Raw genomic sequence first — 127,419 nt, forward strand, 5'->3', positions numbered from 1 at the left:
TATCCGAAACCAACATCAAAATAATTAACTGAAATAACAGCGTGTATTCACTTACCCGTACTTAGCGAAATTTGTCCACAGAGTGGTCAGCAGCTCAGTCACCTTTCCGTCGTTAGAATTCGGATCCTTGTCTGGCCCATTCTGGAGGAAAAGGTAACTTGCTTCTTCTGCGTGGCCCATACCTGCAATAGGCATCTGTATCAGAAAAAATGTCTCTTGATGCAAATTAAAAATACGTAGAAGACAACACTTTCATTCAAAACAGATTTATTTCGTGTTTATGTAAAAAATGAGTTTTGGGGCACGGGTCTAGCCTGTCGCTTCCTGAACCGTCCAACTTCTTTTCTGGACCAGATACATAATAGCGAGGGGCCAGAAATCCTCATTTATTTCTAGATTAAATTCTTTCTCAAACACTTAAGGAAGGTTGGGTTCCATACATGTATATGTTTGTCTGCGATGAGACTGATGCAGAAGTGTGATACAACTTAAAGTTTCCTTCCTGGGAGATCAATTTTTGTTTCTTTCTACGTTCACAGTTTCACACATCGCGCTAAGTTTCTATACACAGTTAAATTTAAAGATAATAACGCGATTGTCAAATATAGCCTCTAATAACCACATCGTCTACAATACGTTAAATTGTAATAAGTATCAGTGCCAACAGCAGCGAGTATTCTGTAGGAAGCGACGGAGGTCGTTCGTCAAGGGCAGTGAAAAAGACAGCGGGTACCGCGACTGGAGGAAACAGATTCCAAGACTATATAGTCGTAGATTATTTTGTACGTCTCGATAGCCGTTACATTATTGCCACAACCAACAAGCAACATGGCCATTCTACGCCTTCTGCACCAACGTCGAAGACATTCCTACTGACATCTACCTCGTTTCCTCTAATTTCTACCAGGTCTAACTGGCTTGGTAGAAGTTAATTTTGTTTGCAGGAGCTATTTGTTTCCGACGTGATATTTTAATCTAAACGTCTAAATTTTGTGTTAATCATTGAGAGAATAGATTATCCATATGCCGATCCCGTTGTCTGTCGCCCAACGTCTGAGGGACGTGTAACATCTAACAGGATACTTATAGTCTGAAGTGTATTTTTCGATGGAACATAGACTTCTTTCTATTTGCCTGCCGCTGTGGCTGTGTTTATCAGTGGAGATGATTATCTTAATGCTTGTGTAGTCTTATTTTCACACCCACGAACAGCGATTTGCAGCAGGACATTAGATCGTATATTGCTTTCGAACATTATGAATTACCTCGAAGAAAACGGTCTATGGACACACAGTCAACATGGATTTAGAAAATATCGTTCTTGTGAAACACAAGTAGCTCTTTATTCGCATGAAGTGTTGAGTGCTATTGATAAGGGATTTCAGATTGATTCCGTATTTCTGGATTTCTGGAAGGCTTTTGACACTGTACCACACAAGCGGCTTGTAGTGAAATTGCTTGCCTATGGAATATCGTCTCAGTTATGTGACTGGATTTATGGTTTCCTGTCAGAGTGGTCTCAGTTCGTAGTAATTGACGGAAAGTCATCGAGTAAAGACAAGTGATTTCTGGTGTTCCCCAAGGTAGTGTTATAGGCCCTTTGATGTTCCTTATTTGTATAAACGATTTAGGAGACAATCTGAGCAGCCATCTTAGGTTGTTTGCAGATGACACTGCCTTTTATCGACTAATAAAGTCATCAGAAGATCAAAATAAACTGCAAAGCGATTTAGAAAAGATATCTGAATGGTGCGAAAACTGGCGGTTGACCATAAATAACGAAGGTGAGGTCATCCACATGAGTGCTAAAAGGAATCCGTCAAACTTCGGTTACACGATAAATCAGTCAAATCTAGAGACGGTAAATTCAACTAAATACTAGGAATTGCAATTACGACTAACTTAAATTGGAAGGAACACACACAAAATGTTGTGGCGAAGGCTGGGGAAGACTGCGTTTTATTGGCAGCACACTTAGAAAATGTAACAGATCTACTAAGGAGACTGCCTACACCACGCTTGTCCGTTCTCTTTTAGAATACTGCTGCGCGGTGTGGGATCCTTACCAGATAGGATTGATGGAGCACTTCGAAAAAGTTCAAAGAGGGGCAGCACGTTTTGTATTATCGCAAAATATGGGAGAGAGTGTCACTGAAATAATACAGGATTTTGGTTGGACATCATTAAAAGAAAGGCGTTTTTCGTTGCGACGGAATCTTCTCACGAAATTCCAAGCACCAACTATATCCTCCGAATGCGAAAAGATTTTGTTGACACCGACCTACATAGGGAGAAATGATCACCACGATAAAATAAGGGAAATCAGAACTCGTAAGGAAAGATGTAGCTGTTCATTCTTTCCCTGCGCTATAAGAGATTGGAATAATAGAGAATTGTGAAGGTGGTTCGATGCACCCTCTCCCAGGAACTGAAATGTGATTTTCAGTGTATCCATGTAGATGTAGATGTAGATATAGAAAGTGACGTGAAATGATGATGAGATCCCATAATCCGAGGAGCGGGGAGATCCGCAGCGCCGACTAGGCAAGGTCCTAGCGGAGGTGGTTTGCCGTTGCTTTCCTCCGACCGTAATGGGGATGAATGATGATGAAGAAGAGGACACAACAACACCCAGTCATCTGGAGGCAAGGTAAATCTCCGACCCCGTCGGGTGTCGTACCCGGGACTCCGTGAATGGGAAGCGAGAACGCTACCGCAAGACCACGAGCTGCGGACTGACGTGATAAGCCAGACCTGTTGAAAGATTGGAACTCTTGTTGCGAATCTACCGTGCGGGAATGAAGCACGTGTGGCTTATATGTGGAATCTCTCCCGCACAACGTTTACTGGAGGAAGCGCGCGAAGGAGGCGGTTGCGTGATGAAAACGATGGCAAGCGTCAGACTCCAATGCGGGAGGTCTGCTTGCAGCTCACTTTCATTGCCATGATTTATAAGAGCAGGATTTAGATATCTTGTCAATACTCTGCACTCCTGTCATAGCAATAAATATATTTATGTACGAATAACAGTAACCTAGTGGCGAAATGTATACAGATAAAATTATGTTGCCCTTATTTACATTCACTCTATTGCAAAAGTTATTGAACTTGTAGATAAGAGTAACTATTATTCGCCATTGGTAACTTTATCTCTTTCTGTTTCCGTCGAAAACTTTTTCACCTAATCGTTTTAGGCATCTCCAGCGGTGTAAAAAGGAGATAATTACATGTTACCTGAACTAGAGGTACTTTCAGAATGAGATTTTCACTCTGCAGCGGAGTGTGCGCTGATATGAAACTTCCTGGCAGATTAAAACTGTGTGCCCGACCGAGACTAGAACTCGGAACCTTTGCCTTTCGCGGGCAAGTGCCTTACCAACTGAGCTACCGAAGCACGACTCACGCCCGGTACTCACAGCTTTACTTCCGCCAGTACCTCGTCTCCTATCTTCCAAATTTTACAGAAGCTCTCCTGCGAATCTTGCAGAACTAGCACTCCTGAAAGAAAGGATATTGCGGAGACATGGCTTAGCCGCAGCCTGGGGGATGTTTCCAGAATGAGATTTTCACTCTGCAGCGGAGTGTGCGCTGATATGAAACTTCCTGGCAGATTAAAACTATGTGCCCGACCGAGACTCGAACTCGGGACCTTTGCCTTTCGCGGGCAAGTGCTCTGCCAACTGAGCTACCGAAACACGACTCACGCCCGGTACTCACAGCTTTACTTCTGCCAGTACCTCGTCTCCTACCTTCCAAACATTGTTTACATATTGTTACATATTGTTTCATAACAATATCTTTAGGTTAAGTTAATATTTACATAATTCACAAGTAAAGAATGAAGTATTAGTATTTACTTTTACGTCTCCTATGTTTTATGTATTTTCATTGGTTCTTCTGTAAACGCTCCTATAGGCATTTCTGAAATCGGAACTCTTTGGTGCAGATATTCATTGAACTGCATATCAGCCGTGCTGTTCTCTGCACTTAACCTTGCTGCTAGCTTAACTGAAGGATCATGAGAATTGTAAAGGGTAGCAGTGTCGTGGAATGTTGGGGTGGATATCAGTGGAGGATGCTGTGATAGTGGAAGTGTGAATGTATGTACGCACGTGTATGTGTGTGTGTGTGTGTTGTATTTTTGTTTCTTTTCAGATATGCAATTTTCATTATTTATAATGTACAGTATGTGTATTACTTAGTGGTCTGCTGTGCGTTAGTGTGTATATGGCCTTTGTGAAACGACTTTCTGGGAGTGTAGCTATTTTTTTGTTTTCTTATTATAACACAGGATTTCCGTGTTAAAAGTTTCGGCCATCAATTCAATATATTTACAATTGCAGCTATTATATTTGAGTTCATGGATCCCTAAACTTTTACATTTACCTTTCTCTTCTGTCGCTGTTTTTAATTTATTTGGAATTATACTATTGTTTTTAAAGGTTAGTTTAATTCCATCTCTTCTTCTTAAGTTGGTTCTGCTGTTCTAATAATTGTGATATGCCATGGGGTACGGTTTTCTGTTTTTGTTGCAGAATGATGTTGTAAATTGATTTAACAGTAATAAATAATATCGTCCCACATTGTGAGCCAAAGTATGGTAAATTCAGCTCTAATGAGTTATATGTTCACCTGAAAACGTGGCTTTTAGTGCCACGAAATCGGTAGTGACCCAATAACGAAGGACTAAGTACAGCTGAAGCGCTTTATTAATACTCAAGATAAATACGAACTGATTGAAGATAAATTTGAACTAACCAGGTTGCTGTGATAAAACACTGATTTACATATTTAACACTAAGAAACATTTACATTCATTACTGGATCAAAATTCGCTGATCAACGATACAAGTGAAAATTTAGATCACTCTGACTGGGCGCAGACATAACTCAGCAATTGTGCCATCGAAATGGGGTGAAGAACATTTTCATCTCACCACTCGGCGTAGTCAGTTTTACATGATGGCATGTGTGGCTGATAGGATGTTGACACTATGTGTTGATCACCTCACATCTGTGTGGCTACCGGATGACAACCGGCAGCTTTGATCTTCCGCGTTCAGTGGCGTTGAGGCAAAGCCTTAAATCAACAATCATTCTGCGCTGAATAGCCACTAGCCTCAACCCTTGCATGTAGAGAAAACCCGACGACCAACGTTGTGTTATCATCCCAGCACTCGGTGTCTGCTATCAGCACTGACATTCCCTCAGAGGTGGTGTCAATGCAATTTTTGCAAGTTGAGGTCAGAGAAGGCAGTGGAATTTGATGCTTAAGGTTTTCAGCTTCGGACGTGGGGAGTCCATTTGAGATGGAATGGAAAATTAGTATATCGCAAGACAATTGACAATTTAATTAATGTCAGAGAACTGAGTCAACAGTTTGTTGACCTGACTGCAGAAAGCCAAGATACAACGCTTTGTTCGAAGCAGCACTAAAAATCACATCTTCTTTGGTATTTCTGAGCTCTCCCTTATCGATCACTTACTGTCCATCTGATTGCTTCCCTTATTACTTTTCTCTTTCTCCCTGTCTCATTGTCTACTGTGAGTCAGTTTCGTTGATGGGCCTCCACTCAATCCTTCATGGTATTGAATTTCCCTTTGTATCGCTATTGTCATCGACAGAATCAATTTACAGTCTCAGTGACCAATCAACATGGCATAAACAAGCCTCCTAGTATTCACATAGGGTAACAAGATTTCTGACCTTGTGGTGGCTAGCAACATAAAACTTCTGTGCCACCTTCTACACCTGCCATGATCCAAATTAAACTATCAAGAGTTCAAACGCAGTAATCAGCATGATTTTGCCTGCTAGTTGAGTGAAAGCTTTTTTCATCAAAGACGTCTGAGTCCATACCTGCGTGCAGAGAAACTGTTCGACACATATAACACAAAAGAGACATACAATCAAGTTACAATACTGAGAATTTGAATAGTAAATAACGCAAAACTTTTAACCATCCCAAATGTGCTGATGTTAAACAGTATGTACCGTACCTCAAAACAAAATATTAATAACGAACGAATGAATTATTTCTTCAATTTCCTTTGTTTACAAACAGAATTAACCAAAAAATACGTGATACAAATTCGAATAACAAAATATGAAATTGTGTATCAAATGACAAGTATGAGAAATTCTTATCAACAAACTGAATGACACAATCTTGTTAGCAGGCACGTCCATTGTCTCGTAAATTTGGCTGGTGTTATGATGTTCCAATGAGTTGTGTTTCAGCGCACAATAGAATAGTCACCTGTTGTAAACCTTAACGTAAATGCAGATGGTATCTCTGTAGACTGTGTAAGAAATACAAAATTTCTAGTAATGCATAGTGATTGTCTTCTAATCAGTGTAAACATAGAAAAATCCTGAGGAAAAACAGTGTCATCAACAAGTTATGCCCTTAGTCCTATTATCATGATGTAGTGCCTTTCCATTATATATTTCCATATTTACAGAGAGTGGATTTTAGACATTCTTTTTAGGGAAACAAATGCACGGAAGATGAATACAACTTTGAAACTACAGCAAAAGATATTATGGATAAGAGAAATGCATTGGCAGTTGCGAATAGGGACAACCCTTAGCTATATAATGGAATGAAGACAATGAAAATTTGTATCAGAGTGGGCCGAAATCGGAATTCCCGCTTTAAGTGAGGGGTCACCTGAACCGCGTTGTCTACCAGTGCGCGACTCACGGCCAGACCCAAACTTCCACATGTGTTTCTTCATGCGTCGCAACCAGCACTGGTCCACCTTATGTAATTCCCGTAGTTCGGGGGGGGGGGGGGGGGTGTGACACATTTTAATTGAAAGTCACTCCCTCGTATCGGCGGACAAACACGGTATAGGAATACCTATGTTCTTAAGAAGTACTGTGCAATATTGTTGGCTATTCGTGCACGACTCACGGCCAGATCCATGATTCCATATGGTTTCTTTCATGCCTCAAAATCTGACTCACGGCCAGATCCATGATTATTAAATACGTTCATTGTAAAGATCCGTTCTTAGCAATTGAGTTTTAAGTACATCATGTGAGTATATTTACAACTCAGTTAAGCACATAAAATAGCTTCATAATTAACACAGAGTCATCTCTATCTCTGAGAATTTAACTGGTACCAAGAAGGTATAAACAAAAATCCCACTACAACATTTTCTACGGGGAATAAAACTGCACAGTGTACTACTTAAGGAAGTAAACTAATTTTAAAAGGCAGATAAAAAGTACCTCTCCAGGAACAAATTCTATAAGATGAGGGATTACTTCAATACAAAGAGTAGATGTTTGGTGAAAAGAATGTAACACAAGTAAATAACAATAAAATTGAGATTGGCAATTTAGGGCCGAAAAATCCATTTTACATTACTGATATAGAGAAAAAAATGTAATCATAAAAATTTTGGCTCAAAATGCACTACAGATGTAAAATACGTAGTAGTAGGAAATAAGGAACTCAAAAGTATTCCAATATTTATCTGCATACGAAAAACATAGGTAAAAATTACATAGCCATCTTAAAAGAATGGAACCATCCATATTAACTAAATAAATTGTAGTACTGTATGCAATTCACAGTAGAATTAATACTGAGACCATGTAAAGAACTGCAGAAATGACAAAACATGGGCACAAAGAGGGACTAAAAAACCTGAAATTCCCTTTGTTTGTACGTCGTTGTATGCTCTAAACGAGAGTAATAATAATACGACTGTGTCACATCGCGAAACATTTTCGTGTAGCAACACTTGTGAGTGTGTGTGTGTGTGTGTGTGTGTGTGTGTGTGTGTGTGTGTATGCAGTGAAGGGTAGCAACACTTGTGTGTTTGTGTGTGTGTGTGTGTGTGTGTGTGTGTGTGTGTGTGTGTGTGTGTGTGTGTATGCAGTGAAGGTTGCTAACAAATGAAGGTAAAGTGTAGCACTACCATTTTTATATAAACACAGTTCGTGGAAGCGGTTAGTGTCGAGACACTCACAGAAGCGACAGAAACCAAAACCGAGGGTAGCATAATGAAAATCTAAAATTCTGCTCTGTTTTCAAATCTTCCTTTATAAAGGAAAATCTAGAAGTATTGCGGCAGTTTAAGTCTCCTAATACTCCAAAGATATGTGAAATAGATATTACTGTCAGTGGCATTCAAAAACGGCAGAAATAGTTAAAACTGAACAAAGCTCCAAGCCCAAAGCAATCCCTATGAGATTATATACCGAATTTGCAGCTTAGTTACTTATCTTCTATGCTTATACAACGAAAATCTCTCTAACATAAAACAGTGCCTAATAGCTGGAAGAAAGTTCTGGTGATTTGTATTTACAAGACAGGTAGGAGAAGCGATCAGCAAAACATATCTTTCACATCCATCTGCTGTAGACATTGGAACTATTCTGAGCTCAAACGTAATGAGTTACCTCGTTTAGAATTAATTCCTCCATGACAACCAGCATCGATTCCGAAAACATCGATCATGTGAAAACCAACTCGCACTTTCGTCACAAAATATCCTGAAAGCCTTGGATGAAGGCAGTCAGGTATATTCAGTTTTTTTTCCAAAAAGTGTTTGACTCAGTATCGCACTTACACTTGCTATCGAAAGTAAGATCGTGTTGTCATGGACTGATATTCGTCGAGAGATGTAGTAGTAACTTCAGGCGTCCCACATTCAAGTGTGTTGGGACTCTTGTTGTTCGTGTTGTGTATTAATGACACAGCATACAATATTGCCAACATTGACTCTTCTTCGATAATGCAGTTACTTACAGCGAAGAACTGACTGCAAAGATATACACAAATATTCAGTCACATCTTGATAAGTTTCATACTGGTGGAAAGTCTGGCAACTCACTTCAAACGTTCGATGATGTAAAATCATGCACATTACAAAACGAGCAACATAGAATCAATGACTCCAGTCTCAATGAGCCAATACTAGCATCACTCAACACATATAAATACCTGGTACAACAATTTGTAGGGATGTGAAAATAAACCATCAGGTGGGCTCAGTTGTAGGTATATCAGGTGGCATTTTTCGATTCTTTTGGTAGAATATTAGGAAAAAGCAGTCAGTCTACAAAGACGATTGCTCTCAAAAGACTCATTCAACCTATCCTAGTACGTGGCTCAAGGGTATGGGTACCATACCAAATAGTTCTAGAGGGGTGTATATTCAATGTACACGATGAAGGGTAGTACGTGTGGCCACAGGTTTGTTTGACCCATTGGAGGGAGTCACGAAATGGCTGAAAATCGAGAGCTCGCTGACACATGAAGATAGAGGCCATCTAAGTGCGAAAGCCTACTTTCCAGGTTTTAAGAACCACCTTTTAGTGAAGATTCTAGGAATATATTACAACTCCGTTCGAGTCTCTCCCGAAGGGACATCGAGGGCAAGATTTGACGTACTAAGCGAACACAAACGCATTGAGGCAATCATTCTCCCCATGCTACATATGGGAACGAAATGGGAAAAATCTCTTCATGGTGGGTTGCGGAGTGTATGTGTAGTTGTAGATGCCTTTCAAGTTCAAGAAATTCTTATCATGCGCGTTACTAAGCCTCTGATGGTGTCGGCTAGGCTTAAGAGGTTTACGTACGTACTTTGACGATGAACTTCTGCTACAAGTTGCAACTGGCGCTCACTAGAACTCGTCTCACGTACACATGTCAGCACATAGAAGGAACTCTCTTGCTGAATCCTACAGATAGTGTTCGTTTATAAAATATCGGGAAATGTGTTACTGCTCACGTTTCTGATCTCAAAATCCCTATATTTTTAACTGAGACAACATCACCCTTTATCTGCTGTGCTGTTCCTCAGACTAATTCCATTCTATGCTGACATTACTTGAGGTGTACAGAACTCACACATCAATTTTCTGAATTTTAAATGTATTAAAACTTTGAATTTAATGTCTTTGTCGCGAATTCTTTGACTGCAGTTAGTCACAACTAATACACAGCCTTTTACTCAAAATTATTTTTAACCTTTCCTTGATTTATAGATCCATTCTCTACTGAGTCATGAACTGTCATGGAAAGTGTCACTGTTACTATCTGCTGGTACAATGAAGTGGAACCTAAGATAGGCGAAGCTGTAAAGGCTAAACACTCATCTGTATTTGACCTCTCTTGGTACGACATTCTCACATTTCCCAACCTTCTTTCTCCTCTCACCTCACCCTGAAGGATTTACGTTCCTTCGAGCCTCTGCGAGTTATCAGACTGAACAAATTCTGAAGTTAAATTCAACCATAAATGTCTAGAAATTTCACAATTTACTGTCTTCCTGTTTCCCATACGCATACACTTTTCTCCATCCATTATACGTTCTGAAACCATGTCCAATAGCTCCCCACGTCTTGGAAAATACTCCCAGCTCGTTATATATTTTCTTCTGCTACATAATACACTATTTCCCGTTAGCGTTCATTCTTCCTAGTATATCGCTTCATCTAAAGCATATTCAGATTACCTTTGTATCACCCCACCTTGATATGTCGTTCATAAATTTTGCTATCGCAGCGTAACTGAAAATCCGTTTCATCACAATACCTACCATATTGTGTAGCACCATAGCCATCATAGTCGAAGTAATACAAATGTACTGGTAGGTCGCTCGTATTGGCCACTGTCCTGGCGAGTGCTTCAGCTGGTTGTATGAAGTACATGTCAGAAACCATCTGCAAACAAAAGAAACAGAAAATTTCCAATACTATCAGAGTGTGGATAAAATTCTGATATTGTCTTTTACAGTTAGGAACAAGACTTGGTTTTTAAATATTGTATATCAAAATCACTTTTTTAAGATACTGAAAAAGTACCGGCACGCTATTGTTTCACAGACTTAAGGAAGTTTCAAAAAAGTTTTATGCAACGAAATGAAACAGTTTTGCTTCACTGGCTCGATGTTATAAGTGCTGTAGGGGTATGTGTAACAGATGTGGTTCAAATCGGTCCAGTGGATTAGGAGGAGAGATGGAACACACACACATACACACACACACACACACACACACACACACACACACACACACACACACACAAAACACACACACATATTTCTATGTATGGATATATATTATAAAGTTAGTTGTATAGAGTATAAATCCTTCCAACAGACAATGCATTTATATTCTGTCTGTAAACATAACAATATAAACACCATGCCAAAATTATGTAGAAATTAAACCGATTTCTCGCTCACAAAACCACAGAGCCTTACTAGAAAGGGCCTAATGGGTGATGAAGGTCCTTATTCTCTCACAAGTGAACTGATTTACTTAGCCAGATATAAGGGGTAGAAATCATGGCGTAACGTTTCACACAAAAATGCAAACCATTGACAGTTGCGAAAACATTAATAGGTGGGAAACAAATACCAGGACTGCGTGAGAATTAAATCCCACCCAAAGCGCTATTTTACACGTTATATTTCAGTAATACTTCCGTTGTAAAAATGCTAGTAAGTCACATTAAAGACGAAGCCTTTAATTGCTGACTGATGCCTTTACTCTTCACTTCTTAAACTGAGCACATGTGTGCACGTGTCATACTATTCCAGCAACTCTGTCGACACTTCAAATACTTCACGATAAGTTACAATTACGGGCTGTCACATATCCGATTAAGATGAGACTTGTATCTGACGACTGATTTAGCTATCCTGCTATAAGGGGACAAACAGTTCATCATAAACTTCATATCATGGTGCAATGTGGATTGTTTCCACGAGAGTAATAAATACCTCAGCATCAGTAACCGATGACATTGTTACTGATATAAATAGGAAACACTGCGGTGTACATGTTAAAAACCTTGGGTTCCCTGATCATATCTGAAAACTATTAAAAGGAAAACCTGAATTCTGTAAGTACACCAAACGGCAAATCTACGAAAAATCTCTTTCTCAACATAAAATTAAATTTTTTTCTGGCGCTGTTAGACGAGAATTGGGATGAAGTGTATATAGAAAACGATTTAGATGAGAAATACTTTAAGTCCTTTAGAACATTTAAATTATGAAGAATCATTTCCGAAAGCACCACATCTACAGCAGTGCCCAATAAAAGCAACTAGATTACAGCAGGTACAAGAAAAATGATGGGCAAAATGTAGGTAAAAAGAAAGAAATTCCTGGCTCTTTAGAAGGATTCAATTTAAGTACGATCAGTTCCATGGCCAGCATACCTTACGTAGTTAACGTTCCTCTGAAAACAGAAAACTTACGTAGGTCATGTAAATTGAAAGCAGCTTTCTCCACAATCAACAGATTACAACAGAAATTAGTCTGTACCAAAAACAACAACAAAGATATATACTCAGAATCAGGAATGAACAAAATCACATGTAAAACGCGTTAAAGCTACGTCATAGGACAGACTTTCAAGCTCAAAGTGGATACACTGAACATATCAACTGTTCCACAAGTAATCAATTCACAAAATCAACTGTAGCAACATACGTAAAATATATTGGACATACATTCAAAGACACCGAAGATCCTGAGATACTCCACCACTTCCAAAAATCATACACAATGTATTTAACGAAGGAGAAGGAAATTTTTGTACGCTATAAAAAAAACAAGGAGTAAAAATTCTCAGTGAAAAAGTAGACAGCAAACCAGTTAATTTTTTCATATGTTTCATCATCTCATGATACCTACAGTAATTTCGATAGACATGTATATTTAGTCATAAACTCCACTCAGTATTTAAAAATTTAGGAACATAATCAATAATTCAGTAGTCGACTGATGTAAAATAAATTTTGTAATTGGCAACTTTACATATTTTAAGTAATCTGCAGAAAATGTAACACCTCTAACTGTTTACAGATTCTTTCTGAAACCATAATATCGTGGTAGCTCTGTAGCGTAATGAATGTGATATTCTGCGTTATGATGAAGGCACAATATTTGCAAGCAAACCAAATTACTATCTCTAACATTAGCATACAAAACATTACAAGATTTCTTTTATTTTCCGATTGGAGTACAATATCGAAAATAAAACTTTAGTGCAAGAGAGACAGGAAAACATACACGAAAATATGGCAAAAATTTGTATGTGAACAAATGCACTTGAAAATGAAAATAAATTTTAGAAACGCGTTGTGTTATGCATGAAAAAAAATTTAAGGAACTTGTATAGTTTTTCATTATGATAACCAGCTGAAGCTACACCATGGAAGGATACAAGTTTCTGCATTTTATCTAAGGAATAGGGAAGCCATACGAAAACAGAGTATCACTGGGAGGTGAGAAGAAATATTGCATTTTGATACTCCTAACTGCCTTGAAGTAAAGATGGACCATTCCCTTACATTCAGAGCCCACTGTGAAGAAAGGAAGCTCGAAGAATCTGCTTACTGTATTCATCTCTTGGTCTCCCTCTAAGACTTTTACGAACCCTTGTTCCCACAAATCCCTTCAGTACTAAATTGGTGATCCCTTAATGCCTCAGACTGTGTCCTACCAACCGGGTCTTTTAGTCAGGTTGTACCACAAACTCCTCTTCTCCCCCATTCTGTTCAATACCTCCTCATTAGTTACGTGATCCACTCATCTAATCTCCAGCATTCTTCTGTAGCACTACATTGCGAAAGCTTCTATTCTCTTCTTATATAAACTGTTTATCGTCCATGTTTCTCTTCCATACATGGCTATAATCCATACAAATACTTTCAGAAACGCCTTCATGACACTTAAATCTCTACTCGATGTTAACAAATTTCTCTCCTTCAGAAATCCTTTTCTTGCCATTGACAATCTACATTTTATATCCTCCTTAATTCGACAATCATCAGTTTTTTGCTCCCCAAATAGCAAAACTCATCTACTACTTTAAGTGTCTCATATCCTAATCTAATTCCCTTAGCCTCAGCTGATTTAATTCGACTATATTCCATTATCCTCGTTTTTCTTTTGTTGATATTCATCTTACATCCTGCTTTCAAGATACTGTCTATTCCATTCAACTGCTCTCCCAAGTCCTTTGCTGTCTCTGAGAATTACAATGTCATTGACAAACCTCAAAGTTTTTATTGCATCTCGCTTGACTTTAATTCATACTCCAAATTTTTCTTTTGTTTTACTGCTTGCCCAATACACAGATTGAATAAAATCGGGGATAGGCTACAAACCTGTCTCATTCCCTTCTCAACCACTGCTTCCCTTTTGTGCCCCCGGGTTCTTATAAGTCTAGTTTCTCTACAACTGTAAATAGCCTTTCACTCCCTGTATATTACTCATATCATCTTCAGAATCTGAAAGAGAGTATTCCATTCACCATTGTTAGAAGCTATCTGTAAGTCTACAAATGCTGTAAACGTATGTTTGTCTTTTAACCTATCTCCTATAAGAAGTCGTAGGGTCAGTGTTGCTTCACGTGTTCCTACATTTCTCCAGAATCCTAACTGATCCTCGCCGAGTTCGGCCCTTACCAGTTTCTCCATTCCTACATTTCACCTCTAGCCATTCAAGTTTACCCATTTTACACTTCCTGTCGATCTCATTTTCAGACGTCTGTATTCCCTTTCGCCGTTCCATTTATTGAATTTTTGTATTTTCGCCTTTCGCCGGTGAAATTCAATATGTATAGTGTTATATAAGGATTTGTACTAGCCATCGTCTTGTTGTTGTTGCCTACTTGATCCTCTGTTGCCTTTACTATCCTTTCCTCTGTTCATGTCAATAGTGTCCTAATCCTCCCTCTCAGACCCTCTGCAACCTTTGGTTCTTTCACTTTATCCGGGTCCCCCATCTGCTTAAATCCAACCTTTTTGCAGCTTCTTCAGTTTTAATCTGCAGTTCATAACCAATTAACTGTGGTCAGAGTCCACATCTACCTCTGGAAAAGTTTCCCAATTTAAAATTATGTAGTCAATGTGAAACCTTCTGGAGTCTCGGCGTCTCTTCCATATACACAACCTTCTCTCATGCTGCTTAAACTAAGTGTTAGCTGCGATTGAATTATGTTCTGTGTAAAATTCTACTAAGCGGCTTTCTCTTTCATTTCTTTCCCCTAGTCCATATTCACCTACCCACTTCTCCTTCCCTTTCTGACTGGAAGAGGAAGCCGCCTAGCAGAATTTTGCACAGAGCATTACTTAATCATAGCTAACACTTGGTTCAGGTATCATGAAAGAAGGTTGCGTACATGGAAGAGAACTAGAGATACTGGAAGGTTTCAGGTAGATTATATAATAGTAAGATAGAGATTAAGGAACCAGGTTTTAAATTGTGAGACATTTCCAGGGGAAGATGTGGACTCTGACCACAGATTAAAACTGAAGAAACTGCAAACAGGTAGGAATTTAAGGAGATGGGACCTGGATAAACTGACAGAAGCAGAGTTGGAGAGTTTCAGGGAGAGCATTAGGGAACGATTGACAAGAATGGGGGAAAGAGATACAGCAGATGAAGAATGGGTAGCTTTAAGAGATGAAATAGTGAAGTCAGCAGGCTGATAGAAATCCTTGGGTAACTGAAGAAATATTGAATTTAATTGATGAAAGGAGTATATATAAAAATGCAGTAAATGAAGCAGGCAAAAAGGAATACAAACATCTCAGGAATGAGATCGACAGGAAGTGCAAAATTGCTAAGCAGGGATGGCTAGACTGTAGAGGCAAATATCAGTTTGGGTAAGATAGATACTGCTCACAGAAAAATGAAAGACGCTTTTGGAGAAAAGGGAACCACTAGTATGAATATCAAGAGCTCAGATGGAATCCCAGTTCTAAGCGAAGAAGGGAAAGCAGAAAGGTGGAAGGAGTATATAGAGGGTCTATACAAGAGCGCTGTACTTGAGGACAGTATTATGGAAATGGAAGAACATGTAGATGAAAATGAAATGGGAGATATGATACTGCATGAGGAGTTTGACAGAGCACTGAAAGATGTAAGTCGAAACAAGGCCCCTGGAGTAGACAACATTCTATTAGAACCACTGATAACCTGGGGAGAGCAAGTTCTGACAAAACTCTACCATCTGGTGAGCAAGATACATAAGACAGGCGAAATAGCCTCAGACTTCAAGAAGAATATAATAATTCCAATCCCAAAGAAAGCAGATGTTGACAGATGTGAAAATTACCGAACTATCAGTTTAATAAGTCTCGGCTGCAAAATACTAACACGAATTCTTTACATACGAATGGAAAAACTGGTAGAAGCTGACCTCGGGGAACATCAGTTTGGATTCCACAGAAATGTTGGAACACGAGAGGCAATACTAACCCTACGATTTATCTTAGAAGATAGATTAAGGACAGGCAAACCTACGTTTCTAGTATTTGTAGACTTAGAGAAAGCTTTTGCCAATGTTGACAATACTCTCTTTCAAATTCTGAAGATTCGGGGGTACAATACAGGTAGCGAAAGGCTATTTACAATTTGCACATAAACCAGATGACAGTTATAAGAGTCGAGGGGAATGAAAAGGAAGCAATGGTTGGGAAGGGAGTGAGACAGGGTTGTAGCCTATATCCGATGTTATTCAATCTGTATATTGAGCAAGAAGTAAAGGAAACAAAAGAAAATTTCGGAGTAGGAATTAAAATCCATGGAGAAAAAATAATAACTTTGAGGTTTGCCGATGACATTGTATTCCTGTCGCAGACAGCACAGGACCTGGAAGAGCAGTTTAACGGAATGGACAGAGACTTGAAAGGAGGATATAAGATGAACATCAACAAAAGCAAAACGAAGATAATGGAATGTAGTAGAATTAAATCACGTGATGCTGAGGGAATTAGATTAGGAAATGAGACACTTAAAGTAGTAGAGGAGTTTTGCTATTTGGGGAGCAAAATAACTGATGATGGTCGAAGTAGAGAGGATATAAAATGCAGACTGGCAATGGCATGGAAAGCAATTCTGAAGAAGAGAAATTTGTTAACATCGAGTGTAGATTTAAGTTTCAAGAAGGCGTTTCTGAAGGTATTTGTGCGGAGTGTAGCCATGTATGGAAGTGAAATATGGACGATAAATATTTTAGCCATGAAGAGAATAGAAGCTTTCGAAATGTAGTGCTACAGAAGAATGCTGACGATTTGATGAGTAGACCACATAACGGATGAGGAGGTATTGAATAGAATTGGGGAGAAGAGAAGTTTGTGGCGCAACTTGACTAGAAAAAGAGATCGTTTGGTAGGACATGTTTTGAGGCATCAATGGACTACCAGTTTAGTATTGGATGTCATCGTGGATGGTAAAAATCGTAGAGGTGAAGTAAGAGATGAATAAACTAAGCAGATTGAGATGGATGTAGGTTGCAGTAGGTACTGGGAATGAAGTAGCTTGCACAGGATAGAGTAGCATGGAGAGCTGCATCAAACGAGTCTCTGGACTGAAGACCCCAACAACACAAACCGTGTATTCAGCTGACCAGAATTCCTGTTGCTCATGTCACCTAACTTCATTAATTCCCGCTATATCTAAGTTTAACCAGTCCATTTTCCTCTTTGTGTTTTCTAAAATATCTGCCCGATTAAGGGATTTGACATTCCACTTTCCGATCCGTAGGATGCCAGTTTTGTTTCTCTCGATAACGGCGTCCTCCTGAGTAGTTCCCACCCATAGATCCGAATGAGGGACTATTTTACATCGACAATGCTTTACCGAAGAGGATACCGTCATCATTAAATCATCCAGTAGAACTGTATGCACTCGGAAAAATTATGGTTTTAGTTTTCCCTTACTTTAAGCCGTTCGCAGTACCTGCACAGCAAGGCCGTTTTGGCTGATGTTACAAGACCAGATTAGTCAATCATCCGACTGTTGCCCCTGCAACTACTGAAAAGGCTACTGTCCCTCTTTAGATACCACACGTTTGTCTGGCCTCTCAACAGACACCCCCCCCGTTGTGGTTGCATCTACGGTTCAGTTATCTCAATCGTTGAAGCACGCAAGCCTCCCCACCAACGGCGAGGTCGATGGTTCATGGGCGGGTGGTGGTGTGGTGGTGGTGGTGGGGGGGGGGGGGGGGAATACAATTGTTTGAATAAATCAGCTCTTTAAAATGAACAAACACTGATCTAATTAACTACAGTAACTCTATGTACATATCACATGTTTCTCAAATTGATATGTATTCCCAGTCGTCCTTACTTTTTCTTTAGCTGAAACTTTATGCTCAGAGAAGTGTTTTGCAGCCAGTTCTTAACTTATGTCTAATTTGATAAACAAAAAATGGTTCAAATGGCTCTGAACACTATGCGACTTAACTTCTAAGGTCATCAGTCACCTAGAACTTAGAACTAATTAAACCTAACTAACCTAAGGACATCACACACACCCATGCTCGAGGCAGGATTCGAACCTGCTACCGTAGCGGTCGCTCGGTTCCAGACTGTAGCGCCCAGAACCGCACGGCCACTCCGGCCGGCTTTGATAAACAGACTCAATACGTTTTTGTACTATTAGATCTTAATTTTCAAAAATTTTCTGCAATGTGATACACTATTTACGATTGGTTTGCTACTTGCCTTTTTTCTACAGTGCAGAATTTTGTAACTGCTCTAATGCAGTAAACACCTTTTGCTATCTTTCTAGATACAACGTAAATCTACCTTGATTTATAAGGGGGTCTTTCAACACATTTAATTCCTGCTCCCGTTTGCTACCTACTCCTCTTCTGTTCTTGATAGTTTTCTCAGCCAGTTCTGTCACCACGAAAAGGTTATTGGTGTGACTAATTCCTGTGGCTATGGTTCTTTTCCTCAAAATATAATTTCTCGTTTTGGTACCAACTTGTACAGCCCGTATCAAGGAAAGTTACCTGCTAATAAAGACTGTGTAAGGTGGACGCAAACAGATATTCATCGCCACTTAAAAGTTATGCAACTTGACCACTGATTTGTGGACGGCTACGAAGCTCGTGAAGAGTCGGCAATGTTGTGTAAGGGGTCAGCCGCCCGTTACATATTGAGAAAAATATATATTTGCCTCACACAAGTCGCAGTAGGTACTATAGATAGTCGAGCAACGTGAGCGCCAGAGTAGTCAGTGTTGAGACTCCGAGCAAGTGAGTTTTGGCGGTTAAGGGAGCAGGGTGACTTTCGGCGGGACTGCCGACCGCACTTAAAATTGTTTAACGGCTGTGTGTGTCACTCAAAGCCGTAGGCGTGACCTCCAGCAAATACGTAAATGGCATTAATTGAGTGATTTGTTGATGTGTTTAAGTGCTCATTTGTGTGCCGTTTCTACGCGAAAATCGCACCGGCCACTCACGATTTGGATTGCAGTGATGACTGTGGATTCAGTGCCACATGAAGAATATTGGCCTGTGACGACATTTGTAGGCGACCTGTGATGAGTTCACCATTATTACTTCGTCAAACAGAGGGAGTAACTGCTTCATTCATAATGTTTAGCCATTATATGTACAGAACCTTAACAACAAAGTATGTACCAATTATTGCTAGCTTACATCCTAATTAGCTTTGTTGGGTCTGGTATGAAACAACTCCCGTGAAAATATTAACTGATCAGCCTCTATCAGTTGCACATAGTCAAACTATTCTAAACTGTTAGACTGTTATCCACTTGTCAATAACAGAGGGTTAAGAAGGATTTGATTCAGTTCGGAAACCCATTGTAAGAACTAAAACATCAGTAAAAATTCCTTCAAAAGCGGAATGAAACTAAAACGTTAGAAACAAAGAACGTTTACTTATTTTATGTCCTATATGTTTACCTGACTGTCATTTCTGCAGCACCTATTCTGGAAATGAGACAAGAGCTATAATGAGGCAGTACGTACATCGTAAACCGCCTGAGTATTGTCTATGGAGAATCCTTCATCTCCGAAGTAGAAGTTCTCGAGCTTTACTGCCGCGTCGGTCTGCTCCTCCACTGTTGGCAACTGTAGCTGCGATCCCACCAGGTCTGTGAAGTTCTCTCTTACGTCTGCAGCGTAAGCGTCGTTCCACAGGATTCCCGACGCTGCAACAACATACACGTTTCCTATGGATTTTACTGCTGTGTACATGTAATCACTCATTTGAATCACCAATGGTTGTGATTAAACAAAATTCAGAGTTTGACTGAGGCTTTGTAGTACGTCAGTATTGTATTAGGCACTATAATTCCATTATCTTAAGGGAAGAGAGGAAAAATGAGTGTTGCTAAACCACCCAATCACCCATTTTTCTTATTTTACCTTGGAAGACATCGCGTTAAACGTGTGTTGGCGTAAGTTGACTGATTCATACCTATCGGAGAATTTATGGCTCAACTTGAAGCTCGACTCATTTCCTTAAATGTCTTCCATTTTTTCAAAGGCAAATCATGAAGCCCTGTCTTTGATTCTTTTGTATCTTCTGAGAACAGAATTTAAAAGGCTACCAGTTTAGCAAATGAGAACTATCGGTGCGGCAAAAAGTTTGCATGTGGCATTCTTCGCATATTCATAACACTCCCTTATCATTTCCTGGCTCTCACAGAACTGGTTTTGTGGAGCAGTTCCATGTTGTATCCTGTTTAGTTACTGTTACTGACTGCAGCAGATGAGACTCCAAAAAATATTGTTCCTTACGCTTGCTTAATCACACCGTACAAAAACTGACTATTGTGTGATCTGCGACATTATTGCCACATATCGCACTGTGATGTTGTTACATTTTTGTCACCATTTCACAATTCATTTTACCTAGAGTTTACAGAGCAAATGTGCCAGGATGGAAGCCATGTGTTTTTCTCACTTGAACGGTGTTTTCCCGGTGTTGTCTGTGATTCTTCTTTGTCAGCAGGAGGCAGTCAGTAAATCTCACCATGAAGGACGAAATTCCCCTGTGAGCCGGGCATTTTTCGCTTCATGCTTTTGTCAGCAGATCCGGTGCGTCTCCTAATTATAGACGCCATTGTCACCCCCAGAAATAATTGAGCATGACATATTTGTTCGTTCTGTTGAGATATGAAAGGGTGGTGTACCCTATCGAATTGAGTTATCCCACCATTGTGTTTGGTGCGAAGAAGCCGACAAATCGATGGGACACTGCGCATCCTAGTACCAACCTCATGTTCTTTAAGGAGGGTTTTGTACGCTAAGTGTGGGACACTTCTGCAGCATATCCCATTTTTTCATGAAATAAGCTAAATTCTCGTTTATCACAGTGGAAAAACCATGTGGCCGTCTCCTCCTGATAGGACTTTTTTCTAACGTAAAGACCTGCGGAAGGAGATTATGTTTCGTGGCCATTTGATCACCACCCGCCTTTGAGGATTGCTCATCTCCCAAACACTATTCCATGCTGATGGGCACACAGTTTGCAGGTTTTTGGGAATGTTATGTTTCGCAGTTACGGTAGCACGATCCTTATTCTAAGGAGCTCGTCACTTGCTCACTCTGACACGCAACTTATGATAATTAGTTAGAATTTTCAGCATCTTGTGTCGTTAACTTTGATTTTAAGAGCTACCCAGATGAGGAGACCCTAATACACTTGCTCCATATATTTTTCCTCATTTTTTGTTGGTTTTCCTCATCATTATCACAATTTTGTAATTTTATTTGTGTTTTAGAGAAATTTGTTCTGTTATTTTTTATTGTAAATTTTGTCAGTAGTTACATCAAATATCCCATTATCTCAGTCTTGACGCAGATTCCTACATCCTTTACATCGCCCTACATCTTTCCATGATCAGCGACCAACTAATAATAAATATAACATGTGCACACCTTAGCTTTTTCTTCTCAATGTGACGGTGTTATTGCTGTACACACTGGCCAAATTCAAGGTTCAGTTACATTAAGAACTCAGGGAAAAGAACGATAGTTGCACTCGCTCGTCTTGAATGATCATATATTTGTATTATAACGATCATTGCTCTTACTCCTCGCCTCCGGCGCAGACTGAAGGTGGCCGAGATGAGTAACTAATATGAGCTTGGGGCGACGGTATCACTGGACACGGCCTAGTGGCACATTTGCATTGTAACAGGGAAAGGCAGAAGCCTCTGTTAAAGAAGTATGCTGGCATTTCCGGAAGTGATTTGGGGGAATTTCGAAAAATGAATTCAGGACGCCAAACGGTACACTGAACAGCTCTCTGCCTGGGTACAATTCCATTTCCTTTGATGAGTACCACTCCTGTGAATTTCAACTGCCAGTCCTTGCTGCAAACGCCGATAATTTGCGTACTTCCTTCTTACCAGAATTTCGTAATGATGTGATTGGAAAAACGAAGAAACTACGCATATCTACATCACTTTAACCTTATTGTTATCTCTAACGCAGATGTACCTCAGCAATGAATAGAAAAAGTTAATATAGAGAGTTTGAAAGTTGGCAAGACTGGTAGTTTTTCCGAAAGCAAATGTGCAAAAAGGAAGATTAATAGTAAAGGAACAGCAGGAGCAGCGGCTTCTTGAGGCTGCAAGTCATTCGTTATCAAATATTAAGAGAGGTTGGTGTCAGCCAAATAGATGTTCTGTATACGCTTCATAAATGTAAATATTGCCCGTTTCACATTTCTCTACATCAAGAAATATACGGCAGTGATTTTCAACATCGTTTAGAAAGTTTTCAGTGGGTTCAAAAATGGTTCAAAAGGCTCTGAGCACTATGGGACTTAACATCTGAGGTCATCAGTCCCCTATAACTTAGAACTACTTAATCCTAACTAACCTAAGGACATCACCCACATCCATGCCCGAGGAAGGATTCGAACCTGCGACCCTAGCGGTCACGCGGATCCAGACTGAAACGCCTAGAAGCGTTCGGCCTGACCGGCCGGCTCAGTGGGTTCTTCAGCAAGAAAAAAATGTTGTGAATAAATTCTTGTTTATTACCAGAACGTAAATTTGGGAAACATTCTCAACTGGTCAACGGAAAACTCGTATCATCTTTGTCAGGTTTTCCAACATCGACAGTGGATGGTGTATGTGTGGTGAAGCATAATCGGACAGCATAGGAATGACCTATATTTCGCTGATAAAGTATTGGACGCGGAAAAGCACATACCCAGCGTGATCATCTGACATGACGCCATTTGACTTCAGTCTTTGTGATCATGTACGACGTGTGGTCTACAACGAGTTTCCAGCTACTGTGACTTATGTTTTATCTACAAAAAAGTCACATCGAGGAGTTACTCACATCGAGATTTTCTGTTACAACATCAAAACGTTGTACACTACTGGCCATTAAAATTGCTACACCAAGAAGAAAAGCCGATGATAAACGGGTATTCATTGGACAAATGTATTATACTAGAACTGACATGTGATTACATTTTGGATGCATAGATGCATAGGTTCTGAGAAATCAGTACCCAGAACGACCACCTCTGGCCGTAATAACGGCCTTAATACGCCTGGGCATTGAGTCAAACAGAGCTTGGATGGCGTGTATAGGTTCAGCTGCCCATGCAGCTTCAACACGATACCAATAGTTCATCAAGAGTAACTGGTGTATTGTGACGAGCCAGTAGCTCGGCCACAATTGACCAGACGTTTTCAATTGGTGAGAGATCTGGGGAATGTGCTGGCCAGGGCAGCAGTCGAACATTTTCTGTATCCACAAAGGCCCGTACAGGACCTGCAACATGCGGTCGTGCATTATCCTGCTGAAATGTAGGGTTTCGCAGGGATCGAATGAAGGGTACAGCCACGGGTCGTAACAAATCTGAAATGTAGCGTCCACTGTTCAAAGTGCCGTCAACGCGAACAAGAGGTGACCGAGACGTGTAACCAATGGCACCCCGTACCATCACGCCGGGTGACACGCCAGTATGGCGTTGACGAATACACACTTTCAATGTGCGTTCACCGCGATATCGCCAAACACGTATGCGACCATCATGATGCTGTAAACAGAACCTGGATTCATCCGAAAAAAAAAGACGTTTTGACATTCGTGCACCCAGGTTCGTCGTTGAGTACACTATCGCAAGCGCTCCTGTCTGTGATGCAGCGTCAAGGGTAGTCGCAGCCATGGTCTCCGAGCTGATAGTCCATGCTGCTGCAAACTTCGTATAGCTGTTCGTGCAGATGGTTGTTGTCTTGCAAACGTCCCCATCTGTTGACTCAGGGATCGAGAAGTGGCTGCACGATCCGTTACAGCCATGCGGATAAGATGCCTGTCATCTCGACTGCTAGTGATACGAGGCCGTTGGGATCCAGCACGGCGTTCCGTATTACCCTCCTGAACCTACCGGTTCCATATTCTGCTAACAGTCATTGGATCTCGACCAATGCGAGCAGCAATGCCGCGATACGATAAACCGCAATCGCGATAGGCTACAATCCGACCTTCATCAAAGTCGGAAACATGATGGTACGCATTTCTTCTCCTTACACGATGCATCACAACAACGTTTCTCCAGGCAACGCCGGTCAACTGCTGTTTGTGTATGAGAAATCGATTGGAAACTTTCCTCATGTCAGCACGTAGTAGGTGTCGCCACCGGCGCCAACCTTGTGTGAATGCTCTGAAAAGCTAATCATTTGCATATCACAGCATCTTCTTCCTGTCGGTTAAATCTCGCGTCTGTGCACGTCATCTTCGTGGTATAGCAATTTTAACGGCCAAATCTGATTCGTGTGTCTCGTTTATTAATGAAGTTGGGAGAAACCAGTGCTATCTGTTTCAATAAACCAGTTATTACTGTTCTTCTAGGTGAAAGCTACTAAATTTTTGACAACTGTCAAAAGTAACTTCAGGTAAATACTAGTTACTTCAACCTGCATTTTACAATGAGACATTACTGCATCTCCGCGTTATTAGCTATGCTTCTGAACATAAATAATGTTTGGGCGTCGATGTCCTAAGTTTTAACGTATTTAGGTAAAGAGGTAAACAATTTACTTCATACAAACTTACAAATAGAGAACAGCACCAAAAGACAATGTCTTTCCTGCTGCTCATCTACATTTTGACATGTATTGTATGTGGAGACTACACAGTACTGCTGGTGTGGTAATGCAAGTAAAAAAAGTTCCCCTGTTTTCTTTCGTGTTTGAACAGCCTTTCGCCTTATATTAAGGACTCTGTGTAGCTGAGGGGTTGGGTTGTTTGGGGAAGGAGACCAGACAGGGAGGTCATCGGTCTCATCGGATTAGGGAAGGATGGGGAAGGAAGTCGGCCGTGCCCTTTCAAAGGAACCATACCGGCATTTGGCTGGAGCGATTTAGGGAAATCACGGAAAACCTAAATCAGGACGGCCGGACGCGGGATTGAACCGTCGTCCTCCCGAATGCGAGTCCAGTGTCTAACCACTGCGCACCTCGCTCGTTGTGTAGCTGAGAGCCATCTGTTGCTCAAATATCTTCCTTAATATTATCTACTTGGCCCTAAGTGCGAAGCTGTCTGAAGTCCCACGAGTATTAATTGAGTTTTGGGACTAGTTTCTATCCTTAGAAGAAAACTGCTCACCGGAAATTTAACTAGTCAATTACACAACGATCAATGAGGGTATACGATTTACTATTTACTTCAAGTAACTTCTTCTCACAGGATACTTAACGTTAGAGATTACAAAAAAAAAAAAAAATAGTTCAAATGGCTCTGAGCACTATGGGACTCAACTGCTGAGGTCATAAGTCCCCTAGAACTTAGAACTACATAAACCTAACTGACCTAAGGACAACACACACATCCATGCCCGAGGCATGGTAGCGGTCGCGCGGTTCCAGACCGTAGCGCCAGAACCGCTCGGCCACCAGCGGCCGGCTTGGAGATTACAGAAGGGTAGGTGTGCTGGTATGTACGTTGCGACTAAGTGTGACGAAGTTAATAGCTGCATAATGAACGTTTACGTAACAGGTGGAACGTACTCCTCAAACTGCATTTATACGTAACAGACATAAAAATACTAAGCTTTTATTTCAATACAAGCAAACGGTAATAAAATACCGATCACTATTATTCAGCAGAGATAAGTGGACTAAGGAACGCAACACGGATGCACAACTTCTCACAGACAAAGATTCAAACTCACCGAGCAATCGAAAGCTAAGTTCCCCTCCTTCAACCAGTAAATGGTCCTTCTCCGTAGCTGAGTGGACAGCATAGACGTCTGCTATGCAGAGGACCTGGGTTCAATTCCTGGTACTCTGGTACTGCCAAGAATTCTTCTGAAGCCGATTGAGGAGCTACTTGTTCAAGTAATAGCGGCTCTACGGTCTGGCCACCCCTCCACACCCAGTCCGCGTGGCGCCCAAAAGGCAGCAGGTACGTATCTCTTGGGCTCTGTCGGCCTTGTTAATTAATAACTGTCATGAAAGACAGCTCATGATTTACAGCGAAACTAGTTATGAAAATTAACTGAGCACACAATATATGAACTAAATGGCGACTGATTAAGGACTAAGGTCGGTTCCATATGAATTTGCGTGAAATGATACCGAAATCATTATTCACGAGAACCCCGCACCACTCCTACCTATTGAGTTTACTCGTTATAGTTAATCCACACTCATAACGTAACTAACTGCAGTCTAAAAATGACTGTCCACGGGTGTGCACAAAAACAGCACGTCATACTTCATTGACCACGGAGCAGCGATTGATTGCTGCTACTCGACTCGTCCAAGCCTCAGTCGGGTCTTCCTAAAATTTAAACTGTCTCGTGTCTGCGTACAGACAGCAAATAAATGTGGTGGGGGCGCACTGATCGATCACCAGGATGAGTTTGCTAGGAAGAGCAGGCGTCTCCTCCAGCCAGAAGACGGGTGAGACAGCGCCTTGTTCTTTCGGGCAAAATTTTTCCACTCCATTCAAATATCGAAATTCTGAAAACGGCGTCCTTACGCTTGGATTAGAAAGGCCCAACCACGTGGCCCCACGTCTAGGGACACGCACCCTAGTGTGATGACATAGTATAACGACAGGCTGTCGTCATCAGAGCTGGCTTCGAAGATTACATTCAGTTGTCATCCCAGGCTGCTACTTCAAAGCTAACACAAAAACTTCCAGATGAATTTCCCTGATTTCTTGCGTATGTAATTACATCCACATCGCCTGCCGCTGTAGCCGAGAGGTTCTAGGCGCTTCAGTCCGGAACCGCGCTGCTGCTACGGTCGCATTTTAGAATCCTGCCTCGGGCATGGATGTGTGTGATGTCCTTAGGTTAGTTAGGTTTAAGCAGGTCGAAGTCTAGGGGGCTGATGACCTCCCGTAGTGCTTAGAACCATTTGAACCATCTGAACATCCACATCCATTCATATGAGGAATTACCTACGTTTTGGACAGGTGGTCTTAAGTGCATCTTGTGCTGACTGTCAGTTGTAACTCAGATGACAATAAACACACACAATTTAGATTACCTGGCATGGAAAACATGAGCAAATGCAGAGAGAACAGGCACTCTGCTAAACCTGACAAAACAAAAGCACAACATTACATGAGAGGCGGACTGATTGGCGCCGTTCGTAAGTAGTCGGCTCCATGCTAGTTATGTGCTGGTGCTGCAGTGTGTTTGATACGTTGTACACATACACAGAATAACGACGCCTCCATCTGCAGAGGTGACGCCTGTCATGACGGCGACCTGGTTGTAGCGACCGTCCCTCAGGATGTCTCCTGGAGACTCGGTGACCACCGCGGTGTCCGACTGCGGCTCAATGACGGGCACGAAGGCGAGTCTGCTGAGGTGACGCTTCTCCTGTGAGGAACAACGGGTGCTGATGAAGGGAAATGCTTTGGTCACTTTACATTTAACATGGAAAACTTTTTCAAATCGCTAACACTTGTAATGAAGCCAAGTCAATGATTCAGTAAGACTCCAACGATACTAGAGGGTATGGATATCATGTTATGTATAAACAATTCATAGAAATAAATGTCCATGAAAACTTAATATTTTATGCGCAATTATTCTTATCTACATATTTGAAGAAATGTTGAGGTGGTCGTGCGGTATCGTTCTCGCTTCCCGCGCCCCGGGTTCCCGAGTTCGATTCCTGGCGAGGTCAGGGATTTTCTCTGCCTCGTGATGAGTGGGTGTTGTGTGATGTCGTTAGGTTTAAGTATTTTGAAGTTCTAGGGGACTGATGACCATAGATGTTAAGTTCCATTGTGCTATGAGCCATTTGAACCATTTTAAAATTCTGTAAATTCATTTTATAAATTTTGTAAAGATTTACCAGATTTCGTTATCGTCAAAGATATAAGTTCTTTGATTTAAATTTTATATGTCTGTTCTTCTTCGTTGTGTACAGTCTCGGTGGGACAATAGTTGTAAATGGACACTTTTGGCGGGTCTTTCATAGAATTTTATGTTACTAGTTAAATGATGATCGCGTCCTCTTGGGTAAAATATTCCAGAGGTAAAATACTCCCCCATTCGGATCTCCGGGCGGGGACTATTCAGGGGGATATCGTTATCAAGAGAAAGAAAACTGGTGCTCTACGGATCGGAGCGTGGAATGTCAGATCCCTTAATCGGGCAGGTAGGTTAGAAAATTTAAAAAGGGAAATGGAAGCTAGCTATAGTGGGAATTAGGGAAGTTCGGTGGCAGGACGAAGAAGAGATTTGGTCCAGTTAATGCAGGGCTATAAATACAAAAATACAAAATCAAATAGGGGTAATGCAGGAGTAGGTTTAATAATGAATAAAAAATAGGAGCACGGGTAAGGTACTATGAACAGCATAATGAACGCATTATTGTAGTCAAGATAGACAAGAAGCCAACGCCTACCACAGTAGTACAAGTTTATAAGCCAACAAGCTCCGCAGGTGACGAAGAGATCGAAGAAATGTATGATGAGATAAAAGAAATTGTTCAGATAGAGAAGGGAGATGAAAATTTAATAGTCATGGGGGACTGGAATTCGATAGTATGAAGAGAAAGAGATGGAAAATTAATAGGTGAATACAGAATGGCGGTAAGGAATGAAAGAGGAAGCCGCCTGGTGGAATTTTGCACAGGGCATAACTTAATCATAGCTAATACTTGCTTTAAGAATCATGGAAGAAGGGTGCATACGTGGAAGAGGCCTGGAGACACTGGAAGATTTCAGATGGATTATATAATGGTAAGACAGAGATTTAGGAACCAGATTTTAAATTGTAAGACATTTTCAAGGGCTGGGTGGATTCTGAACACAATCTATTGTTTATGAACTGTAGCTTACAACTGAAGAAACTGCAAACATGTAGCAATTTAAGGAGATAGGACCTGGATAAACTGAAAGAACCAGAGGTTGTAGAGAGTTTCAGAGAGAGCATTAGGGAACGATTGACAATTAGGGGGGAAAGAAATACAGTAGAAGAAGAATCGGTAGCTTTGAGAGATGATATTGTGAAGGCAGCAGAGGATCAATTAGGTAATAACACAAGCGCTCGTAGAAATCCTTGCGTAACAGAAGAAAAAGGTGGTTCAAATGGCTCTGGGCACTATGGGATTTAAGATTTGAGGTCATCAGTCCCCTAGAACTTAGAAGTACTTAAACCTAACTAACCTAAGGACATGACACACATTCATGCCCGAGGCAGGATTCGAACCTGCGACCGTAGTGGTCGCGTGGTTCCAGACTGTAGCGCCTAGAACCGCTCGGCCACACCGGCTGGCGGTAACAGAAGATATATTGAATTTAACTGATGAAAGGAGAAAATATAATATGCAGTAAATGAAGCAGACAAAAAGGAATACAAACGTGTAAAAAAATGAAATCGATAGGAAGTGAAAAATGGTGAAGCAGGGAGGGCTAGAGGACAAATGTAAGAATGTAGAGGCATATATCACTTGGTGTAAGACAGATATTGCCTACAGGAAAATTAAAAATGCCTTTGCTGAAAAGAGAAGCACTTGTATGAATACCACGAGCTCAGACGGAAAACTAGTTCTAAGCAAAGAAGGGAAGGCACAAACGTTCAAAAATGTTCAAATACGTGTGAATTCCGAAGGTACCAAACTGCTGAGGTCATAGGTCCCTAGACTTACACCCCAACTGAAACTAACTTATGCTAAGAACAACACACACAACCATGCACGAGGGAGGGCTCGAACCTCCGGTGGGAGGAGCCGCACAATCCGTGACATGGTGCCTCAAGCCACAAGGCCAGTCCGCGCGGCCATGGCAGAAAGGTGGAGAAAGCATATAGCGGGTCACTGCAACTGTGGTGTACTTGAGGGCAATATTATTGAAATGAAAGAGTACATAGTTGTAGTATGATACTGAATGAAGAATCAGACACAGTACTGAAAGACTTAAGTCTAAACATGGTCCCGGAATTAGACAACATTCGCCGCGCGGGAGTAGCCGAGCGGTCGAGGGCGCTGCAGTCATGGACTGTGCGGCTGGTCCCGGCGGAGGTTCAAGTCCTCCCTCGGGCATGGGTGTGTGTGTTTGTCATTAGGATAATTTAGGTTAAGTAGTGTCTAAGCTTGGGGACAATTAAGTCCCATCAGATATCACACATTTTAGACAACATTCCATTGCAAGTACTATATCCTTGGGAATCTGGAGTGAAAGTTGTATGAGACAGAGGAAATACCCTCAGACCTCAAGAAGAAAATATTAATTTCAATCCCAACGAAAGCAAGTGTTGACATGTGTGAGAACTACCGAACTACCAGTTTAATAAGTCACGCTGCAAAACACTAACACGAATGCTTTACAGACGAATGGAAAAACTGGTTGAAGCCGACCTTGGGGAAGATCACTTTGGAGTCCATAGAAATGTTGGACCAAGTGAGGCAGTACTGACCCTACGACTTATCTTAAAAGATAGGTTAAGGAAAGGCAAACGTACATTTCTAGCATTTGCAGACTTAGAGAAAGCTTTTGACAATGTTGACTGGAATAATGTCTTTCAAATTCTGAAGGTGGCACAGGTAAAATACAGGGAGCGAAATGCTATTTACAATTTGTACAGAAGCCAGATGGCAGTTATAAGAGTCGAAGGGCATAAAAGAGAAGCAGTGATTGCAAAGGGAGCGAGGCGGGTTTGTAGCCTGCCTCTGATGTTATTCTATCTGTACACTCAGCAAGCAGGAAAGGACACAAAGGAAAAATTTGGATTAGAAATTAAAACCCATGGAGAAAAAATAAAAACTTTGAGGTTTGCCGACGACACTGTAATTCTTTCAGAGACAGCAAAGGATCTGAAAGAGCTTTGAACGGCATGGACAGAGTCTTGAAATGAGGTTATAAGGTGGACGTTAACGAAAGCAAAACCAGGTTAATGGAATGTGGTCGAACTAAATCAGATGATGTTGAGGAAATCAGATTAGGAAGTCAGACACTTAAAGTAGTTGATGAGTTTTGCTATTTGGGGAGCAAAATAACTGATGATGGCCGAAGTAGAGAGGATATAAAATGAAGACTGGCAATGGTAAGGTAAGTGTTCCTGATGAAGAGAATTTTTTTAACATCGTGTATAGAGTTAAGTGTCAGGTAGTCTTTCGTTAAAGTGTTTGTATGGAGTGTAGCCATGTATGGATGTGAAACATGGATGATAAATATTTTAGACAAGAAGGGAATAAAAGCTTTCGAAACGTAGTGCTACAGAGGAATACTGAAGATTAAATGGGTAGATAATGTAACTAATGAGGTACTGAAAAGGATTGAGGAAAAGAGGAATTTATGGCACAACTTGGCTAGAAGAATGGATCAGTTGGTAGGACACGTTCTACATTTACATCTACATTTACATCTACGTGATTACTCTGCTGTTCACAATCAAGTGCCTGGCACAGGGTTCAATGAACCACCTTCATGCTGTCTCTCTACCGTTCCACTCTCGAACTGCACGTGGGAGAAACGAGCATTTAAATTTTTCTGTGCGAGCCCTGATTTCTATTATTTTATCGTGATGATCAGTTCTCCCTATGTAGGTGGGTGCCAACAGAATGTTTTCGCAATCGGAGGAGAAACCTGGTGATTCAAATTTCATGAGAAGATCCCGTCGCAATCGAAAATCGCCTTTGTTTTAATGATTGCCACACCAATTCACGTACCATGTCTGTGACACTATCTCCCCTGTTTCACTATAATACAAAACGAGCTGTCCTTCTTTGTACTTTTCGATGTCATTCGTCAGTCCCACCTGATGCGGATCCCTCACTGCACAGCAATATTGCAGAATAAGGCGGAAAAACGTGGTGTAAACAGTCTCTTTGGTAGACCTGTTGCACCTTCTAAGTGTTCTGCCAATAAATCGCAGTCTTTGGTTTACTCTACCAAGAATATTATTTATGTGATCGTTCCAATTTAGGTTATTTGCAGTTGTAATCCCTAAGTATTTAGTTAAATTTACTGCCTTCAGATTTGTGTGACTCATCTCGTAATCGAAATTTAGCTGTTTTAATATAATCCATTATTGAGTCGAGGTAGCAGTTGTCGTTATACCGGTTATCACTGTTAGCATTCAACCGCGATTCTTATACATATATTATAATAACGCGTTTCAAGAGACAATGCTCTCATCATCAGGTTGTAAAGTCTATGTCTTAAAATTAAACGGACTAAAAAGACAAAATACCATCACAAATAGTTGGGAAGTCCATAGAGTAAACCAGAATTAAAAGTATATTGGACTGTGGGTCCTCGTCTTACATTGAAGTTGTTGACACAAGTCGATCGCCGTCCCATAGCTACCAAGTATGCTGTCGCACTGGGCCGACTCGGGAGCTGTTGTGGACTGACGTGCCAAGGTGTTGTGGCGTTGTTACAGCCGTGTGCTTGACGGTAACGCTATGCTACTGGGCGCCTTATTTCCTTATTGCATTGGTCTGCCATCGTTAGCCTCTCGCAACTCCGTCAGTGACATGCTACAAGTTTAAAGTCGCATACCTACCCTAAAATAATTCCAAAAACTCGCTAAAAAAATCTCATTTCTTTAAAATTATCTTGTGCATTTAGAATATTGCTTTGTTTCTTTTCATGGATAGCTATCTCGAATTCCTCTAGTAAATCAAGTTTCCTCCCTTTCTTTTCTACATGCAATATTTCTACGTTATCTTCTATGCTATTAAGGGGATGGCCTGTTTCTTATATATGTTTCGCAACAGCTGATTTGTCATAATTTCCTAACCTGAACGCATCTTTATGTTCTTTATACCGGATCGCGAATGATCTTCCTGTCTGCCCTATATATTTTGCATCACAAGTTCTGCACTGAATCTTATTAACTCCCGATCTTTCAAACTTATTTCTCTTCTCGCCAATATCGTGCTTAAGGCTATACCTCACTAGGTTATTAGTCTGAAAAGCTATTTTAACATCGTATGGCTTAAAAATATTTGCTATCTTTTGTGACACTGTTCCGTAGTATGGCATCGTGATAATTTTCTCTTTCTCTCCATCGGGCGTTTTCTTTTTGCGCTTATTACTTTTCCGTAACAGTTTTTTAACCATATCTATTCTGTAGCCGTTATTCATCGCTATTCTCTTAACGGTATTAATTTCAGTCTCCCTATCTTTTTCGCTCATAGGTATATTGACTGCCCTATGCACGAAACTACGGAAAGCAGCTTCTTTATAAGCCTGCGGATGCCATGAATCATTCGGGATCACGGCATCAGTCGTAGTTTGTTTTCTATAAACGGAGAACGCATGTTTGTTGCCCTGTTTTTTATATTCAGGTCCAGGAACTGTAGCCGGCCGAAGTGGCCGTGCGGTTAAAGGCGCTGCAGTCTGGAACCGCAAGACCGCTACGGTCGCAGGTTCGAATCCTGCCTCGGGCATGGATGTTTGTGATGTCCTTAGGTTAGTTAGGTTTAACTAGTTCTAAGTTCTAGGGGACTAATGACCTCAGCAGTTGAGTCCCATAGTGCTCAGAGCCATTTGAACCAGGAACTGTAAACAATTGTCAGTTTCTACTCCACGGTAAATTCTATTTTATTATGTGCGTCGTTGAACTTTTTTACTATTTCCTCAATGTCCTCACGGGAACCATCGACAAGTAACAGAGTGTCGTCAACATAACGTTTGTAATAAACAATTTTATCCATAATGTTATCGTCAGAATTTAGAACTTTATCTTCAAGGTCGTTGATAAAAATGTCCGCCATAGTTCCTGAAATACTGGACCCCATGGCTAACCCATCGTCCTGAATATAAAATTTGTTATTAAACGTAAAATAATTAAAACTTGTAATGAGCTGTAGGAGTTCAATAAATTCAATTGTCTCTAGCGTTGAAATTTTACCGTATTTAAGGAAATTTCTCTTAATGATTTCTATAGTTTCGTTAACCGGAACACTGGAGTATAAGTTCTTAACATCCAACGAAACCTATATATGTATAAGAATCGCGGTTGAATGCTAACAGTGATAGCCAGAAATTTAGCTGATTTCTTTTAGTACTCATGTGAATAACTTCACACTTTTCTTTATACAGGGTCAATTGCCACCTTCCGCACCATACAGAAGATATCTTATCTAAATCATTCTGCAAGTCGTTCTGATCATCTGATGACTTTACAAGACTGTAAATAACAGCAGAATCTGCAAACAGATTAAGACGGCTACTCAGATAGTCTGCTATGCTGTTAATATAGATCAGAAACAGTAGAGGGCCTATAACACTACCTTGGGGAACGCTGGGTATTACTTCTGTTTTATTCGATGACTTTCCGTCTATTATTACGAACTGTGACATTTCTGACAGGAAATCACGAATCCAGTCGCACAACTGAAGCGATACTTCGTAGGCACACAGTTTGATTAGAAGACGCTTGTGAGGCCGGTGTCGAAAGCCTTCTGGAAATCTAAAATATCGAATCAATTTGACATCCCCTGTCGATAGCACTTATTAATTCATGAGTATAAAGAGCTAGTTGTGTTTCACAAGAACGATATTTTCTGAATCCGTGTTGACTATATGTCAATAAATCATTTTCTAAGAGGTACTTCATAATGTTCGAATACAGTATATGTTCTAAAACCCTACTGAAAATCGACGTTAGTAATATAGGCCTGTAATTCAGCGGATTACTCCTACTTCCCTTTTTGGGTATTGGTGTGACTTGAGCAATTTTCCAGTCTTTAGGTACGGATCATTCTGTGAGCGAGTGGTTGAATATATTTGCTAAATATGGAGCTATTTTATCAGCATACTCTGAGAGGAACCGGACTGGTATTCAATCTGGACCGGAGTCCTTGCCTTTATTACGTGATTTAAGCTGCTTTGTTACACCGAGGATATCTACTTCTATGTTTCTCATCTTGGCAGTTGTTCTAGATTGTAATTCCGGAATATTTACTTCGACTTCTTTGGTGAAGGAGTTTCGGAAAACCGTGTTTAATAACTCTGCTTTAGTGGCACTGTCATCAGTGACTTCGCCGTTGTTATCGCGCAATGAAGTTATTGATTGTGCCTTGCCACTGGTGTGCTTTATGTATGATCAGAATCTCTTTGGATTTTCTGCCAGATTTCGAGACAGAATTTCGTTGTGAAGTACGCGCTATATTTCGAACTTGTGGAAAACTTTGCCGATCTTGGGGATTTTGCGTTCTTTTAAATTTGACATGCTTCTTTCGTTGCTTCTGCAACAACGATCTGACCCATTTTGTGTACCATGGGGATCAGTACCATCACTTATTAATATATGTGGTATATATCTCTGAATTGCTGTTGACACTATCTCTTTGAAAACATTCCACCACTTTTCTACACTTACATGATCAGATCGGAAGGAGTGAAGACTGTCTCTTAAAAAGGCGTTAAGAGCATTTTTATCAACTTTTTTTAAATAGATTTACTTTGCGTTTCTTATTGATGATTGTAGGAGTTACGGTATTCAGCCTAGCAGCTACTGCCTTGTGGTCGTTAATCCCTGTATTCGTCACGATACTCACTATTTGTCCAGGATTATTTGTTGCTAAAATGTCAAGTATGCTTTCGCAACCATTTACGCGGCCCATCACAACATCTTCCCTACACTTTCTTTTGGAGTAACACTTCTGACGATTCCTTTTGCTCTTAGGAGAAATTGAGTAATTTGATTACTTGTCACGTGTTTCGCATAACTTGAGAGGTACATAGGATGTCAGAATACATTAAGATTTCAGTACACATGTTCGATCAACTAAGATGGCCACTTCAATTATGTTCGAAATTGTTTAATATATCGTAAGTCTAATGTCAGCCTTACTCGTCGTCTTGGTGACATTATTTTTTTTTAAATCACCGGTTTCGATTCAACATGAATCATCCTCATTTCTGAGAGAACCGGTGATAAGAGTAACCTATCCAGCTATCAGCAAATTTACGTGATACGTCACATAATAAAACAGTAGCTAAATTAAAGGGTCACTTTTTTGAAATCCCGGCATTTTCTTCCGCGACGCAGAATTTGCCACGGTGGTCAGAACTGCGCCGCCCAGTGTTGAAACAACGCTGTTTTCTTATGGGTAGTGGAGGAGAACATTTCGGACATCAGCATAAAATGGCCGGTGTCATAAAGAGTGCTAGTGAAACCACCCTTTTCCTTGGGGCGTTCATTTTCATATAGTTCGCCATAATAAGCGACGCTGTGGAGTGCAAAGTGCAACAGGACGACGTTGTTTACAACATTTGATACTGTTGACATTCCTGAACAATTCAGTGCTTCCCTCATCCATTTGTAGTGTAGCTCTGGTTTACACTGTGGAATCACTAAGCCGTTCAAAATTTGAAAATGGTTCAAATAGCTCTGAGCACTATGGGACTTAATATCTGTGGCCATCAGTCCCCTAGAACGTAGAACTACTTAAACCTAACTAACCTAAGGACATCACACACCCATGCCCGGGGCAGCATTCGAACCTGCGACCGTAGTAGTCGCGCGGTTCCGGACTAAGGGCCTAGAACTGCTCGGCCACCAGGCCGGCTCAAAATTTGAACTTGATCTGAAACAGAAAAGGGTATTTATGCTTTTTCCTCCGTCCTCTTTCTCGATGACTTGTGGCATTTGTAGGAGGAAAGGAAGGGGGGGGGGGGGGGTAGCTGATATCGACGTGCACGTGAATGAAATGCCAAATGAACCCGCTACAACTACAACTCCACAGGTTGGCAACAAACCTCAGTGACACCTACACACCTTCGATGGGTATTTAAAAAATGTTCCCGTACAGAGACATGCATTCATTGACGACTAAGCACTGGTGATACAGATAACCATTCTGACATCCCACAGATTTCTCGCTGGAACAGAGACACTAAACTGAGGGGCCTAAAGGGTTACTGTCCCGCCGGTATCTAGTAATCCTGCACAGGGATATTTTAAAGCACGAATCAAAAGAGTCTGGGTGGCTTCGAGGACGACGCTCAGCTGAGGATCTAGAGCCTTTGCCGATTAATTCACAGGCATGTCCGTGTCGAATCCCCTTCCCCCCCCCCCTCTCCCCCCCCCCCCCCCCCCCCCTGTTCACGGCATCGTTGGCACATGCAACAGGAGGACGCGAAAACAGAAGGATGAAAGACTATAAACACCCTTTTCTGTTTCAGATCACGCTCAAATTTCGTCGAATGGTTCCTAGTGTTCCACCCTATATATACTCGTAGATCAAAAATTTGCATCGCGCTACTCACTAAAGAGGTGAGATCCTGTCGCACATCGCACTACAAACTGTCGTTTTCGACTGCGAGATGAGTGAATTGAACGCCTAAAAAAAAAAAAAAAAGGTGGTTTCACTCGCGCCTGAAGCCTTTTCATGTCGATTCTTATCAGCAATGTGTCCTAAGTATTTCCTTCGTCCACCCGTAAGAAAACCGAACGTATGACGCTATGAATTCCGGTTCTGACATCCGCTGCAGAGGCGTCGAGAGAATGGGTAAGATTTGTGTGCGGAGCCGTGTGACGACCTTCACATCATGTGACGCGTCCACGATGGCGTTGGACTGCGTGGTGGTGAAATACGGTGCCAATGTGGCATCATTGACTGCTCTTACACTTCACATGAAATTTTGAACTCCGGCATTTTTTTCGCTACTGTCGACTCTTTCGTATCTGAAGCGCCGGTTATCCTGGGAGTAGCGTCGCAAGCATTCTCGACGCCCTTTTGCCACTGTGGATCTCAGGATACTGAGCTCCCTAACAATTTCTGAAATGGGAGGTCCCATGCGTCTAGCTACCACTCCGCATTCAAAGTCTGTTAATGAAATCGTTTCACTTGAATCATCTGTGTACAAATGACAGCTCCGCCAGTGCGCTGCCGTTTTATACCTTGTGTATGCGACAGTACCTCTATCTTTTTAAATACACGTAACTATACCGTGACTTTTTCTCACCTCAGTGTACTGAAAACAGTCTTTTGTAATGCAACTTATTCTGATAGTGGTTGCCGCTGTCACAAGCTTTTAGGCTTAACGACGTGGATACAGTTGGACTCACGAAATCAGAGAGGGCCCTGTTGTCGTCTCTGGTGAGGTCGGAGTGGCTGGCGGCTCTGAGGAAGGCCGCTACGGCGGAATCGTTGGCGTCCTGCGTCTGGAAACCGAGGGCCGCCGCCAGACGGTAAGCTTTCTCTCGGGGGTTGGCCTCTATGCCCCAGACGGCGTTCGCTTCGCCACTCTCCATGATCACTCCCCGGAACAGACCTGTAAAAACAAACAGTGTTCTCAATTAGTACGAATAATCACAATGGACAAAAAAATAGTGATGCCCGAAAGACATCACGCTAATACCGTGTGTCACCATCTAAATCCTTGATAATTCGGCTTGGAAGGGTGTCCACGAGTTTCATCATCCGTTATTCCATGTCCAGCTCAAGTGACTCATTCTCATTGATGATTAGAGTGGTGTCACCGCCAGACACCACACTTGCCTGGTGGTAGCCTTTAAATCAGCCTCGGTCCGTTAGTATACGTCGGACCCACGTGTCGCCACTATCAGTGATTGCAGACCGAGCGCCGCCACACGGCAGGTCTAGTCTAGAGAGACTCCCTAGCACTCGCCCTAGTTGTACAGTCGACTTCGATAGCGATGGTTCACTTCTACTTACGCTCTCATTCGCAGAGACGACAGTTTAGCATAGCCTTCAGCTACATCATTTGATACGACCTAACAAGGCGCCACATTCAGTTACTATCAGAACTATCTTCAAGAATGTATTCTGAACAGATAATATTGTGACTCATGTACCGTCAAGAGCGACGTTCATCATTAATGGATTAATGTTAAGTATCAAACTAATTATGTCCGCTTTCTGAATTCTCATTCCTTGTCATGTTCCAGACCTCACGTCAGTATAGTTCTTCCCTCCTCACGCTAGCCTGCTTGAGCTAAAACGCGTGCATTTCGGCCTCCACTCGTAACACGGTGTTGACTCTTCTGCTAACACAAAAATTAGATTCTGTAGAGCTACTAGATTTCGGGGAACATGATTGCAACGTTTCATCCACTGTTCCAAACAGTCATCGACATTTTCTATAAGGTTCAGATCACGTAATTTAGCTGGCTAGTCCGTACTGAAGCTGTCACGGGCTAATGATGAAGGCTGGTGAGCCGGACAGCTGGACAACCTGGATGTGATTTTTAGGCGATTTTCCACATCCAATTAGCTAAATGCTGGGATGGGTCCTACTTTCCACCTTGGCAACGTTTTACATCAGCATCACACTTGAGATTTCCTCTAGACATAGACAGATCGGGTACACAGATTCCATCCTGTAGGAACACCAATTCTCTAGAGAAATTCCTCGTTCCTTATCTTATAAGTCCACCTTATTTTCAAAATTCTTGTGTATCACCACATCCAAAGTGCTTCGAGTCTCTTCTTTTCCGATTTTCCCACAGACCAAGTTTCACTAACCTGCAATTCTGTGCTCCAAATGTACATTATCAATAATTTCTTTCTCAAATTAAGCCCTGTGTTTGATACTAGTAGACTTCTCTTGGCCAGAATGTCATTTATGGCAGTGATAGTCTGCTTTTTATGTTCCCCTTGCTCCATCCGTCATAGGTTATTTTGCTGTCTGAGTAACAAAATACCTTAACTTCATCTTCTTCGTGAACACAGATATTGGTGTTAAGTTTCTCGCTGCTCTCACATGTTTCTCATTACTTTCGTTTTCCTTCTATTTACTATCAATCCGTATTCTACACCCATTGGAATGTTCAGTCCATTCAGCGAGTCCTGTAAATCGTCTTTGCAGACAAACGGATGTGAAACCATACGTTGTGTACACGGGACCCTATTCTCCACTCATTAGCCTATCAACAGCAGAGGTCATCAGGGCGGGCAGCTGCATCGAACAGAATGCTCACCTGACATGTGAAGACCGCACCTGACTAACACCACGCTGGCCACATACCGTCGTAAAGAACAACATGCCCTGCATTAGATGTCCTCGGAATATCAGCCACATCGTAGGGCTGTGTTCCTGCTACGTTTCGATCAGTTTCCAACCCCTCATCCTCCTTCGCAGCAGCTGGGCCACAGACTCGTCTGCCAATGGCTCAATGTACAGGTGAGTCACGTGTTCCCGGAACAGATGTTGCGCTCGGCAGTAGACGTGGAAGGAGGTCGGGGTGCCTCGTCCTGGTGCTGCTTGTCTCTTCCACTAGCTGCCGCCGCCGCTTTCACACCGTGGTGTTACTTCTGTGTTTTTACTAATGCCACCTCTCAAGAGGAACCCTGTTGGTAATCGCTGTCACACTTGACAAGATCGTTGTGTACTCATATTTGCACTGTGTCTTTTGTAACTGATTTTCCGGACCCACTGGTACAACGCAGCAGCTTTGTCTGTTTCAAAAGAAACATGTGGCCTTCTTTCATTCTGTGATCTGCCACTGCCGACTTGACGGTTTAGCCGAGTTGGACGCTCCTCACGTGTTCTGTACAACGCTGCGAGATTCATCTTGGTGCCTGGCCGATCTACTACCCGCCGTGCTCGCAACTGATGCTCCAGACGCCAGGTTGGGTTTTGACTGACTTCTAGGCACGTTTGACGTCACACGGGTACGGCTAGAACATTCTATGGTATTACTAGAGTGTCACCTCGACAGTTCAAAAATGGTTCAAATGGCTCTGAGCACTATGGGACTTAACATCTGTGGTCATCAGTCTCCTAGAACTTAGAACTACTTAAACCTAACTAACCTAAGGACAGCACACAACACCCAGTCATCACGAGGCAGAGAAAATCCCTGACCCCGCCGGGAATCGAACCAAGAATCCCGGGCGCGGGAAGCGAGAACGCTACCGCACGACCACGAGCTGCGGACACTTCTACAGTGACACGGTGAAATTGTTTCAGTCTGTACTCACCGCCACCTACTTCCAATGTGATGGAAACTTCTCTGAACACATAGACAGAGTCACCATGGATCTCATCTGGTGCCAGGTACTGCAAAACGTATATATGGAACACTTCGATGAAATAACTCTCGTAACTACGTGCCTGAAATCAAAGGCGTTTTGCAGATATGGGGACCAAACATCCGTGGTTCGTCTGCATGGAGAAGAGAACCTACAATAATTCTTACACCTTTCTAATAACATACAATTTGAGGTTCATAGTCGACGTAGAAGAAAACGGATGCAAATAGTTCGTAGACTTTCTATAAAGAAGAACCCTGACAGCATATTGGGACATTCCATGTAAAAGAAAAAGACACCATCGATTACAACCTAAACGCCACTACTTGCCACCATCCAGCACGATGCTAATCTGCACTCACCACCCTGGCACACAGATCGTTAGCCATATGCATGAAGAAAAAGTCCACCTAGCGAGTTAGAGCATCTGCACGAAACCTTTCTCAAGAACGGTTGCTCGGATGTGTGCGTAATGAAGAAAGAAAACAGTCCAGAAGGAGAAATCAAGCGCCTGGCGTTTGTTCCGTACACAAGGCCGCCCACAGCCAAGATAGCCAGCATAATGGAGAAGCACAACATAAAAACCATGTTACGCCCAATTGCTGAAATCAAAAAATTAGGACTACGGGCTCCTGGCGTCTACAGAATCATTTGCTTGTGTGGAATGAAGAACATCCAACGCCCAGCGACGCATGTCGCAGCGCTGTTCTGGACATACGAGGAGCGTTTGCCTCGGCCAGAACAACATATCTTCAGTGGAACAACACAGCTTTAACGAAGGACACATATTTGCTTTTAAAGAGACAAAAGTACCGGGCTGAGATCCAGTGGGTTAGCCAGCAAGATATCTCACCGTCTTCGGTCAGATTAAAAAGAGAGTGAATGGATCAACGATGAACTGTAACGGGTGTCACGGAAAGACCACCACGAAGAAATGCAAGGAACAAAAATTAGATTAACAAAAATAAAAAATAAAGTCGGCAAGCACACACTGGAAATGCGAGCACATGACGATGTTGTCAGCTGAGACAGAGACTGCCAACTAACCTCCGCATGGGTAGCGGCGTCAGCAAATACGAGTCAGGAGCGTTGTGTAACAGTGCTAGGGGCAGCAGACGGAATAGGCAGGCGACAATGGGACTCGATTTCCCGATCCCGCTCCACCCCACTGCCACCCACCGCCCCTTCTCCCAGTCCCCATGACAGGCAGCGACATCTCTTCCAGGTGCACGCGATTGGCTCACACATTGACACATAAGGCCTTCAGCAGAAGAGTCTGCTGACCAGAGGGTATAAAGGTGAGAACGTTACAGGACCGCGCAACGAATCCCTCTCCTGTGCCAAACTCTTCGTCCCAGAGTAGCTCTTGCAACCTACGTCCTCAATTATTTGCTGCATGTATTCCAATGTCTACCTTCCACTACAGATTTTGTCCTCTACAGCTCCTCTAGTAGCGTGGAAGTCATTTAATGATATCTTAACAGATGTCCCATCATCATATCCCTTCTCCATGTCAATGTTATCCACATATTCCTTTCCTCTACCATTCTGCGCAGAACCTCCTCATTCCTTATGATATCAGGGCACCTGATTTTCAACATTCTTTTATAGCATCACATCTCAAACGCTTCGATTGCCTTCTGGTTTTCCCACAGTCCATATTTCACTGCTACACAATGCTGTGTTCCTGACGTACATTCTCAAAAAATTCTTCCTCAAATTAAGGCCTGTTTTTGGTCCTAGTAGACTTTTCTTGGCCAGGAATGCCCTTTTAGCCAGTGCTAGTATGCTTGTGATCTCCTCCTTGCTCCGTCCGTAATTGGTTATTTTGCTGCCTAGGTAGTAGAATTCGTTAACTTCATCTACTTCGTACCATCAATCGTGATGTTCAGTTTCTCGCTGTTCTCATTTCGGCTACTTCTCATTACCTTCGTAGTTCTTCCATTTACTCCCAGTCCATATTGTGTACTCATTAGATTGTTCATTCTATTCAGCAGATAATGTAATTCTTATTCACTTTCACTAGGACAGACATTTTCACTCACGATAGCAATGTCATCAGCAAATCGTATCACTTATCAGAATGAGATTTTCACTCTGCAGCGGAATATGCGCTGATATGAAACTTCCTGACAAATCAAAACTGGGTGCCGGACCGAGACTCGAACTTGGGACCTTGCCTTTTGCGTCATGTGCTCTGTTGGTAGAGCACTTGCCCGCAAAAGCCAACAGTTCCGAGTTCGAGCCTCGGTCCGACACACAGCTTTAATCTGCCAGGAAGTTTCGTATCACTTATATTCTTTCACCTTGAATTTTGATTCCACTCCTGAATCTTTATTTTGGTTCCATCATTGCTTCTTCGATCTACAGATTGAATAGTAGGGTCGAAAGACTACGTACCTGTTTTACATGCTTTTTAAAACGAGCACCTCGTTCTTAGTCGTCCACTCTTATTATTCCCTGTTGTCTCTTGTCCATATTGCATATTGCCCGTTTCTCTGTCTACAACTTACCCCAATTTTCTCAGAAGTTCGAACATCTTCCACCATTTTACATTGTCGAACGCTTGTTTGCGGTCGACAATTCCTATAAAAGTCTGTTGATTCTTCTCTAGTCTGGCTTCTGCTATCAACCATATCGTCAGAATTATCTCTCTGCTGTCGTTACCTTTACTAAAGTCAAACTGATCGTCATCCAACACATCCTCAATTTTCTTTCCTCTCCACTGTAAATTATTCTTGTCAGCAACTTGGATGAGTGAGGTCTTAAGCTGATTTTACGGTAATTCTCTCACTTATCGGCTCTTGAAGTCTTCGGACTTTTATGGATGATATTTTCCCGAAAGTCAAATGGTATGTCGCCAGACTCATACATTCTACACACCAACGTGAATAGTCGTTTTGTTGCCACTTTCCCCAACGATTTTAGAAATTCTGATGGAATACCGTCTATCCTTTGTGCCTTATTTGTTCTTAAGTCCCCCAAAACTCTCTTAAATTGTGATTCTAATACTGGATCACCTGTGTCTTCCATGTCGACTCCTGTTTCTTCTTCTATCACATCAGACAAATCTGCCCCCTCTAGAGGTTTTCAATGTAATCTTTCCACCTATCCGCCCTCTCCTCTGCTTTTAATCGTGAAATTCCCGTTGCACTCTTTATGTTACCACCCTTGCTTTTAATTTCACCAAATGTTTCCTATATGCTGAACCAGTCCTTCTAACAATCATTTCTTTTTCGACTTCATCACATTTTTCATGGAGGTATTTCGTCTTCGCTTCCCTGCACCTCCTATTTATTTCATTCCTCAGCGACTTGAATTTTTATATTCCTGAACTTCACTGAACCTTTTTGGTACTTTATTCTTTCATCGATCAACTTAAGTATTTCTTCTGTTACCCGTGGCTTCTTCGCAGTTACCTTCTTTGTACCTATGCTTTTCTTTCCATTTTCTGGGATTGCCCTTTAACTGGTTTATTCTCTACTGCTATAACTACAGTCTTAGAGAACTTCAAGTGTATCTTGTCATTCTTTAGTGCATTCGTATCCTTCTTTACGTATTGATTCTTCATGACTAATCTCTTAAACTTCAGCCTACTCTTCATCACTACTACATTGTGATCTGAGTCTATATCTGCTCCTGGGTGCGCCTTACAACTCAGTATTTGATTTCAGAATCTCTGTCTGACCATGATGTAATCTAATTCAAATCTTCTCATATCACCCGAGTGTGTGATGTCCTTAGGTTAGTTAAGTTTAAGTAGTTCTAAGTTCTAGGGGACTGATGACCTTAGATGTTAAGTCTCATAGTGCTCAGAGCCATTTTTTTCATCTCACATTCCTTGTCCCATGCATTTATTCTCCTGTGAACTTTTCTTCTACTTCTTCTCCTACGTTTGCACTCCAGTCTCCCATGAGTATTAGATTTTCATCTCCCTTTTCATACTGTATTACCCTTTCAATATTCTCATATACTTTCTCTGTCTCCTCATCTTCAGCTTGCGACATCGGCATGTATATTTGAACTATAATTGTATCAGTGTTGGTTTGCTGTTGATTCTGACAATAACAAGCCTATCAATGAACAGTTCACAATAACGTACTCTCTGCCCTATCTTTCTATTCATAATGAATCCTACTTCCGTTATACCATTTTCTGCTGATGTTGATATTACCCTTTACTCATCTGATCAGAAATCCTTGTCTTCTTTGCATTTCACTTCACTGACCCCCACTATATCTAGATCGAGCCTTTGCATTTCGGTTTCCAGATTTTCTAGCTTCCCTGCCACTTTGAGCTTCTGACATTGCACTCCCCGACTCGCAGAACGTTACCCACTCTTTTCTTATACATGCTTTTTCTCATAGTCACGTCTCACTTGGCAGTCCTCTCCTAGCGACGCGTATGGGAGACTATTCATGAATCTTTTGCCAATGGTGAGATCATAATGACACTTTTTCAACTACAGGCCAGTTGTCCTATGGATACATGTTTTATATCTTTTGTGCAGTAGTTTACATTGACTTCTACGTCTTCATGCCTTTGATCATTGCTAATTCTTCCGCCTTTAGGGACAGTTTCCTACCCCACGGACAAGAGAGTGCCCTGAACCTCTATCCGCTTCTCCGCCCTCTTTGACAAGGCCGTTGACAGAACGAGGGCGACTTCTTATACGAGAAGTCTTGGGCCGCCATTGCTGATTATTAATCAAAACTTAAACGGTGGCGGGTTTCGAACCAGGGACCGAGAAAGTTTTGGAATACTAATGAAAGACGCTACTCCTAAACTACATCGAATATCAGCCAGCAATGCTACAAATGCCAAAATATCGGGCATGTAGCCAAGGAATGCAGGGGCACAGCTGCGTGTTTGAAATGTGCAAAAGCGCTTTATAGACACGACTGTGACAAGCCGCGAAGTGCAGCTGCTACGTACGTAAACTGGGGCGGTCCTTATGCCGCAAATTCACGTCTCATATAGGACCAGCAAATCTAAGAAAAGGCATTATAAATAAAGATAATAAATTGGAGGAAATATCAGATTTCGAGATAAGGTAACCAAAATAAGCACCTAAAAGAACAACAGTAATTGTTCAAAATTTCAAATAACGAGATAAAGCAGTCATACCAAGGCATGAAAGCAGCAGAAGAGGCGGTTCAAGTCGACACAGCGGCGGATCCGCCGCCCCTTCCAAGAGGAGGAAGCGGGCTGCGCCGCCACGAAGAAGACGACGGTGGTTTCCGTGAAACGTTGCGGAAAGTCACCGACGACGCGGTTGCCGCGCTCAAAATAGCCATGGCGGAGGAGTGGGCGGCCCTGAGAGCGGAGCTGGACGAGGCACGCTGTCAGGTGCGGCACGTGACGCCTGACTCGCGAGTCAAGCGTAACACGAGAAGGGGCGCCGGCCCACGGCAGGACGGTCGTCTCGCTGGCCGATACGTAAACGCAGGCGTTCGAGGGGGTGGCCATGGAGATGGGGACTACTGCTCAAGGGACGCTGACTGCCTCTTCGGAAACGGTCGCCTTCCCGGCACTTGCTGAAAGGCGGGAGGCTGAGGAGTTGGTCGTGCATAAAGAGAGGACCAAGAAAGAAGGAGACGAACCGTCCTTTGGAGTTCCTGCCCCTCCCTCACAAGAATAGCGTGAGAGAGGTACTCACCAAGAACGCCAAACCTCTCAGAGATGGCACCTAGACCCACCATGATTTTACTTACCCATTTACCCAGTCGGACATCCCTCCTCTCCCATACGTACCACGCGACTTCAGTTGGGTGTGCGAACCGCTGAACTGGAAATTCAACGAAAAGGAGTTCGTCCGGCGGGCGGATCTGGAGCTTATAAACTCCTGCCCCATCGTCTACAACAAGAACTGTTGGTACATGACGGAAGAAGCCGTCGCGTATGTGGGCGAGCATCTGGGGCCAGCGAACTACTCCCACCTTACCGAAGTGAAGTTCGGACCACCAAAAAAGAAAAGGAAGACGATGCCCAACGCTTTTGACGCTAGCTAGCTTTCTAGCAGTATACGTTTTCATTTGTTTCAGGTAACCTAGAGGCCAATTCCGTTACTGCAGGATGTAATAAACCATCAAGCAAGAAATGAAGAGCAACAGCACCCATAAGTTCTTAGACTCCTGCACCTCGAACCAATGATATGATCCGTCCGTCAGCGACCAGCAACCACGACCCTAAACACTTTTTCTGAAGATAACAAATGGGAAACTCGTCACAACGCTGAGCCAGCACGTGGCTGATAGCTAGAGAAAATTGTATCAACGAAATTCGCTGAGAAAGTCTGCATTCTCATGTAACAGTCGGACCCGTCATGACAACCTCACGAAAGCCAAACCCTTGACATCCTGCTTGGAAGACACCTTGGCCATCCCATATGATCTCAACGTTTATTAATCCGTGGTTCTTGATACCTTTGAGCTCACTACTCAGCAGTTCCATCGACCCTGTTTCGATCTTCGCATTTTCAGGCAACCCATTTCTCTTACCAACACAGTGAAACAAACTCAAAACTAAGGTACAAAAATGTAACTCGCAATCAAGCTCTCCTTAATTTCCCTGTAGTTGCTAACATATTTTGATACGAAGCTTTCGTAACATATGTAGAATCCGAGGTCAGATCAATGTAGTATCGCCAGGAAAAGTGAATATGGATTTACAAAATTTGTATGATGGTTACCCGCAGTTATTCAGACCAAGTTTCCATTGTTCAAACAATTTTTCAACGCCGAAGTCACTAAAAATGTATCCAAAACCACACAACCATACTCTTTGCAATGAAAGAACGTAGGAAAAGAAGTACGTGATCGATTACGAAGGTGACAGCTAATTCCGCTAGTATCAATCCATCATTGGGTTTCATCCATAGCAACGGCAGGCGTATAACAAAATGTTGAGTTCTTAAACAACTGTGAACGTCCAATAGAACATAGACCAATACCACATACCTCAAATGGATGAGATACTAATGAAATCAGCGAGAGACACATGCACGAAAATTTTTTTACTATAAGTAATCTTCTGGCTCCAAGTAATGTGAAAGAGTTGGAATGTTTTCTGTGTAAAATAAATTATTAAATTCCACATTTTCTATCCCAATAACGGGATGTCGAAAAATGGAGTAAAAAATCTACGCTGCGACACATGTCACAAACGACTCCTTATTAAAAACAATCGAAAAGCCTCTCTTTATTTGGAACTAGTACATAGCAAAGTCTGCGGTATTGGTGTCATAGTCGGAGTACAGAACAGGGCGCTGTGAGAATTTAAACTGGCTACAGTATGTAACAATCAACATCTTTCACCTAAAAACAGTCATGGACACAAAAATGTATTTGCAAAATGATAATGATGCCCTGGCGATTACTTACGACGTAAAGGAATTTCACTGTTCCCTGTGTGGTACAAGATTTCATTTACTTATGGGTCGTAATTTCCTAATTATCTTGTTTGGATGTCTGCTAAAGCTGCCAGTTGAAAGGCGCATTGGCCATATTGGCCAGTAACTATTGTTTCTGGCAATATGTGTTGTGCCACATCCCATATGATACAGAGAGTTCTTTCGACAGGTGGTAGGCAATTTTATTTGCGATGGATGTCGACAATGAAGCTCATCATAGACATGACTCACCTTTGGCTGCCGGAGAGAAGAACAAGTGCGACGTGGAGGAACCGCCTGCGCTCTCCCCAAAGATGGTGACCTTGCTCGGGTCGCCTCCGAAGGCGGCGATGTTGCGTTGCACCCACTGCAGCGCGAACACCTGGTCCTTGAGGCCCGCGTTGCCTGGGATGTCGTCATTCTGAAGGCTCAGGAAACCTGGCACATGCCACAGCGGCCGAATGCATGAACATCATTCACTGTGACAAGGGTTTGTTGTTTGAACAAGTGATACTATGTTTCGTAATTTCTTACTACGTATGTGCTTACAACACATGAGCGATCTAGAAAACAGCTTCCATTTTCTGGTCGGGTGGGAATTAATGGGTGGATCTAGTAATGATAGCAGGTCTGCTGAGGACTGCTTCTCGTTCAGCTATAGTTGCCGTTCCAAATTGACTGCTGCAGTTAAGAATCAAGTCAAATGAGGAATTCGTTCGGTAATACGGATTTGGTCGCAAAAATCTTGAAAGTGTGGCTGTTCACAACGAATTTTGTGCTGCTTACGACCAGACGTGATGAGTGAAGGTGCTGTAGGTCAGTGGGGTTTTTCGGTATAGAATGACAGAACGAATATTCATGACGATGACTGAAGGGGCCACCACGGAAATGAGTTGAAAAAAAAAAAATCTGGAAACCAACGTTTCCCAATCTCTCAACTATCCGTCAATTTTTCTCAGACTTACTTGAGTGTTTCCCATTGGGTCTTCACCAATTCATTAGGATATCACAAGTACTACGCTACCTGTGTTCCCAGATTCTCAGGTGGCATAATTTTATGCACTCAGATTAATCAGCTGTTTAAGGCATAACAGAAATGCTTAAATCTGTAAGGAACTCTGTATGTTGTTGTAGCTCTCTTCAGTATGAATATTGATATGCTATCTCTACCATCGTCTGTCCTGTGAAAATTCCTACATACTTACAACATCCCACGCCCATTTGGACCACATTATTGTACTCAAGTCTTGGTCTCGCTCTGCAGTTTTACTTACCAGACATCCCTGCACTATCAGACTTACAAATGTTTGATGCCTCAAGATGAGTCCTATCTACCGAGCCCTCCATTTAGTAAACTCGACCTAATTTTTTTTTTCAATTTGATTCAGTACTTGGTCGTTAATTATTGGTTCCTCCAATGCAATCTTCAGTATTCGTGCGTAGGAGTGCTTTTCAAAACCATCGATTCTTTTTTGGGTTTAGTATTTATCATCTGCTTTCACTGCTGTAAGAAGACTTCCAGATGTTCAAATTTATATTCCATGTTAACAAACGTCTTTTTCCAGAATGTTTTCCTTCCTATTGCGCCCTGCGTTTCGTATCTTCTCTAGTCTCTACTTCGGCCACAATCGACTCTTTTGCTAACCAAATAGCAATACTCATCTTCTACTTTTAGTGTCTCATTTATTAATCTACACTATGGCCCATGTGAAATATCATAGTTTTCTTGGTGTGTATTTACGTCAATATAACATATAGTTAGCTATTGTTCACATATTGTCATTGCTGAAAGTTCAAATACAATTTACTTCTTAAGAAGTATATCATTGGCGAAGTATATCATTGCTGAAGACGTTCGTGTAAGCTTCATCATTGTGTTCACAATCATCTCTTGGGAAATGGCATCTGTCTCTTCCTCAATCGCAGCCTTCAGCACATTAGTGTTATGGAGTCGTTGTAAAAAGCCTTTGTTCTCGAGACAATGCCACAGAAAAGTCAGGGGCTGAGAGATCAGGAGACGTCACGGGGCATGCTTTGTATCTGACAAATATACAACGTTCCGATTATTGACAAGCACATTCAAATTTTTCTTCAGACTTCACAAGAAATGCCTGAAATGTGTGATCCTGGTCAGTCGTGTTTGAGAATGTTGTGTAGAAATTGTGCCTTTTCACTTTATCCCCTGGTCATAACTGTTGAGCCATTTGACGCTTATGAGGATAAAACTTAAACTTCCTAGTGCATAACCGTCTGCATAGACCTGCAACTGCTTTCTAATCTTCTGTAATGATGACTGAGGGATCGCTACGGGCGTAGTTGCAAAGCTGCAAGAACTCGTCGCATATTTTCCGGCGTTCGAACTGTCCTTTAGGGTCCCTTATGCTTCACACTGGTTACAAAAGCTGCCTCATGCAATTGTTTTATCCACCTGGATATTGTTCTTCTCTCTGGAACACGGGCGGCTTGTGCGTTGGACATCCGCAACGCTCCGCACAGGAGAGAACTACTCAGCTGCCTCAGTACACACCTACACTGGTCAAGTTCCATACAGCGGTGAATGGCATTCTATGTGGATCCGATTAGACATGGTAGACGGCATGAGCATATCTACAAGTTTACTGGGAGACCACCAGCTGCAGTTATTTCCACACTGCAATTCCCTCGGCATTGACAGAATTGATTCTACTGTATTCCATTAGCCTTATTTTACTTTCATTTGACGTTTAACGTATGATTTCCTTTCATTATATGATCCGTTCCACTCCCATTGAAGTCACTAATTACAAAGTGACCGGAGAACCCTCACTCACTCTTTTTTATTTCTTCTTCCTTAATATTAACGCTTATTCCTAATTTCTCCTTTGTGCCGAGTAGGCTATGACCCTGACTCTTCGTTTTCAAGTGCTTCGACTCTTATAAAATCAGTCTGGTTTCAGCACAAGATGCAAAAACTCTTTGATCCCTGTATTTTTACACTTGTCACCTTCAGAAAACCGATCAGTGTATTGCAGCCGACTTTGTCAAAAGCTTTCCCTAAAGACAGAAATGCTATCTTTTCAGAGACAGGCTTCTAGTAATTTTTCCTTTCTTCTGCAGATAATTCACGTCACTAATATGAAATCAGGATTTGTTAAACTAGTTCGGTAATATTAACACCGACCAACATTTCTTTTGAATTGTAATTATTAAGTTCAATTTGAAGTCTGAGGGAACTTACACTCTCATATATCTTGCACACCAGGTGGGACAGTTGTGTCATGGTTGAATATTCTAAGAGTCTCAATAATTCTGTGTAAACGGCGTTCACGCCGGGCCCTTGTTTCGGCTTAGGTCTCTTTATGTGGTCTGTCAAACTCTTCAGGCAACATCATTTCTCCCATGTCATCCTCACCTACTTTAATCTCAATTTCGATAAGATTGTCTTCAAAAACATTTTTCCGTATAGTCCTCCTGTATATTCGTCTACGTCTACGTGATTACTTTGCTATTCATAATTAAGTACCTGGCAGAGGGTTTAATGAACTACCTTCAAGCTGTCTCTCTACTCTCGAACGGCGCACCATCCCCACACCGGAAAATCTCATACCAGACGAGTGTAACCCTTAATGTTTGCGTGGTAGAGTAATTACGGTGTACGCATACGTGAAGGCAACGTTTGCGCAACAATCGCAGACATAGTGTCACTGAGGCTGAATACGGGGAACCAGCCCGCATTCGCCGAGGCAGATGGAAAACCTCCTTTAAAACCATCCACAGGCCGGCCGGCACACCGGACCTCGACACTAATCCGTCGGGCGGATTCGTGCCGGGGACCGGCTAGCCAGAACATTCAACATGTTCTGCAATTAAACCTGACTTTCATTAAGGATAAAATGTTATCAAAAAATCTCATCACTGATATTCTTTCACTCTGTACTTTAATCCCAATCTAAAAACCTTTTTTTTTTTTTTTTTTTTTTTACTTCTGTCATTGCTTCTACAATATACAGATTGAACAGGAGGGGCGAAAGACCGTATCCTTGATTCTGCTCCTCCATTCTTATTGATCCCACTTGGTACTTGTACGAGAGAAAATCGGGAACTCTTTGTCCCTGGTTTTGTTTTAGCCAAATTACAGCTATAAATCAAAGTCAACTTATTCATTCCTTGTTCCTGTCGGCCTTATCTGCAGGCAGCTTTGCTACACGGTGCCGCTGCCAGGTTGTTAAAGATGGCGGTTATGGTTCATATGTCCACGGCGTGTGATATGTTTTCTATGGAGCAAGAGACGAACGTCCAACGAGATCTACAAGGAAGCACAGCCTGTTGTTGTTGTTGCTGTAGTCTTCAGTCCAGAGACTGGTTTCATGCAGCTCTGCATGCTACTCTATCCTCTGCAAGCTTCTTCATCTCCAAGTACCTACTGCAACATACATCCATCTGAATCTGCTTTGTGTATTCATCTCTTGGTCTCCCTCTACCATTTTTACCCTCCACGCTGCCCTCCAATACTAAAATGGTGATCCCGTGAAGCCTCAGAACACGTACTACCAAACGAGCCCTTCTTCTAGTCATGTTGTGCCACAAATTTCTCTTCTCCCCAATTCTGTTCAGTACCTCCTCATTAGTTACTTGACCTACCCATCTAATCTTCAGCATTCTTCTGTTGCACCACATTTCTAATGTTTCTATTCTCTTCTTGTCGAAACCATTTATCGTCCATGTTTCACTTCCACACATGTCTACACTCCATACAAATACTTTCCGAAACGACTTCCTGACGCTTAAATCTATACTCGATGTTAATAAACTTCTCTTCTTCAGAAACGCTTTCCTTGCCATCGCCAGTCTGCATTCTATATCCTCTCTACTTCGACCATCATCAGTTATTTTGCTACCGAAATAGCAAATCTAAATTACTACTTTTAAGTGTCTCATTTCCTAATCTAATTCCCTCAGCATCACCCGACTTAATTCGGCTACATGCCATTATCATCGTTCTGCATTTGTTGATGTTCATCTTATATCTTCCTTTCAAGACACTGTCCATTCCGTTCATCTATTCTTCCAGGTCCTTTGCTGTCTCTGATAGAATTACAATATCATCGGCGAACCTCAAAGATTTATTTCCTCTTCATGGATTTTAATTCCTCCTCCGAATTTTGCTAAATATACAGATTGAATAACATTGGGTATAGTATTCAATCCTGTCTCATTCCCTTCCCAGTCACTGCTTCCCTTTTATACCTTTCGACTCTTATAACTGCAATCTGGTTTCTGTACAAACTGTAAATAACTTTTCGCTCCCTGCATATTACACCTGCCACCTTCAGAATTTGAAGCAGATGATTTCAGTCAACTTTGTCAAAAGCTTTCTCTAAGTCTACAAATGCTAGAAACGTAGATTTGCCTTTCCTTAATCAATCTTCTAAGATAAGTCGTAGGCTCAGTACTACCTCACGTCTTCCAACATTTCTACGGAATCCAAGTTAATCTTCCCCGTGGTCGGCTTCTACCAGTTTTTCCATTCGTCTATAAGGAATTCGTGTTAGTATTTTACAGCCGTGACTTGTTAAACTGATAGTTCGGTAATCTTCACATCTGTCAACACCTGCTTCCTTTGGGAATAGAATTATTATATTCTTCTTGAAGTCTGAGGGTATTTCGCCTGTCTTACGTATCTTGCTCACCAGATGGTAGGGTTGTGTCAGGGCTGGCTCTCCCAAGGTTGTCAGTAGTTCAAATAGAATGTTGTATATTACTGGGGCCTTGTTTCGACTTAGATCTTTCAGTTCGCTGTCAAACTCTCCACGCAGTATCATATCTCCCATTTGATCTTCATCTACATCCTCTTCCATTTCCATAAAATTGCCCTCAAGTACATCGCCCTTGTGTAGACCCTCTATACACTCCCTTCTTTCTGGTTTCCCTTCTTTGCTTCGAACTCGGTTTCCACCTGAGCTCTTGATATTCATACAACGTCTTATTTTCTCCAAAGGTCCCTTTAATTTTCCTGTAGGCAGTATCTATCTTAGCCCCAGTGATATATGCCTCTACATTCTTAGATTTGTCCTCTAGCTATCACTGCTTAACCATTTTGCACTTCTTGAAACATCCCTCAGGCTGTGGCTAAGCCATGTCTCCGCAATATCCTTTCTTTCAGGAGTGCTAGTTCTGCAAGTTTCGCAGGAGAGCTTCTGTAAAGTTTGGAAGGTAGGAGACGAGATACTGGCAGAAGTAAAAGCTGTGAGGACTGGGCGTGAGTCGTGCTTCGGTAGCTCAGATGGTGGAGCACTTGCCCGCAAAAGGCAAAGGTCCCGAGTTCGAGTCTCGGTCGGGCACACAGTTTTAATCTACCAGGAAGTTTCATTTCGCACTTCCTGAGACGTTTTTATTCCTTTTAGCCTGCTTCATTTACTGCATTTTAATGTTTTCTCCTTTCATCAATTATATTCAATATATCCTCTGTTACCCAAGGATTTCTACTAGACCTCGTGTTTTTACCTTCTTGATCCTCTGCTGCCTTCACTATTTCATCCCTCAAAGCTACCCATTCTTCTTCTACTGTATTTCTTTCTTCAATTCTTGTCAAACGTTCCCTAATGCTGTCCCTGAAACGCTGGTTCTGTCAGTTTATCTAGGTCGCATCCCCTTAAATTCCCACGTTTTTGCAATTTCTTCAGTTTTAATCTACAGTTCATAACCAACAGATTGTGGTCCACATCAGCCCTTGAATATGACTTAAAATTTAAGATATAGTTCCTAAATCTCTGTCTTTCCATTATATAATCTATCTGAAACCTTCCAGTATCTCCAGGCCTCTTCCATGTATACAGCCTTCTTTCATGATTCTTGAACCAAGTGTTAGCTATGATTAAGTTATTCTCTGTGCAGAATTCTACCAGGCGGCTTCGTCTTTCTTTCCTTACCCCCATTCCATATTTACCTACTACGTTTCCTTCTCTTCGTTTTCCTACTATCGAATTCCAGTCACCCATGACATTTGAAATTTCGTCTCCCTTCACTATCTGAACAATTTCTTTTATCTCATCATACATTTTGTCAATCCCTTCGTCATCTGCGGTATATAAACTTGTACTACTCTGGTAGGTTCCGGCTTCGTGTCTATCTTGGCCACAATAATGCGTTCACTATGCTGCTTACCGGCACTATTTTTTATTCATTATTAAACCTAGTCCTGCATTACCCCTATTTGATTTTGTATTCACCTGACTAGAAGTATTGTTCCTCTTGCCACCGAGCTTCACTAATTCCCACTATATCTAACTTTAACCTATCCATTTTTCTTTTTAAATTTTCTAACCTACCTGTCCGATTAAGGTATCTGACATTCCACGCTCTGATCCGTAGAACGCCAGTTTTCATTCTCCTGGTAACGACATCCTCCTGAGTAGACCCCGCCTGGAGATCCGAATGGGGGACTATTTTACCTCCGGAATATTTTACCCAAGAGAACGCCATCACCATTTAACCATACAGTAAAGCTGCATGCCCTCGGGAAAAATTACGGCTTTAGTTTCCCCTTGGTTTCAGCCGTTCGCAGTATCAGCACAGCAAGGCCGTTTTGGTTAGTGTTACAAGGCCAGATCAGTCAATCATCCAGACTGTTGCCCCTGCAACTACGGGAAAGGCTGCTGCCCCTCTTCAGGAACCACACGTTTGTCCGGCCTCTCAACAGACACCCCTCCGTAGTGGTGGCGCCCACGGTACAGCTATCTGTATCGCTGAGGCATGCAAGCCTCCCCCCCCCCCCCAACGGCAAGATCAATGGTTCTTGCGGGGTGGGGGGGAGGCGAGGGGGGAACTGTCTCGCTGTGAGAACTATTAGATGATGGTGCTGTGATTTCGACAAAGACCGTGAAGTCTTGCGTAAGAATAAACGGTCGGGGAGGCCGCGTTCTTCGCTGTCTGGTTCCAACATTGCTCGCGTGGATACAGTGGTGATAGCAGATCGGCGTTTGCGCATCACGGCCATTTCCCGGAAGCTTGGCACATCATATGATAGGGTTTACGACATCGTTCACGGGTCCTTAGGGTACCGGAGGCTTTCATGTAAATGGGTGCCTAAGTAGTTAGATGACATGATGAAAGACAAGCGAATGACGTGTTCACTGAAGCATCTGGAACGGCACTCCGAGGAGGGTAATGTTTGCTCGGCCGGATTGTTACTGGCAGAGAAACGTGGATACTGCATTTTACGCCAGAATCCCAACAGCAGAGCATGGTGTGGAAACATCCCTGTTTGTTTGCGTCGTCTATTGGGAAAGAGATGCTACGGCCCTCTGGGATAGCTGTGAACGACTCCTGCTGGATTTCATGCGACGAGGTGTATCATCAATAGCGACATTTATTTATCTACACTGTCACGTCTGTGGGCGGTCATCAGGCGAAGAGATCGAGGGATTCTCGTTGTGGAAAACGTGATTGTCCTCGACGACAATGCGAGACCACATGTGGCAATCAGAACTGCCCAAAAGCACTGGGCACTGCGCTGGGAGATGCTGAAACATTCACCATACAGTTGAGACTTTGTCCCTTGTAATTTTCACGTTTTCGGACCGCTGAAGAAGTTTCTGGCAGGACAGCGATTCACAAGTAAAGATGAAGACAAGACAGCAATCCGATAGTGGTTCTATATAGTCAGTCAGACGAATTCTACCGCAGCGACATCTCAAATTTAGTGCTGTGACGGAACAAATGCGTGAACAGGTGTGGGGACTATGTTCAAAACTAATGTATGATACGGAGAATAGGATGTGTATTTGTCATTACCTGTCTGCGTCTTACTTAGGGGCAAAGATTTTCTGATTTGCCCTCTTACATATTGTATTTTGCCCGTCTTTCGCTATAGCTTACTTCTGTTTCTCTCAGAATTTCTAACGTCTTGCACCGTTCTACATAGTCTAACGCTTTGCCGACAAATCGTATGAACGTGTTTTGATTTTTGTTAAGTCTTGCTACTATTATCAAGCGCAGTGCCAGAGCTGCTTCTCTGCTGCATTTATCTTCCTGTAAACCAAACAGATTGTCAGCTAATATATACCGAGCGAGGTGGTGCAGTGGTTAGCACACTGGACTCGCATTCGGGAGGACGACGGTTCAATCCCGTCTCCAGCCATCCTGATTTAGGTTTTCCGTGATTTCCCTAAATCGTTTCAGGCAAATGCTGGGATGGTTCCTTCGAAAGGGCACGGCCGATTTCCTTCCCAATCCTTCCCTAGCCCGAGCTTGCGCTCCATCTCTAATGACCTCGTTGTCGACGGGACGTTAAACACTAACCACCACCACCAGCTAATATAATCTCAATTTCCTCTTCTTCTCTTCTGAATATTATTCCTGTCAGCAACTTCAATATATGAACTGCGATAGTTCTGACACTTAACTGTCACTGCTATTTTCAGGGTTGTGTGGATTATATTATACTGAACGTAGACTTACACACAAACTTGAATATAAAACAGTATTGGCTGTGTTATTGAGAAGTAAAATACAATGCTCCTTCAGATAATATACATTCATGTCCAAAACAAGAGACCCTGCACGGAACATCGACAAGAAACACAGGAACTGTATCTGCAATTACCGTTATGCACCACAATCGGCCTTATACGGGACCGCGACTAGAACCCGGATTTCACGCTGCATTTACTTTCCCGAAAACCAAACTGATAGTCACCTAATGTATTCTCAATTACCTCTTCTCTTCTTCTGCATACTATTCCTGTCAGCAACTTCAATATAAGAACTACGATAGTTGTGGCACTTAACTCGTACGTTACCCATATTTCCTTTCAGGAGGAACATATATTTACTGAGAGTCGAGGGCTTCGTATTGGCGAATAAATACGAAATAGCAGTGTCTGTGTTATTAAGTAGAACCACGCAATGTTCCTTCGACATTAGTGCAAGTCATTCAACGCTCTGCTGAATTCTGATTCAAAGCTGGATCCCCACGTCTTGTATATCGACTCCCCTTCCTAAATTACTCCATTAGATACGTTCTCCCCTTCGTAGGCGTATTTCCACCAATCCACTCTCTCCTCTGTATTTAGCAGTGGAATTAACATTGCACTCTTAATTTTTAAGATTTTTCTTTCAGTTTCATCGAAGATTGTTCTGACTTTTCTCTATATTGTACCAATGTTTCCGACGAACATTTCTTTTTAAATTTTTTCGCATTTTTAGCGTACACATACTGACTTAGTTTCACAGCACCTCCTATTTATTTCATTCCTTAGTGACATATATTATTGTAGATCCTTGTCCTTTTTTTCCTGAACCTTTCTATATTTACTTCTTTAGTAGATGGACTGAATAATTTATACGATCACCTAGTGTCGACTCTCAAATTGTGTGATTACCATTTCTCAGAGATGTCCATTTCTCTTCTACTGTAACGCATATTGTGCTCTTAATCATCTTGTTCCGTATATGAGTAATTTTTAGATTTTTTCAATAAATGGCTTTTTTGTTTCAACCAGCATGAGAACTATCACGAGTGATGTAACTGTATTACTTATGTGGGTGGTCACAGCTTTCGCTCCCATTATCGCAAAATGAGACACAACGGAACAGATTTACCGCTATTTATAACTTGTATCTGTATTGCGACATTGCACCAATTACTTATGCTTTGATAATTCTGTAATGGCGAAATTTCAATAGCAAGGCAAAACCTTTACAACCGTTAGGTCAGTAAGCCGCCGATTCAACAAGTCATTCAGATTGTGGACCAAATTTACAAGTAGTAGACAGATAAAATTTTGGTCTCAAATTTATTTGCATTGCCTACCTGACACCAATAACATAGGCCTTCTGTATTTTTAGCCGAATCATAATCTCAAATTGCTCTCCAAGGAACCGAACGTACAAACTAGACAACAATCTGCGTCTTCGTTTACACTGTTTTGGCAATAAAGGTAACTAGTTGTACATTGTAATTTGAAGTAGACAATAATCTACGTCTTCGTTCACACTGGTTTTGACAATAAAAGTAACTAGTTGTACATTGTAATTTAAACAGGAGCCGTGGGAGTCATTTATTGAGAGTGTACATTGTAATTTGAAGCAGACAATAATCTACGTCTTCGTTCACAATGGTTTTGACAATAAAAGTAACTAGTTGTACATTGTAATTTAAACAGGAGCCGTGGGAGTCATTTATTGAGAGCGAATCTGTTTCTATTTCAGTCAAAACCTTTAATAAGAGAATACTGAGTTCAATGAAATGGCTGCTCTAACTGGTGGAATGAACCAACCATAGCTTTGTAGAAGTATCCCATAGCTGACAAGTGAAGTTATTTATAAACCAGAGAAATTTTCTGTCAGTGTGGAAGTACATTTACTCTGAGACTCCTTTGGTTAAAGGAGGTTTTAAATGCAGTATTCATTAGGAGCCGAGGTCAGGATCTGTTCAAGGTTTATCATCGTCTCTACATAACGTTCGTTTACACTGATGAGCAAAACCGTTATGACCAATAGTTATTAGCGTGTTCGTATACCTTTGCAAAGCCATACATATGGCCTGTGATCGAAAAAGTCTCATGATGATCTCTCTATTGGCAAAAGATTCCGGACTAGTCGTCCATTCGGATCCCTGGGAAGGAACTGCCAAGGGGGAGGTGACCATGAGAAAAAGATTGAATAGCCAGCGAAAGGATAACATTCTAGGACTTGGACGTGGAATGTCAGAAGTTTGAATGTGGTAGGAAAGCTAGGAAATGTGAAAAGGAAAATGCTAAGACTTATTCTATACATAGTGGTACCAGTGAAGTGAAATGGAAAGAAGACATGGATTTCTGGTCAGATGAGTGTAGGGTATTATCAACAGCAGCAGAAAATGGTATAATGAGAATAGTATTCGTAATGAATAGGAAGGCAATGCAGAAAGTGAGTTACCGTAAACAGTTTGGTGATAGGCTTATTTTCATCAGAACAGACAGAAAACCAAAGTCGGCAACGATAGTTCAGGTATACAGGCCGATGTCAAAAGCAGAAGATGAAGACACAAAGTACATGAGGACATGGAACGGGTACTCATTACGTAAAGGGAGATGAAATCTAATAGCCACTGGAGACTAGAATGCGGTTGTAAGGGAAGGAGTAGAAGAAAGGGTTACAGGAAAATTTGGGTTTGGGACAAGGAATGAGAAAGACTAACCTAGTTCTGTAATTAATTTTAGCTAGTAAGCTGGGTTATATAGGGGAGGGGGGGGGGGAAGATTTCAATTAGATTACACCATGATCAGACAGAGACTCCGAATCAGATACTGAATTGTAAGACGTACATAGGAGCAGAGCAGTTTAGTAGTGATGTAGAGTATGCTGAAGTTTACAAGAGACTAGTCAGGAAGAATCAATGCTCAAAAAAGCGGGATTTGAAACTTTTTGACTTGCATTCGCTAATTGTTCTGTAAAATGAAAGATACACGTACATAAAAATGTTTATTCGTACTATGCTTCAAAAAAATGTATCCATCACAGGAAACAGTAAGTTATTATTTGATTTGTACAGCTTTTTCAAAGGCACATTCACAATGTGCCACTTAATAACATGCCATTTTAATTCTAAAAGAATCAGAATCAACTTAAATCCGAAAAATAACCGATGTAAACTGTCGAATCAGCTGAAGTTCGGTCCCCAAGTCTTGATCCAGACATAAAGTAAAATCTCGACAGTTTCCTTATTGTTATGTGTGATACCGTGGAAACACATCACATAATTTACTACCTATTGTTTCCTGCATGGTTGTAACTGCATCATTAAGTGGACTGTACCTGTGAGTATAGACAAACCGTTTTGTGTCCACACATCCACACCTAAACACATGACCTGCTCCTCAGGGGAAATAGGCAGTAATATCTTGCTCTTGCTACATGGATTTGGAAGTACTAACGAACCTAAAAACATGACTTCTAATACCTATAATTGGTAGTCTGCAAATGACGTAAATTCTGATATGTTGTTGTTTATACACTCTCCTCAGTTATGGTAGCACAGGAATGTAGCACACTGGTACATAATGTTTTTATAGACCAAGATAAATTTAACCAAATAAGAACTTTACGTGCCGAGCTTTGTGGCACAGTAGTAGGCACAATGGATTCGCATTTGGGAGGATGATGATACAGACCTGCAGTCATCCATTATGATTTATGTTTTATGTGACTTCCCTGATCACTTCAGGCAAATGCCAGGATGGTTCCTTTGAAAAGGCATGGCCGATTTCCTTCCCCATCCTTCCCTAATTCGAGCTTGTGCTCCATCTCTAATGTAACATTAAACACTAATCTCCTCCCCCCTCCAAAATCTTTCCCTGCTAACAATGCTATTTCTGATCATGAAGCACAGCTAATTACAGTAATTGGCTTAGCTCCATACATTAAAGCAAACCAGTCCTCCAAAGCAGTGCACTGAATAAGGATTTAATAATTAAAAATTTGAGGGAATCTTGTCACAGTTAGACTGGGATAAGGTGCACAGGGAACCTGATGCTAATTTCAAATTTAACCTATTTCATGAAACCTTTATGAGTATATCTGAAAACAATTTCCCTAAGAACACAGTGAAACATAGCTGTAAGGAACCATCTAAAATGATGTGGCTTGCTAAAGGGATAAAACTTCTTGTAAGCAAGAAATGAAAATGCCTCTTACAGTCAGAAGGAGTAATGATCCAGAAACAGTCAAACATTATAAAAACCACTGCACTGTATTAAGAAAAGTTATTAAAAAGTCCAGAATTATGTGCATTATGTCTGAGATTAGCACCCATGATAATAAAATTAAAACAATTTGGAATATTGTTAGAAGTGAAACAGGGCAACTGAGAGCACCGGAAGACTGTTTTCCTATCACATTCAATAAAAAGCTTGTTAACAGAAAGTCAGAAGTGGAAAATATACTTAATTATAATTTTTTGTTGTAGAGAAAATGCTATCCTGCTGCTTATTAGAAAATTCAAGGCTGCATATGGAAGAGGCATTACCTATGCAATGTGAAAAATTTGAAATTCAAACCACTTCTCTTACTGAAATTAGGAAAATAATGAATTCACTCAAAACTAATACACGACATGTAACTGGGAACATTTCCTTCTGTGTATTAAAAGCTAGTTCCAGCATGTTTCTCAGCCTCATATGTAGAATCTCACTGGAACAGGCCATTTTTCTGCAGAGACTGAAATATGCTATTGTTAAACCATTACATAAAGATGGGTATAACTGACTACTACCTTACTTACTTTTGACTGTTTTACCAAAATTCTTGAAAAAGTGATGTATTCAACAGTAGCTTCACATGTTTGTAAAAATGAAGTATTAACAAAATACTAGTTTAGTTTCCAGAAAGGCTTTTCAACAGAAAATGGCATATATGCTCTCACTGATCAAATATTAAATACTCTGAATAGCCAAACATCATCCTTTTTTTGTGATCTCCCAAAGGCTTTTGATTGTGTGAATCATGAAATTGTTTTAGATATGCTTCAGTCCTGTGGTGTAAGTGAGAAAGTGCACAAATGGTTTAACTAGATGAATGCAGAAGATTGAAATTAACAGTGGAGATAGTCTAAAAAACTCAGCAGAGACCTCTAACTGTGGAGGTATCAAGAATGATGTCCCACAGGGTTCAGCCTTGGGCCCCTATTATTCTTAATACACATTAGTGACTTGCCACTCTATATTCATGAAGATGCAAAGCTTGTTCTCTTTTGCTGGTGATGCAAATATAGTAATCACACAGGGATTAGCAGAGGAAATTGTAAATAATATCTTTCTGAAAATTATCAAGTGGTTCTCTGCAAATGGACTCTCAATACATTTTGAGAAAGCGCACTGTACTCAGCTCTGTACTGTAAATAGCATAATACCATTGTTAAATATAGACATCGAGTAGAAGTGAGTTAATAAGGCTGCATATTCAAAATTTTTGTTTCTGTGCACTGATGATTTGGAAGAAACACATTGATGACCTGCTGGAATGTTTGAGCTCAGCTGCTTATGGTTTTAGGGTTATTGTAAATTCTGGTGATAAACAAATCAGTAAAGTAGCCTACTGTGCCTATTTTGATTCACTGCTTTCATATGGCATCATTTTTGGGTAGTTCATCATGAAGAGAACAATTATTCATTACATAAAAGCTCGTAATCAGAATAACAGCTGAAGGCAACCCAAGATTATCTTGTACATATTTATTTAAGGACCTAGGGATATTCACAGTACCTTCACTGTTTGTACAGTCACTTATGAAATATCTTATCAGTAACTCATGAAATTTCAAAAATAATAGCAAAGTGCATAGCTGCAACACTAGAAGAAGGGATAATATTCACTATTCATGGTTAAATTTGACTCTGGCACATAAAGGAGAGAATTATGCTACCACAAAAATCTTTGGTCGTTTACCAAATAGCGCTTAAAGTGTGACACTTACCAAACCAGCATTTAAAAATAAATCAAAATTATTTTTGAATGACAACTTATTCTACTCAAGTTATGAATTTTTAGATATGATGTAGCAACTGTAAGGAAAAGGAAATGAATAACATCATTTAAAGAAACGTTATATTAAACTGACACATTCCACATCATTACGAAATGTCGTACGCGTGATCTACGTAATGTAATGTAATGTGACACCCGTTATTCTCCTTAATGTGTCACGCACCAACAACACCAGACCAATTTATTCACTCTCATTGTATGTATCCAAGGTTCTCGGGTGTCCAGCCGGATCCGTTTGTCGAAGTTCCACGATATTTCGGCGGACAAACCTTCCGCCATCATCAGGTGGTGCTGATGGAATGATCTGTCTGCGCTGTGTCCGTGGTATTTACGTCCGCGGGGTCCCGAGTCGTACCCCGGCGCGGGCGGCCGGCGGGGCGCCGCGTGGTGGGAGGGGTGGGGGAAGCTGCAGCCACGCCCGGTGGTAGGCGCAGTCCATCTCCGCCGTGGCGGAAGGATCTCGCGTCCGCTCGTGCCGTTGCTCTTTGATGGTGTTTAATAACGGTTTCCTGGCCTTGCTAAGTTGAAACCTGGTGTCCCTGTTGATGAGGTTATCTGTTACTCGAATTTCTATGGCCTCCTTGCAGATACTGTCCCACTAGGCACTTGTGGCAGTCAGGATTTTTGTCTCTTCGAATTTCGCTGTGTGTCCGGTTTCAATGCAGTATTCTGCTAGGGCCGAATGGCTGGGTTGGCGTAAGCGGGTGTGACATTCGTGTTCTTGGCATCGGTCCTCGACCGTGCGAACTGTTTGGCCGATATAGGATTTGCCACAGCCGCACGGAATTTTGTATACGCCCGCTTTCTTCAGCCCTACGTCATCTTCTGCCGTTCCTAGTAGGTCACTCTCGTTGTTGGCAATAGTCATTATGTTTTGTCTCATGTTACACGTAAATAATGAGATATTGTGGGGTACAGGGACATGTTATGAATAGGTACATGAGCTTGTAAACCTTAGCCACTGGTGATAAAGAGCGTAGAAAAAGTTTAGGACAATGTGGAACACATCCTACTCGAGCACGGGTTATTGCTGTATTCGTGATTGGAAATTAAGACAAATAGTCTATCTTCATAAGTGTCAGCAAAAATTTTATTCAAACTGACGTTTCTATGCAGACATAAATTGTTAGATTTTGTTTCTAGGAACTGGGGGAGTATTGCCATGGAACTACTCACCAATGGAGCCGACGCGATAATTGAAAGTGACCAGCAGCACACCCTTGTCCATGAAGTAGTCGGGCGCCCTATTTGTAGAGGAACCCCCCGTGTATGCCCCACCGTAGATGTTGACCATCACGGCCAGGGGAGAGCTGTCGTTCACCAAAGGTACATACACGTTGACGTACAGGCAGTCCTCAGAGCCAGCACCTCCCTGAGGACACTCCGAGCCGTATGTCAGCGCATCCCGAGTTCCAGACCAGTTGGCTGCTGGCTGCGGCGCCTATGGGCATAAATGACACAACCCGGTAATGACACTTGGATTTTGAAATGCTATTTTGGTGGGCAGTAAAACAAAGAGCTTGCTGACAAGAATGAACGGCTTAGTTAGCATAGATTACAACTGAAGAGTGAACAAGGCAAAGACGAAAGAAATTTGGAAGAATACGTTTGTGTAAAAATTTAACGAATTCTTGTTTCAGAAGCAATATTATGTCGGATGACTAAAGCAAGTAAGACAGCCAAAGTAGTTTGATACAGTCAAAGAAAGCTTTCTTCAATAAAAGAACTAAACTGATTCCAAATATTGATATGGAATTGAGGAACAAGTTCCTGAATGTGTACGTTCGAAGCATAGCATTGTATGGCAGAGGAATAATTATCATTTGGAACGTGAATAAGAAAACTACTGTTATTTGCAATGTAGTAAAAATAAGGTAGCAAATCAAGAGGTACAAAAATGAATAGAGGAGGAAAGAAGTCTACATAAATTCCTTACAAAAAGAAGGGACAGATTAGTGGTACATCTAGTACGAAACAGTTCTCTAGGAGCTGTAAAGAGGAATAAGGAAAAAAATAGTAAGGTTAGATGAAAATTAGAGTACGATGGTGTGTGTAGTAATTACGGATATATGAAAAGAAGCAAATGGTAGGAAAAGAGGAATGCAATAATAACTACCCTTAACTCTGACGACGTAAGAAAAATGGTCAGTATAATGTTTTTCAGGTCACCACAAAATGTGAGCTAGAGGTACTTCTATTGTTCTATGTATTAGTGATCCTTCAGTTCAATACTGATACCTGGAAACACAGCTCTTATCATGTATATCGTACCTTCGTGAACGGCAGCGGTATACAGACAGCGTGAGAAAACTTGTGGATTTAGCCCAATAAACTGTTCTTGGAATTATGAGTGTAAGTTTTGAAACCAGTCGGAAACACGGTATCTATATGGTAGCTTCCACAACGGAAAAGGCGTAGTACTGAATAAAATACTAAAAGATGTAAAACAAACAGAAATAAAGTTGTCTACTCTGTCCATTCTGCTCTGACCATCAGTAATAAATAGAAATAAAAGAATGGATAATCCACATGGTTTATCCTAACAACAGTTCACCCCGCTGTGGGAAGTTTGCATGAAGTCAACAGAAAGTGCCTGAAAAGGTCAGAAAGCTGTATCCTGCTACAGTACATGGAAGTAACAATACTCTGAAAGCTAAGAGACACTACATCTCACTCAAGCACCCCATGAGCCTGTGGATGTGTTTCCACAATCATCACGAATATCTGGAATCCACTGTGGTCACATTAGAAACATGGGTACAATATGTGGGTCAGACAGGACGAAGTGTCTGGACTACATTTATAGAACATTAAAATTAATTTAGCTAAAACATCCCAATTAAATCTACCATAAATCTATCGCCGCTGCGCATCTTAATCAAACTTGATATATTTTTTGACATTATAAATGGTAGTCTAGCAATAATTCATATACTAGACAAAGACAACGAATGTATCTCTGAAGTATTGCAAATTTTTATTGAAAACGGAGAATATTATATTCGGAACATGTCTAATGACAACGATGAAACAGTGGCAGTGGTGTTTATGAAAGCTTCTCAAGAATAGTAGACGCTATACGATAGCTTTTACTGCCATCTATTCTTTAGAGAGTGAAATTATGGAAGCTTGAACCCCGCGAACACGCTATCAAACGACTCTTTAACAAATACGGTTTCTTAATAAGGCTATGTTCATGTGACATGTGACAAAGCTGTAAAACTGTAAGCACGCGCGCACGTGCGCGCGATCGCACACCCACCCACCCACCCACACTCAGACACACACAAACACACACACACACACACACACACAAACACACACACACACACACACACACACACACAAACACACACGCTATATTTGGACAGTTTTTTCGTTTTTGTTTAAGTTTTTTGCTATTGAGAGATACAAATGTGTAACTTAACGATCTCCATGATGGCTATCAGTAAACTTTCGCTACTTGAGAGGGCCGCCACGAAATACGACTGATCGTAGGACAATGAATCTTTGTGAAAACATTTGTAAGGACGTTTTGAAGAGAAATAACGAGTAAACCATTGGAAGAATCACATTTTAATTTCCGCATCAGAGGGTAACATTTGTTACTTTCATACCATGCTTACTTTCTTGCTTAATGTGACGACCGTCTAGATCCACGATAGGCTGGAACCACACTGGAGACTGCTCTACTTCTGCCTGAAACATCTCAGGTGGGATGTTGTCTACCTCCATCGTTTTGCTCATCTTCAGCCTCCGTATTGTGATCAGCATTCTCAGCCATGGGAGTCGGCCGGAGTGGCCGAGCGGTTCTAGGCGCTACAGTTTGGAATCGCGCGACCGCGACGGTCGCAGGTTAGAATCTTGCCTCGGGCATGGATGTGTGTGATGTCTTTAGGTTAATTAGGTTTAAGTAGTTCTAAGTTCAGGGGACTGATGACCTCAGCAGTTAAGTCCCATAGAGCTCAGAGCCATTTGAACCATCTCAGCCATGGGGATAGTAACTTTTTGCAAATTTGTGGCGCATTTCACCGTCGGTCTCTCCCAGGAGCAATTCCCACATCGCCAGTTAATTCGAATTTGTAACTACGTTTTTCAACCCCGGTGGCGAAAGAGGACCTCTCCATATTCCTTTAATGTGTCGGTACACGCGAAAAACGGCAGTACTATTGCAGTCGTGTTGATAACACGGCCTTAAGAGTAATAACCTGCTCACCCTTTCCGTTACTGAGCTGAAAAGAGCTATTCAGGAGGTCATCGACAACATCATTGTTCCGACACTTCAGCGGGTCATGAAGAATTTCGCTATTCGTCTGAACCACATCGTGGCCCATGATGACAGGCATATCGAACATGTCGTACCGTAAATATGAATAACTATAGGGACTTCTACATGTTGAATAAAGAATGTGCACGCCGTAATTTGTAACTAATTTTTTTCATATGTTCAAATAATTGTGAGGCTGTACATTTGGAGGATCTCCGCTGTGACGGATCGCTTGTAACGCGCGTCAAAGTTTGATGCAGATTAATTACCAGGACTTTGGTGTGAAATGCTGCAAAGAGGTTACCGGGCTGCCGGTATAATGGAATTTCCTAAACACTTATAAGATACTTACGTACGTGAAAAGTATTTCAGAACGTAGAACGCTAGAGCTACGGTACCCTTTTTGCGGCGACCTGTGGGCTGACACTTGCCTGCCTCTGGCAGGAAGCAGCTCGACAGCGATGCGGCAACGACACGGCCGCCAACGAGCACACCGAACTGCGGCCGCAGAAGACAGATGTATGATTTCAATAACAGAATATCATTCTTGTGCGAATTCTTGCATGAAGCATTTATTGTGTAGTAGTACAATGGAACGTAGTATGTTGTCGTCGACGGTGAGTGTTCATCAGAGAAAAGGGTATCGTCAGCAGTGCTGCAGGGCAGTATGGTAGGACCGCTATTGTTCTCTATACACATAAATGGTTTGGCGGACAGGGTGGGCAGCAGTCTGCGGTCGATTGCTGATGATGCCGTGGTGTACGGCAAGGTGTCGAAATTAACTCGCTCACAGAAAGATCAGTACCTAAAGGCTGGAAAATTGCTCAAGTCACACCAATACCCAAATAGGGGAATAGGAGTAATCCACTGAATTACAGGCCCATATCACTAACGTCGATTTGCAGTAGGGTCTTGGACAGAAACTGTATTGGAACATTATGAAGTACTTCGGAGAAAACGATTTATTGATACATAGCACGGTTTCAAAAAATATTGTTTTCGTGAAACACAAGTAGCTCTTTATACTCATGAAGTAATAAATGCCATCGACACGGGATGTCTGATTGATTCCATATTTTTAGATTTTCAGAAGGGTTTCGACACCGTTACTCACAAGCGTCTTCTAACCAAACTACGTGCCTACGGAGTATCGCCTCAGTTGTAACACTGGATTAGTGATTTCCTGTCAGAAACGTCACAGTTCGTAGTAATAGACGGAAAGTCATCGAGTAAAACAGAATAATATCCGGCGTTTCCCAAGGAATAGTTATAGGCTCTCTATTGTTCCTTATCTATATTAACGACACAGGAGACAACTTCAGTAGCCGTCTTAGATTGTTTGCAGATGCTGCTGTCATTTACCGTTTTGTAAAGTCATCAGATGATCAAAACGATTTGCACAATGATTTAGATATCTGTATGGTGCGAAAAGTGGCAATTGATCCTGAAGAAGGAAAAGTGTGATGTTATTGACGTGAGTACTAAAAGAAATGAGCTAAATTTCGATTACACTATAAGTCACACAAATCTGAAGGTTGTAAATTCAACTAAATACTTAGGGATTACAATTACAAATAACCTAAATTGGAACGATCATATAGATAATATTGTGGATAGAGCAAACCAAAGACTTGTATTCATTGACAGAACACTTAGAAGGTGCAACAAGTCTACTAAAGAGACTGCTTACACCAAGCTTGTCCATCCCATTCTGGAGTACTGCTGTGCGGTGTGGGATCCGCATCGTTTTGTACCATCGCAAAATAGGGGAGATAGTGTCACAGATATGATACGTGAATTGAAGTGGCAATCATTAAAACGAAGGCGTTTTTCATTGCTACGGGATCTTCTCATGAAATTACAATCACCAGTTTTCTCCTCCGATTGCGAAAACATTCTGTTGGCACCCACCTACATATGGACAAATGATCGATAAAATAACAGAAATCAGGGCTCGCACAGAAAAATTTAAGTGCTCGTTTTTCCCGCGTGCCGTTCGAGAGTGGAACGGTAGAGAGACAGCTTGAAGGTGGTTCATTCAACCCTCTGCCGGGCACTTTATTGTGGAGGAGGAGGAGGAGATTAGTGTTTAACGTCCCGTTGACAACGAGGTCATTAGAGACGGAGCACAAGCTCGGCTGAGGGAAGGATGGGGAAGGAAATCGGCCGTGCACTTTCGAAGGAACCATCCCGGCATTTGCCTGAAGTGATCTAGGGAAATCATGGAAAACCTAAATCAGGATGGCCGGACGCGGGATTGAACCGTCGTCCTCCCGAATGCGAGTCCAGTGTGCTAACCACTGTACCTTTATTGTGAATAGCAGAGTAATCATGTAGATGTAGCTGTAGATGAGTGACTGCAGGAAAAGACAAGGAGACAGAGGAAATTTGCAATTGGTGTGGTGAATTGCACGCAACCATAAATGTGAAAAAATGTAACCTGATGAGGACGAATAGGAAGATGAAACCTGTAATGTCTGGATACTGCCCATTACTACTGCACTGCCCGACACAGTGGTGTCGTTTAACCATCTGGGCGCAACGTTGCAAAGCTATACGAGGTGGTACGAGAATGTGAGGACCGTGGCGGGGAAGGCGAATGGTCGACTTCGGTTTAATGGGAGAAATTTAGGAAAGAGTGGTTCACCCGTAAAGGAGACTGCTGGTGCTACCTGTCCTTGAGTACCGCTAGAGTGTTTGGGATCGTACCAGGTAGGATTGAAGGAAGACATCGAGGCAGTTCGGAGGCGGGTTGTTAGATTTGTTACCGGTAGGTTTGAACACCACGTAAGTGTCACGGAAATGCTTGGGGGAACTCAAATTGGAATTCCTGAAGGAAAGGTGACGTCCTTTTAGAGAAACAATATTGAGAAAATTTAGAGAACCAGCATTTGGAGCTGACAGCCGAACAATTCTACTGCCGTCAACATACATTGCTCGTAAGGACCACGAAGATAAGATGCGAGAAATTAGGGCTCTTATGTTTTCCCTCTCTTTGTTGTTAGTGGAACAGTAAAGAAAATGACTTGTAGTGGTACAGGGTACCCTCCACCACGCACCGTATGGTGGCTTGCTTATTATCTAAGTAGATGTAGATGTAAATGTAGATGTAAGTCCGCGCCGGGCCAGATTGCTTGATAAATCTTGATTGGAAATAATGTTTACCAACAATAGCCATTTAATCACTGCGCAGTATCTACTGAGAAACTAAATAATGTATTGTATATGACTTAAAGCAATTCTTGAATTGTGACTGGTAGATTAACTCTACTGAAGAGAATTTCTTTGTGTGTCAGCTGGAATGAAATTTTCAACTTCTTTTTATACAACTGCTGCACGGCGATCTACCATATCTTCTTTTATTTTCGGCTCCTTTCCTAAATTAATGCAACTGTTACGTTTTACTTGGAAACTGTCTGACTAATAAATTCCGTATATTGTTTCGCTCTGATCTAGAACTGCTTTTGCTAGCCTACTTTTCAACACAAATATTAAACTACGTAAATTACTTTCGATGAGTGAGATGTCAATTACTCTAAACTAGCAGAGGTTGAAAATACTGCATCAGTTGTGAATTACATTATTTTAACACGACCGGTTTCGGACTGTTATAAGCCCATCCTCAGGTGTCGTTGCTGTGCTGTGGTCCCCGTGCGCCGCGTATACCAGGCGCGGTGTGCTGCCTATGAGCGCCGTACAGCGGTTGTATTAAAAGAAGATGAAAATTTCATTGCAGCTGCCGTATTAAGAAACTCTCTTCAGTAGAATTATATTACCAACCATAAGTCAAGAATTGCTTTAAATCATATACAATAAAATACTCTCTGTTCTATGCTCATAGGCAGCACACCGCGCTTGGTACACGCGGCGCTCGTGACCACAGCACAGCTACGACACCTGAGGATGGGCTTACAACAGTCCGAAACCGCTCGTGTGAAAATAAAGTAATTTACAACTGAAGCGGTATTTTCAACCTCTGCTACAATGCTCAGTTGTGGATGTTCTTTCAACAGGAATTTCTGTAATCTTAAGTAAATCTGATTATCTGGAAATGAAATTAAATGTAGAGAACAGATATCAATAATACTCAGAATGACTTCGTCATGAAACAATTATACACTACGGCTAACTATTGCATAGACGATAATATGCCCTGTCAGAAAAACGCATCTACTGAATTTATATGAAATTTGGCAAATGAATACTGTTCCTAATATTGCCTCAAAACGTTCGTTTAGATCGTACGATATATTCTTACTTTTGAAGTGCTTAGCTCAACTCTACTCTGTCTGCGTACTTCGTAAATATGAAGAGCTGAATTGCATGTAGCTCAAATAAATCGCTGCACGTCAGACTGCCTTGATTTGTTTTATTTTAAGCTGCTTTCGTAAATTAAACTTTCCTCGTCATTTCTAAAATTCAGCTCACTGTCCGCGCAATAGTGCAATACAGGGCAGTGCAATTGTGACCAGATTTACTTTTCATTTAACAGAGAAGATTAACTTCAGAGAAATATTTGTAAATGAATTACAGCTTTTCCTTAGCGTTGTCATACATCATAAAAATTACTTTTACACACAATATTCAAATTATGTAAAATTTAATCCGTGTGTTCCTGAAGAGGTATATGTGGCTAAAAGTGTACAGAAAAAGATCATTAGAATACTGAATGCTGGTAATTTTCCATGGATACCGACACGAAGATAGGCACACAATGAAATCTTTACATGTTCTACCAAGAACCGACGGAAGATTCTGTTCATATGATAAAATGTGCCACAACAGAACAATTATCCGTCTTTTATAGTAGACTACCATAATTACTTGGATAGCCCTTGCCGCAAACAAAATCATTGCAAATTACCTTCTTCCAAAAGCGTCTTCTACCTATAAAATTGTCAAACCTCTTCCCTAATCTCAATCATACATCAGGGAGCATCTCAAAACAAATTCCATTTTCTGTGCGGCTCGTCCGCAGTCCAAGCTCCTGATTCTGTAACGACTCAACACCTTCTCTCTCTCTCTCTCTCTCTCTCTCATAGAAACTCAGATAGCCAAAGAATACGTAGGCCTACCATTCATGTGTTAAGGCATGCACAGATGCTTATAGTGGCAAACATACCAAACACATTGATATTTCTCATGATAAATGGATACACCTTTCAAGTTTAAAATTGTTCAAGTTTATTTTTATTCTCTGTGAAAATAGTTGAGTGGAAGTGACAGTCGATTTAGTCCTTGGACGTGATAGATGTGGCCTGGAAATTTCAGTTCCTATCAATCGCGGTAGTCCCTATTTCTCTGTATTTAATTTTAGGAAGTCAGATAATTCAAAACATTTCAGGGCTTCTTAACTAGCGCAATTAGCGAATATCTGGAGTTTTAATTTAGGCCCTTCTCGTGAAGTAACTGAGTTGAGTTGAGGACAAGAACATCGTGTACCCGGTTTAGTGCAGAGGTCAGATTAGCCACAACGTACGGGGAACCTCTTCTCCTGACCGTGGGACAGTAATCTACGCCGATGTTATCTTGTTATTGTTTGATCAAGCCTTCTTCGAAAACACTTTCCAGTGCCACACGAAAACAGAGTTCCACTTAAAAACACACATCAGTGTCGTAACTGGACAACTGTTAAAGTTAAAAATAACTTCGATAGTTATTCACCAAATCGTTCCTTGTAGCTTAGTGAATTTCAGACCTCTATATGCTCGTATTTACTTTTTCTCAAAATAATTGAGGTGGCCTGTTCCAGTTGGCTCAGCATCACTAGTAAGTAACGTCTCACCTAGTACAATCACTGTAAATACTGAACTTTAGCCGTCCGTCGACATCGAGGTCTTTAGAGATTGGATACTAGATCAGCTCGAATAGTATGGGAAACGAAATCTTGCACTACCTATTGGAGAAAAGCATCGCAGCTTTCACCTGCAATGATTCAGAGAAAACATTTGAAACCTAGACCTACAGTCAGTTCCACAAGAAAGTGTACGCCATAATTTTAAATGTAAAATCCGCGGCGACATCGATGGTTGTGGTATTGAATCTGTACTCAGTGCTCTTTTGAGCAGTGTATAGACAAACAGCGTAAGAGCTCAATGTTTTGTTTTGTCAGATGCTGTTTAAAGTGAGTACGAAATATCTAAAGCGTCACGAGGCAATATTTATCAAAAATACCTTCGGGGGTCCGTTAATAAGCTGCTATTTGGTTCGAAGAAGGCGAATTGAGTGCTACAAGAGGATAATGATCGGAAACATCGCAGCCGTCTCTGTACAGCGTGGAAACAAGACAATGGCTTGCAATGTCTCCACATGGAAATCCGATCACAAATGTTTGGTTGTTTATTAATATGAAGCTTAAAGGAAAGTCAATAAGTGCTTTGAAGCGGCTGGCATGTAAAATCAGGACGATATGGAGATCGTTACCGAGAGAATATACAGAAAATCTTGTGAAAGGGGTGCCAAAAAGGTGCAAAGCTCTTATCGATAATGGCGGCGACTGGGTTAACTATTAGGTAATTGTGCAATTAGTAATAACATTTATTTTCATGTAAACATATATTTGTAATAGTGTGTTTTATTTCACACAAATAATGGCGTATATTTTCTCGTGGAACTGACTGTAGATGGCATCACTGGAATTCCTAGACTCACGAATTTCAGGAAAATTTTACTGTTACTTGTCTCCCTAAATTTGGTTAGACAGTTGCTGTTTAGGGTTTTAAATTTACATTTATCAATCAGTGACGGAGAAAATCGTTCCTCATTTCATTTGTGAGCATTATTTTGTACGAACATTTGGATGTATGAAGGTCTACAGGGTTTTAATGTAAGAGGAAACAGCTAAGAGTCTGAGATAACTTTGCGAGATATGGGTATCGATAAAGATTACATCTTTATGGGCATCGATAAAGATTACATCTTTAGCTTTGAATCAGAAAATAACTAATTAATAACTTCTTTTGCAAACAACAAGTTGGTCGGTGATTATCTTTTCATGGTCATCTGTAATACAACAGGTTGATAGATGGACACCTTTCCTCGTTCACGTCCGACCCATATTTTAGTGTGGTCTTCAGTCCAAAGATTGGTTTGCTGCAGCTCTCCACGCTACTCTACCCTGTTCTAGCCCTTTCATCTCAGAGTAACTATTGCAACCTACATGCTTCTGAACCTCCATACTGTATTGATTTCATGCTCTCCCTCAACAGTTTCAACACCTCACACATCCCTCAAATAATAAACTGGGCGATCCCTTGTCATCTCAGAATGTGTGATACCTACTTTTATTCACCTTACGCCACAAATTTCTTTTCTCGTCAGTTCTGTTTGTTACCTCCTCATTGGTTTCTCGATCTGCCCATATAATTTTCAGAAATGTTCTGTAGCACCACATTTCAGTAACGTCTATTCTTTTCCCGTTTGAACTACTTACTGTCCACGTCTCACATCCACACAAGACTACATTACAGACAAATACCTTCAGGAAAGACTTTTCAATACTTCAGTCTTTATTCGATTTTAGCAATTTTCTGTTCTTCAGGAAGGTTTTTCTTGCCATAGCCAATGTACATTTTATATCCTCTCTACTTCGCCCACCATCAGATATTTTAATTCCCAAATAGCAAAACTCATCTACTACCTTCAGTGTGCCGTTTCATAATCTATTTCCTCCAGCACTGAATGATTTAATTTGACTGTATTCCATTATCCTTGTTTTCCTTTTGATGGTGTTCATCTTATGTTCTCCTTTCGATACTATGTCCATTCCTTTCAGCTGCTCTTCCAAGTCTCTGACAGATTTAAATCACGTGAAATATGTTCCACACACATTAAGTGTCAACTTTATCTGTGATAATGAACACAGGCCGAAACAATGAATTAAAATTTGTACCAGGTACGGGATTGAAAACCACGTCTCCTGCTCACTAGGACAGATGCGCTAACCACTGCACTATCCTGGTACCTCTGAAGCTAACATACCTGCACGGATGACCCTAGCGCGTCTCTCTCCCTAATACAAACTCCAGTTCACGTCTCAAACCAATCTGATGTTTCCCTTGTTAACTCGTATCATTATTGCAGAAGTTTTCCAACACAGGTATAACTAAGATGGTATTCCAGTGTTCGTGAGGCCCGGAAATACTGATACGAGCTAAGAATGGGAACGTCAAGACGCACAAGGACATGAAATGGAGACATAGACATGATTTGGAGTTTGTGTTACGATGGGAGGCCAGAGATATGTACTGGGATAATTCAAGAAGTGCCATGGTGACGCTTTGCAGCACATATGTCTAGTGAGTAGAAAACCCTGGTTCGAATACTGGTTTTGGTACAAATTCTATTTCATTGGTTCGGTCCGTATTCATTCTCAACGTTTTTACTCGTATTTCTTCTCCCTGGAATTAAATTTCTTCTCCAGATTTTTCTGTGGTTTCCTTTACTGCTTGCTGCTCAATGTAGTACAGGTTGAGTAATCGGAACAAGCTAACAGGCTGGAACTCTGTCTCACTCCTCACTCTCTTCTCAACCGCAGCTGCCCTTGCAAACTCCAAACTCCCCACTCCACGCTCCACCCGACGAGACTAACTGACGTCTAGTTTCTGTAGAAGTTGTACATAACGTTTCGCTTCCTGTGCCTTATCCCTGAGAGTGTATTCAAATTGGCATTGATAAAAATTTTCTCCAAATTTACAAAAGCTGTAAACGTAGACTTGCCTTTCCTTAATCTATCTTCTATGATGAGTCGTAGGGTCGGTATTGGCTGGCGCTGTTGTTTTGAAACCATGATTTGTTAAACTTATAGCTCGTAACATAAACACCTGTCATCAACTGCTTTCCTTGGAATTAGAATTATTACATTCTTCTTGAAGTCTGTGGGTCTCATACATCTTTCACACCAGTTGGAAGAATTTTGTCATGACTGGTATTCTCGCAGATATCAGTGGTTCTGACGGAATGTTGTCTACTACAGGGGCCTTGTTAGGACTTAGGTCTTTCAATGCTCCGTCAGATTCTTTCCGCAGTGTATCTCCTCTCTTATCTTCGTCTACATCCTCTCTTCCTACTATAATATTGCCTTCAAGTACATTTCGATTGTACAGCCCATATGTACACTCCTTCCAACTTTAATTTTCCTTTCTTTGTTTAGCACTGGTTTTGCATCTGAGCTTTTGATATACTGCTGCTTTTCTTTTCGCAAAATGCCTCTTAAATATTTTTATAGGCAGTATCTAACTCTCATCTATTTATACGATCATCCATATCCATACGCTTGTCCTCAAGCCATTCCAGCTAAAACATTTTGTGTTTTCTGTCAATCTCATTTTTGACTTTGGATTCCCCTTCGCCTGCTTCGTTTGCTGCATTTCTGCTTTTATTCCTTTCATCAGTTAAATCTAGTATCCCTTATGATATCTTACCATTTCTACTAGACCTTGTCTTTTTACCTATTTGTTTCTCAGCTTCCTTCACTATTTCGTCCTTCAAAGCTACCTATTCGACTTCTTCCGTATTCCTTTCCTTTGTTTTCGTCAGCCGGTACCTAATTTACGTCTACATCTACATATATACTTCGCAAGCCACCGAACGGTGCGTGCCGGTGGCTACCCTGTACCGCTAATAGTCATTTCCTTTCCTGTTGCAGTAGAAAATAAAAAAAATTACTGACTATATTCTTCCACATGTGCCCCTATTTTCCGTATTTTATCTGCGCGCAATAGAAAAATGGCTGACTATATGCCTCTGCATAAGCCCCTATTTCCCGTATTTTATCTTCGTGGTCCTTAAGCGCAATGTACACTCCTGGAAATGGAAAAAAGAACACATTGACACCGGTGTGTCAGACCCACCATACTTGCTCCGGACACTGCGAGAGGGCTGTACAAGCAATGATCACACGCGCGGCACAGCGGACACACCAGGAACCGCGGTGTTGGCCGTGGAATGGCGCTAGCTGCGCAGCATTTGTGCACCGCCGCCGTCAGTGTCAGCCAGTTTGCCGTGGCATACGGAGCTCCATCGCAGTCTTTAACACTGGTGGACGTGAACCGTATGTGCAGTTGACGGACTTTGAGCGAGGGCGTATAGTGGGCATGCGGGAGGCCGGGTGGACGTACCGCCGAATTGCTCAACACGTGGGGCGTGAGGTCTCCACAGTACATCGATGTTGTCGCCAGTGGTCGGCAGAAGGTGCACGTGCCCGTCGACCTGGGACCGGACCGCAGCGACGCACGGATGCACGCCAAGACCGTAGGATCCTACGCAGTGCCGTAGGGGACCGCACCGCCACTTCCCAGCAAATTAGGGACACTGTTGCTCCTGGGGTATCGGCGAGGACCATTCGCAACCGTCTCCATGAAGCTGGGCTACGGTCCCGCACACCGTTAGGCCGTCTTCCGCTCACGCCCCAACATCGTGCAGCCCGCCTCCAGTGGTGTTGCGACAGGCGTGAATGGAGGGACGAATGGAGACGTGTCGTCTTCAGCGATGAGAGTCGCTTCTGCCTTGGTGCCAATGATGGTCGTATGCGTGTTTGGCGCCGTGCAGGTGAGCGCCACAATCAGGAATGCATACGACCGAGGCACACAGGGCCAACACCCGGCATCATGGTGTGGGGAGCGATCTCCTACACTGGCTGTACACCACTGGTGATCGTCGAGGGGACACTGAATAGTGCACGGTACATCCAAACCGTCATCGAACCCATCGTTCTACCATTCCTAGACCGGCAAGGGAACTTGCTGTTCCAACAGGACAATGCACGTCCGCATGTATCCCGTGCCACCCAACGTGCTCTAGAAGGTGTAAGTCAACTACCCTGGCCAGCAAGATCTCCGGATCTGTCCCCCATTGAGCATATTTGGGACTGGATGAAGCGTCGTCTCACGCGGTCTGCACGTCCAGCACGAACGCTGGTCCAACTGAGGCGCCAGGTGGAAATGGCATGGCAAGCCGTTCCACAGGACTACATCCAGCATCTCTACGATCGTCTCCATGGGAGAATAGCAGCCTGCATTGCTGCGAAAGGTGGATATACACTGTACTAATGCCGACATTGTGCATGCTCTGTTGCCTGTGTCTATGTGCCTGTGGTTCTGTCAGTGTGATCATGTGATGTATCTGACCCCAGGAATGTGTCAATAAAGTTTCCCCTTCCTGGGACAATGAATTCACGGTGTTCTTATTTCAATTTCCAGGAGTGTATATTGGTGGCAGAAGAATCATTCGGCAGTGAACTTCAAATGCTGGTTCTCTAAATTTTCTCAATAGCGTTCCTCAGAAAGAACGTCGAATTTCCTCCAGAGATTCCCACTTGAGTTTCCGAAGCATCTCCGCAACATTTACATACTGTTCGAATCTACCGGAAACAACTCAAGCAGCCCGCCTCCGAATTGCTTCTATGTCCTCCTTCAATCCGACCTGGTACGGATTCCAGACACCCGAGCAGTACTCAAGACCAGGTCACTCCACCGGCCTAGTGCAGTTTCCGTTATAGTTGAACCATACTTTGCTAAAATTCTCCCAAGAAACCAGAGCCAACCGTTCGTCTTCCCTACCACACTCCTCATATGCTCGTTCCATTTTATATCACTTTGCAAAGTTGCGTCCAGATATTTGAACGACGTGACTGTGCCTAGCAGTGCACTACTAATGCTGTATCCGTAAACAGTTTTGTTTTTCCTATGCATTCCCATTAACTTACATTTTTCCACATTTAGATCTAGCTGTCATGTATCACACCACTTGAAATTTTGCCTAAGTCGTCTTGTATCTTCCTGCGGTCACTCAACTTGAAGACCTTACCGTACAGCACAGCATCATCAGCAGACAACCGAAGATTGCTGCCCACCCTGTCCGCCAAATCATTTACGTGTTTAGAGAACAACAGCGCTCCTATCACACTTTCCTGGGGCACTCCTGACGATACCCTTGTCTCTGATGAACACTCTCCGTCAAGGACATCATACTGGGTTCTATTACTTGAAAAGTCTTCGAGCCACTCACCTATGTGTGAAACTATTCCACATCCTCGTAGCTTCGTTAACAGCCTTCAATGGGGCACCGTGTAAAATGATTTCCGGAAATCTAGAAATACGGAATCCGCACTGTTGCCTTTCATCCATACTTAGCAGTCTAAGATGTGAGAAAAGGGCAAGCTGAGTTTAGCGCGAGCGATGCTTTCTAAAACCTTGCTGATTCGTGGACATAAGCTTCTTATTCTCAAGAAAATTAATTATATTCGAACAGAGAATTTGTTCAAGGAGTCTGCAGCAAACCGAAGTTAGAGATATTGGTTTGTAATTTTCGGGTCCGTTCTTTTACCCTTCTTTCCTAATGGAGTCACCTTCGCTTTTTTTCCTGTCGCTTGCGGCTTTGTGCTGGGCGAGAGATTTGAGATAAATAAAAGCTAGTTAAGGGACAAGTGCCATAGAGTACTCTTTCTAAAACCGAGTTGGGATTCCAAGCGACCCTAGTTACTAATTCGCTTTCCGATCTTTCAGTTGTTTCCTACGCTAATGATGCTTATTAGTAAGTCGTCCATATGGGAGTCTGTCGGATGGTCAAGTGACAGAACGTTTGTACGATTCTCCTGCGTGAATGAGTTCTTGAACGAGAAATTTCAAGTTTCGACGTTCCTTTTGCTGTCTTCAACTGCCACACCAGGCTGGTCAACAAGGGACTGAATGGAAGCCTTAGACCTGCTTAGCGACGTTATGTAGGACCAGAATTTTCTAGGGTTCTCTGCTAGATCTTTTACAGATGTGTGGAGATGGTAGTTGTTGTGTGTTTAATGCATAGATCTTTTCACAGACGCATGAATCTCTACTAACATTTGCTTCTCGTCATTTGTGCGTTCTCTTTTAACCGAGAGTGCAACAGCCTGTGCTTCCTTGCATCTTCCTAATTTCGTTAGTACACCACGTTGGGTCTTTTCCATCCCTTTATTCACATATTTGGCTACAGGTCAAAGCTAACAATCTGCTTGAACATTGCCCATAATTCCTATACGTCCATCTTACTGGAACTAAGTGACGTCAATTCACTGTCACGTGAGATGATAACAACTGCTTATCTGCCATATCTACCAGAAAACCTCCCCTAGCCTTCTTGACTGATTTATTGACTTTCGTAAATATAGTTGCTATAATGATACCAAGACTGCTAATCCCTTTTTCTATACCGACATTGTCGATAATATGTGGCCTGTTTGTAGCTACAAGATCTAAGATATTTACATTACGTCTGTGCTTCCGAGCTAGTTGCTCAAGACAGTTTTCAAAAGACGCGTTCAAAAATATTTCGCACGACTCTCTGTCTGTACCCCCCTAAACTGAACCCATAGAAATCCCAGACCATACTTGTTAGCTTAAAGGCACCTCCCGCTAGTACTGTATGATCTGGGTATTTACGTACTACTGACCATAGACTTCCTTTGATTGGCTCTAGAACTGTTACAGCTGGATCGGGTGGCCGTTAAAAAATATAACAATTAACTTGTTTTCACCTGCACCTGTTACACTCGACCAGATAACTTCAGTATCGCACTCCATTTGGATGTCAAGAGACACAATATTACTGTCACCTGCATTCCCCTTACTGTGGTCTTCAGATATACGTTCCATGACTCGCTAAATATCTCATAAGTTTCAAATTTGGGTTTCATCCAGCTCTCGGTCCCAAGAATAAGTCCTGGAGTGCAGTAAATTCGGGAACTTTGCTACGAATGCGTCGCCTGTTTATTGATAAAATTTTGACAGTCGAAACGTCTTTACTCTGAAAGCGGTCTGACTTCCCTTGCTGCCTATCGACTAATGAGTGTTCATCAGAGTACCTCAATCTACCGTCTAGCCTTAAAGACACCTATATGGATTCCAAAAATACTCTGCTAAGGAAGTAGCTGCTTCCTTCGTGTAGTGCACCCTTGACATATCAAGAGGAGTCCTACAAACCCCACCCGTTAACGCAGGTCTAGAAATCTGCAGCCAAGAACATCACACAATCTTCGTAGCCTTTGGCTGAGACCCTTCACTCGGCTGCAAAGCAAAGGACTCCGATCAACTCTGGGAACAATGCTGCAAAGCATGCCTTGCTTGTCTTCTTGCACCTCACACGCTAGACTGCTGTCTTCACCACGCCCTCCAGCCGCCTGTGTGAACAGAAGATGGCCTCAGAACCCATGAGACAGTCGTCGTTGGTGTCGACATGAATCACAACCTGTAGACGACTAAACCTGCACGCTCGTTAGCTCCAGGTAGGGTCACCTCCACATCTCTGTTGAGGTCCTCCAGCAGACATACCGAGTGCACATTGGCCTCCTTGCCAGCCCTGAAATCTATATGTCTGAGGGGCTCCATAACACGACTAGCTTTGGAGCTCCCGATATCTAGAAGCCACCGCCCCCTCCCCCACCCCACCCCTGTGTCTCTGATCGGTTCCTCCTGAAGCAGCGACTACATGTCCACTCACAGGGTGAATAGGCAAGACCAGATGGCCAGTCTCCTCCACATTGGTCCTCCGCCTCGAGCAACGCAAAATTGTTACTACCCGCCACTCATTGAGTTGGGTGCATTAGGAAGTGCCTCGGCAGCAGCGCTCCTGTGCAACAAAAGCGACCCCTAAGATGTCATATGGGACACACCAGATTCTCAGCCACCGCTACGCCCTGAGGCAGCAGCCTGAAGGTGGCTGCAGCCAAAAACGCGTTCTTCTGTTCACAAAGAATTACCGGTTCCCCCTGCGTTTGCACACAGCCTGCACACATCCTACCATCCTAGTTAGGCTAACTGAGAAACTAATCTGTAATAGCAGACAGATATGCAACTTTCTGCCCTTCTGATGTGTCAGCAAAGGCAGACGTAACGAGTGCACGTCGACTTTATTTCGAATCCTGAACGCTGTCTAAGTGGCTCCATAGTGTGCATAACATTGGAGTTCCCGATAACTATTAAACCCCTCCCTCCTTGTATCTACTCGGACCCTGTCAAAGCAGTGACCACATAGGCCCCCTGTTTCGAGAGACGTGAACGCATTACCACCCGCCACTCACCCTGCAGACTGATCGACCACCTGGGATACAGTAGGAAGTGCCTCGACAGCGGAGACCATGGGAAAAACAGGCGTCACCCGAGGTGTCCTATGTGACGCGCCAGATTCTCCAACGCCGCCACACACCGAGGACGCAACCTGTAGGGGCTGACCGTAGCCAAAAGCGCATAGAGATGTTCGCGAATCGTTGCTAACTCCTCCTGCGTCAGCACACAGCATGCAAACCTCCTAACCATCCTGACTAAATGAGGAATTAAACTATAAAAGAAGACGGAATTCAGATATGCAACTTTGTACCCACCTGATTGTCACCAACGGACGCTGAAGCGTTAATGAGCTATGTAGATGGCTGTTCGATGAGTAACTACTGCGCTACAGACTTCATGAATTTAGCCTCACAAAAACATGTGATTAAACCTCCTAAGCAGAAAAACACTCACGAAATTTAAGAACTATATTACAAAGAAAACACAGGAAAAGCCAAACAGTTAACTTTCCGCTCTGTGGATCTGTATCAGCCGAGAACTGGGGCCGATAGCTGCTCTCTCTGAACCTCTCAACAATATCTGGATCTTTAAACTTATCCAGGTCCCATCTAATAATTTCATAGTTTCGGGAGTTTCTTTAGTTTTAGTCTACAGTTCATTGCCTATAAACTGTGACCAGAGTCCATAACTGCATCTGGAAATGTCGTACAATTTAAAATCTGGTTCCGAAACTTCTGTCTTTTAGTCATATAATCAGTCTGAAATCTTTCGGTCACCCCATGTTTCTTCTGCGTATACAACCTTCTTTTATGGTTCTTACACAGATGATTAACGATGATTAAATTATATTCTGTGCCAAAATCCGCCGTTGGCTTCCTCTTTCATCCTTTTCCTCATTTCATAGTGTTCTATTATTTTTCTTCTTTTCCTTTTCTTACTATCGATTTCCAAATGCGTTCACTATTCTGCACATAGTAAATTACCTGCATTAACATTTTCTTATTCATTATTAGACCTACTCCTGCAGCAACCATACTTAATTTAGTTTTCGTAGCGCCATACTCACCTGACCAGTGGTGATATTCTTTTTGCCACCGAACTTCACTAAACCCTACCACACCTAATTTCAACCAATACATTTCTCTGTTTAAATTTTGTAACCTACCATACCGATTGATGGATCTAACTTCCCACGCTGCGAACTATAGACTGTCAGTTATGTTTTTTATGATGATGACATTCTTCTGAATAGTCTCCACCCGGTGATTGGAACAGGGAACTATTTTACTTTTGGATTAGTTTATTTAGCAGGATACCATCATAATTTAAGTGTGTATCGAGCCGTAAGCTCTTTGAATAAATAACGGCTGTGGTTTTTCCCCGTGCTTACAGCCGCTGGCTGATTTTATAAGGCCATGTAAGTCACTCATCGAGACTATTACCCTTGCGACTACTGAAAAGACTGCTGCGCCTCTTCAGGAATCTCACGGTTGTCTGGCCTCTCAACACATTTCCCACCGTTGTGATTGCACCAACGGTACGGCTGTGTCTTTGAGGCACGTAAGACACACCCCACCAGCGTAACGTCCATGATGAACTGAGTGGGAGGCGCGGGATGGGTGGGGGGGGGGGGGGGGGTTGGCGGAGGAGCGGGGGGAGGGACATCATTAAAGAAAAAAAAGTATATCCTTGCGGAAGTGTTCGAGAAAAGGTGTGGTCAGAAGCTGAAGTTGCGGATATATTGGATGTAAAAACTGTAAATAAATTTAGAATGTTTTGGAGACACTTTTTCATGTGACAGAGATGTCACAAGTACACCGTTTCTCCACTATGAATCCGTGATTGTTTTGACGCTAGTGCTGTTGAGAGACGGTGTTCAGACAATCGTGTGATGAATATTTTTCTAGAGTAGTAAGAGATCTCGTCCGTTATATTAACGCAAAGTATTCGACAGGCAGTAGCAACCAGGTGTCAGTTCGGCTTCAATGTAAATGGACAACATATCCAGCAACATTTTGAGAACAATAATCATCACACGGAGATTCGAACAGTCTCTGAACAACATGGCTTCAGAGTCTTTATGGACCCATTTCGGTGCACATGTGACATTTTTGTCACATAAAAATGTCTTCCTTTTATTTACACTAAAATTTTTTACATCCATTTTTTACTACACCACGTCCTGACGGACACCGTATTTAGCCATCTGAGGATTTTCGTAGCAGAGGCATTTGAATACAGAGAGGAATACAGTGAGGTGACAGGTTACGGGATAGCGATATGCACATATACAGATGGCGGTAGTATCAGGTAAACGAGTTATGGAACGACAGTGCATCAGCGGAGCTGCCATTTGCTCTCAGGTGATTTATGTGAAAATGTGCTAAACACGAATGTTGGAGATGAGGTGTACTGATAAGGTTAACAATGAGGAGGTTCTGCGGGGAATCGAAAAAGAAAGGAATATGTGGTAAACACTGACAAGGAGAAGGGAAACGATGATACGACATCTGTTAAGACATCAGAGAATTGCTCCCAAGATACTTGAGGGAGCTACAGGGAGCAAAAACAGTAGACGAGGACAGAGATTGGAGTACATCCAGCTAATAACTGAGGGCGTTGCCTGCAAGTGCTACTCCGAGGTGAAGAGTTTTCCACAGGAGAGGAATTTGTGGCGGGCTGCATACAGGTCAGAAGACTGATGAAAAGAAAATATGAAAAAGTTTACCACGTGATTACGGCCGCACGTCAGGGATTAACAGACTTAGAAATCGGAATGACAGTTGGATTGGATTGGATTGTTTGGGGGAAGAGGCCAAACAGCGAGATCATCGGTCTCATCGAATTAGGGAAGGACGGGGAAGGAAGTCGGACGTGCCCTTTCAAAGTAACCATCGCGGCATTTGCCTGGAGCGATTTAGGGAAATCATAGAAAACCTAAATCAGGATGGCCGGACGCGGGATTGAACCGTCATCCTCCCGAAAGGATAGTTGGAGCTATACGCATGGGACATTCAGTTTTGAAATTCAATACTCTTATATCCACAAGGCCAATAGTGTGCCTACAGTACCAAATTTGAGGCATTACCTCTCTCCAATCAGCAATGGCGGCCGAAGACTTCCGGCATAATAAGTCAGCCTCATTCTGCCAACGGCCTTGTCAAAGAGGGCGGAGGAGCGGATAGAGGTTCAGGGCACTCTCTTGTCCTAGGGGTGGGAAATTGCCCCTACAGGCGGAAGAATCAGCAATGATCAACGACATGAGGATGCAGAAGGCAATGGAAACCACTGCATTAAAGACACGTAACGTGTATCCACAGGACATGTGCCCTGTAATTGAAGAAGTGTCATGATGATCTCTCCATTGGCGAAAGATTCCGGAACAGTCCCCCATTCGGATCTCCGGGAGGGGACTGCCAAGGGGGAGGTTACCATGAGAAAAAGATTGAATAATCAACGAAAGGATAACATTCTACGAGTCGGGGCGTAGAATGTCAGAAGCTTGAACGTGGTAGGGAAACTAGAAAATCTGAAAAGGGAAATGCAAAGGCTCAATCTAGATAAAGTAGGGGTCAGTGAAGTGAAGTGGAAGGAAGACAACGATTTCTGGTCAGATGAGTATCGGGTAATATCAACAGCAGCAGAAAATGGTATAACAGGCGTAGGATTCGTTATGAATAGGAAGGTAGGGCAGAGTGTGTGTTACTGTGAACAGTTCAGTGACAGGGTTGTTCTAATCAGAATCGACAGCAGACCAACACCAACAACGATAGGTCAGGTATACATGCCGACGTCGCAAGCTGAAGATGAACAGATAGAGAAAGTGTATGAGGATATTGAAAGGGTAATGCAGTATGTAAAGGGGGACGAAAATCTAATAGTCATGGGCGACTGGAATGCAGTTGTAGGGGAAGGAGTAGAAGAAAAGGTTACAGGACAATATGGGCTTGGGACAAGGGATGAAAGAGGAGAAAGACTAATTGAGTTCTGTAACAAGTTTCAGGTAGTAATAGCGAATACCCTGTTCAAGAATCACAAGAGGAGAAGGTATACTTGGAAATGGCCGGGAGATACGGGAAGATTTCAATTAGATTACATCATGGTCAGACAGAGATTCCGAAATCAGATACTGGATTGTAAGGCGTACCCAGGAGCAGATATAGATTCAGATCACAATATGGTAGTGATGAAGAGTAGGCTGAAGTTCAAGACATCAGTCAGGAAGAATCAATACGCGAAGAAGTGGGATACGGAAGTACTAAGGAATGACGAGATACGTTTGAAGTTCTCTAACGCTATAGATACAGCAATAAGGAATAGCGCAGTAGGCAGTACAGTTGAAGAGGAATGGACATCTCTAAAAATGCCATCACAGAAGTTGGGAAGGAAAACGTAGGTACAAAGAAGGTAGCTGCGAAGAAACCATGGGTAACAGAAGAAATACTTCAGTTGACTGATGAAAGGAGGCAGTACAAACATGTTCCGGGAAAATCAGGAATACAGAAATACAAGTCGCTGAGGAATGAAATAAATAGGAAGTGCAGGGAAGCTAAGACGAAATGGCTGCAGGAAAAATGTGAAGACATCGAAAAAGATATGATTGTCGGAAGGACAGACTCAGCATATAGGAAAGTCAAAACAACCTTTGGTGACATTAAAAGCAACGGTGGTAACATTAAGAGTGCAACGGGAATTCCACTCTTAAATTCAGAGGAGAGAGCAGATAGGTGGAAAGAATACATTGAAAGCATCTATGAGGGTGAAGATTTGTCTGATGTGATAGAAGAAGAAAGAGGAGTCGATTTAGAAGAGGTAGGGGATCCAGTATTAGAATCGGAATTTAAAAGAGCTTTGGAGGACTTACGGTCAAATAAGGCAGAAGGGATAGATAATATTCCATCAGAATTTCTAAAATAATTGGTGGAAGTGGCAACAAAACGACTATTCACTTTGGTGTGTAGAATATATGAGACTGGCGACATACCATCTGACTTTCGGAAAAGCATCCTCCACACAATTCCGAAGACGGCAAGAGCTGACAAGTGCGAGAATTATCGCACAATCAGCTTAACAGCTCATGCATCGAAGCTGCTTACAAGAATAATATACAGAAGAATGGAAAAGAAAATTGAGAATGCGCTAGGTGACGATCAGTTTGGCTTTAGGAAAAGTAAAGGGACGAGAGAGGCAATTATGACGTTACTGCTAATAATGGAAGCAAGGCTAAAGAAAAATCAAGACACTTTCATAGGATTTGTCGACCTGGAAAAAGCGTTCGACAATATAAAGTGGTGCAAGTTGTTCGAGATTCTGAAAAAAGTAGGGGTAAGCTATAGGGAGAGACGGGTCATATACAATATGTATAACAACCATGAGGGAATAATAAGAGTGGACGATCAAGAACGAAGTGCTCGTATTAAGAAGGGTGTAAGACAAGGCTGTAGCCTTTCGCCCCTACTCTTCAATCTGTACATTGAGGAAGCAATGATGGAAATAAAAGAAAGGTTCAGGAGTATAATTAAAATACAAGGTGAAAGGATATCAATGATACGATTCGCTGATGACATTGCTATCCTGAGTGAAAGTGAAGAAGAATTAAATGATCTGTTGAACGGAATGAACAGTCTAATGAGTACACAGTATGGTTTGAGAGTAAATCGGAGAAAGACGAAGGTAATGAGAAGTAGTAGAAATGAGCACAGCGAGAAACTTAACATCAGGATTGATGGTCACGAAGTCAATGAATTTAAGGAATTCTGCTACCAAGGCAGTAAAATATCGAATGACGGACGGAGCAAGGAGGACATCAAAAGCAGACTCGCTATGGCAAAAAAGGCATTTCTGGCCAAGAGAAGTCTACTAATATCAAATACCGGCCTTAATTTGAAGAAGAAATTTCTGTGGATGTACGTCTGGAGTACAGCATTGTATGGTAGTGAAACATGGACTGTGGGAAAACCGGAACAGAAGAGAATCAAAGCATTTGAGATGTGGTGCTACAGACGAATGTTGAAAATTAGGTGGACTGATAAGGTAAAGAATGAGGAGGTTCTATGCAGAATCGGAGAGGAAAGTAATATGTGGAAAACACTGATAAAGAGAAGGGACAGGATGATAGGACATCTGCTAAGACATGAGGGAATGACTTCCATGGTACTAGAGGGAGCTGTAGAGGGCAAAAACTGTAGAGGAAGACAGAGATCGGAATACCTCAAGCAAATAATTGAGGACGTAGGTTGCAAGTGCTACTCTGAGATGAAGAGGTTAGCACAGGAAAGGAATTCGTGGCGGGCCGCATCAAACCAGTCAGTAGACTGATGACGAAAGAAAAAAAAAACCTCTCTCCAAAGACAACGCAGTGGCCAACAGCCTTCAGTTAATGACCGGGAGCAGCGGCGTTTGCGTACGGCTGTCAGTGCTAACAGACAAGTAACACTGCGTGAAATAGCCGGAGAAAACAATGTGGGATATACGATGAACGTATCCATTATGACAGTGTTGTGAAATCTGACGTTAATGGATTATGGCAGCAGACGACCGACTCGAGAGCCTTTGCTAAGAGCCTGGAAAGCCTCTCCTGGGCTCGTGACCATATCGGTTCAACTATACACGACTGGAAAATCTTAGTCTATTCAGATGAGTCCTGAATTCAGATGGTAAGAGCAGATGGTAGGATTTGAGAGTGGCAGACCCCATGAAATCATAGACCCAAATTGTCGACGAGGCACTGTGCAAGCTCCACAGTGGTGTACAGGGCGATTACATGGATCATTGACTAGAAATGGTTACATTAGACTAATCTAAGACCATTTTCAGCCATTCATGGGCGTCATGTTTCCAAACAACTACTGAGTATTTGTGGATGATAGTGCGCCATGTGATCGGACCACAATTGTTCGCGATCGGTTTGAAGACCATTCTGTACAGTTTGGGCGAATGATTTAGCCACCCAGATGGTCCGTCATGAATCCCATCGAACATTTATAGGACATATTAGAGAGATCAGTTCGTATACAAAATCCTGCAACGGCAACGCTTTTGCAATAATGGAGGGCTGTAGAGGCAGCATGGATCAATGTTTCTGCAGGTGACCTCCAACGACATGTAGGGTCCTTCGCATATGGAGTTGCTGCACTACTCCCGGCAAAACGAGGTTGGACACTATATTAAGAGGCATCCCATGACTTTTGCATCTCACTGTAAATGCGCATTGCAGTATTAGGTTTTAATAATTGGCACCTAGTGAAGAAACTAGCAACTCATCCACAACACAATTACACACACATAGAAACATTCACATTCTGACGTACATACAGTATATATGTAAACATAAAATCATGGACGTAAACTGATAAATATAGGAGATGTCGTTAGGTAATCAGTCACAGAAATAAATCACTACTGTGAAGTACCTATAAGCACATAGCTATAACACTTCAGCAAAGGCGGGCCTGAGGGAACGGCAGTTACTAGACAGATTTGTTAGAATAAACCTAATTATGTGTAATTCACCTACAAAAGAGGTTACTTACCAAACCAAAGTGCTCGATTCATAGGAGGTTACTTGCAATACGCAAGTGTTCGACCTGTTCTAAGAAACTGTTCGTCGGTTCAGGTCCCTTACCAGTGTTAACCGAAGACAGAGAGGAAACTGACGTCTAAATCTGCATGTAAATGATTAGTTTGCAATCCTCACTTAAGTGTGAGGCAGAGAGTTTAAAGAGTCACGTTCAGATTACTTCTCGACCGTTCCACTCTCGAATAGCTCGTGGGAAAAATGAACGACTAAACCGTTCCGAACTAACTTTGACTTCTCTTACATTATTAAAAGAATCATTTTGCTTTATGTAAGTAGGAGTCAACAAAATATTTTATAATGCGTGTCGAAAGTTGGTTTGACGTTTAAGACTTTCCTGTCACGATAACTGCTTGAAAGTTTCTCGGTGTTGCATCAGATGTTATTTTCTAGCCTGTACAACATTTCTGCGAGGCAGTGGCCTGTAATTTTCAGGTGCGACAACATTAGAGGACTGCTTATATTCGAAGGTAAGCGCACTGCGTCACAACGACACAAACATTCTCAACAAAATTCAAAACGAAACGCTACAAAAAAACTAGCTGTTCATTGCCACAAGCATTCCTCTCAAAATACGATATCCCACGTTCAGATCCGAATCATTGAACATATTATACCCATTAGAGTAAGGATTAAAGTATCTATCTCATGCAATCATCACGAGGGAAAATGTAAAGAAGATTCTAGTGTACACAGAGGTGTATTGACAATCTATTTTCTCGTGCACCAACCCCAAAAGTGACAGGTACTGCGCACCACACACGGTATCTTGCGAGCTGCAGAACTGGAAAGTAGTTTCTGTAAAGCCAAACATTTGCTTGCAGTTAACAGCGGCAAAGTCTCAACAGGTGATTATATTACATAAAATCAGGACTTCAACCACCTACAGACATTGAAATACATCAGTGATTAAGGTTGAAAATTTATGCGGAATAGCAATTCGAACCCAGATGCTCGCTTATCTTAGAATGTTTTTCTTAAACGACTCGGTCATCCACACACGTTTACCGTGAAACTCACGTACTCAACCTGCCACGCACAAGTAGCGTCCCCGTCCATTAGCCCCACTGATCGTAACATCCAGCAAGTCCTGCAGGGTTTGGAAGATATTGTGAAGACACGTTGGAAGCACCAACAGCCGTCATCGCTCTCATGTATATATACACACATTAAAAAAGGTTTTGCATCACCTCGGTCCCAAGAGTTCTGGAACCTGTACAGAAAACTGGAATAGAGATCAACATAAACATCATTTTAGCCCTTTTTATTGCTCATAAAAGCCACACATCGCATGTTGTACCACCATACAGCGACTCCTTCAGAGGTAGTGGTCCAGATTGCATTACACACTGGTACCTCTAATACCTAGTAGCACGTCCTCTTGTATTGATGCATGCCTGTATTCGTAGTGGCATACTATCGTCAAGTTCATCAAGGCTCTGTTGGCCCAGATTGTCCCATTCCTCAACGGCGATTCAGCGTAGATCTCTCAGAATGGTTGGTGGGTCTCGTCGTGCATAAACAGTCCTTTCCAATCTATCCCAGGTATGTTCGATAGAGTTCATGTCTGGAGAACATGCTGGCTACTCTAGTCGAGCGACGTCGTCATCCTGAAGGAAATCATTCACAAGACGTGCACGATGGGGCGAGGGGGTGGTAAATTGTCGTCCATGAAGACGAATGCTTCGCTAATATGCTGCCGATATGGTTGCACTATCGATCGGAGGATGACATTCATATATCGTACAGCCGTTACGGCACCTTCCACGACCACCAGTGGCACACGTTGGCCCCGCATAATGCCCCCCCCCCCCCCCCCCCAAAACAGCAAGGAACCTCCACCTCGCTGCACTAGCTGGACAGTGTGTCTAACACGTTCAGCCTGACCGGGTTGCCTCCAAACACGTCTCCGGCGATTGTCTGGCTGAAGGCATATGGGACACTCATCGGTGAAGAGTGTTGCCACTCCTGATCAGTCCATCCGGCATGTTGTTGGGCCCATCTGTACCGGGCTGCATGGTGTCGTGGTTGCAAAGATGGACCTCGCCATGTACGTCGGGAGTGAAGTTGCACATCATGCAGCCTATTGCGCACAGTGTGAGTCGTAACATGACGTCCTGTGGCTGCACGAAAAGCATTATTCAACATGGTGGCGCTGCTGACAAGGGTCCCCCGAGCCATAATGCGTATGTAGCGCTTGTGCGGCCTGAGGAAGGCATGTAATCGACAGTTCCGTCTCTCTCTGTATATCCTCCATGTCCGAAGAACATCGCTTTGGTTCACTCTGAGACGCCTGGACATTTCCCTTATTGAGAGCCCTTCCTGGCACAAAGTAACAATGCGGACGAGATCGAACCGCGGTGTTGATCGTCTAGGCATCGTTGAACTACAGACAACACGAGCCGCGTACCACCTTTCTAGTGTAATGACTGGAACTGATCGCGTGTCGGAGCCCCTGCGTCTAATAGGCGCTGCTCATGCGTGGTTGTTTTCATCTTTGGGCAGGTTTAGTGACATCTCTGAAGAGTCAAAGGTTCAAATGGCTTTGAGCACTATGGGATTTAGCTTCTGAGGTCATCAGTCCCCTAGAACTTAGAACTACTTAAACCTAACTAACCTAAGGACGTCACACACATCCATGCCCGAGGCAGGATTCGAACCTGCGACCATAGCGGTCGCGCGGTTCCAAACTGTAGCGCCTAGAACCGCTCGTCCACTCTGGCCGGACCACTACGGTTGCAGGTTCGAATCCTGCCTCGGACGTGGATGTGTGTGCTGTCCTTAGGTTAGTTAGGTTTAATTAGTTCTAAGTTCTAGGCGACTGATGACCATAGAAGTTAAGTTGCATAGCGCTCAGAGCCATTTTGAACCTCTCTGGCCGGCAAGAGTCAAAGGAACCGTGTCTGTGATACAATATTCACAGTCAACGTCTGTCTTTGGGAGTTCTAGGAACCGGGGTGATGTAACACTTTTTTATGGTGTGTATATGTATAAATACTTAGCGAATTCTACGAGGAGAAGAGCTAATGGATGGAGACACTAATTGCGCGTGGGAGGTTAAATATTTGAGTTCGTTTAGAACCATTTCCGGATGACAGAGACCGTTAAGATCACTGTTCGACTGAAGTGTAGCATCTAGGTTTGAGTGGCGGTACTCCAGACAAATTTTGAACTTTCACCACTGACTTACTTCATTGCGTGCAGGTGGCGGAAACTCTTCTTTCTCTTACTGTACGAATGCTGTACCACCACTACCACATATCCATACTTAACATATGAGTGATACTTACCAGTTAATTAATGCTATTCACTGGGTTCGATATGTTCGTTTCAACGTTTGCCCTTGCATTCCGGCTGCTGAACACTTTAAAATCGGTGTAAGAATCTACAAGAGAATTTTTACGTGAATGCACGAGAAACGGTGTTATAGTCCAGTTAAGGTACTGGTTTTTTGTTAGTCAGGGTGTCACACTCTATCCAGTTAAGGTACTGGTTGTTTGTTAGTCAGGGTGTCACACTCTACAGAGTCTCCTACACGATCGGAGAGAGCCCTAAATTTCAGCAAGGTTACTCACCCTGAAGCGGAGGTCTCCCAGCGGCGGGGTTGCGAACGGGATGCCGACGAACCTGTTGTACAGCGTGCCATTGAGCGACGTGGCCACCACGCCCCTGAGGGCACCCGTCTCCACCGTCACGAACACGTCCTCCCCCTGCAACAGAGCCACGTGTGACGAACTCTGGAACAGAGTGAACGTTATGTACAACAACATAAATGTGCAAGCGTAACTCAAGATCCTGATGCGACGGTTAAGATCTGCATATTAACTTGGACAGTCGCAGGTAAAGCAGAATTCAATACCGTTGCTACCAAAGTTTCCAGAATCTGTCCCTAAGTCTTCAGGCAAATTATGGAGAAGGAAATCCCTTCCCCTTTTAAAACTGTAGATCCCCTGTCCGAAACTCAGTTCGCGTCTTGTCTAACTGAAAAGAAAACAGCTTCACAACGGGACGAGATCCGAAACGACATGCTCGAAAAAAAAAAAAGCACCTCGACCTTGTTAAAGAATTGATTCTGTTAGAACATACACTCCTGGAAACTGAAATAAGAACACCGTGAATTCATTGTCCCAGGAAGGGGAAACTTTATTGACACATTCCTGGGGTCAGATACATCACATGATCACACTGACAGAACCACAGGCACATAGACACAGGCAACAGAGCATGCACAATGTCGGCACTAGTACAGTGTATATCCACCTTTTGCAGCAATGCAGGCTGCTATTCTCCCATGGAGACGATCGTAGAGATGCTGGATGTAGTCCTGTGGAACGGCTTGCCATGCCATTTCCACCTGGCGCCTCAGTTGGACCAGCGTTCGTGCTGGACGTGCAGACCGCGTGAGACGACGCTTCATCCAGTTCCAAACATGCTCAATGGGGGACAGATCCGGAGATCTTGCTGGCCAGGGTAGTTGACTTACACCTTCTAGAGCACGTTGGGTGGTACGGGATACATGCGGACGTGCATTGTCCTGTTGGAACAGCAAGTTCCCTTGCCGGTCTAGGAATGGTAGAACGATGGGTTCGATGACGGTTTGGATGTACCGTGCACTATTCAGTGTCCCCTCGACGATCACCAGTGGTGTATGGCCAGTGTAGGAGATCGCTCCCCACACCATGATGCCGGGTGTTGGCCCTGTGTGCCTCGGTCGTATGCAGTCCTGATTGTGGCGCTCACCCGCACGGCGCCAAACACGCATACGACCATCATTGGCACCAAGGCAGAAGCGACTCTCATCGCTGAAGACGACACGTCTCCATTCGTCCCTCCATTTACGCCTGTCGCGACACCACTGGAGGCGGGCTGCACGATGTTGGGGCGTGAGCGGAAGACGGCCTAACGGTGTGCGGGACCGTAGCCCAGCTTCATGGAGACAGTTGCGAATGGTCCTCGCCGATACCCCAGGAGCAACAGTGTCCCTAATTTGCTGGGAAGTGGCGGTGCGGTCCCCTACGGCACTGCGTAGGATCCTACGGTCTTGGCGTGCATCCGTGCGTCGCTGCGGTCCAGTCGCAGGTCGACGGGCACGTGCACCTTCCGCCGACCACTGGCGACAACATCGATGTACTGTGGAGACCTCACGCCCCACGTGTTGAGCAATTCGGCGGTACGTCCACCCGGCCTCCCGCATGCCCACTATACGCCCTCGCTCAAAGTCTGTCAACTGCATATACGGTTCACGTCAACGCTGTCGCGGCATGCTACCAGTGTTAAAGACTGCGATGGAGCTCCGTATGCCACGGCAAACTGGCTGACACTGACGGCGGCGGTGCACAAATGCTGCGCAGCTAGCGCCATTCGACGGCCAACACTGCGGTTCCTGGTGTGTCCGCTGTGCCGTGCGTGTGATCATTGCTTGTACAGCCCTCTCGCAGTGTCCGGAGCAAGTATGGTGGGTCTGACACACCGGTGTCAATGTGTTCTTTTTTCCATTTCCAGGAGTGTACAAATACACATATTAACACTAAGTTGTTTATGTCTGAAAGTTCGACCTAGAACAAAAATAAAAATAGTTGCAATCCTCCACTTGCGACCAAGATTATCTGGAGGTTTTCTTTGATTCTGAGGCGTTGGTCTGAACACGTAATCCTATCCGAAACACTTGTTGTTGGAAACTCATAAGATCCACTTTCATCTCATTGGGATTTGGCTGATAGAAACCTAGCTTAGAAATTTACCACATATCCAGCAGAGCAAACTTCTTTTATAAAAAGTAACATTATATCTTTCAAATATTGGAAAAAAACATTACTGTTACATCGTTTCGTGGTCGTTATGATTGGAGAAACACATAGAGTGAAAGCTTGTTAAAGACGACACTCGACATGCGTATTAGAATGACTACGATCCAGGACAGAATGTGGAAGGTCAAACAGAGGGTGGTGATAATTCCTGACACTTAATATAGAATAAGATACACGAATTATTAATACCTAAGGCGTGGTTTCACTTCATTTCTACCATTATGAATTTTTTGGAGGTTAAAGTATTGTTTAATACTTCTGCATCTGATTCAAAATGAACTACATAATACACGCTACACTTCTGGTCAGGTCAGTATAGGATTATCAACACTTAATCCAACAGCAAAAATTCAGGAATAGATCTAGCAATGAACAATAAAATAGGAATTTGGGTAAGCTGCAACGAACAGTATAGTGAATCCATTACAGTAGCTAAGATAGATACAAAGACCACACACTACAAGAGCACAAATTTATATGCCTACTAGCTCTGGAAATGATGAAGGGATTATGAGAATACACGACAGTAAAGGAAATTATTTAAAAATGTAAACCACAGAAGAATGTAACTGGTATGAGGTAATGGAATTCGATAGTACGAAAAGAAAAAGAAGGATAAGTAGTAGAAGAGCGTGGATAGGAGAAACAGAATGAAAGGGGAAGCCGCGTGATAAATTTCGGCGTTCTCTCGTTAGATAACCATGAAACAAGGTCGTATATGTTGACGAATCCGAGAGATGCAAGAAGATTTCAGATAGCTAAAATAATGGTAAGAAAGAACTTCCAAATCAGATTTTAAAATGCAATACATTTACAGGGACAGATATAAACTGCGAGCACAATTTCAATTATGAACCGCTGAGTAAAGCTGCAGAAATAGAAAAAGTTAGTAAATTAAGGTATGGACGTGAGAACTGAAAGAACAAAAACCTGCTGAGAGTGTCAAACGCAACATTAGGGAACGGTTCACTGATACATGGAAAAGGAATGCAAGATAGGACGATTGTATAACTTTCACAGGCGAAGAACAGTGAAGGTAACAGAGTATCAAATTGACAGAATAACAAGGTGCACTAAAAATCATCAGATAAGACAGGAGATACTGAAAGTAACTGACGGACCGATAAAAAATAAAAACGCAACAAATGAAGCTGGCAGAAGGGGATACAGACGTCTAAGAAATGACACTATGAGGAAGTGAAAATGACAAGGCAGGAATGGTTGGACGATATGCAAGGCTGTACATGTATGCACGTCTTTGGGAAAAAACAGACGTCGCCTACACGGAAATTAAACTGACCTGTGGAGAAAAGAGAAGTGGCTGCAATGTTATTCAATCTGTGTATTGCGCAAAGAGTGCAGGTAACGGAGGGAGAATTTGGAAAGGGAGAAGAAATTTTGAGGTTTTCCCATGACACTAATTCTTCAAGAGACGGAAAAGGTCTTGAAGGACTTGGAAGTTCTGTTAAACAGAGTGGATGATGTCTTCATGAGAGGCTATAAGATGAACAGCAACGAAGACAAAACAGTGACAATGAAATGTGGTCGAACCGATTCAGATGATGCTTATAGAACTAGATTAGAAAATGAGAAACTAAGAGTAGTAGATGAAACTGGTATTTGAGCAGCAAAATAACTCTCTAACCCCTATAGGGAGATCAACGTAATTCAGACAGACAACAGCAAGAAAAAGAGAGATTTCTCAACATCTAATAAAAATTTGTTGGGAAGTGTTTTGGAAGATATTTGTGTGGAGAATAGCCTCGTACGTGTTTGAGACGTGGTTAGTCAACAGGGAATTCAATAAATGGAATGGAAGCTATTGAAACGTGATGCTATAGAAGAACACTGTAGATTAGATGGGCAGATCGAATAATGAGGATATACTGAATCGCATAGGGGAAGAAAAGAAATTAAATCCACAACCTGGCTAAAAGAAAGGATTGATGGTTGATACATATGTTAAGGCATTAAGGAATCACAATTTGGTATTGGAACGACGTGTGGTGTGCAAAACTTTTAGAGGGATACCAATATTCGACCAAAGTGTGCAGCAGTTATACGGAGATGAGGAAGCCTACACAGGATAGAATAGCATGGAGAGCTGCATCAAACCAATAATCGGATTGAATACCACAGCAAAATCTCCACAGAATATTCAATTTCTTCATTGCATTAATCGAGCAATATATCTAAAGAGAAGAATATCATCAACTGGAATATTCTGTGAGTTAACCAAAGTCTTTACTGTAATCCTTTAGGGTAAGATAATACAAAAGTTGTGGTATCAAGCATGTACACTATTATCAAAATCTCAAGTACAACAAGAAAAGAGAGAAATAGTGAGACAACACGTAAGCACCACAATAAGTGATCGCTGAGATTTCTACACAGATGCCGCTTTCTCTATAGCAAGCGAGTTCAAATGGACTGGTTATGGACTAGTAACGACAAGCAGTACCGTAAACTCGAAATGTTCCCTTCCACGTTCCCCGCTTTTGTGAACAGAGCGTAGCCTCTTGCTGACATATACAACGTAATGTCACAGAGACGTCATTTAGCCGCTGTTAGGCTGTAATCGTCGGTCGATTGGTGGTAGTCATACCACCATTTCATCAGCTGTACTATAAAATGTCATTTCAGACCAGTGGTAACGGTTCCGAATCACTGGAAAAGTTCAAAGCCGACCGTAACAGGGTCGTCATCTGCTATTAACTGACCGACGATATCCAAAAGTTTCTGCAAAAGACCTTAAGTTTAGCTTAAGGATATCCCATAGTGCTAGAGATTTTGGAGCGCTCTTAGTATGACACGTCGCACTTACTGCAAACAAGCATATCCCCTGCTAAATGCTATGTCCTTCTGCAAGAGACTTCGTAAGCTTGATTCTTTTCAGATCAACTATATCTTCTGATTTAAAAGTGTTTCTAATTACGTGACTCGCAAGACATTTGGCATACAGCATTGGACTACATCCAGAAAATAATTAAGGACATAGGTGCAAGTGCTACTGTGAGACGAAGAGGTTGGCAGAGGAGGGGAATTCGTGGCGGGCCGCATCGAACCAGTCAGAAGAAGACTGATGACTCAAAAAGAGAACGTGTAAAGGACATTCATCTGACTAGTTGCGAATACGCAACTAACAAGACTCTGGTTACGAATACAGTCAGACAAGTGCCAATACGGAGCAAAGTATGCAGTATAAAGGAACTAAGGGTGAAGAAATTAGTGATGAAATGCTCGACGAGTCGGTCAAAGTACCTGGAGAAGCTGGGGGCGCGGTGCGGAGTCTGCGACTCCCACAGAGAGGACAGCGACCAGTAGTATCGCTACAGTGCGCATGTTTGCGTCTCTGACCGCAGTGACTGCCTACTGACTGCCCAATAGCCGGCAGCTCACCTTACAGCTTCTTTAGTAACGGAGCCGTCATATTTATCTCAGAGTTACATAAAGCACTTCCTATCAGTCTACGTGTTGGGAACGTTTTAACTTATCGTATCGTATCTCTACTGAGATTGCTACAAACTGACTCATTTTAAATCATTTTGATACGAGTCAGGCACTTAATGTGAGAAATGAAATTGTCATCCTAACTAACTGAAGCAGCTACCGTACACGGTAACTGTTGTATTTGGAGGTTCACTGGGATACAGAGAACAAATGCCTGACAAGAGAGCACATTGTCATCCTAAGAAAATGAAATCGATATTTTGCATGGTAATTTTTGTTATCCTTGTGGGTGCTACCCTCGGAGTTACAAGATAATTGGGGTCACAGACGTGCCGAGACTGTGCTACCAACCACTTTCAATAGACAATGGTTTATCCAATCCTTTACTGGTGAACAGGATTCTAGAGAAATGTAAGCGAATGGTAAATCTCTCGCTGCCTCGAATCTGATTAGAAACTAACACCTCATCAGTTTGGTCCCTTAGGAATTCACACACATTAGAACATTTGGAAACTAACGACATCAAATTCAAAGTATCGGATGAGAAAACGGAACAAAATTAGTACCATTTGAAATCCCGCCCTTTTACTTACTTTTACCCGAAAGTTCACATGAGACTATGACCTTGATTTTATTCTCTGAAATCGAACTGAAATTATTTAGGTTTGGGAGTGGTAACGTCTTTTGAAAAGCGCAACAGATTGAGAAAAGGAGGCTTAGCCACAGTGAACCAAGACAAAACTGAAATTACAATCCTCGTTTTTAGATTTCATGCATTTGTTAACTATATATTTAAGGAAATTGCATCCTATTGATAAAATTTGTGCAATGAAGATGTATTTTATATCTGTGCCGTATTTCACCTAATAATCCGAAAACACTGAGCTAGTGTAACACCAGAAATTATCTCGCAGCCTTTGTCTCTGCTGGCATGTGTCTGTACGTTCAACAGCGACACACACTTATCTGCAGACCCACAATTTTTATTTAATAAATCTGCAGTCTCTTCTTAAGGCAGGCTACTTCACGCTAGCTTTGTATACAATTAAAATGAATAGAATACGTTTCGAGGACTTGGTTTCTTAGCGAACACCTGTGGAGGTATGGCACACGTGAAAAAATTAGTTAAACACAGACCAAGGGCAGAGGACAATAAGTTTGTAAAAATCGCAATTATGCTGAAAATTTATGTAATGATTAACATTAAAATTTGGATAACATACTTCATGTATAAATACATTTCAATGGACCATGCGCCTTTAAATTGCACTCGGATACATAGACTAAAGAAATCACAACATATTACGTTTAATTGCTGAAACACTGCTTGACAAGTGTCATAAAATTGTAATAATTCGACTGAAACAAAGTATGAATTAATAAAAATTGGATATTGACCCCAAGGTGTTCTACGGGAGTTGGAAGCGTAAACAAAGACCTAATAATTTGCATATTATTTAAGCCTACAACATGTATTTGGGTCACAATTCTAACTGTGCCTGATCTGAAAAGCCATCTAACTTGCAGTTATGTTCAAAACGAAGCGTCTGTATTGCGGGGTAATTCAGCAGACCCAGTCATCACAGCAGCATGAAGAAAAGAAGAGTACCGTGTCAGTTGATACGAGACGTCACAAAACGAATTCTTCAACCTCGCATTCCTACTGATTGGCTCCAATCAAATCTTGCTCGGTCCGACAAGACAAACCTTACTGTTTCCTGCCACAGATGTAAGGCTTTAGCAGTCTGACAGTTGGCTACACATCTTTTAGGCAGACTATCATTGCGAACACGCACGAATATGCGGCATGAGAGACGGTTTGTACCACAGAAGACTTCTTTCACGTTGACTGGAGCTTTCAAGGTGAGCATCTTGCAATACATCCTTTCCATACCGATATAAATGAACTGTGCTAGGATAATAATTCGATCTGGATTTTGATCCAAACACTATTTTTATGCACTGTAATCACGGTTTGGCAGACCACCCTATTTGCTGACGAGTTGAAGCCATTTTGGCATTTTCGGAAGATTTTTTGAAGTGCTCGGGACCTGGGATACTTCCTATTTTTGTAGGTTCAGGAAGATTCCCGGGAAAGGAAGGAGAGGAGGTTTACTCGGGAATGCATTCACAGCACTGAGTATTCGGAGTGTATATAGTGAAAGGAACTATTATGTACATAAAGTTTCGGAATTCGGTTACGCAAGTGTATTTGTTGTTATTAGCTGCAGAGGAAGTTTAATCTATGAGGACCCCAGTAGATGATAAAAATTATTGTGCATCTAAAACATGTGTTTTTCTCTTTTCTTCTGTACATATCTAAGTGGAAAAGAAAGGAATGATGCCAAGGAATGACCAAAACTCAGAATTTCCGAACCTGTTTTGCCGTACATGGCTCACCTTTGTGGAAAACTGCAAATCAGGCCTTTCCTTTTATCGTACACTTTAATTTCTTCACAGAGTAGTGCCATTTCAAAAATCTCACATTTAGATTTCGGTTAAAATTTTTCAGTTCAAATTACGTTCCTGAGTGTCAGTTTCACTATAGCTTGTAATGGCGGTGAAATAATGTGTGGGACTTCGAAAAGGTAAAGTGCTTTGTTTCATTTTCACTGACAGCCATTACTTGATCTTTTTAATAGGAGACATTTCATTGTCGGCAGTTTTTCTTTAATATTAGTATAATAAAGTAGTTCTCCATTTATTTTGAGTATTTTATTGTAACAATTTTTAAAAATAGAGAGAAGCTAACAAGGTCAGCCAGCAGTAAACCTGCAGAACAAACTTTCGATGTATTAAAGACATTTGAAATATTCACTGTTGCCATTAAAACTCTTTCGAATACTCAGACCAAGTTTAAATCTGAATTATAAACTAAAAGTGAGCAAATTTCTCATGCACTGAAGGACATTCCTCATGCATAGGAAGAATCATCTCATGCACAGAAACAATTTTTTACTGCTAGAGCAGGCTGATTTGTTAACAGTATAAAAAAATATTCAGTATCAGGAGAAGCATAATACCAAATGAAGTGAAACATGGCCAATCGTCTATAAGAAAAGAATAAGCAAATAACCAATTTAATTGATGCAAAATATTCCCAGTGGGAACAACTACAGAATGACAAAAGCAATACTTAAGGCCAACAAAGAAGAAACTGACAGATGTCTAGATAAACTTATGGGCAAACGATTTAGTGCAATCAAGAAAGAGCATAGTATTAAGGTAGAATATCTCAATAAACAATTTACAGGGAGTGAAGATTCCATTATTCCAAAGGAGTGGCGTGAATATGTATGAAAAGAAATCACAACCATCAGCGAAGCCATAACTACATTAAATCAAGTAATTTAAGCCAATCTGTTATCAGAAGTTAGTGAGGTTCACAATACATCCATTGTGAAAGCTATTTGTACCACGAGGCAGACCCAGTTCACAAACAAATTACAATATTGTGTCCAAGAAGGTGAAGGAGCACATTGGGCAACAGAGGCTGCAAATAACTGCCAAACACATTAGGAATTTCAAGGGTATGTACCTGTAAAATAACGATTCCATAATAATATTTTCAATCCCAAACTATAATATCTGGTTCTCCTTCGAAAAATGCATTAACAAGACTGATTGTTGGGATGACACAGTTACAAATGGTGATGTGATTCATATTTTGGAAGCCAAGTATCTTCTCCAAATAGGAAAATAATCAATAAATGGACCAGTCAGATATTTGAATGCTTGTCTGGGTGTCCATATTAAGTAACACCAATATAATACAATAAGTCACAAGAGTAGTGAAAGCACGTGATTCCATTGACCAGAGAATGACGATCAGTCATAAAACCAAAGTAATCAAGAATGAGAGCCTACTGAAAACCGTTACCAACATAGGAAGCAGTGCGGATCAGACAGTCATTCTCCACCCACATTGCAACAGCCTAAGATATGAGACATATAATAATTACCATAGAAATCGTGATAATGATACTAGGTGCAATGGCAACCGTTTCTATTGCCCATCAAACATACTGCAGCAGCATAGATAAGTTAACGAGTTCACCAGTCTAGCAGGTATGACTCCAGAGTGGACATAACAGAAATTCACCCTGATTCGACAGACAATAAGTCAGAAAACTAGATGAAGTCAGAATGTATAATACTGTTGCAGCCTCTGAGAATGGTAGGGTAGGGACAAGCAGCATTAATTAAATTAAGATGTAATGGAATATACATGTAAGATGTAATGGTCACATGTACCTTGATTGCAATGAAAATGCTGAACACAAGGCGCAGTCAGCAGTAAAGACCACAGTCAACAGATTACACATAGTCCTCATTTTAGACCCAAGTGCACAATCAAGTATCGTATCTGCTGGAGTGTTCAAAGATTGATGACAAAAAGAAGGTGTGAACAGTTCTTGGGACTGGATGCAATATTGTAGGAGCAGTTAGCTCCAAATCTAAACCAACAGAAATCTAGGCTCCATTGCAGATCATATTAGGGGAAATGTTTTCATGCTTATTCCTCCCTGTAGTAGGTCTATCAACTGACTGCGTAGTGGAAAATGACTTTTTAAGTGAGAGGTACACAGGTATCAACCTTTCTGCTACGAACTACATGTCAAAATAGGTTGTCATGATATCACTGTGGATTTGATTATCGATAAATTTCATCAGGGAATTAAACAAAGATTTATGGGAGAGTTCACTGATGTCAGCCAAAAAGATGTAGACAAAAATAGCACGAATGTAGCAGGTGCCATAAATAAGAAAGATAAAGAATTCGGTTATCTCTATGCTAGACACATAATGGAATTGGAAGAAATACAACACTGTGTTTGACAGCTTTCGGTAGATTTATACGTCACCAGACTGATGTGCTGTGTATAACCCTGCAGATCTCATAAAGTATCTGTGTGTGTTCGTATCTTAATACGTATAGGACCAGACACATGTACATTTTTGTAATTCCACAGTTCGCATGAAATTTGCATTTGCTTTTCGATATGTCGTACATGTGACCAGCAGTTATGTAGGTCTGCAGCTTTCATAAGTTTTGTATATGTTTACGTAATACAGTAATCTCTAGAATTACGTACAAGCCCTAATGACGTATTGTTACAACACAAGCAGAGCCTGTTGTGACGCGAGCTGTGACATTCATTGGTGCCTCTTCTGCTAGCGTCATCTCGCGACGCGGTCTGTGGTGTAAGAACAGAGCCGCAGTTGCGGTAGTACCTTCAAATGGCTCTGAGCACTAGCTGTAGTACCTAACTTGCGCTTGTATGTAATGGAGGCACTTAACATTTATAATGTAATTTCTCTCTTGGACACCTATGTGCTACTTAATGACAATTTTGTAAGGCCTGTGTGTTATAGGCAACTATTAATATCACACTTCTTTGCCTTGATGTTGTAACCTGTATGTGCCCCAAGGTATGTAACTAAAGTTATATGTATACCTGTTATATAAGTGGAATCCAAGCCCACTTCTATAGTGTTTTCTGTGCTCCCTAATCCCATGATGGCGGCCTTAGTTTCGCCGAAACCGATAATAAAGGAATAAAAAGAATTCCTGCAATCTTGGCTACCAGTTTATTGTTTTACAATAACCTATACCTTTCATGAATCACTTACCTCACAAAAATCATCGTTACTCGAACTACTGCAATACAGTGAGCGCCAATACTACCAGCTAAATTAAAAGATTCTAACTACTGAAGGCACTAACTACTGATTGTTAGGGAACAAACAATGTATTTACCTTAATAGCGATATAATTTTGTGACATCCAATTAAATAAATTTCCTTTTTCTGACGGACACACGTCCAGATCGTCCGCTCAAAACTCTGTCATCTCTCTGCCCACATCCACCACTGCTGGTGGTTCACCTCCAACTACCCAACGCTACGATGTGTTCACATCCAACTGCCCAACGCTACAATAGCGAATATTCCAACAATGCCAACCAGCCACAGACTGCACACAGCACGGTCAGTGATTTTCATACAGAGCGCTACGTGGCATTACCAACATAAAAACCAAAACAGCCTACTTACAAGAGATCTTAAAGTACTCTGATCCATCACTTCCCAAAGTATTGTAAATCTTTGAGCAATATGATTCGGGAGAGATAGTGGCCGCTAAGTCTGACCAGGCCCCGATTTGTTGGGTCGAGTCACCCTTTGTTCGCGACCACCCCAAGTAACCACAATAAAGAGCGCGTACACTGTCTCGCGGACAGCCACGTAAATGTGTAAACAGGCCTGTAAATTTAGTGAAGTCTTATCCTAGCCGTTTTACTCGCCATAAAAGACAGGATTGTTCATCACGTAAGCACGTGGAAGAAAGACCATGTCCAAGCAGTTTGTTTTCCACGGCACAAAAACGCCAATTTTGCATGCTCCCAGAAAAACCAGGGTTGTGCGTATGCAGTGAACGCTTTGTTTTTAAAACCCACAACAGGACCCAACAAAAGCAAGACTAAGGTTGTGCGTCCTTCTCGCCGTAGTGACCTGCAACGACGTTCTAAAACACTATTTGTCTCATTACGAACTGTTGGCCGTCGTGCGAACTTTCAGTTAGACATAGGTTCCTCAGCAACTTCACGTAAACCGCGCGGTCTAGGGGGCCTTGTCATGGTCAGCCCGGCTCCTCCCATCGGAGGTTCGAGTCCTCCCTCGGGCATGGATGTGTGTGTTGTCTTTAGCGTAAGTTAGATTAAGTATTACGTAAGCTTAGGGACTGATGACCTCAGTAGTTTGGTACCATAAGTATTGCGTAAGTAAGGGACTGATGACTTCAGCAGTTTGGTCCCATAAGACCTTACCACAACTTCCCAAAGACATTTCTTAATCGTGCCAGTTAGGCTCACCACGCTATTCTAAACCTAGCAAGCACCTAACTAACTACAACGAACAGTAAATTCAAATGCCTGGAAAGTGTAAGCTCCCTGCCACAAATCTCACACTAGGACAGTGAATTTTACTGTGTTGATGTCAAGAGACAGTGAGAACCTATTTGGTTTACATGCCTTTGATTTCATTGGACTTAGCATTTAAGACAACGTACTATCAGTGTCTGCTTTCGCAGCAAAAGATAGTGTAGCTAGGTTGCTTAAGGAATTTCTTCAGCTAATTACAGAAGGAATGGGAAAAGCTAATAACTTTGTAGCGCATATTATATTGAGAGGCAATGCACAGCCTAAACTTTTCCGGGAACGCCCAGTTCCAATTGGTTCGAGAGACAAAGCAGCTAGTAAATTGAAAGAATTGCAAGGTAATGTGTAATTGCTCCCATTCAAGTTAGTCAATGGCCAAGTCCTCTCGTTTTGTTGCCTAAGCCTTCTGGTCGCATTCGCATTTGTGTTGACAGGCTTCGTGCAGGACGTTACTTTTCTAAAATAGATTTGAGTGATGCCTACTTGAAAATTCCACTGGATGAAGAATTACAGAAAATGTTTGTTGTAAGTACACCCTTAGGACTGTTCAAATATTTGCGTTTGCCCTTCGCCAGTGCTTCCGCACCCGCCATTTTTCAATGTTACTTAGCAAAAGTTCAAACTACCTTGACGATATTGTCGTCTCAGGTCGTACACCAGAGGAACAGATTGTCAATTTGCGTGTTTTTTTTTTTTTTTGAGTGTTGTCAGAAGCAGGACTTAAGTGTCGTCTCCAAAAGTGTGACATTTTTCAAACTGTAGTACTTAGGTCATGTGATAAACTGTCAGTATGTGCATCTCCTACAATCTGATTTGCTTGCAATGCGTGACCTGCCTCTCGGTCCATACCGGATCGCGGCTCCATTGCATCGCTTGTGTTGCAAAAATGCACCTGTCGTGTGGACCAAAGAGTGTCACGACCCATTTCAGAAGCTCAAAAATATCCTGCTCAGTGACATATGTTTAGTGCATTTTTGGCCCTGCCAAGCCAGTAGTTTTGCAAATTGACGCCTCTTCCTACGGAATCAGCGCTGTGCTTTTGCACAGAATTGGTGCACAAGATGGACCAACTGCTTTTGCCTCAAAGTTGTTAACTTAAAGTCCGCACTATTATTCTCATATTAAAAAATGAGCTCTTGCTGTTGTATATGGCGCAACCAAATTCCATCATTATTTTTGCGGTCGAAAGTTAGTTTTAGCGACAGATTACAAGCCATTGCAGTCGTCGTTTTACCTGTCAAAATCTGTTCCTACATGCACTGCTCAAAACTTGTAACTTGGTTTTGTTGGTCGTGCAGTATCAGCATGAAATAGTGTACAGACCTACGGCAAAACATGGCAATCCAGACCTCTATCTCGCATTCCGATTGGCCATTTGGATGCAGCTGCAGCATCTTGTTGCCAAATCGAGGAGCAGGACTCTGAATAGCAGGAATATTTTCCCTTGCATAACAGAAAAATTGCATGGGCCACGGAAGCAGACTCGTATCTCAAGATTTTTGCTGCATTACATTCGCACGTTTTGGCATCGTTCATTGAACAGTATTCAGACTTCAGTTGTGTACCGGAATTTTTGCTCGTCGGCAAAAACTTTTAGTTCAAGTGGGTGTAATTCTAGTTCAAAATGACAGCGGACAACCGCGTGTGCTTATTCCCAAAGTGTTGCAAAAGGACGTGTTGCAATTGCTCCAACACGGACATTGGAGAATCGTTCGCACTAAACAGATAGTGCGACTGCACTGTACGTGGCAGGGCATAGGCGCCCATATTGAACAGATGACATCACAGTGCCGCGCATGTGCGGAAAACCAATCCGCTCCGCCACAGACATTCTAAGCTTGACCTGACTCTCAATCGCCATAGCAACGAGTTCACATAGACTTTGCAGGACCATTTTAAAACACTCTTTCGCTCATCCTGGTAGACACTTTTAGAAAGTTCGCATTTGCGATGCCTATGGCTTCTACCACATCACGTAGCATCATTCAAGCATTGTCCTCCATATTTTGCATAGGTTTGCCAGAAGTACTTAAGCTGAACAACAGACCACGGTTCACTTCACACGATTTTGAACAGTCTTGTGAACGAAATGGCATTCGTCATCTAACAAGTGCTCTGTTTCGCCCCCAGTCCAATGGAGAAGTAGAACGCTTCGTACACACTGTTAAACAACAGAGGGTCAAGCTTCGCACCACCCACACACAGGAACAGGCACTGCAACTCTTTGTCGCCTCCTGTAGCTACCACTCACGGGACGGAATATCAGCGGCGGAACTTTCGTATGGCCACCGCCATCGGACGCTGCTAACTTTGCTACTCCACTGCAGCATCCGGTGCCGCCATTGGTACGCAAGTATCGCTTTGCACCGCGCGATCTTTCAGGGTTTATGGGAACCAAGGGCGCTGGGAAAGAGGTGTGATTCAGGAACGTATTAGCTCTTTTATGTACTTGATTGCAGGTCTAGATAGTTTGCAGAACCAAATTTGTGCCTGTGCAGCGCCGCCACCAGAACCAAATTCATGCGTGTCATTTGCCCCTGATTCTGCTGCTTTTCTTCCCCCAGATTCGCATCCTCAGGGAACCGTGCGGCCTTCGCAGCTGCCCGCTAGTGCCACCAGGGCACCTCAGGAGGAGTGGATGGACGATGCGCCCTCGCCCCCGTCGTCCCCACTCGCCGACCCCCTGGACTTGGACGCGTCGTCGTCGTCAGTGTCTTCGTCATCGCCCCAGGACACGTCCTCACGCTTCAACATGTGCCCTGGCAGCAGTTTACCTGAGGATGTTCCAGTTGCCTCGCAAGCCAGACGGTCAGGTACGGTAGGGAGTTTACCATCCTCCACAATCACGGTTCCTGGCTTATCTCTACGTCCAGCGTCCTGCATCACCCCCCCCCCCTCCCCCCTCCCACTGTTGTTCGCATCCTCCCTTCAAGATAACTGTGCGGCATTTTGTAGGAGAGAGGCAAGGGGAGGTATATGCTTTCGTAGGCTGTCGCACGAACACTGGCCGGCAAAGATGAAGCGAAGTTCTAATAGTAGGTCTTGGATCAAGCGCGCCTATCATGAGAGAGGCCAGAGACACACCCACAAGCAACAAGCCGCCAACGCCCTCTCGACAGCATGTATTTAGGCCGCCACTGCAGACTGGAGGGTCTCACTCCCTCATCTACTTTGGCGTCTGTCAGTTTACTTGCAGAGCAGGTTTAGTTCATCACAGGCTATGACAGTATACAGAGTCCAGATTAGTGACTATAGCGGAACTGATGAGGTTGTACCACAAACATGAACTCTGTTCAGGTCAAGTAAATGGGATGTAAATAAAGAGCCATATTAATCCATGTGTGCATTTGTATTGTAGAAAGAGTGTACTGGCCACCCAGAACAACATCCTCTCCTTAGCTTCCTTGCAGTACAAGGCTCTACTGTTTCAAAACATTTAATTGTTACCTATGTGGCCACTGTACGAATGTGTACTGTTACCACCAAGCCCTCAGCTCTTCATGAAATGGCGAGTTACTGCATGCAAGTTTAGGAAAACTGTCGATTTCCTCTCAAAAACATATTTTAAGATTGTGCATGTTAGGGGCCAAGGTAATGTGATGGCAGACATCCTGTATAGTCTACCTAAAAGACCAGAGAATGTACCACTTGTCACTGATCAAGAATATGACATTACATGAAGCTAAGAGGAAATACTTCTTTTCTGTATGAAAGACATGACACTTATGCAGACAATTGATCTTAGTTGGATAAGAGGGAAACATCAACTTCGAATCAGTCCACCTGAAAAGTTAAGCTCCCATTATAAAATTCATAATGCAGTATGATTCTGTAGAAGACATAGAGTCTAATCCCTAACATGTGAGCCGTGGCTGACTCGGGTCATACCCTGTTATTTATCATTGGTTGCTGTCCAGTGATGTCTTATTTCTTCTTCGGTTACCACCATAACGTTGCTGTCTTCTCTCTGTAAGTGGCAGCATCAGCGTGTATCGATACTAGTACTGCTGTACTATCTTTGGTGTGGCGGTTATATTTTCTGGGTGTGCTGTGTGCGGTAGTCGGTCGGTTGCGGCAGAACAGCGAGGAAGTCTCCATTGCGCATATTCAGGCCGGAGCCGCTGGCGGCGTGCACGCGCGTTTGGAGTTGTGAGGCGCTTCTTGCGAGGGTTACGAAGTTCGTCGCCCACCGATCCTGGACACTAAAGTTGAGTGCTCACTTAACCTACTATCAAGCCTCAACTGCTATCACATCTCTTCGTTTGATCCTGACTGTCGCTTTCTGGGAGATTCCCACGAGCAACAACGTGTGTACATTGAAGTCGGCTAGAATTGCAGCCGTCTTCCTGTATGGTGTTTTATTTAATTTAATTCATTCCTTCATTAATGAAGTGTACCAGCGGTATCTTCTGTCTTGTGGCCATTGACGTTCCGGTGACCTGCCCTGGTCGTTGACGTAGTTTTCGGCAGTGTATTTTCCTCGTCATGTTGATGCTGTCCAGCATGGCGTGTAGTTCGACAGTTGAGGTGTTGTTAGTAGTTTTGAACGTTTATTCTGACTTCGATGGATTGGGCACCAGTATCCAGAACATTGTGCTATTGACATCTTGTTGTCGTTTTGCCGGTCGGGTGGAGCAGAACTGATCTTGTTGGTTGGTTCGTGAGCTGGTTTTCGGTTGGGTTCCCTTCCGATTAAGGGTTTGTCGGTCTGGCTGCCTGTCTCACCTAACAGAACTTTAGTGTTACCTTCCCAGGACGATCCTTGGAACCTTCTGAGCGCCGCTCCTTGTGTTTTACATAGTGATTTCCCTTTTAGTCTTAAGTACTCTGTGTGGCCTTCAGCCGAGTTTTAGCTTATTAAAATTGGAAGGCTTTTCTTCTTAGGCTTTAAGCCGTAAAAAAAAAGTTTATTGTTTAGTATGTGGCCTTCAGCCGAGTTTCAGCCTTTCAAAATTAAAATTGAAAATTCCTTTTGCCAAGGCCTTAAGCTGTAAATTTGTTTCAAGTTGGTATGTGGCCTTCAGCCGAGTTTTCAGCCTTTTCAGATCAAAAGTTGAAAAATTTTGTCTAGGCCTTAGGCCTTAAGAAATATTTTCTAGTTGGTAGGTGGCCTTCAGCAAAGTTTCCAGCTTTAATTAAAAATTGGAAATTTTCTTGGCTGGTCTTTAAGCCGTGAGATTGTTTGAGTTTTGTTTGTGGCCTTCAGCCGAGTTTCATGTGAAGCATTTTAGCACAAAGCCTTTAGCCTATTTTAGTTGAAATTTAGAAGCTCTTCCCTTTAGACCTTAAGCCATAAAACTGTTTTCTGCATGGTGTGTGACCTTCAACCGAATTTTAATCTTCCTTAAAATAAAAATTCTAATTCCTTGTCTTGCCCTTAAGCCATAAGATTGATATTCTTTAGTATGAGGCCTTCAGCCGTGTTTTACACGGAATATTTTCAGATAAGGCCTTCAGCCTTTTCAAATTGAAAGCTCTTCTTCCTAGGCCTTAAGCCGTTAAATTGTTTTGTCGATATGCGGCCTTCAGCCGAGTTTTCAGCCTATTTAGATTAAACATTGGAAATATTAGTCTCGGCCTTAAGCCGTAACACTGTTCTTGATTAATGTGAGGCCTTCAGCCGAGTTATATGAAAAAAAATTATGCTAAGGATTTGAGACTATTTATATTGAAGACAAAAAATGTTTTCTAAAGAAGTGAAACCTCCAGAAGAACTCCTGTACCACAGTTCCTGGCTTAGGCCTTGTGTCTTGGATTTTCGATGTGGCCTTGAGCCGATGTAAATTAAATCAAAGGAGGTCTTTCGTTAAATCCTTGAGAGTTTTTTATTCTTGCTTGTGTGATTGTGTGTTTTAAGAAATATAGTTTACATGTTGAGTCCAATTGACAGTAACTTATTTTGGCCCCTTTCCACAAATATAACCGGATGCGCACTGTCCTTCTAGCCCAGGGATTTCAATGCGCTTGTATACCCACTGAGGTAGAAAATGATCTCATTTGGGTCATGCATCTTGCTTGGGGTCACTTTGGAGTGGCTAAATACAGTAGGAAGATTGGTGACTATTGTTATGTCAGTAAATTAAAATAGAAGGTGAAATAGTTCTTGATAACTTGTCTGTTTTTCCACAAGGAAAAATTTTCCAGTACATGCAAGAACAGTGAAAAGCATCCTGTTCTATCTATGAAACCATTACAGATAGTGGTTACTAACAACCTTGGACTACCAACTAGAAGCAGAGAAGAAATGAGGTTTGTGGTTTTTTTTACTACATTTTTTTCTGAACATGTGTGCCCATATGTGAAACATGCTACCGGAAGTGAACCTATAATTAGAGAGATGCAAAATGGTTAAATACCTAGGCGTCTTCATTCTGATCTAGCTCTTTCACATATTGGCAGTACTTTCTCTTGTAACAAGGGCAAGGAGTTTCTGCAAGAACATGGCATTAAGCTAATATTAAAATCTAAGTATCATCATGTAACTACCCCTGCAGAGAGATAGCAGATGATAAGAACTTACAGTCGCCAAAGGCAATAAACGTGTCACTAGTATTTATATCAATCTGAGGAATTAATGAATGATATACGTCATACTTCCACAAACTTCACACCAAGGGAATTTATGCTATACCAACCTGTCGATAAATAGTAGTTTTCACACATTCCTAAGCTTCCATCCAATGAATCCACATGAAAGGAAAAAAATTAAGCAGTCTGTAATAACACTTTGTGATCTAGCAATGCAATATAACGAATTGTTTAACAGCTATCGGTGACTGATGTACACACATCAGCTGGATGATGGTGATCTCATATGGTGTCATCCCATCTGTGTTAAATAAATAATGAGAAATGTGAGCTAATGTACAGTCTAAGACCAGAAAAAAGTGAACCATGAAGGAGTATACGAATGGAACGTAAATAGGTGTATGATATATACTTATACAGAAAAACAAAAAATTACAATTTCAGAAAAAATGGATAATTTATTCAAAAGAGAGATCTTCACAAATTGAGCAAGTCAGTTACGCGTTGGCACACCTCTGGCCTTTATGCAAGCAGCTATTCGATTTTGCCTTCGTTGATAGAGTTGCTGGATGTCTGAAGGATATTGTACCACGCACTGTACAATTGCCGCATTATATCAGCAACGTCCTGAGATGGTCGGGGAGCTCCAGCCACAATGCTCCGAACGTTCTCAATTGGTGAGAGATCCGGCGATCTTGCCGGCCAAGATATGGTCTGGCAAGCGCGAAGACAGGCAGTAGAAACTCGCCGTGTGCAGACGAGCAGCTTGTCATGAAGGGCAACAACAGAACTGGGGCTGGAGTATCGCCGACGTACCGCTGTACTGTGAAGTTGCTGCAGATGACTACCAAAGGCACTGATATGAAGGGAAGTGGCACCACCGGTTTCCAGGCCGTCCGCAGACACGTCTTCTGCCTGGAATCCTATTGACGGGAGTAGAATTGTCTTTAGTGATGAGTCCCGCTTTCAACTGAGCCCTGATGATCAGCGAAGACCAACGTCGAGACTCCCCAATCAGTGGTAGGATACCAAACTGACTGTCGCCCACCTTTTTACGGCCTGACAGCCAAGGCTGATTGTCTGGAGCGCCATTTCTTTCACAGCAGGACCGCTTTGGTTGTCATCCGCGTCACCCTTGCAGTACAGCGGTACGTCGACGATATTCTACACCCCGTTTTGTTACACTTCATGGCTAACCATCGTGGGCTTACATCTGATCAAGATAATGCTCGCCCGTACACGGCTCGAGTTTCTACTGTCTATCTTCCTATGTAGAGATACTCTCCCGTGTCATAGGCAACGTACGTTTCTGTATTTCTATAAGTGTGTATTGTGACATACACACTGCCTCGCTGTAGAGAGCATAGTATACTGATGAAGGGAAAACTGACTGCTTCGTGAGAACACATTTTTCAAGCTTTGTATCCCACTGTTACTGCAGTGTTAACAAATGGATGCTATCAGTTGTGTTGAACGCAAATAATAGATAGTACTGTCATGAGACCCGCAGAACACTGCAGATCTTAGAGTGCAGTAGTCTGGGACAGCTGCTTGAAAACTGCTATTTGTTCATAACTTTGAATGGAATATTAACTATAGGAAACGCTTTCAGCGAACAGTATAGTCTTTCTTCTAAATATCGAGAGAATTAAATTGCATTAGTTTGAATAAACGTATGCTTACATAGAATAGTTTATTTCTTTTTCTTATTTTGTTTTTGTTTTTATTTTTATTTTTTTTTTTTTGTTCACCTCTGGTCTCACAAAAATATTATCACTGTGTATTAACGGTCAACTTTGTCTCCAGGAAGAACAGAATGCGTAATTAGGCTACTCCTAGTTGTTCGATTTCGTTTGCTTCATGCATGGTACATTGCTGATATACTGACTGAAAGCTAGGCCACTAACCTGATACCGAGCACTTGGCTGTCATGATGTGATTCCCTAGTCGACAAAATGGCAGTTTTGTTGCCGTCCTACATCTGCAAACGTGTACGGAAACTACGTAAATACAAAAACAAAATTCTAGATTGTAGCTTCCTGTCCACAGTTCTTACTGGTTTCTTGTGAACTGGACCATGAACAAATGTTGGGACGTGAGCCAACCAAGCACAAACAACGCTACCAATCCGATGGTTTGCGACATAATAAATTTTAAATGTGATCTTCATGTCAACTGGACAAAACATAGGTAATATACCCTCAATGATACAATGGTAGTTCAACACACATATAAATGTTACTACAGAAGTTGATTAAGATTGTTGTTGAAAAGAACTATGTGATCAAAAATTATTATAAAAAGTGTATGTGTGTTGCAAATACGTTATGAGTGTATGAAAGTAAATGGTTATTCTTTCATTTGATTATTGTGCTTGGCACATATTAACTACAGACACGAGCAACATCATTGTCTAATTAATTTGTGCAAAGCAGTAGACTTGCTCGTAGCGGAAATGGTGTAAAATAAAACGAGTTATGAAGTATGAATGTGATTAATTGTTAGTTTACTGCATTTCTTCTCTGTGTCTTGAGTACTTGTCTAATTGCAAGTGTGTGATAAACTCCTAAACATCAGTACGCGATTCTTACCAACATCGCAGCGAATCTGGGAACTAACAGACTTATTTTGTGATGCAAATAGTATGATTTATGTCTTCACAAGGGGCATTATTTTCAATATAATTTTGTATATTTTTCCTTAAGTAAATGACCAGTTTTACCTCTGTAAAACATTAAGTTGCTGATGCAACTGACTCACGTTGCGAATGTTTTATGATGAGAGACTGTCTCGCATTCCTGTAGCGATTTATTCTTATGGTCTGAGTCCTCGAGGATCAGGACCCAAATTTTGACTCATACTGCTAGACTTAGAGAAGAACACCTCAATCATGTAAAGTGACCTTGTATGAGAAAGCCAATCAATTATGGAAAAAATTGATGTTTACAATATTCACTTCTAGTTAAACTTTCTTCATTTATTGTTACTACTATATAATGTGCTTAAGTTTATTTCACAGGTTCATTTAGTGAGCACGAAAGCGTCGCGGAGACGCTGAGTCAACTCCAATGGTGGAGATTGCAAGAGAGGCGTTCTGCATCACGGTGTGGTCTGTTGTTAACGTTCCGAGAACATACGTTCCTAGAAGAGTCACCCTATATACAGCTGTTTCCTACGAATATCTCGTGACCTCCCGTGAACCATTCGCGACTATATCAGGAATAGGGGATAGTGGCACTGGTAAACAAAGTACCCTCCAACACACACCGAAACGTGGTTTGGAGATATATGCATAGCTGTAGACACAAATATACGGAACCCATCATTTTACGGAAGGGAATGATGGACTGTGAGAAGAGACTCGAAGCATTTGAGATGTGACTCTGCAGAAGGGTGTTGAAAATTAAGTGAAACTGAAGGTAAGAGATGCGTTTCTTCACAATCTCGGCGAGGAGAGAAACGTGGGGGAAATACTGACCAGAAGACGATGGTTCAAATGTCTCTGAGCACTATGGGACTTAACTTCTGAGGTCATCAGTCCTCTAGAACTTAGAACTACTTAAACCTAACTAACCTAAAGACATCACACACATCCATGCCCGAGGCAGGAACCGAACCTGCGACCGTAGCGGTCGCGCGCCTCCAGACTGTAGCGCTTACAACCGCTGGGCCACTTCGGCCGGCTAACCAGAAGACGGGCCGGGTTGACAGGTCGTCTGTTACGACCTCTACGAATAACTTCCATTGTACTAGAGGAAGCTGTAACGGGTAAAATTCGAGCGGTTCGAGACAGTTCATTCCGGAACCTCGCGGCTGCTACGGTCGCAGGTTCGAATCCTGCCTCGGGCATGGGTGTGTGTGATGTCCTTAGGTTAGTTAGGTTTCAGTAGTTCTAATTCTAGGGGACTGGTGACCTCAGATGTTAAGTCCCACAGCGCTCATAGCCATTTGAACCATTTGAGTAAAATCTGTAGGGGAAAATGAGTGTTGGAATGTATGCAACGAAATAATTGCGGACATTAGGTTCAACTGTTACTGTGATATGAACGGATTGGCACAGGAGTGGCAGCATAAAGGAAAAAAGAAAGATGCACAGTGGCGCTAGTAGTGTTATGGCAGGACTCTTTCTGTGGTAACAGCTGAAATGTGCTTGGGGCTACGAAATATAAGTGTACAGTCATTAACCTTATGCAGACGTTGTTATTCGGCAGTAGAGATATGTCAGACCAGCAGCCTGCAGATCGGCTGGCTACCTTGGTATTTTTCGTCTCTTAGAGTTATACTCTTTTCTTTGCTGATATTGCAGAGGAACTTGGAAAACGTGAGTTGTAGGTTGCATGGAGTTTGTTAACGTTGTATGCTTGCAGTTCAGTGGATGAAACTTGCAAATTAACTGAGTGCACTCAGATAGCTACAGGACATTCATCATTAGTGCCAGAAATTTCACTTATCAGTCTTGTTCCAGAGATACAAGCACGACCAGCCCTCGTTATCAAATCTGTTTCACTGCTATAGCAAGATAGTGTTCAGCACGTCTACTGCTTTCATAATCTAAGCCATGTAGTGCAATTGTATGCGTCAAAAAGATATGAAGCGTGTGGACTGCGGAAGGGTGTGCGTTTATGACATAGAGCTACTATCTTGCCGCGCGGGATTAGCCGAGCGGTCTGAGGCGCAGCAGTCATGGACTGTGCGGCTGAACCCGGCGGAGGTTCGAGTCCTCCCTCGGGCATGGGTGTGTGTTTGTCCTTAGGATAATTTAGGCTAAGTAGTGTGTAAGCTTAGGGACTGATGACCTTAGCAGTTAAGTCCCATAAGATTTCACACACAGCTATTATCTTTTAGCTGAAAGTATTCATGTTATTCTACATACAGTGTCTGATCAAAAGTATCCGGACACTCCCATAAACATACATTTTTCATACTAATTGCATTGTGCTGCCACCTACTGCCAGATACCCCATATCAGCTACCTCAGTAGTCATTGAACATCGTGAGATAGCACAATGGGGCTTCGAATGTGGTCAGGTGACTAGGTTTCACTTGTGTCATACGTCTGTACGCGACATTTTCACACTCCTAAACACCCCTAGATCCACTGTTTCCGATGTGATAGTGAAATGGAAAAGTGAAGGGATACGTACAACTCAAAAGCGTCCAGGCTGACCTCATCTGCTGACTAAGAAGAGACCACCGACAGTTGAAGAGGGTCGTAATTAGTAATAGGCAGACATCTATCCAGACCATCACACAGGAATTGCAAACTGAATCAGGATCCACTGCATGTACTATGACATAGGCGAGAGGTGACAAAACTTGGATTTCATGGTCGAGCTGCTGCTCGTAAGCCACACATCAGACCGGTAAATGCCAAAGGACGCTTTGCTTGGTGTAAGGAGCGCAAACATTTGTCGGTTGAACAGTGGAAAAGCGAATCAAGGGACAAAATGTGGCGATCCGATGGCAGAGTGCAGGTATGGCGAATGCCCGGTGAACGCCGTCTGCCAGCGTGTGTAGTGCCAACAGCAAAATTCGGTGGCAGTTGTGTTAAGGTGTGGTCGTGTTCCTCATGGAAGAGGCTTGCACCACTTATTGTTTTGCGTGGTAGTATCACAGCACAGGCCTACATTACTGTTTTAGCACCTTCTTGCTTTTCACAGTTACAGAGCAATTCGGGGATGACGATTGCATCTTTCAAGATCCAGCACCTGTTCATAATGCACGGCCTGTGGCGGAGTGGCTACACGTCGGGACTGGCCTGCACAGAATCCTGACATGAATCCTATATGAAACCTTTGAGAAGTTTTGGAACGCCGACTTCGTGCCAGGCCTCACCGACCGACATGAATACCTCTCCTCAGTGCAGCACTCCCTGACGAATGGGCTGCCATTACACAAGAAACTTCCAGCCCCTGATTGAACGTACGCCTGCGAGAGTGGAAGCTGTTATCAAGGCTAAGGGTGAGTCAACACCACACTGAATTCCATCATTATCGATTTAGGGCGGCACGAACTCGTAAGTCATTTTCAGCCAGGTGTCCGGATACTTTTGATCACGTAGTATAGATTCGACGTGATTATCCATATAATTTTCCTGTCACTAACATGACGAATAACGCCTAAGGATATAAGCACTGTTCTTGTAGGGAAACTTACAAATTTCTTTCCTTTTTAATGCTGTGGTGTGAAAGAATCCATTATTACACTTCCACATACCTAAATTTTAAATTCTCCTTAAAATCGTGCTTCACAGTATCATGAAAGACATTTTGTTCTAACAAACCAGTGGAACTGCTAATGTATTGTTTTTAGCAGTGAGCACATAAAGATACCATTTTCTTGCATAATACACTGTCAAGTCACAGAATTGTGACCACCTTGCAGAAGCTTGAAAACCCACATTTTGCCACGCAGACCGTGTGAGACGTATAGGAAGAGTGTCAATGGCGTTCTGTAAGATACCGACAAGCAGGTGAAGTCATGCGGACTCCGGCGCCCTGGCCAGCTCCGATAGGTTTCTCAGTTGAAGATCCATGGTGCGAACAGCCAAATCGAGATGGTCCGGCAGATTCTCAACTGGGTTTGAATTCAGGGACTGGTGCTCTTCGAGCCACGCACGCAGACTGCGAGCCGTGTGACACGTTGTATTCTGCTGCAGGTATATGCCATCGTGCCGGGGAGAAACAAGCTGATTGATAGATGACATATACCCTGCAAAGTGCACTCAAGATATTCAGGTACTTTGTAAGGTCAGTTAGAAATGCAAGATCTACTTTCCACAGTGGCTCATCAAACTCTTTTGCTAGCATTCCTTTCTTGTCCATGAATAACACTTCATCTTTACACAAGTTGAATCAACGATTTAAAAGAACACCAGTACAAAATCAGCGTACTTCATAAAAATACGGCACATCGCCATAATCACGGCCCAGCTCAGCAGGGAAGGATTTAAACTTTGTCCCAAACCGTACCATTTCATTTGATTCTTCAGTTTGTCCCGACGTATTTCTTCCTCGAGCAGTCCACGGCTGTAGTGCTGGTCCATAGTGTCCAACGGGCACAATATTTCGGCGATCAGACATGTCGCCATCGTCAGGTGTGCTGACGAACTGAGCTCCTGAGAGCGGGCGGCCGTCTTAAATCTCCTCCCAACGCGAGGCGTTCTCTCCGCGGTCCGCGCACCTGACGATGGCGACATATCTGATCGCCGACATATTGTGCCCGTTGGACACTATGGACCGGCAGTACACCTGTGGACTGTTCAAGGGACCATTTCACCTTATTAACTGTTGTTACAACGTCAAAGACACTTCGAAACAGACAACACTAACGACAGGAAATAAACGCGCTTGTCTTGCCACGCGCATCGGAAACAACAAGCTACGTTTGCAAACAGGTGGGGGAGGAAGTGCTGGATGACTGTGCACACGGGAAATAATTGCGCGCACTCACGGGTGTCCGCCCCTGCAATAACGCGTTTGCCAACCCCTGATGTAAACGCTTCTTATGCCAGTAATGGCTACATCTGATTCCTAACTTTTCCATCAGCACTCTCCCTTTATCCCAGTACTGCACTGCTGTCCTTATTTATAGCAGTGTAATCCTTGTGTGCGGCTTGGTCGCCCTATTTTGACATCAAACGCCATACACCTTAACACTAGTTATATGTATTTACATCTGTGTTGTACATCATATTCGCAATAGCGTTGCTTAAATCCGATTCACGCGTCACTTTTCAATGAAACGTTGTTCTGGGACTGTGTTTCGTTGGTACGTGTTTCTGATGGGTACATATCACGCCTGTCATCCTTGGTTAACATCTACTCATTCATAGTATTGTCATTTCATTGTATAAACACAAATGTTGAAAATAATACTTAATTCAGTTAAACTGCTTGAGATTTTTGAATAAAGAGAAGATCTTAGTTTCACTGCACTACTCGGAATAGTATGGTGAATGTATGTGCTTGTTTTATTTATACACTCCTGGAAATGGAAAAAAGAACACATTGACACCGGTGTGTCAGACCCACCATACTTGCTCCGGACACTGCGAGAGGGCTGTACAAGCAATGATCACACGCACGGCACAGCGGACACACCAGGAACCGCGGTGTTGGCCGTCGAATGGCGCTAGCTGCGCAGCATTTGTGCACCGCCGCCGTCAGTGTCAGCCAGTTTGCCGTGGCATACGGAGCTCCATCGCAGTCTTTAACACTGGTAGCATGCCGCGACAGCGTGGACGTGAACCGTATGTGCAGTTGACGGACTTTGAGCGAGGGCGTATAGTGGGCATGCGGGAGGCCGGGTGGACGTACCGCCGAATTGCTCAACACGTGGGGCGTGAGGTCTCCACAGTACATCGATGTTGTCGCCAGTGGTCGGCGGAAGGTGCACGTGCCCGTCGACCTGGGACCGGACCGCAGCGACGCGCGGATGCATGCCAAGACCGTAGGATCCTACGCAGTGCCGTAGGGGACCGCACCGCCACTTCCCAGTAAATTAGGGACACTGTTGCTCCTGGGGTATTGGCGAGGACCATTCGCAACCGTCTCCATGAAGCTGGGCTACGGTCCCGCACACCGTTAGGCCGTCTTCCGCTCACGCCCCAACATCGTGCAGCCCGCCTCCAGTGGTGTCGCGACAGGCGTGAATGGAGGGACGAATGGAGACGTGTCGTCTTCAGCGATGAGAGTCGCTTCTGCCTTGGTGCCAATGATGGTCGTATGCGTGTTTGGCGCCGTGCAGGTGAGCGCCACAATCAGGACTGCATACGACCGAGGCACACAGGGCCAACACCCGGCATCATGGTGTGGGGAGCGATCTCCTACACTGGCCGTACACCACTGGTGATCGTCGAGGGGACACTGAATAGTGCACGGTACATCCAAACCGTCATCGAACCCATCGTTCTACCATTCCTAGACCGGCAAGGGAACTTGCTGTTCCAACAGGACAATGCACGTCCGCATGTATCCCGTGCCACCCAACGTGCTCTAGAAGGTGTAAGGCAACTACCCTGGCCAGCAAGATCTCCGGATCTGTCCCCCATTGAGCATGTTTGGGACTGGATGAAGCGTCGTCTCACGCGGTCTGCACGTCCAGCACGAACGCTGGTCCAACTGAGGCGCCAGGTGGAAATGGCATGGCAAGCCGTTCCACAGGACTACATCCAGCATCTCTACGATCGTCTCCATGGGAGAATAGCAGCCTGCATTGCTGCGAAAGGTGGATATACACTGTACTAGTGCCGACATTGTGCATGCTCTGTTGCCTGTGTCTATGTGCCTGTGGTTCTGTCAGTGTGATCATGTGATGTATCTGACCCCAGGAATGTGTCAATAAAGTTTCCCCTTCCTGGAACAATGAATTCACGGTGTTCTTATTTCAATTTCCAGGAGTGTATACTGTTCGAATATTTACATACATAACTAATTTTGGACATTTTGACCAGCACTGTTTCTTATGGAACTAAGTCATGAAATCTTGTTAAAGTCCATCTCTGGAACTTGCTTAACTGTTGCTCTCTGCCCTTTCACATACCTTCCTGCTCAAGTGGCTTTTGCAGTAGACCGAATGGACCCCAGTCATGGTGACGGGTAATTTCTTATCACTCATTTGTTGAAGTGAAGATTGCAGCTGGAAAGGCATGTTTCAGGGAACACTGTTTTAATAGCTTCAGTTGTAGCCATTTCAAAGCCTAGTAGCTGCGGTTTTTGGTGACCACACAGATATCTTATTTTTAAATCAGGAAAAATGGCTTTCATATGTACTTCGGCTGCTGTATGGAAACACAACAAATTAAGCAGGAAATACCTCCATCTCTTCTACTGGGCTTCCAATGTCAACGTGCATGGTGTAAAATTGTTTGAAGTTTGAACTATTTCGAACAACTGTCAGGTGTCCCGCCCATCAGACAAATTCCATTTTCTCAAAAAAAATTTTTTTTGCTTCTTCATCACCGAACATCATGATACTTCTATCAGAAACAGCTGTAACGAGTACTGATACCTTTGATGTTGTGCCGTATCGATATTAAAGAAGGCACTGGGGCGTAGGCGAATCAAATCAGGCGATGTTGCGGGAATTAGATTAGGAAGTGAGACGCAAAAAGTAATAGATGAGGTTTGCTATTTGGGAAGCAAAAAACTAACGATAGCCAAAGTTGACAGGATATAGACCGTCGACTGGCAATGACAAGAAAAGCATTTCTAACAAAGAGAAATTTTTTAACGTCAAATACAAATTTAAATGCTACGAAGTCGTTTCTGAAGGTATTTGTTTGGAGTGTAAACTTGTGCGGATAGTAAATATTTCAGACTAGAAGACAATAGAATCTGTCTAAACGTACTGTTGCAGAAGAAAGCTAAAGATTCGATGGGCGGATCATGTATCAAGTGAGAAGGTACCGAATACAGTGAGGGAAAGTATAAACCTATGCTATAATGTGACTAAATGAAGGGACCGGCTGGTAGGAGACGTTCTGAAACAACAAATGGACGCCCATTTACTAATGGAGAGAAGTGTGGAGAGTAGTAATTGTAGAAGGAGATCAGATCAAGAGATAAATACAGTAAGCAAGTTCAAAAATATGTATAATGCAGTAGTTATTCGGGGATGAAAGGGCACAAGACAGAGTAGCGTTGGGAGCTGCAACAAACTAGTCTTCGGACTGAAGACCGCAACAACGAGAACAACCAATCTCATCAAATGACGAGCTGCAGACACATGAAGTTTCTCAGGGATTTAAATCTTACTATGAGCTCAGCTCGCGAATACGCAGTTCACGGAATGAAAGCACGGAGTTCAGTCAATGACTCTGAAATGTATCCTACTACGAAGCACTGACTGGCCATGTGTGGCTGATCTCAGCAAACGACCAACATGGAGGCGTTTTTCATATTCTGTGAGGCGTTCAGAGAATTTTAGTGCTATTGTTTCCAACAGTGATAATGTGGTTAGTGATTTGTCTTTCAGTGATTCAGATTCTGAAGAACCTTTGAGTCTAAAGAAGGAAGTAGTGATGGAAGTGATGATAACGATGAGTGTGCACAAGCCCATTCAAAACATGTTCGTACTACGACGCAAACTGAGCGAAGTAAGAGGCATCGGAAAAAAATTAGTAATAACTCAGTTTCCTTTCTTTTCAATGTTTGCGATGGCGTATGAGCAGATTTTTTGAATAAATATTAATCACAGCAATCATTTGAATTACTTGTTGTTTTATAGAATATATGGTTATTGCTCGAACTGGTTTGTGACGAGACCAATGCTTACTGTTTACCGCACACGGAAAAAAAAGAAAGACGAGCAAGAGAGTCAGAGCAAAATTAAAGATGATGATAATCGGTTGATTGGTGATATGTATTAAATATTAATATACGCACAACCACTTGGAAATGAAATACGATCGCACTGGATCAAGGTAACAATCACTGCTAAATAGTTGGGAACAAATGATATTGATCTACCACACAACTTCAGATTGGTCTGTGGAATTAGCCACAACCGTCGACATCTATTACCATAAATCTTTAGAAATTCAATATATATTGTAAAAGTGGGCAACTTTGTGGCAAAGGTATTACTTTGTGATACCAGCATACTCTAGATTTTTTGTTCACAAATATTGAAACGTGAGTTAAATTGCACTGGGTAGCTCTTGTGGCAGTGTATTCTATCTCATTTGTAGGTGGAAGAACGTTGATTTCTTGGAAATTATCTTCTATTGAGTATAATTTTGAAGAGGTAACCAAATGAAGGTGTGCCGATATAAATAATTTACATGTGGTGACAGTTCATAACATTCTGCTAAGCTACTGAGAAGTGAAAAGTTATTCTCGTAAATTAAAGGGGTATCTTCGTGACAGCACACGTAACTGCAGAACAAGAATATGTGATATAAAGTATCCGGACGCCTGGCTGAAAATGACTTACAAGTTGTGACGCACTCCATCGGTAATGCTGTAATTCAGTATGGTAATGGCCCGCCCTTAGTCTTGATGACAGCTTCCACTCTCGCAGGCATACGTTCAATCAGGTGCTGGAAGTTTTTTGGAGAATGTCAGCCCACTCATCACGGTGTGCTGCACTGAGGAGAGGTGTCGATGTCGGTCGGTGAGGCCGGGCACGGAGACGGCGTCCCAAAATATCCCAAAAGCGTTCTGTAGGATTTAGGTCAGGATTCTGTGCAGGCCAGTCCATTACAGGGATGTTATTGTAGTGTAACCACTCCACCACAGACCGTGCATTACGAAAAGGTGCTCGATCGTGTTGAAAGATGCAATCACCATCCCCGAATTGCTCTTCAACAGTGGGAAGGAGGAGGGTGCCTAAAACATCAATGTAGGCCTGTGCAGTGATAGTACCACGCAAAACAAGGGGTGCAAGCCCCCTCCGTGGAAAACACGTCAACCGTCTCCGAATACTACTGTTCGCACTACACACGCTGGCTGATGACATTCACCGGGTATTAGCCAACCCTATACCCTGCCATCGGATCGCCACATTGTGCACCGTGATTCGTCACTTCACACAATGTTTTTCCACTGTTCAGTCGTCTAATGTTTACGCTCCTCACTCCAAGCGAGGCGTCGTTTGGCATTTAGCGGCGTGATGGTTCAAATAGCTCTGAGCACTATGGGACTTAACATCTCAGGTCATCAGTCTCCTAGAACTTAGAACCACTTAAACCTAAGTAACCTAAGGACATCACACACATCCATGCCCGAGCCAGGATTCGAACCTGCGACCGTAGCAGTCGCGCCGTTCCGGACTGAAGCGCCTAGAACCGCTCGGCCACCGCGGCCGGCCCCGGCGTGATAAGAGGCTTATGAGCAGCTGCTCGACCATGAAATCCAAGTTTTGTCACCTCCCGCCTAACTGTCATAGTACTTGCACTGGATCCTGATAGAATTTAGAATTCCTGTATGATGGTCTGAACAGACGTCTGCCTATTACACATTGCGACCCTCTTCAACAGTCGGCGATCTCTGTCAGTGAACAGACGAGGTTGGTCTGTACGCTTTTGTGCTGTATGCGGTCTTTCATGTTTCCACTTCACTATCACATCGGAAACAGTGGACTTAGAGATGCTTAGGAGTGTGGAAATCTCGCGTACAGACGTACAACACAAGTGACACCTAATCACCCGTCCACGTTCGAAGTCAGTGAGTTCCACGGAGTGCCCCATTCTGCTCTCTCACGATGTCTGATGACTACTGAGGTCGCTGGATATGGAGTACCTGGCAGTAGGTGGCAGCACAATGCACTTAATATGAAAAACGCATGTTTTTGGGGTGTCCGGATACTTTTGATCACATAGTGTACGTGTGACAACTGAAATTAATGAAATTAAGAACATTTGTAACTGAGTTACCGAAAGAGAGAGTATTTTATTTTCCATAATAACTTTGCTTCTAATTGTAGCACGAAATTCCTCCGATTATTGTATTAAATATTTTAGGTTTTTCTTTTCTCTCGTATCACCGAACTTGTTAGTAAGTGTGTAATAGTTTGGTGTAACTACCTTCGATATAGAATACTGTATTAAATAAGTTGTGCCTTGCTTCGCTTTCTCGTAGGCTTTCCCTGAACGGATACGCAAATGAGGTGTAACCATTTTGACTAACTACCTTGCTTGGTTCAGGTCACTTACTTTTCTCATTCTTATTTCGTTTCAGTAAGTGTAGTTCCGGTCATTTCAGCTTTATG

At 42.4% G+C, this 127,419-nt stretch overlaps 1 protein-coding gene and 1 non-coding gene across 2 annotated transcripts; one reads left to right on the forward strand and one right to left on the reverse strand.

The window, feature by feature from the left end:
- Positions 1 to 10,202: 10,202 nt before the first annotated feature.
- Positions 10,203 to 100,132, reverse strand: LOC126412997 (esterase B1-like). The gene is made up of 9 exons (XM_050082890.1): positions 100,052 to 100,132; positions 94,559 to 94,720; positions 65,282 to 65,546; positions 48,854 to 49,039; positions 38,283 to 38,488; positions 27,458 to 27,623; positions 19,781 to 19,962; positions 10,570 to 10,693; positions 10,203 to 10,246 (listed from the first exon to the last, which is right to left on the reverse strand). The coding sequence occupies exons 1-9, from the start codon at positions 100,130 to 100,132 to the stop codon at positions 10,203 to 10,205; spliced, it is 1,416 nt and encodes a 471-aa protein (XP_049938847.1).
- On the forward strand, positions 57,647 to 57,719 carry Trnaa-cgc (transfer RNA alanine (anticodon CGC)). Its single transcript has one exon. It is a non-coding gene; the product is annotated as a tRNA-Ala (tRNA).
- Positions 100,133 to 127,419: the final 27,287 nt, after the last annotated feature.

This window comes from Schistocerca serialis, chromosome 7 (assembly GCF_023864345.2).
Source record: "Schistocerca serialis cubense isolate TAMUIC-IGC-003099 chromosome 7, iqSchSeri2.2, whole genome shotgun sequence".
NCBI lineage: Eukaryota > Metazoa > Arthropoda > Insecta > Orthoptera > Acrididae > Schistocerca > Schistocerca serialis.

Excerpts from the sequence above, each read along its gene's own strand:
- LOC126412997 (XM_050082890.1), bottom strand. The coding sequence starts at position 100,132 with ATGCGCACTGTAGCGATACTACTGGTCGCTGTCCTCTCTGTGGGAGTC. Across the intron at positions 38,489-48,853 it reads CTTCTCTCCGGCAGCCAAAG|GTCTGTTCCGGGGAGTGATC; the intron begins GTGAGTCATGTC and ends TTGTTTTTACAG. Across the intron at positions 10,694-19,780 it reads ATACTCAGGCGGTTTACGAT|ATGGTTTCTGACATGTACTT; the intron begins GTACGTACTGCC and ends TTTTGTTTGCAG.